This window comes from Podarcis gaigeae, assembly GCF_964106915.1.
Source record: "Podarcis gaigeae genome assembly, chromosome: 6".
Lineage (NCBI taxonomy): Eukaryota > Metazoa > Chordata > Lepidosauria > Squamata > Lacertidae > Podarcis > Podarcis gaigeae.
Genome location: NC_139682.1, coordinates 35,839,752 through 35,961,647, shown reverse-complemented (window position 1 = coordinate 35,961,647; position 121,896 = coordinate 35,839,752). Strand labels below are relative to the sequence as shown.

Genomic DNA, 121,896 nt, shown 5'->3' with positions numbered 1-121,896 from the left:
CAGGATCATGCAAGGAGGGCTGCCAGAGCTCTTAGCATTATTTATTTATTCCTGAGCTTGCTCAGACCTTTAATCAAAGTGCAAAAGCATTTCAAGAAGAAAAATGGGCTTCCCAAAACTGTTTGTATTCAGGCTTTGTTTTGAGGGGTTCACGGAACGTGAATCTGTCTGTAGATTTTTTCATGTAGGCTTTTTGGATGGGACCATTGCAAGGTCAAATCTATCCATACCTCATTTTCTCCTGACAAACAACCTGATGATACAGGCTAGGCTGATGGACATTTTGCTTTCTGGAATACAGGCATTAAGAATTGTGTTAGAAAATGCATAATAACTTTAGTGTGCGGATGTCACTGTGATTGAAGAGGAGGTTGATGGCATGCCATAACGGCAGCCCCAGTGGATCTAGAATGGCACATTTTCATTGCCAGCACTAGCACCTAGAAGTCTACCATTCTAGTCTATCAGTTTTCCTGAGAGAAAGAGACATTTGCTCTTAAGTTCCCCTGCAGTAGTGTGCCTTCTTCCATTTCACATTGGTATTAATGGCTTGTATTCAATTCACTACTAAGCAATGGTGTCATCAGCACAAAGGTTTACAGCCCCCCCCATATACTCCCTAATTCTATTCTGGGTTTCCCCCCAAACCTCTGGATCAGATTTGAAGAGGGTGCAGGACATGCACAAGGGAAGGAGATGCCTGTTGCACAAGCATCCATCCTTGCATTAATAGGACTGTTACTTAGTGCTGCATTGAATACAAGCCAATGTTTCTTTCACAGAAAACAGTGTTATGCACCACCCCCTTCTCTGAGCACTGAGAAGTTACAAGGGCAGTACGACGGGGTCTAGTTTCCTTTCAATAAGACAGTGCAGGAGATTGGTGCTATCTTTGTAATCTCCGCTTTAGTTACAGATCTGCATCCACTCTCGGAGGCACTGGTGCTGTGGTCTAAAGCACTGAACCTCTTGGGCTTGCCGATTGGAAGGTCAGCGGTTTGAATCCCCGCGATGGGGTGAGCTCTGTCCCAGCTCCTGCCAACCTAGCAGTTCAAAAGCATGCCAGTGCAAGTAGAGAAATAGGTATCACTGTGGCGGGAAGGTAAATGGCGTTTCTGTGTGCTCTGGTTTCCATCATGGTGTCCCGTTGCGCCAGAAGTGGTTTAGTCATGCTGGCCACATGACACAGAAAGCTGTCTGTGGACAAACGCCGGCTCCCTCGGCCTGAAAGCAAGATGAGCGTGGAACCCCATAGTTGCCTTTGACTGGACTTAACTGTCCAGGGGTTCTTTACCTTTTTCTTTTTTACCTTGCTTCTGAATACCAGTTACTGAGAATCACAAGTGGGGAGAGTTGCAGGCTTCTCACAGGCACCAGGCACTCCAGAAACAGGATCATATGATTTGATAAGGCTTTGGCCTGATCCAGCATTGTGGACAAGTGTCCAATTGAGCAGGGTGAACATAATCAAGGAACACACTGGGGTGGAAAGCCAAAGTGTTTATTCAACCATGGCAGAAGGCACAGAATAGGTTAATACCTGAAAAATCTGTTGACTCTAAGGAGATCACGACACATATTTATACAGTTATACATCATTACACATGAAGAACGTGTGATCACAGACATGCTTTGCTAAAGTCAAGCAGGTAATACCTAGTTGGGCCTCACAGGAAACACCTTGTGGCCAGTCTTCAAGGCTTGAGGAGATTAGTTCCTAAATAAAACGTTTTAGCAGATTTGGTGGTTACTCTCTGTCACAACCTCTTCCCTCCTAGACACTGCCTTTCCAACAACGCCAGGAACCCCCCAGCCACAAAGTCTGAACGTTTGTGTTTCCCAAAAGGCACCAGCACTACCAGGAAACTTCCAACCACAAAGTCTGTCAAAAGTGGACAGTTTGACTTTTCTTCTAAAAGCACCTTGTGGACAGCTAAATGGGCCATGCTAAGTAGGTCATGACAGTTGCAAGCCATCATCATGGACACACTTAGACCAAGGGGGTCTCTCTAGCTCCTTCACCAGCAGGGCTCTTCTTTTGTTCCTGCCAGCATTTTGAGGGCCCTTGAGCAAGAAAGATATCCTCCTGGGATCCCCTTCCTCAGTTTGACTATCTCCTCTTCTCCATTATCACTTCCTGTCCCTCTTGTTCCTCATCATTGCTACCCCTTCCTTACTTCTCTGGCAGAGAGCTGATGAGCAAGCAGGTAGTGCCATCTATTGCTCTTCGTTCTTACCACCACCATCTGTCTAGGCCAGAATGAGAGGTGTGTGAACGAGTGAGCTGTCAGCGGGCCCCCTTCTGGGTATGGGCCCTCAGCAAATGCCCAGCCATGCTGATCCTCTGATGAGCAGAGCATAAACAGAGGCAAAGAGAGATGCCTACCAAGCAGATCCCTAAATTCCATTGAACTGCCTGGTGGTGCCTGTTAGGGGCTGGGATTGTTGCAAAGAATGTTGAATTACAGTGGAGCCTCAGGTTACGTCACCCTTGGCTTGAGATGTATTGGAATGGGTGACTTCTGGGTTCGCGCTGTTCATGCACGTACAGAACCACTAAATCGCGTGCGTGCGGAGATGCAATGCTTTGTGTTGTGTCGTTTTAGGGTTACGGTGGGTCCTCCAGAATGGATCCCCGCTGTAACCCGAGGTTCTACTGTAGCAGATTTTAGTCTGATCTAGGAAAGTGGTTCATAAGTACAAGTGCAGACTCAGGATCCCTTAATCCAGATTAGTTATGCCTGGCTTGAGTAAGTGCCCTACTTTAGAAATGCAGTACACACTGGTGTGTATGTGTGTGTGTGTGTGTGTTTTAAGCAGACCATACAAAACTGAAAGTCAGTTCAAACCCCGGAATAAAGAAGATGAAAGAGTGTTATTTGCTCCACTTCCACACAGAAATTTCCCTGCTGCAGTGCCTTATAAAAGCTTCAAAAGGAGGAGGCTATAGCCCGATGTACAGAACGTTACCTTTGGAGTGGTAATGCACTTTCTGGCAGCTCAGAGTTTTGGAGGGCGGGGAACAGTCCTTCAGCAGTGGCCTTTCAACCAATCCATGAATAAATGAAGCCTCTAGATCACTGGAACACCAGAGGATGCTTCAAAATAGCCTCCTTGGTGCAGTGCATTAGTTGACTACATAGCTTCAGTGTGTGTAATGAGCAATATATTAATTTATAATTAGTGTAATACAGTAGAGCTCAGCAAATAGCTTGGTGCATCCTGGATAATTCATCAAGAAAAGGAGCAGCCCTTAATGGGTTCGAAGGTTTGCCTGTCCCCTGTAATCGGGAAGGGCAGAATTTATTGTGATTCCTTTTACGGGGCAATTTGATTGCAGCCACACATCTTCATTTCGTGCCTCTTTCCTGCTGCTGCCGCCACATCCTGCACAGAGAAGGCTGCTCCAAAACTAAAGGACTCCACTGTACCTTCCGTGGCCTTATTTGCTACTACGCATTTGCAGAGTGTGCTGGTTCACATAGCCTTTGACCTCAAGGACTCCCTCCAGTATAAACTCTTTGCTCCAAAATGTTGCCTCGTCACTTTCATAGCAGTTTCCCAGAAGTGTGCTTTCTCTCTCTCTCTCTCTCTCTCTCTCTCTCTCTCTCTCTCACACACACACACACACACACACACACTCTTCTATTTCACTTGCATCCGCTCCACCTATTCTGTTTTATAGGATTTTGGAGTCATATCCTGGTGGCTCCGATCTTTTTATGATCTGATCATAGGGACAGTAAAAGGCTGAAACTGAGACCACAGGGGAAACACTATGCAACTGTAGTAACAGTCATGATTCCCGCCACTGATAGATCCACTAATGGAAATTTTCTAAGCATTCTCTCTGCAAGAAGTGAAGTTACAAGGAACCAGGCAGAGGGCCTTCTCAGTAGTGGCGGGATGCCCTTCCACCAGATGTCAAGGAGATAAACAACGACACAACTTTCCAAAAACATCTGCAGGCAGCCCTGTATCAGGAAGTTTTTAATGTTTGATACTTCACTGTGTTTATTTTATATTATGTTGGACGCCACCCAGACTGGCTGGGGCAACACAGTTGAATGGGTGGGGTATAAGTAATAAATCATCGTCATCCAAGGGAGGAGCAGTAGTAGCAAAGCATTTGCTTTGCATGCAGAAGGCCTCTGGGTCAGTCCCTGCTATTTTCTGCTAAGGGACACTGGATTTAAGTTCTGAGAAAGACAGAGTAGCTGGCACTGGCAAAGATGGACCAATGGTCCAAGTTGGGGGATGATTTGCCTCCAAGACCTTTTTAGGGTTAAATCTTAAACAATCTTACAAGTGGCTGCAAACCTCCTTTGGCCCAGTCATGTCTTTACCTGTCCCACAGTTGACATCATGCATGACATCAGGAGTAGGGCAGGTGGGTGTGGCCAAAACAATATTGTGGGCAAAATGGGGAGGCCTGGAGGGTCTAATTATGCTCCCGCCCTTTTGTCCCCAAATGGCTATGTCAATCAAGCCCTGTTCTGTCCAGCAACAGGAAGCTCCCCACATAATTCTTGATTTCTGCCGCATGACAAATAGCACATAGGGGGGAATTTAGATCAGGAAAATGACACTGAAGGAACGTGTTAAATAACTCCCCCTTCCGCCAGCAATGTTGTACTGATGAAAAGTGTAAGGTCCTAGAGAACAAGGAAACTGCTGAGACTTATAAAAAGCTACAGGAGAGGGACACTGAGCGACATCATGGGAGGGGTGTTTCTAGGACTAAGGTGAAACCGTGAAGCCCCTTGTTATTTTTCCACTTGGTGGTTGTTTAAGTAATCTTCTATAATGCTTACTTGGAATGCATTTCCTTTTTTCTTTGTTGTAAGCTGCTTTGAGCATGATTTATTGATGGAAAAGTGGCATATGAATGAATGAATCAATGAATGAATGAGCTGGCAGAAGAGGGAAGTGGGATAGCACAAAGGGACACTTCCTTGCAACCAAATATGGTCAAGGGGATGAAGCGACACCCCTATGAAGAGAGGTTGCAGCATTTGGGACTTTTTAGTTTAAGAGGTGGCATGATACAGGTTTATAAAATGATGCCTGGCATGGAGAAAGTGGGTACGGAAACGTTTTTCACTGGTCCAGCATGTTCTCGCGGTGGCCAACTAGATGCCCATGGGAAGCCTGAAATCAAGACCTGAGCACAACAGCACTCTCAGACGTATGGAGATCAGTGAAGGTAGAAAATAGCCAGCAGGTTTAGTAGCCATTGTTCCATCTCCACCAAAGACTCTGGGTAAACTTGAACAAGCCAGTTAATTTTTCTGGGCCTCTTATACAAAACCCATTGATATGGGCTTCTTCTGTACAGCATTAAATGTAGAAAACCATATAAGCCAAACTTAAGCACTTGACCTTTCAGAACCTTAGGAGGCAGTTCTGAAATTGACAAGATCACTTAAGTACTGGTATAAAGAGCAGTGTGGTTTTTCAATAAAATCTACATACATAAAATCAGCGGTTTTGTCCTAAAAGGCCACTTTTGGAGTTTTGGATAGAACGAACTTCATTAGGATTTCATTTTCTTCCTTGCCTGGGGAGCTGTTAGTTGTGAAGAATAAAAACTACCTCGGCTCAGCATGCCTTTTTCTATACCGAAAGAACTTCATGAAATCTTGAAAGCTGCAGGCTTCTGTGGGAAGGGGATTTCATTTTCTGTGAAATGATTTGGAAACAAACATATTTGTACTTACAGCAATGAAATTTAAATGTGCAGGCTTCATCCGATGAACAATCTGGTCTAATTTAACAATAATTTCAGTGATTAAAAAAAAAGAAATTTATCTGATTTGGTTTCACTTTTGTCAACGAAAACGTTTTTATTTGGAGAGTAACACACTATTGGCTTGTTATCACAGGACTATTAAGGGGTTTCCCTCAATTATTTGATTAGTATTAAAAATGCATTCGATTTAGCTCCCTTGTTCAATAACTGTTAAATTGTTATTGTTGTCTTTTAAGCTTTATGATCTTGGCATCCTGAATAGTAAAATGTTAGAATCACCCAGGGCCCATTTTAAGTGTGCGCATCCTTGTGATATATTGCTCGGCCAAATAATGTTTAAATGTTATCTCATGCTACACATTTGCTCTACAATTGTGATTATACCAAGCATGGAGGGCATGTTACACTCTTTATCCAAATACATACTGGGAAATGGCAGGGACTAGACCACTTACCTACATATAGAATAAAACAGGTTTTGATAACCGGTCCGAAGTTGCAATCCATCCTGGCCCCAGAAGCCCATCAGCTAAAGTAGACCTTGCTGTAGATATGGTTGCATCATGTCATAATGGACTGCCAGCCACTCTGCAGCAGCGCCCTGCCTGCATTGACCACCACCCCACTCATTGCAACTGCAACGGGAATCCCCTTCCTGAGCTCCAAGCATCATACAGCTGCAATGGTCAGAATGGCACTGAACAGCTGGGGCTGGAAGGAGACAGAACCAGGCCCTTTATATTTTCTTCAGGCAGCAGAAGGCTGTCAGGAGGAGGAGCAAGAAAGGACACCGGGAGGGAGGCTCTTCACAGTGACCTCTGTAGAAAGCAGGGAGAGTGGTCAGCCATTATATTCTTATTTTGCATTTATATCGAAATTGTGAGCATAGAAAATATTTCACACGTATTCTTGGATTCTTTACAATAACCCTGAAAGGCAGGCCAGTGTGATGCTCCAACATTGCTAGTGGGAGGTGGGAAACAGTGAGTTCCTAATGCCATTTAATGTGTTCACTGCAGAAGCAAAATGTGAACCAGTGGCTTATTAGGCTTTGCACTATGCCAAGAAGTCCTAGCCTAGTGTCTTCTATTTTTCTGCCAGGCTGGCTCTCACTGACATACTGAGCCAATTAGTGATTCCTCTAACGTCTTCCACTAAATTCATTTTATACTTTGAAATTCAGCGCTTTGCCTTTGTTCTCCTTTAAATTTGGCACAATATGCACGCACCCCTGATCGTGTCCCGTGCTGAACCCCAACCCCAATTAAGCGCGGATGGGAGCGCAAACTTGATCGACCTCCAGCGACCCCCAAAATGCAGCTCCTCACCCAAAGGCAAGGAAGGAACTGCATCTCCTTCCTTGTAGCCTTGGAAGCGAAGGGACAACGCAGGCTCGCCACTTTTGCTCTCGAACAGCCTCGCGTCAGGCAGACAGTCACGCTTTCCTTACCTCTGCACCAGCATGCCAGAGAAAAGGCTCCACCTGTTGAATTTCTGCCTGCCACACCGCTGATGATGAAGGTGCAACGACTCTTACCTGCCGCGGGAAGAAGCGCAGCGCCGCCCCTGCGCCCAGACGGAAGGGAGGAATCTAGTAAGAGGACCCCGCTAGATCCCTGGAACCTAAGACGCTCCTTCCCCTCCAAAAAAAAGGGAAGAATGCCCCTGTCGGCCTGTAGGGGTCGCTGCGGTCCTTCCGTGCGCCCGCCTCTGCGCGCCCAGCAGCCCCCGGAGGAGGCTGAGGCTCAGGCTGGCAGCGCGCGGAGCAAAGGCAGCCGGATGCCGTGGCGAGCGGAGCCTCCTGCAAAGGCTGCGCGCGCGTGCCGAGCGGCAGCAGGGAGACGCCGGGCAGCCCCGCCGGAGAGACTGGCCGAGGCGATGCCAGGCGGCCCCGGGCTCCAGAGCCGAGGAGGCGTGGGCACGAGGCACCGTTGCTGACTCGCGGCCGCGACGGACGGATCCCGACGGCCCTCCCGGGGCGCAGCAAGCTGGGCAGAACGAGAGGGGCGCCAGAGCCGAGGGGGTCCGCCGCCAGGACGCGCCGCCCACCGGTAAGGGAAGCACGTCGGGGATGGCTCGGCGCGGCCGCTTCGGAGGGGGGCGAGCGCGCCAAGTTTCCCCGCGGGCTCGACGGGGCAGCGAGCCGCCTCTGGGCTCCTCTCGCTCAAGTTTGGGGGCTTGGCGGTGGTCCTGCAGCCGGCTGGACGGCGAGAGCTGCGCCGCTCCGTCGCGGCTGCTTGTACCTGGCCGGCTACCGGGGACCCGGTGGTTTCGGCCAGCAGGCTGGTCAGGGTGCCTGCGTTGCGTGCTCTCGGGGCTGGAGCGACGGGCGAGCTAGTTTGGAAACTGAACTTCAGCGTTCTCAGCGCCGAGCGAGTTGTCGAAATCGGATCTGAGATGGTGGTCTCTTCGCTCTTGCTTCAAGGGAAACTGGAGCGCCGGCAGTCAGAAGAATGAAACGGGGTCTGCTAAGCCAGGCTCCGCTTGCAAAGAACGGCGATCGGAGTTCGCGGCGGCTCCGATGCCGTCTGGGCAGGTCTGACGTGCACTCCATTTTGGCTGGGCTTTGGCAGTGCGCACGTTTGAAGACAACTGGTGTTCTTGAGAGGGGTGTGTATGTGTGTGTGTGTGTGTGTGTGTGTGTGTGGGAGAGAGAGAGAGAGAGAGAGAGAGAGAGAGAGAGAGAGAGAATGATTTAAAGCTTTCCGAACACGGTGGAGAGCAAAACTCCGAGTGCAAAACTAAATGGCACCGGCCACTAACAAGAAATCCAGGAAATCTAACAACAGCAATTGCTCCTAATACTCCTCGGTCAGCCCTACTGTTAATTCAGCAGTCTTCCATGCGTAGAATAGGAAAGCACAGTACGGGCGGGGTATCTGCAAGAGGCGGTGAATCTTTGGAGGTCTTCATACCTTCCCCAACAATGCTTGCAGGGGGATTTGTTGAGTTTTGGTCCTTAGCATGCGAAATCAGCACCTTGCTCTCCGCAGAGGTCGATCTCGGGCCCGCATAGAACATAGGAAAGAACATTCCTGCCCCACTTGTGTCCTGCCAGTCCCAGATTCCGTTGCTGACTTGCATTCCCCTTGCAGCCTCACCCTCGTGCCATGGAGCTCCCTAGCTGGCTCACAGAAGCAACGGACAAGCTCAGGAAGGGTAGGATGGAGGCTGTTGGCATCAACCACAAAATGAAGAGCACCTCCTGGGTCCCCTAAGGGTACAGGGAAGAAGTGTTTACCTACAAGGGGAGTTGCCCTGCCTCACCCCTGATTATTATTTTTTTGGGGGGGGGTTGGATCAAGGTAATTTCTTCTGCAGCGAGAGTGGCATTTTTTTGCATCACTTTAAAGATAACCCTGATGTCACAGTAGGTGTCAGAGAAGCAGGCTGCTGCTGAGGGCTGCAGCACAGCCACATGGAGGGCACCCCTAGCTGGGGACTCCCCATTTCCCCTGCTGCTACTTTGTTCAGGACCACCCAACCTGCAGGTTAAGACACCTGCTTCACTGGATGCTGTTTCAGGGCCAACCCTACTATTAGGCAGAGGGACGTGGCTGCCTCAGGCAGCTGATTGTGGGTGTTGTGAAAGGGCAGCAGATTCGTAATTAGGCGTGTTGTTGCATTTGTAGTTCCAGGGAGGGGAAGAAGCAGCGCGTGCTGGATTTTCTGCCTCAGATGTCGAAACACACTTGTGTGGAGTGTGTCACTTGTGATCTGCCCAGGTGGCAAAATGTCTTGGGCTGGCCTTGGAAGCATAAACCAAAATAATTTTCTTTCTCAAATTACACTCAAGGCATCTTGTTGCTTTCTAGAAATGCTTTCCCCCTTTATCCTATTATACAGTTTAAGTCACCTGTTTACATGTAGGCCTGTTTTGGGTCTGGGAGCATCTAATCCTACAGTACAGGTGAACTGCTGGACCACCCATGCTTGAGTGGGAGACCCCCATGAGCCTCATGGAAAGCCACTCTTAAGGAAGAACAGGACATAAGTAAGATGATGATGATAACATAGGCCAACTCATGAAAATGCTGTGGCTTGTGTGTGGTCTAGTGGAGTGCTGGTCTCCTCACACCACTTTACATTCCTTGGAATGTGAGTTCTGATGTGCACCATCCAAATTCAAATTCCTTTGAAAGCAATGCAGTGTTGATAGACATTCTGCACTCGGATGTATATTTGAAGATGCATACTGTTACTACTCTAACAGTAAAGGAAAGTTGGATTCAGAGAATGTCTGCTTAAAGCTGCGTATTTTCCAAGACTTATCTCCTTTCTTTCTCTCTCTCTCCCTCCTTCCACCAATCATTTAAGCTGTATGGGAGCAGTCCTCCTTGCAGCTTAAAACACTGTCCATTGTCTAGTGACTTCTTCTCTTGACTAGCAGAAACTGCTGGTCAAGAGGACCTCAAGAGGGCCATACTGGCCAAGACTATGTGCCCAGTTAGCCTCAGCCAGCACAATTTCCCTGCAGCATTTCAATTGCATTCCCTCTCTTTTCCCTGCCTAATTTCGTAGATGCATGAGAACACCTGGCTTAGCAAAACAATTGGTACAAGTGGCAGGTGCTCTAGGGCTTGTCAAAAGTTCGCTGCTGCTCAGAATTGACAGCAGCTTGTGGCTGCAGTGAGCTGGGCACAGAATGATACCCTGATCTGTGCTTAAGGGCCACAGGTCTCTCCTGTGTGATTTCAGGAATTGCGAGTCCAATTCTGTGTGCACTTGTATCTGTATAAATGCAGAACATGTTTTAGTTTTTCTTTTCTTTTTAATTCATGGGCAGTAGCAGATGAGCCTATTTTGAACTCCACATTTCCTTCCATAATAAATAAATAATGCTGACACCTTTCCTTGATAGGAGGGTGACATCATGGGGTAGACAAAACAAAAAAATTCCTTCCAGTAGCACCTTAAAGACCAACTAATTTAGTTCTTGGAGTTGGTCTTTAAGGTGCTACTGGAAGGAATTTTTTTGTTTTGACTATGGCAGACCAACACGGCTACCTATCTGTAACTGGAATCATGGGGTAGAGACATTGCTACTACTTTTTCCTGGAGAAAATATGATGTTTGGAAGATCGCTATAAATTCACCCATTTGGCCTTGCAGGTAGCAGCTGAGCCCTGATGCCATCTTAAAATCTCAAAATCTTGGCTGTCTCAAATCAGGTAGTCTTGCTGAAATGAGTGGCTTCTGACCATCAGAGTATCTACAAAATTCAGAAATCTTGAGTCGTCTCCTCCTTTTGGCCACTAATCTGTTACACAAAAAGAAGAGCAAATATCTCCTTTACAACTGTTTAAAATTATACATGGTCTCAGGCATGCTGAAACCAGGATGCTATGAGGTCACCAGCTGCCCACAACCAGATGATAAATATATTCAGCTGCCAAAGACTGAACCATCACAAAATTGACTGAGGGCAACTTCATGGCCAGATTCCAAAGAAAAGTGCTTGCCCCAAAATGGCTTAGCCGGTGGTTGAACCACAACACTCTCAAGCTCCTTTATCACATAGTGAAGGCAGCAATGGATCTGTAAGATGAGAGAAAATGGTGGTGGTGATTTGTTTGCATCCTCTGCTCAAGGTTTTTTTTTAAATGAAAGCACCTGCAGCTTAAGGAGGATACAATTGAGAACCAGGAGCTCACTAAATTTTGTAGTGTACAAAATTGAGAAACTGATTATTTTTCATAGCGACAATACCGTTTAAGGTGCCTGACCCTCCCACTTTTACCACAAAAGTGTGCTTCTGTAGGTGGTATCCAATTCCTTCATCTCACCAGTGCACAGATTTCTGCTTGCACGTGGGTTCCCCCCCATCTCCTCCCCTGTGTGCCAGCTGAACAGATGTAGGGGGTGGGTGGAGGGAGGAGGGGAGAAAGTCTTGTGACCCAAGTGAAAATCCTTGCCTTGACAGGGCAGTTATTTACTGGTGCAACTGGATACCATATAAGCCTATATTTCTTTGTGGTTGTTTTCTATATACAGTGGTACCTCAGATTAAGTACTTAATTCATTCCGGAGGTCCGTTCTTAACCTGAAACTGTTCTTAACCTGAAGCACCATTTTAGCTAATGGGGCCTCCTGCTGCTGCTGCGCCACCGGAGCACGATTTCTGTTCTCATCCTGAAGCAAAGTTCTTAACCCGTGGTAAAATTTCTGGGTTACCGGAGTCTGTAACCTGAAGCCTATGTAACCTGAAGCGTATGTAACCCGAGGTACCACTGTGTTCCTATATACTATTGGAATGTGGGCTAGAAAGATGGAGATGGAGCGACTGTGAACGTAGCAATGAGTAGGATAGTTTCCAATCCTGAGGAGTGGAAGGGCTTTGGGAACTGTGTTTGTTAAGCTGAAAACAGAACAACATGAGTGAGCACTCTATACTGCAACATTTTGCTACAGTCCCACTTGTCTGTAACTATTTTAAGGCATAACAACTTACAGACACAAATTTCCCTTACATTGTTTGATTTTTTTAAGGCCAGGGGAGCTAGAAACTGGGTTTCTAGTGCTGCTGTCAGTATTTCCAGTATTCCATGAGTGGGAAGTGGTCTCAGTCCTTAGGCTCAACTCTCTGGCTCTCCCCTGGCTAAGGATGCCATGAGGCTATTGTGGATAGATGCTGATGGCAAAGGAAACTGTGGAGAGGGACGATGAAGCAAAAGCATAGCATGTGCTGGGAGATGTGATGGTCTAATTTCTGTAAGCCTGTCTGCTCTTGTTTTTATTATGGAATATTCCTTGCAGAATGGCCCTGGAGTATGTGGTATTTTCTGAGGCTCTGCTTTCTAGGCTGGATCTTTCCAGCAGAGAGACTCCCAGGTTCTCCACAGCTACCTGTATTTTGTGGAACTTGCTGCCACAGAATGGCACTGAGGTTTAGGATTCAGCTGTGGGTCCAAGTGGTCATCAGCTGGATAACTAATATAAATCTAATGTTGGCATCATGTTTTGTGGAGTAGTGTTAAAGCCCGTTATATGCCACTCATCCATTTATGTAGAAGTCCTTCCAGTTGTTCATCTGGAGTCTGTTTCTGCAAGGTGCCAGAAATGACAGAAATCATACTTGGAGATGTAGCTTGGATTGTGAAGACCACAGAATTTGAGAGTTGTTAGATGATCCCTATTCCCTTCGCAGAGCTACATTTCACAGAATTCCCTGGGAAGAATTGTAGCTCTGTGAGGGGACTAGGGGTCTCTTAACAACTCTTAGCACCCTTAACAAACTATAGTCGCTAGGATAGTTTGGTGGAAGCCATGAATGTTTAAATAGCTTTAAATGTAATGCAGATGGGCCTCATTTTCTCAATATTCTGTGCCACTGAGTTCTTATGAGATTGTTTTGGGGGTCTCCCCTTTAGTATCTCCCACTAACACATCCAAAAACCTCAGGGTTACTTTGAGTCTGCTGGAACCTTTCTCTTGTGTGTGGGTGGTGCAGTTTTGGCTATATAAACACAAGCATGAGGCGACTTGAACTGAAATTAGAAGGAATTGTGATGAACAGCATAAGATGTGATACCTGGTTGCAGAGACCATTTGTGTGGCCCAGCGAAGCTGTTAACATAGGCTTGTTTGCAGCACACAGAACTGCACTTCCCTAAACCCTGAGCATAATTCAGTGTGATAGGTAAAGGTAAAGGGACCCCTGACCGTTAGGTCCAGTCATGGCCGACTCTGGGGTTGCGGCGCTCATCTTGCCTTATTGGCCGAGGGAGCTGGTGTGCAGCTACCGGGTCATGTGGTCAGCATGGCTAAGCCTCTTCTGGCGAACCAGAGCAGCACATGGAAATGCTGTTTACCTTCCTGCCGGAACGGTACCTATTTATCTACTTGCACTTTGATGTGCTTTCGAACTGCTAGGTTGGCAGGAGCTGGGACCGAGCAACGGGAGCTCATCCCGTCGTTGGGATTTGAACCGCCGACCTTCTGATTGCCAAGCCCTAGGCTCAGTCCCTCATTTACATCACGTACTGCCCATCAAGTAGAGTCCTATGCAGTCTGCTGGTAGGTGGAGGGTGTATGTTTTACAGCAGCTTTTTTTCATCAGTGGTGGAGGGATGACTTGTTTTTAATGTTCACTCTGGACCATATAACCTTTTAGAAATGAAATCAACACTTTAGTGCTGAGATCATAATTTTCCTTGACTCTTGGTGATTAGCCCCTGCTAACTCACTGTAGCAATTTATTTCTCGCAGTTCGACGCTGTGACTCTTTTGAAAAAAGGACCGCATTGAAAAATTAAATAAAATGCTTTAATGATGGTGGCACAATAGGGGCTGAGTGGACCTAGGCTGGAAAATGGAATTTTTTTATTATTATTATTTTAAAAAGTGTGCTCTATCACTTAGTAATTATTAGCCTTTGCTGGAATGGGGGCACTAGATGTGGCTTCTCTTTTATCTTGATAATATAATCTCATCAGTGTCTGACAGCCTCGATAGCAGCACCCCTGGGGTATTAAATGCTTGGGGGATGAACACATGAAAATCATAAAAGTAAGTTGGAAAGCTATGAGGGATAGTGAACCCTAGAAGGCATTGTGCCTCTCTGTCTTTAATATTCCTGTCAGAGCCCCTTTTGGCAACTGAGCTGACAGGAGCCCGTAGTATTTTAACTGGCATTGTCACAAAACGCATTGTCTGGCTTGCAAGTCAAGGCTCCATGCCTGGCTTGCCTCATTTGCTGATTACAATAGAGCATTTTGGCAGTGGTCATGCAGGCTTGGGGCTTTGAAGATTCAGGGGGTGGGGAGAAGAGGGGGTGGGCCTGTCACTGCTCCTTCCTGTTTTGCTTTGGGCAAGGCATCTATTCCTATCTGGTTTGTAGGGAGTGAAAGTTCCCCCAGCAGGGATCATGAGAAGCATTATGCACAGTTGTGTGTGGGAAGAAGGGAGGAGGTTTTTCCTTCCTTTTTTATATTTCTTTAAAAGAGAATCTGTAACACAGGGGCCAAAGGTATCATGTTGATACTGTCTGAAGACACAAATGGTTCGCTGATAGGCCAGTTTTACTGTGTAGCTCAAGAAACTGGTCTCAGGCCGCAGATCCTGGCTTACCTTTGGACACTGACAAATGGATTCTGCATAACTTGAGGCATCTGTTAGAGCCGGTGGTGCCATAATTCAAAAAAGATGACATCCCCACAGAAACAAGTAATGCAAATGGAGTGCAGCAGTATCATTAATAACAGGGCTGTATCTTCCAATGTACCTTGTAAAAGCTCCATCACGGGTCTTTGCATGCCTGTTTCCTATGTCCACAACTCCAAGTGGTGGGAGTTGTATTTGAATCTGTTGTGGAACAGATCAGTGCCAGGATGGACGGATCTTGGGAGTCCTAAATATGCTTTTCCAAGCCTCCCAACAGAAAGAACAGGATCTACTCTTTTTGCCACTGTTTCAGGGGGCTCACATCACATGGGAAATGTGTGCAGAAATGTGAGCCAATATTCCCTCTGTATGTCTGGGACCCAGAGGACTGTCTTTGGAAAAATATTCAATGTAATGTATAATAATAATAGTCATGTGTATTTATATCCCGCCTTTCTCCCAGAACTGGGACAAACTGGGACTCAAGGCAGCTCACAAAAATCAAAGCAAACACAAATAAAACTCAGAAAGCTAAAAGCCTATAAAAGATAATAGTAAAAAATTTAAAGTATATATGTGTCAAATTCAGATATCCAAAACTCCCTTGCCAAACTAATTAGTGAAAACTGGATTTTATGATGTGTTCTGCTGCTTTTCTTTTTCTACATTATCTGCTCTGTATTGATTTGGAAATTACAGCCTTTGTGCTGCTCTTGTGTTTGGTAACTTAGATTATATTTTGCTTGTATATTTTATTTTATGTTGAGGAAGAAAAACAATAAAATAAAATGCTCAAAGCCACCTGCAAGTAAAGCCAAGAGGACACAAGGCACAAAACATGCAATAATTGGTAGGATAAGGGAAGTTGGGAGGAGGTTATTTCCACTGAGCTTGGGTTTAGCCTAGGACCACTGTGCATGCCTTCAGGACTTCTCTTGCACTTCCCTTGCTCTTCTCTTGCCTCAAACAGGTGCTCTGGTTAGCAAATGTGAAAATGGAACAAAGACTGTTGCAGTCAAGTTGAAACCCCCTTCTGATCTATCAGCTGATTTCAGTTGAAGGTCTGCCTGGCCCTTCATTACAGGAAGGTGGTGATAAGGCTCCTCCTCCTCCTTATTTTAAGTACTGCCCATTGATTAACCCATTTTAAACACATCTTGCACAGTTGTGGCTGGAGCAAGAGGGCTTCCTTTCAGAAGGAATCTCTTGCTCCTGCCACATGGCTGTACTAGATGAATTTAAAATCCCTGAGTCTGGTCACCATGCTAGGTAATGAGGCTCAACATTCACTCAGAATGCGGAGTGTCTTTAGCATATATTATTTTCCATGTATTTGGAAGGAAGGGGGTTGAGATTAAGAGTGGAGGGTCAAAGAGTTGCGGCTGATGATGGTAAGATGCTTTCAGGGTGCAGGACAGCATGTGGCATAAGCTGCCTTGTTGCTCTGTTCTTGCAACCTGGCTATCCCTGTGAGAGAACTGAATTGGCTGCTCTATATGCAGATGCTGCTGCTCAAGTAATTCATTCATGTGATAAGCATTTCTCTGACTTGCTCAAGGACAGAGGCTCACATTTCAATTGCCTGGAGGATCTGCAAACATCTGGCTGTTATTGACTGACCTTCAGCAGATGGATGAGGCACCCAAGCAGGGAAAGGTTGGGAGTCCCTTATGAACTGTCTGCTGTTGTACCTCTTGGGGCTCAGAATAAGGAGGCAGGCTCCTTACTAGAGATGCTTTGAAAAGTGTGCCATATATATATAATTTTCTGGCTACATTCTGGTATGAAGGGAAGAGAAGAAATCAACACTCTGTGCATCTAGGCAGGTCCACTTCTCTTCTGTCTGATAGCAGAGGACTCTGATTGCAACAGCCACATTGCCATGCTATAAGAACATATACAGTAGTTTCTGTGCCCCTTCTGCTGCTCAGCAATAATAAATGGCATATTCATGTATTTTGTTTTGGAACTGGAAGAAGGGGAAAGCAAGTTGGAGTGGCACTATTTCCCCCATCCTGTTATACAGGGCAAGAGAAGAGCCTTTGCCCATTCCATTTAAATCTGTGCCAGGTGTTTCTGTTCCAGATGCTCTCAGTCTCTTTTCTCTTGGGCCAACTTGTTTGTAGGCAGGACACTGCAGTGTGCAAGAAGATGTGGCTCTGTTCTGCCTTCAGCACCACTGGCTGTGGACAGCTGCCTGACTTCAAGTCCTATTGTAGAATCAGGAGTGCCCCTAGCTCAGGCCCTCCAGCTGTTTTGCGACTACATTTCCTGTCATCCCTGACCACTGGTCCTGTTAGCTAGGGATGATGGGAGTTGTAGTCCCAAAACAGCTGGAAGGCCAAGTTTGGCCATGCCTATGCCTAGCTGGTCTGATGCATTGTTACTTCTTTTGCATTTACCATGTCAAATTGTGAGGGTCTTTCCCCTTCCCAGTACTCTTACAATTATACTGGCTCTAATGCTAATTCAGGCCTATTGTGGGTGGGATAGGTGGTTAATCCAGAGGTAGAGGAAGAGATTCAGCAAGGGCAAGCAGACTTTAAAGAACCATACCATTTTCTTTTCATGGAGATATAGGGAACAAGATTCACTTATGAGGTTGAGCACTCTTCTTCTTCTTAAAAAGAGCTAGTGACTGTTTCTATGCTTGAGTGCTAGTACCATCTTCTTGCTCTTCCTTTCAGAGAAGGGATGGATGGACACCAGGTTTTAAGGATCTACTTTTTCTTTTTAACCAGACCCCTGAGTTTTACCAACCAGAGCCTAGTGCAAAACAGGGGTGGGCTAAGAAATAGAGAACAGGCTGCCTCTGAGCACATGCTCAGCTCAGAAATTTTGCAATCAGTTCCAGAACCAAGCCCAGAAGTCCCTTTCATGGAAATCCACTCCATTTCTTTTTTTAATGTTCTTTTTCAGCCACCTAATTTTGGGGATAAACTTTTTAGTTGTTGCTGTTGTTAGACAATTGGCAGCTGATCTAATGCAACTCACTCAGAGATATACTAGTAGATCTCAATTTACCTTCTGTCCATCCCAGTTTTTAGAAGATGGGTCTCTTCCCCCTCCCCCCAATACCTGAGCTTGCTACTAAATTTTGATACCCATTCCTTGATAGTTTCACCATCCCTCTCAAGCAGGCATGTTGTTTTTTGGTTGTGGAGAGCCCCTTTCACTTGGAGTACAGTGTCTTTTTCCTGTGGCCTGCAGGTATCCAAGAGCTCTGATGGGAAGCTGATAAATCAGCTGTAACATCCCTGTTATAATGCTGAACTGTGGACGACCTTGACAGAGACAAGCATCTGATGGCAGGTTGGTAAGTGCAGCTGACAAGATGTTTAATCCTGCAGAAATAGTGCTATGGAGAAGAGGCTCTTGTGACACTTCGTTCCCCTGCCTTGGTGGATAAAATTGCTCGCAGAGGTCAGGAGGTGGTGCTTCGTGAAAAAGAAAACAACTGGGATGCCTGAAAGTAGTTTGGCCACTTCCTCTTTACTCTCTCTATCCTAATTGCATCTCAATAGTTCTGAACACGGAATGCACAATGACTTCTTCACCCTTTTCACAATGGTGTTTATGTGTGAAATAGATTGTTACACAGACAGGCTTAGATCCCTATATATATTTCACCCAGGCCTGTTTGTCACAGGAGAGATTGGAGATGCATATGGAGCAAATGTTTTGTGAGGGGCTCCCTAGTGAGTGGGTCAATTCCTTCCCAGCCACCCACAGGTCAAAGAAAGGGAATAATGAATTCTCTGCCTCCCCAGAACTGACTTTTCAATAAAGTCTTTTCCCTGCCGGGACATCTTTTGTTCATTACCTTTCTCTCAGAGAGAGCAGGAGAAGGGTGGGGAGAGAGAGAGATCCTTGTTCTGTGAGTTTCTCTTGTTCTAATTCTCCTTTTCTAAATCTTTTCTATTTCTATTTTTTCCATCAATGATTCAGTGATACTTGGGGGTGGGGGAGAGACTGAGCAAAGGAAATAGGACATAAGGAGAAAAAGGGAATCTTGACAGGAATCCCACTGAAGTTAGATACCAGTATATATCTACTTTTTTTGCTTTTTGTCATTTTCAGATTTTAGGGATTCAGACACTCCTGGAATATGCATGCATATTTATTTTATAGACTTTTTCAAAGTTGGTCCTTGTACAACCAAATCTCGTGTGTGTTTTTGGAGAGTGGGGTCAGAGTGGTAAGAGTATCTGGGGAGGCATTAGTTGAAGTTCCCATGCATCCACAAAATCCACTGTGTTTTTGAGCCAATCACTATTGGGATACCTGACAGGGTTCTTGTCAGGATAAAGTAGGTTATTATTATTATTATTATTATTATTTCATTTATACACTGCCTCATTGCCAAGGTGGTTTCTAAATGGTTTGCAAGCGTAAAACCAATTACAGAAACACACATAATTAAAATGCATAATAAGACACTTTCATCAAAACATTAAAATGAGCACCTGCAATCAAAATGTACAATGAAACGATCCCACTCAAACAGCACAACAATCAGAAACCATTTAAACAATCATTAAAACAGGAGTTTTAAGTCAGGAGATCAGGGGAATGCTAACGGGTGTGTCTTCAAGAACTGACAGAATGTCAATATCAGTGGGCGTTTTATATTTCAGTAGGGAGAGCATTCCACAACACTGGTGTCACCAGCGAAAAGCCCTGCCTTTTTGTCAGTGAAAACCAACAATCATTAGGTCATGACAAAATGACGTGTTGGGTTTCATTTGTTTATCTTAATACCCTTGCTGTGGGTTGAAGGGGAAGACACCCTGCCTCTTTGGAATAAAAGCGGGGGGGGGGGGGAACCCGACACAACAGTTTCTGATTCTTCCAATGCATGCTTGGGGTCAAGTGTGGGTCTTGACTTCAGTTGAGTTCTCTGAATTCAGAACTGGGGTAATGGGGCTTAACAGTGGTTGACTGGAAAGGTGTGAGGGACCATGGTGGCTGGAGTGTCAGACTTGGATCAAGAAGACTGGGGTTCAAATGTGAGCTCTGCCATAACACTGATTGGGCTAGCCAGGTTAGGCAGTGAGGATAAAGTAGCAGTAACCCCCATGTATGCCGTCCTCAGCTCCCCGTAACGTCAGGATTGTTCTTTGATGAATAAGCAGCTAGAAGGATTATTATTTAAGGGCAGCTAACCAATGCAAATGTGTTAATATCCTATTTCACATGCACTGGGGATTAAATCTGGCATTGAAAATCTATTTGGGAGTCGAGTCCTGGTGATTCAATCAAGCCTGGAGGAAAAGCTGCATGGGGATTTCAAGTGACTCGACTGCAGCTTTCTTTGGACTTTGATGATCAGGGCCCGAAGCCCCTGCGGAATTGCAAATGGTTGGTACAAAAATGCAGTTTAGTGGCTCTAGTTTGCTATTCCAGACTGTCCCCAGCCTTGGGCAGCTTTGTCCCCAGCCTGGCTCAAGTCTTGCTGCTCTTCAGTGTCACAGATGATGCTTTACAGCCAGGTAACTCCCAATTTATGTGGGGATTACGTTCTGAGGCACCGCGCATTTCCGTGAAATTGTGTGTATTTGAAAACACTATTGGAAAAGCCTGCAAATACCCTCTAAACTTCTGGAAACCCTTGAAAAACCCTTGAAAAAACCCCAGAAGCACATACTAGATGCCGAACTCTACTGCAATTGCTCCTTCCAGACCTCCTTGCCCAAACTCCCAACTCTCCACAGGCCTCAATAGTCAGTACAAAGGCTCCTGGGATTGCTAAGTACTGTTTTCACACATTTTCTGCCCTTTCTGGACTCTTTTAGGGGTGTTTTGCCAGTTACTTTTAGTTTTGGTAGGATGTGTGCATGAATTGGTCATTGCCTGTAGAGAAAGAAGCACAGGCTTTGCTTTGAAATGTAATGAGCCCTTCCTGAGCAATGGTCTTTCCCTGCTGCTTCCACCCAGGAATCTTCCTGGCTCAGCTGCCTCCCCTCTACAGCTCAAACCAAGTCTCTCTTTAAAAACAAAAAAGCGCAGAACCCCTTTCATGGTGCATGTTTGCCCCAAACCAGCCCCCCGCCTCATCTCTAGAACACCACATGCACATCTCTAGGTGGACCTAGCATGGGTAGCTCCCCGGTTTCAGAGATGCTCTTGAAAATGGGTTATCTGAGGGGAAGCTCTTGGGATAAGCATTCGAGCTACAATTTCTTTTTAGCTTGTCATTTGAACCTCCTGCAAAGATTGCAGTCTCTGTACATTGTAAAAAGAAGACCAGGGATCCCCAGAGGCTGGGATAATATGGAACATGCCACGCTGGAGTAAGGAATGCAGAAAAGAACATAAAGGGATTTAAAAAAAAAATCAGACCCCTTTGTCATCAGTTAAATACATCAAGGGGGTTGGTTTTCTCTTTTGCTTTTTTTTGGGTGTGTATGTGACTTGCTTCACTGTGTTATCATATGCAACTAAACTTCAGAAATATGGAGCCAATAGAATTTAATATGAGGTCTTCTTAACATGAATAAATTCTCTAAAGTACAGAATCTTTATTGCATTGGGGAAAGAGCTGTTTGAGATAAATATGGGTCTTTAATGCATATGTGGAGAAAACAAAACTTGGGGATGGGCTATAGCTCTGTTGTAGAGCATGTTCTTTGCATGCAGGAAATCCCAAATTCAGTGCCTGACATCTTCCAAGTAGGGCTAGAAAGGAAAACCTGCCTGAAACCCTGGAAAGCTGCTGCCAGTCAGCATAGACAATACAGTAGTACCCCGGGTTACATATGCTTCAGGTTACAGACTCCGCTAACCCAGAAATAGTGCTTCAGGTTAAGAACTTTGCTTCAGGATGAGAACAGAAATCGTGCTCCGGCAGCGCGGCAGCAGCAGGAGGCCCCATTAGCTAAAGTGGTACTTCAGGTTAAGAACAGTTTCAGGTTAAGTACAGACCTCCAGAACGAATTAAGTACTTAACCCGAGGTACTACTGTATACAGTACTGTTTACTCACTTTCCCACTGCTGGCGTTTGAAACTGAGAACACATTATCATTATTATTATTATTGAGTTTAATAGATAACAAAACATTCTTATATATGGTATTTCAAAAAAGGATTACAAATAAAAATCAGTTCGTATACAAAACATTTCACCACACATTCTTACATGAATACGTATGACTTCCCGCCACCCCCCCATGTATTCACATTTTCTATTATACAGTTATACAAATAGTTATTGTTTATTCTAGTTATAATATCTTGTAGTTTCTTACTACTTACAAAACCTTTTGCTTTGGTTTTATAGTTCATATATACAGAAATAATTCAAATGCTGTCATTGACGCCACACCACTATTGTATTTCATTAAATATTTCTTAAACATGTTCCATTTTTGAATAAAATTTTGATTTATATTGCCTCTCAGCCTGTTTGCCACTTGAGCCATTTCGGTGAACTCTACCAACTTATTTAGCCACTCTGTTTTTGTAGGAACTCTCTCCCCCTTCCAGTTCTGTTCAATTAGGATTCTTGCAGCAGCAGTTGTATACAAAAAAAAATTCTTTTAAGTTTCTTGCTATCTCTCTATTTACTGTTCCAAGTATAAGAAGGCCTCAGGTTTTTTGGGAAATGTTACTTTTATTTTATTTTTTCAGTTCATCATATATAACATTCCAAAACTCTTTTATTTTTGGACATCCCCACCACATGTGGAACATGTTTCCTTCAGATACTCCACACCGTCATCATTCGTTCAAACTGTTTTTGTACATCTTAGATAATTTTGACGGCGTCAGGTACCCATCTAAACTGTATCTTCATGAGAACACGTTAGCCGCAATCCAGATCTATCCTGTGGTTTCTTGAGAAATACTCCTGTTGGAAACTCCGTTTCCCCTTGAACCAGTTTCCATCCAATTGGAAAACTTTAGCCACATACTCACTTTGCAGTGGAAGCTGAGGTGTGTACAGTTGAGACAGCCATGGCACACATGGAGAGGACAGGCCACGTGCATGGAACAGCTCTATGGGTTGGAGTCTGATGGGGTTGCAGAGGTGGAGAAACAAATCAAGTAATATACATCAAGGGAAGACATCCCTGCCCCTTCTGGAACGTGTACAGCAGTGTGGAATTGAAACCTGAAAAGCAGCAGGGCGTGTGTGGAAGCAATAATGCTGCTTTTCAAGCCACTAATGTATACATACTCTCCCTCCCTCTCTCTTCTCCCTCTCGTTTCAACCATATTCTGCAAGGCAGCTCACAATTTACTTTATGATATATTGTTTTCCAACAAAAACATTTTTGTTAAAGTCAAAACAAACCAGCAATGGCTACTGTCTTAGTCTCCTGAAAGGACATCATCACATGCCTGGGCAAAAAAACCCCCAAACCTGTATGTTTCTCTAGCCTGAAAGCCATCAAATTCTTTGCCAGTCCAATAAATAGGGGGAGGCAGTAATTCTACACATGTTTGACTGCAGAATGAGGCTTTCACAGTTGCGGTTGTCTTCTTCCCGGGGCTGAACTGCACTGAGAAGCCTGTCCAGGTCCATCCTTGCGCTCTTTTTGTGAGCAAGTGAGTTTAAAGCTGGACTGGGGAGGAATTCAGAAAGGTTTTTCAGCATGATGCTGTTAAATAGCTTAAGTTGAGCTTGATTTTAAATGGAGATTTTATTGCTGCTGGTTCGCTAAACAGCCACTGGTTTGTTTGTTTTTTAAAGAATGCATTGTGTTAAACAGATGCATCTCCCTCCCCTTTTGCTTTGCTGTACATTGCTTCGGGTGTTTTCCAGAGAAGGAGCTAATGCCTTTTTATGAATAAAAATAAATGCCGAGAGAGTATGAATCTTAACCTTTCAGTGGAAATGGGGTACTTTGTAGCAGGGAACAGAAATTGGTTCTGGGAGTTTTGTTTGCTGCCATAATGCCTTTTGGCAGCAAGAGCTCTTGGTTGCTAAAGATGGGCAAGCCTAATCGGCCTAACAGTATAATATCTTTTATGAACACCATGGTATTGGGGTGGGTGGGAACTGGCCTTGCTACAGTAGAAAACTGTGAGGTTTATTGCATGTTTGACCTTTTCAGAACCATGTTAAAAGTGTGCTTAGCCACTTGAGTGTTTAGACAGCCGCCAGAGGCCCTGTTTCTTTCCCACAGTCTTCCCCCCAAAAGTGGGGCAGACCTTGTTAGTGGTTATGCCCCAGCAACTGCCTCCTTTTTAAGGCTTTCCAGTGGAGGGGAAAGTTGCTATTTTAGAATTATCATTATCATTATTATTTCCCGCCCATTTGGCTGGTCTTTTCCCCAGTCACTCTGGGTAGCTTACAGTGCTTCTGTCGGCAAATTTCCCATTATTTGCTGGTCATAGTTTTTACGTTGCTATGTGGGTGAGTTATGTTCTTTGCTGTCATGTTAAATTTATTTGTTTGTTTATATTTTTTAAGGAGAAAATCTTACGACCTTCACATTTTTATGTTTCTCTTATTTAACAAAATTTATACTTGATGGTAAGAACCTCTTAAGTGGTTTACAAAAATATAAAATAAAGCATTTTAAAAATAAAATAAAAATAAAAACAGTTAAAGAGGGTATCTAAAAATCTTCAAAAGATGATAAATGTCAAAAAAAGCTAAAAATAAATAAGCATGTAACTTCTACATGTCTGGATATGTTAGAGACTTCAGAATCTAGACCAGAATGGAAAAATCCAGGCAGCAATATTTTTAAAACACAAGTTTTATTGACTTTGGTTTAATTTGTCAGACAAATAAAGCAAAGGGGTGCATTCAGGAAAAATGAGAGAATGCCCCCGAACACCAGGGGCAGACAGTTTTTATCCCCTTAGGCAAAGCAAAGTTCAGCCCCCCCCCCCAGACATTCCCCTTTATGCATATTCATTGAAGCTCAACCAATTAAAGAATTGATGGTGGCCCTTCGGTTCCAAGCTGCATTATCCACTAGGTGGCGCTGCGAGCTTATAATCCTCTTGACCTATTTGCAATTCCTTGTAAAACCACATCTTGACCATCTGTGTTCTCACCTTATTTTGTGGTGGGCTACATCTTTCCTGTTGTTCGCTCTATTCTCGGTCTGTTTACCAGAATTTTGGTCAGCAGCTAGCTACAGGTGTGAAATGTTCTGACCACACATGCTGCATTTGCAAAGAATGCTTTTGCAAACAGAAGAGAGATAGCTTTTAGCCTTTTTAGCTTGCTCCTTTTAAAATGGCGTTTTTGGATTATAAAATGGCTCCAGCCTGGCTCTCCAAAGTGGACCTCTGGTCTCCACTCCTTCATTCCCCCCTTTCCATCACGAAAATGCCGACCGGTTACGGTCTCCATTTTCGTTTTGATGGATCTATAGGTCATAGAGAGCCAGGATATGGGAGAAGTGGTAGTCCACTCGTGGCATCTGTTGGGGCCAAGGTGCATACCAGACATTCTGACTTATTGGCAGGATGGGCTACCATCTCAGCCATTTGTAACCTCCTATTGTAGGGGTTATGGACGCCCCATTTGTTGGCATGGGAGGCCAGGGGACTCTTTCCCGCTTTGGCCAATACACAGGTAGGTTCTCCCATTCTCCAACCAGATACGATATTGTTCATGCCAGCAAGAATACATGACCATCCAAAGAAATAGGGCAATACATACCACTCCTACCCACCAACCCCAATATTTCCATAGTTCCTCCCACCAATACTCGGGGCCATTCCTAATATTCTTTTACCGCTGAAAGGCCCACTGATATTCGTATTCAATAAACGCTTGGGCCTCTGGGGTCATTTTCCACCTTATTTCAGAAGCTCCTGCCACTTGGATCAACTTCCCAACTATTCCCGGTGGGTGGGGACCCCTGTGGTTTCCTGGGAGAGTACTATATCCAAAAGGGGCTTCTTCTTCCACGTAAATGATGTTGCACCCACAAGAATATATCCACCCCTGCAATGGCCTGACACACGGGGTGACTATATCAAGGGGTTCTGGTCCCAATACCAAAAGTCCTAGTGGTGCCTCTAAATTTGCTGGAGAGCAAGTTTCTACGTTCGGGATGCTGCCCTCGGGCACCCCTCCCATCCAATTCTTCTGGAACTAGGTGCCCTGTCTGTCTACTGGGTGGCAACTCTTATGCAGCCACAAGAATACCCTGCCACATTCAAGGGTATTAGGTATGGAGTTACCAGGCCCAGTAGTTCAGGCAGTATTCTGGGATTTTGGGAGACTCGAGCCACCACGATAGTCACAGGTGGGACTGCAGAATTTACAGGCACCTGTTCAGCAATTTTAATGTGCACCTGATTCAGACACCCTCCCATGCAACACCCGGAGTAAGATTTGGGCCTGGTTTATCAAATGGGGTTGATATATCGCTTTACCATGCAACCAGCGGGCTATTCTCCCACAACCACAAGAGCAGTCTAGAACTCGATAGATTTCGACCGATCCTGCAGCTCTCCGGAGGAGCCACATCCAAGTGCGCTGGGCAATGCAGTGAATAAAGAGCCACAGTGGGAGAGTGGGATGCTGTACTGCGGCCGCCCTATTGAACCCTCGTTCCCAAGAGCCAACGAGTATGCCGTCTCTTACCACCGGCAAGACGAACCAGTCATAGCAGAGATCAGCAGACCAATAGGGTTGGTATGGCTCGGTAGGGTCAGGGCAATAAGACATAGAGCAAGTCAATAAAGAAAATAAGAGAGAAAAGAGAAAGTCTTTGTGACTGTCCTTGTGATGAGTAGTCGCAGGATCTCGTTGCCCGTGGCCCAACGCTTTTCCTGGTAGCGTCAGACACAAGGTGATGATCAGCTTCAGAGGGTCAGCAGGATTTCAGACGCGTGTGATGTACCCAGGGGATCACCTCGGCTACTTTCACTGCAGTAGGGGATGAGGGGATCGCCAGACGCTGTCACCCAGAGGAACTGGTGAACCGGCTCAGCGAGACTGCCGCGGGACTGCACGATGTACGCTCGAGGGAATACCTGGAAAGGAAGCAAACACACACACGACAAACAAAGGGATTGTACTTGTCCTTGAGTGATGTGATTTTTTCATCTGCTCCAAACTGGCGGGGATGTCTTGGACGAAAGGGGGTGGCCTGCCATACAAAAGTTCAAAGGGTGATAGTCTCAGTCTCTTGGTTGGCGCACAGGACACAGTTTTGGGATGTAGCAGCAGTTAGTTATAGCAGCAGTTAGTTGAGATAGGTTGGTGATGTAGAGTATTCTCCCAAGGTGTGCTTTAGCAGCTGGGCTTCCCAAATGGTCTGCTTCCTTGGTCACTCTGTCTGCCAATCGATTTCCTCTGGCCACTTCTCCTGGTCCAGTCTTGTGTCCATAACCTCAATGCAATCGTGCGTCTGCTCCTCACCTTCTCCTACCGGCAACAGGGTAGCTGGGTTGAGGGCGGTGGTGCCCACTGGTGGAGGTCTCAGAGCTGCCTCACAAGCTGCATTATCTACTTTCCGGTTGCCTCTAGTGACCATGTCCCGACCTCTGCTATGGCCTTTGCAGTGCATCACATCAATCTCTTTGGGGGCCCATACAGCTTCTAGTAACGTCTCAACTTCTGGACCGTATTTCAGAGCTTTCCCGTGGGCTCCATTCAAGCCCCGCTCTTTCCATAGGGCGCCATGCGCATGCAGGGTTAAGAAGGCATATTTAGAATCAGTATAGATGTTAGCCTTGCATCCAGCTGCCAATTGCATGGCAATGCCTTTCGCTGTTGGGCTTCACCTCAAAGGACAAATAACTCTTGGAGACTTTGGCCTCCTCAGAACTCTTGGAATGCTTGCCTGGCCTGCACCCCCACTTTTGGGTGCTCTATTGCCTGAGGAACAGCTTGCAACTGCCTTTTCAGCCTTTCTCCAACACACAGTCCATCACACAGATGCGTTGAACCGTAGAAACAACTTCCCAAAGCAGCCTCAGCCCCCTCTGGGCTTGGTACTCAGCCCCCTCTGGGCTTGGTACTCTTTCTGGGCATCCTCTAGGCCCCTCTGGGCTTTCTGGGCGTCCCACAGACCCTTCTGGGCTTCCAGATCCCTCTGGTCTGGCTTCTACTGCGGCCTGACATGCCGTCTTCAGTCCCTGCCACGCAACCCAGGGCTGCTCTAGAGCATCAACCACGTCTGCTTCACAAGCCTCCACTGCGCCTGTAAACTTCTTAATGGGCTGGGCAAAGCCTGTTTCAGCCTGTGTACTTTCCCATAGCTGCTTTTCTGCCAGTCAGTAATACATGCATTTTGACCAGGCTTCCCAATTGGCTCCATGTAGCCTTTTACAGGGGTAATTCTTATGGCCTTGCTGTTGCTGAGCAGGCATCTTTCTCCCCCTTGGCTGCGGGTCTCTGAATGGCTACGGCGGACCCCTCGGATCCCTGGGCTGTGAGGCATTGCCGTGCCTAACACTGCTGCCTTTTCTTTCCTCCACTGCTTTTTCTCCCTCTTCTCAGCCTCTCCTCTTTGTTCAAACACCTTCTGGGCGATGGCCATGATCTGAGATCTGGACATGCCCTGGAACCCAGGCTGTTCTTGGATTTTGGTTCTAATGTCCTTTGCACATTGTCCTATGATAGGTACTTAGAGCATTGCGATTGTCCACATTATTTGGGTCCCACTGTGGGTTGGTTAAGGGATATCGTTGAGGCCACTCTGCCTCCTGAACCTGCTGTTCTTTTAGGTGTTCTAGAACCTGTGTATTAATTCTCCTCCTTTCCTCTGAAGTAAAGAGAGTGTTCAGCAATTGTTGACAGTCTGTCCAGGTAGGCTCATGTGCTGCAAATATAGAGGACAGCAAGTCCACCACTGCCTGGGGCTTCTCAGCAAACGCAGGGGTGTGGGTCTGGTCTTCCAATTCATCAAATCAATGGTGGTGAAGGGGACATATTGAAGGGTGAATGTCCTAGGCTGCGGTGGCGGGGCAGGTGGGGCAGGGACATTTTGAGCACCGTCTTGCCCTGCCGGAGGTGCAGGGGGTGGAGGTGGTGGATTGTCAAAAACCACGCGAAGGGGGGTCAGGACTGCTGTCCCTGCCTCTACACTGGACGTGGGCTGATTGGATCTGCACTGTTTTAGGTACTTTCCAAAGGCTTTTTCTCGACCCCTGTGATAAGCGTCTGCAGCATCTCGATACATAGTGGTCGAACTTCTGTATTTGCTCATCTTTTCCCTCAATTCTTTAAGACTGGGGTATAATTCATCCAGGACCTGGTCACTGGGCTCTGCCTTGTGTACTTCTGGGCTGGCTGGCAGCCCCCCCTTTCCTGCTTTGGCTCCTGGGGCCGCATATCGGGGCAGCGGTGGAGCTTTGAGGATATGGGGCTGTCCCTGTCCTCCCAAGGGGGGCCACCACGGCACTTGGATCATATGGGGGTGGGGCCAGGACTTTTGCCTCGGATCCCTGGTAAATGGGCTTCTTGAGGCGTTTTCCTGCCTGTGCTCCTTAATTTTGCATTGATCAGTCTTATATTTCTTCAGCCAGGGGGTTGGGGGGGTTCTCTATTATCACATGAACCTCTAGAACTTCATCCATGTTCACAAACTCATCCAAGTTAAATGGAGAAAGCTCTTCTTCCTCTTTTGGTTCTGTGCAGTTTTTTTTTTTGTTTGTTTTTTTAACTTCTAATATTTCTTCCAACAGACACCTGCCACATGGCTGCTCACACCCTGTGTCAGCTTCAGGTGTCCGGCTTGTTTCTTCATGCCTTCCTTCATCTTTTTCTGTGGCAACTAACTTGTCAACTGTGGTGGCCACAAAGATGCAGGTCCTCTCTTGAGGCTCCTCTGCCTGAGCCTCAAACTAGGGGTCTATTGCAGTGTTCTCTGAGACACACCTAAACACTGAGCCATCCAGCTGGTGCCTGGTTAAGGACACCAATTAAATTGCCCTCCCTGTTTCAACTGTAACTGCTATAGGTCTGAAACCATTTCGTATTTCCTAGCCATAGACCACCTCTCACTGGTCATCAGAGAAGCTAGGGGGCTGCTGGTAGTTTCCCTGATGTGTTCCAAACTGCCGCTGGTCACAGAGGTACCCAGCTCTTCCCTAACTAAGTTCTGGGATTTAGGTTGGCCTCCCTGGTCAAGCTGTAGTTACTATAGGGATCAAAACTATTGGAGGTCTGCAAGGCTCATGTGCTTCCCAGTTCAGTAATGGGCTTTGGAGAAACTAGGAGGCTTGCCTTACTACCAAAGCCACAGCTCAGCAGAGAATTCTCCAGCTCTGCCTGGCTGAACTCTTGCCTTCATTGAGGTCCAGAGATCTGAAACCTTTGTATACACTCTAGTTCTGTATACTAACTTGGATAACCTAAGGGATCTCTGGAGCGATCCCCTCCATCGCTCCCAAAGCTGAATCTGAGTCTGAAACTCTTCCCTAAATAGATACTCAGCCTCAAAGATACCCCTTGTTGCCCTGTCCCAGTTAGGGCCCCTATGTTACTTCCCAGTTCACACAGAGTGCGCAAACATTCTGGCGTCATCACAACGCCATAGTCTCCGCTGAATCCTTTCTTGAAATTGTTCAGCATACACTGTAGGGGAGTTACCGGACCTTTTGAGCCACCCCTCCCATATTTAATATGGCCCTTGTGCAGCGTCCCCAAACACCAAACACACAGACACGCAGTTCCCAACTTTCCTCGCCCAGTCGAGCTCGCGCTGCTGGGAAACGAAGTACTTATTGGTTCTACCCCAGGGGAATACCCTGGGGTTGCACACACACACGCACCAAGTGCCTCTTTCACTGGACGCTGTACCACACACTAGCCTCCCGGTCCCCCCCCTTTTCCTTCTGCCTTCCTTTAAATCCTTAAGCGTGGGTGGGTATTAGGGGCCAATCCTTCCCTTACTGCCACCAAGCACGCTTGGACATGTGATCAAGATGTCCCTTCTCCTTAAAAAAGGAGGTTTCCTATGTCCTCAGGGCCCTTTGCCATGTACTCACCCCAGCCGGCTGGTTCCTCCTGCCCTGTCAACCTCGGTCCTTCAATCCGTTGTCTCCTCTCACAGGATCCAGCAGAAGGGTCAAACTGGCTTCGCCCTCCTCCGAAGAAAAACCTCGGTGGCGCCAGGAAAGCGGCCTATTGGCTCTTCCCCTGCGTCCTGCCTAGAAAAGGACAAGGGAGCTGCCTTCTGGTCTTTTTGAGGACTTAAGGTCCTTGATCCGAGTCACCTGTGGCACCAGAAATGTTAGAGACTTCAGAATCTAGACCAGAATGGAAAAATCCAGGCAGCAATATTTTTAAAACACAAGTTTTATTGACTTTGGTTTAATTTGTCAGACAAATAAAGCAAAGGGGTGCATTCAGGAAAAATGAGAGAATGCCCCCGAACACCAGGGGCAGACAGTTTTTATCCCCTTAGGCAAAGCAAAGTTCAGCCCCCCCCCAGACATTCCCCTTTATGCATATTCATTGAAGCTCAGCCAATTAAAGAATTGATGGTGGCCCTTCGGTTCCAAGCTGCATTATCCACTAGGTGGCGCTGCGAGCTTATAATCCTCTTGACCTATTTGCAATTCCTTGTAAAACCACATCTTGACCATCTGTGTTCTCACCTTATTTTGTGGTGGGCTACATCTTTCCTGTTGTTCGCTCTATTCTCGGTCTGTTTACCAGAATTTTGGTCAGCAGCTAGCTACAGGTGTGAAATGTTCTGACCACACATGCTGCATTTGCAAAGAATGCTTTTGCAAACAGAAGAGAGATAGCTTTTAGCCTTTTTAGCTTGCTCCTTTTAAAATGGCGTTTTTGGATTATAAAATGGCTCCAGCCTGGCTCTCCAAAGTGGACCTCTGGTCTCCACTCCTTCAGATAGGCGTGCCTAAACTAAAATGTTTTTAGCAGGTGGTGAAAAGAGTACAGCTGCAAGTAATTGTGCTTGGGATTTTCAATTTGTTTTTGCCACTTTGAGCATTTTCTATAGAAATATGGGAGAATTATGTTTTCGGTAAATGGAAAAGAGAGCCCACAGCCCACAATGAGGGTGATGCTGGAGATTTTTTTTAAAAAACCCCCAACTAAAATAACTTCATGGAATTAAGGGGTAATACTTCTTTTATCTTTCAGTTTTCTCTCCTTCTGTATGTGCTTAAAAAGGTCCCTCTAGCTTAGTGCAGAGCAGAGTGTTCAGCCTCTGAGAAGAAATAGGAAAAGTCCATAAAGAATTCCACATCTCAACCTTCGCCATCATCCTTCCCTCTGATGTTTTGCATAACATGGATTGGACATCTAGCTGTTTTTCTTTTTGTAAGGATTTGAAGACTTGTCACCCTCCATCCTTAAAAATGCTCTTCCTGCCTTTACTCCCCGACAGGTCATGGAATGCAGTGCATATGAAGGTTTTGATGAACTCAGGATAGGGTGAGCCATCAGGTAGATGACACTAAGGAAGTCCCAGTAGGTTGAGACACAAGGACCTAGGGAACGTATGCAGATTATTGTTTTTTTTTTTTTTAACCTGAGGGGGACAGCAGAATCAGGCAATCACCTAGTTTTCACATCACAGTAAATCATAGCTAGTTGATTATTGTGACTCTGCTGGTATCACTGACTTTGCTTTGGGGTGTGTGGAAGTAACACACCACAATCCCTGGTTTGGCGTTCTTGTTGTTTCCTTCATTACTTGCCCTTCACCAGCACGGACTTTAGTGCAAATTTCTCCAAATAAACATTTTTTTTGTATGCAGTTTAGCCTAATATACAGTTTCCCCAAGCAATGTCCCCTAATATAATGCATTTTTTAATGTTATTTTCACTAATGCATACTTTACTGTGCAGCGTTTTTGTATACCTTACTTGGCTGGAGACCTGCACTGCAAAATTCAGAAAAGTGTGACTTTCAAAGAGTGGCTTTGTTTCAGTTTGCCTGTTGTTTCAAAAAGTGTGACTTCTGTAGGTTTGCCTTTAAATGCAGACTGAACCTCATTTCTTGCCCAGCCTTTCTTGGGAAGCCTGGGCTTGTGTTATCTTATCTGAGGCATATGGCTTGTTGCCATCCGAGCCATTGGAGCATTCCCTTGTCCCTCTGTCTGCCCTAGAAATAACTCTCAGTGCCATTCTCCAAGCTTGACTGCTTTTTAAAAATAGCATTTGTTAACCCTCACTGGGGATCTTCTTTCCCCTGGTGAATCTCAGGGCGATCTTATTTGAGATGACGTTGGGGCAGGTAAAAAAAATTAATTTGGGTGATTCGGAGGGAATAAGCAGGGTGGCGTGGTTGACTTTCATTGGGATCCCCCAGATTCCAGTTGCCTTTTCTTTGACACTGAGTTGCCTTTTCTTTGACACTTTCCAGAGTCACCTAGCATGCATTCCTCATTCATTAATATTTGCTGGGCATGGTGTATATTCCCAGGCTTCCACAGTGCTGTAATAAAATCATCATCTGGGAAGCAAGCAAGGTCTGTTCAGAGTGGCTCACAGTGTACATTACATTTACCACTGCAAATTACCCACACCATCACTTAGCTCTGCTTGAATCATTTATTAAGTTAGGGTGCTCTGTAGCAATGCCTGGATGCTGGAAAGGATAATGAACCCTCCAGTGGTGAGAGTGCCTGGGGGTGCAGTGTGGGGAAACTATCCAGACCTTACAGGCTAAATAGAGATCCCTTTGGGACAGGATGCACTTTTTGCTTAAGGGTCTGTGTCACCCCGATCTCATTTCATCTCTCTGCAGGCATAAAGGGGTGTAAATGACACTGACACTTGCTCTAAGCCTCTTTACACTGACAATCCAATGCAAAGCAGCCTTTGTGTAACCGAGATCTCATCGGCACTCTGTGTATGTGTTTTTTCTTTCCAGAGGATCAATTAACCTGCATTAGTTAATGCAGTTTCACCCTCCCTCCTCTTTTTCTGGCTTTTCCTTGGAGCCTTCTCCGCACATCACATATTTATGATGCACCCACAAATGTGGTAATGCAAGCGCACACAGATTAATGATGGGTGACCTACCCACCACACAGTTCAGAATTGGCCTTGGCGAAATGAGTGATTTCCCTCGCCCCGAGAAAGTAAACAAAACCCCTTCATTATTTCTTGACCCTACTTCTGAATTCAAAACTGCATCATGCTCCCTATGACATCGGGAGCACAACAGGACCCAGACACCTCTCCAGCCCAATCCTCCAGGTCTGAATTCAGAAGAACCCAGGGTCAATTTGTTATTGAATTGAGGCTGTTCAGACTTCAAGAGTTGGTTATTCCGAACTTCCCAAGTTTGGAATCTACTCTCTTCACTTACAGAAAAACGCGCTGTAAGATTGTGACAAATGCACGTTCAGGTTGGTTGTTAGTATTCAGCTGTCTTGAGAGACAATGGAGTGTGCCTCTGAGGGGGAAGCCAAACCACTGTTTTAGCAGCACTCAAGTTGTAGCATCACCAAAGTCTCCCCGGGGCAAAAACCTGGGCAGTATGTATGGTGGTCCTGGGCTGCCTAGACAACACATCGCCATGTGTTAGGGTGGCAAGAAAGGCTGCATGGCACATCTCTGTTCTAACCTATTTGCTGTGTGGAGGATCCTTACATAATTTAGAACCCTGAGCACTCAAGAGTTCCAACTCCATGGGAAGCCCCCACATACGGAGAAGATACAGATATATCTAAATAGATAGGTGTAGATATTGGGCTCAACACAGCAGTGGAAGAATAATAGGAGTAGAAGGAATGTGGGGTTTGGGGGTCAAACACATGGCTCCACAGCCCCATTCACTTTTCTTGCCCTCTATGCGCAAGTAAAAAGTAAGCAAAGGACCCCTGCACAGTTAAGTCCAGTGAAAGGGTTAAATCCAGTGAAATGGGATGAGGCACTCATCTCACTTTCAGGCTGAGGGAGCTGCTTTCTGGGTCATGTGGCCAGCATCACTAAACCGCTTCTGGTGCAATGGGACACCATGACGAGTGCCAGAGTGCACATAAATGCTGTTTACCTTCCTGCTGCAGTGGTACCTATTTATCTACTCGCACTGGTGTGCTTTCAAACTGCTAGGTTGGCAAGAGCTGGGACAAAGCAATGGGAGCTCACCCTGTTGTGCGGATTCGAACCGCCACCCTTCCACTCGGCAAGCCCAAGAGGCTCAGTGGTTTAGACCACAGCACCACCCGTGTCCCTTAGGTTGGTTGTTAACTGTTTTGGACATCAGGCTTTTCCATGAATACAAACCCACACAATATAGTTGCCCCAAGTGGGATGCTGGCCAAGGCCCTCCAAGGAGTGTTAATTTGGTAGTAAGTAAGGTTTGCTGTCATGTAATGTACCATGGAAAATGTCTCTCAAGTGAGTTCAAAAAGGCTCTGTTGGTTGTAGAGTTTGGCATGAGACTGTATCCTTTGATCATCATAGCCATTTCTCCAGTATGTGTTTTTTCTTCTTAAAGCAAGGGATGATTTGGCTCTTTTCTCAGCCTTAATCCATTAAGGGCTGTCCAATCCACCACACACTGAAAGTCAGCACAGCAGGGGGAGGACTTGATGGTGTTGGCTGATGTGGGCTTGCTTTCGGAAGCAAGCAAATTGATGGAGATCCTCTCTTGCTCCTTCTGTGAGCCACACATACCATGGCAGTTTCCCCATATGGATAGGGTTCTATCTTTCTTCGGCTGCATCATATAATGGTGTGTTATGTATTACAATCTACTTAGGAGATGCATATTTTGCAGTGCAAGTACCAGGTGATTTTGAGAGACTTTCAAACTAAACGGAAGTTTCACTGCAAAGAGAGAGGGACTGACCAAGTGCATGTGTGTGTGTTCATTTATCTTTTCTTCATTTAGCTCTTTCACACAATGCTGGCATTTGAGCTTTAGATCTGTAGTGTTTGTAACATGAGCAGCACGGTTCTCATGATATGTTTGCAAGGGGCATTTCTGAGCAATGGGATGCAATCTTTCAGTTCATCCGAAGGTCACAGAGTGTCCGTATTCAGTTGCCAATTGCTCTTGGTCTCTTTGCACTGTGTTATCAGACAGTCGTGTGATTGGAGGCCTCCATATGGAGGTCTTCTCCATTTGGGGGGGTGCTGTTGACAATGAGGGTCCTGCATATTATGACTCCACAGAACCTAGTCTTATCGTCCCCTACTGACACTCCCGTATCTGTCTGTGAGGTTTAACTGAAGATTATGGGACACACTACTCCATGTTCAGAGCCCACAGGTTCTCAGAGGGTCCAGATTGTGCAGCTGCTCTTATTGTGTTGATAAGTGTAAGCTGCTGTATAATAACAGTTTTCATGCACTTTCTAAACAGCTGCTTCACCACTTTGATGCATGACCAGATTAGCCGATCTTGTTGTTTCAACAGACATATACCACACAGCAGGGTGTGAATAGTCCAGGCATGAGAAAATAAGCCTAGTTTTTTTAAAAAAAGATTTAAGAGCTATAATGGAGCATTTTGTATTTCTTAATTTTCTTCTGCATTTTTTTTTGGGGGGGGAAGAAAAGCATTTATATAAACTCACATACTGCTCATATAAACTAAGATATATATTTTTAATGCATCCTATAGGAACATTTTATTATGAAGCATTGCATTATGAAATATATTGTATGTATGTTTATGTGTGTTATAAACATCTACCATTTAGAAAAAGGGCAGCTTGCTGCATCTAGTTTCTGTAGCTCTAGTGTGGTGGGTTCCAGATGGACTACAACTCCCATCAGCTTGTATTGCTTGGGGCTGCTGTGAATTGTGGTCTGAAACATCTGGAGGCGATCACATTATAGCAAAATAAAGGGAGGGAAGGGGTCCTGGACCTTTAAAAACACTTGCACAGAAGAGTACCATTCACGAGTACTATATTTTATTATACATGCTATGTTATTAAAATTGTCAAAGATTTCAAACACTCGATTAAAACTGCAATAAAAAATAATGCAACATTATAAATACAAAGGCTAAAATGGAAGAAGCAGCCGTAAAACAGAACAAGCGTTAAATACAGGAGCGCATTAAAGTTACTCATTCAATGCCTGGACAAATAAATAAATGAAAGTCTGCATTCCAGGTAACAAAGTGAGCCTCTGGCAAGCTACCCTGCATAGAGAGTTTTCCAAAGCTGCAATGTCGCAACCATCAGGCTCTCCACTTTCTGTGGATGCCACTTTCGAAAGGACCTTGGAGACAGGGCTGCTGATTGCAAACAATAAGTAAAAGGTAAAGGTAAAGGTACCCCTGCCCGTACGGGCCAGTCTTGACAGACTCTGGGGTTGTGCGCCCATCTCACTTAAGAGGCCAGGGGCCAGCGCTGTCCGGAGACACTTCCGGGTCACGTGGCCAGCGTGACATCGCAGCTCTGGCGAGCCAGAGCCGCACGCCATTTACCTTCCCGCTGGTAAGCGATCCCTATTTATCTACTTGCACCTGGAGGTGCTTTCGAACTGCTAGGTTGGCAGGCGCTGGGACCGAGCAGCGGGAGCGCACCCCGCCGCAGGGATTCGAACCGCCGACCTTTCGATCGGCAAGTCCTAGGCGCTGAGGCTTTAACCCACAGCACCACCTGCGTCCCATTGCAAAGAATACATTTAATAAAATACCCTTCCTGTGAAGAGCTTTTTCCTGACCCACTGGTGCCAAGATGTACCCACTTGAAAGTGCAAGGACCTTAGCAATTGGCTTCCCTTGCTCTCTTGCCGCCGCCTTCCATCTTTCTTTTGTCTAAGGTTCTGCACTAGATCTTTGTGTGTGACTTTCAATCAGTCAGAGCCCTAATGGCCACAGCCTCGCAATCTCTCTTAATTTCAAGCATATTAGTACCGCATGCAATCAGCCAATCATGCTAGTTGCCCCCTCAGCAGTGCTAGGAATGTGGGAAGGGCATGTATAATGATAGGTACAGAGCAGAAAGTGCTCAGCTTGATTGCCCTTTGGCCAGTGTTAAATCATTTCAATGCATGCAAACTGTGCACTGCAAAGCACCAAAGCCATGTGACAAGCCCTGTGCAGGATGATTTTGCCAGAACTTAAGAGTTGAGGGCACGTTTTTTAGTCTGGAGCTCCCAGCTGCTGTGAGCAGCACTGCTGAAAGGACAGTCAGTTAGGGCTACAAGTTTTCATACAAATCAATATGGCTAACCTGATCCAAAACACCCACTCACCCCACTCACACACGAAAACAAAGATCACCACAGCCAATCACAAACAAACAACCACACCCTAGGCCAACTCCAACCTCTCTCACCACCAAAGGAACACAAGTGAACAGCACAAGCAACACTGACACCAAACCCTACATACATTAAGCATAACAGAAACATCGCCACCCGACCCCACCCCCACCCATCTTCCCTCCCTCCACCCCTTCTTTCTTTCTTTTTTTTCTCCCCCTAATGTCTCAACAAATGAAACGGATTTGTAAAAATGTTACATGAGAAAAATATGAGAGACATTACACTTACGTCTGTAAAACAAGAAAATCTTTAATAAAAATAATAATAAATAATAATAAAGCATTTATATAAATATCATGCCTGAGACTATAAATTTCCATCTGAACCTGGTACCATTAGGTCAGGAGGTTTTAGTCTTTTAGTCTTTGGGATTTCTAGTACGTACGCCTATACGCTGTGTGGCTCCTTCTTTTCCGCAGCTGGAAACTCTTATGCACACTTCTCATTTTTGGGTCAATGGCTTGTATACATTATGGGGCAGAGTGTGCATATATGTGTATCTACATGAAGAGTCTGACTGTGAACCTCTGCTTGGTTCAGATATTCAGTGTTAGTGCTCAGTTAAATAGAGCTCCTCCCCTTTTCCAGCTCCAATCAGAATTAGGCAGAATAAGACTCTTCATTAAGTCAGAACTCTGGCTTAGCTCAAGCAAGTTTAACACCCTCTTTAAATTGGTTAAAATTCATGCAAGCACCCCTGCGGCATTTCAGGATCAAGACATACAGAATAATCAAAATAATAAATCCTGACCAGTAGATGGAGTAATATTAAATTAGCAAATAGCTGAGGTCAAATGTGTCTTTGGGAGCAAGACACATTTCTATTCCTTTGCAAAAACGTTTTTCCCAGAGATTGCCAAGAAGAACAAGCAAATCAGCAGTGCAGATTTGCATCAGTGAGTTTGGAAAAAAACCATCCCAACAATCCCTTAAATTACTTCCAGTGGCTGTGATATCTAATACAAACAATGGAGATTTCATCACGTAGGCACTGCTGTTTTCATACATTTCATGAAGAGGAGCAGGTGAAGTTCAAATGCACTCTCCGGAGAATGAAAATATCTCACAGGGCAAGTCACTATTGTGATGCTTAATTTCATCCTAGGTGGGCTGGCTTAAAACTGTTGTGGAGAGGAATGCTGCCAGGTTAAAAGATGCTACCTGATAGCTCCCCTGGGTTGCCCTACCACCCACTCCTGCTCATCATGCTTTCTCTGGCATGGCATGCTCAGCACAGGATGCTCCAAGGAGCTGTTCGCCTGGCTACCACCCCCCATCGCCTGCTTTGCTCCTCTTGGGGTTGCAGACACAGGGAAGTGCCCCAGCTGGGACAGAGCATTGGTGGGTGGACTAGCTAGCTGGCAGCTGCCTCCTTGCTTGCTCCCGGTCTCCTTGCTTAGTGGGGTTTGGCTGTGTTCTGTGCTGCTGTTGCCTGTAAAGGGATGAGATTCCTGGCTGGCTAGGCCCACTATGAGTCCACTTCAGGGTACTGGGAGGCAACAGGCTAGCGGCCTGTTGCTTAATTGAAAATGGAACTGAGAGGAAGTGGGAATGACAAATAGTTCAGAAAGACCCTGAGTTGAGCTGGGCAGCCTATGAAGAGCCTCGGACTGAGGTAGGCTGTTTTCTGACATCCCAAATCAAGGTCAGAATTTATGTAAAAAGTTGGGTCTCAGTAGGTGCTCTATTAACTTTTTTGTGGTTGAGTGGGCAATGGATCTGTGTTGGTCATAGGATTACCATTGAAAAAGTACATGAAAACCACTTGTTTCAACACGCATGAATTCACAAGAATGCATTTAGAAGTCATCTTGTGTACACCTGGTTCCGTGCTGGATTTGGCTGTTCCCTCTCTCCAACATTCCTCCTCATGAGATTATTGTTGCGTGAGAAGGGAGTGTGAGGCTCTGCTTCCTGGTTCCTTTCCTTCTGTTGCAATTCTCATAGCCCTCTATGTGTTGGGAGCTTTTTCTATTCTAGGCTCCCCTTGTGAGTTCTGAATAAGCTTGTAGCTAGAATCATATAAAATTGGGTCACTAAAAGGATCCCAAATGGCTGTGAGTCAACATTTTCCTTATTAGTTTGGAAATTCATGCAGGACCTTTTTATACTACAATTTTGCAAGTGGATCTCACCATTGTCTGACTAGAAAAATGCGAAGAAGGCTGTTTGAATTGAACATTAGTCTCTGTAATGTCTGCGTCATTGATTCCCATGCCATAGCATGACTTGCATGTTATGAGACCTTACACAAAAATTATCTGAGAATAGGGAAAAATTGGAAGGGTTTGTGATTGTGCTTGTACAACTGAGTGCCCACCTGTCAAGGCTTGAATCGGTCAGCAACAAAATATATCACCCGAGGCCAGTTTTTATTCAAGAAAACAAACCACAGAGCCTAGTGGTCTCAGCAACTCTTCCTAGGAGGTCCTGCCCTGATGAAGCAGTTGCAAGCACCCTTTTCTAAGACTTCTCCTTTTCAGGGTTTAACCCACACAGTCTCAAACTGTGTCTGTGCACAACTAACCTCTTTTCATTTTTCTATGTGTTCTTGGAGACCAAGGGGGAAGGGGAGCTGGTCTCAGCAGGAGGGGGAGGCTCCCTGGATTCTTCAGCAAGCTTTCGACCCCCTCCTTTCCAGCCTCTGCTTCAGCCTCAGACTCTGAACTGTATTTTGTCACAGACTCTTCTTGCTCACTAAACCCTGTCACCTGCTGCTGACACCTCCTCCTCACAGCCTGCTCCTTCTCCCTCTGACTACTCATCATTGTCACACCACCACTCCCCTGGTTCTGGGCCTTACTTCCCATGGGGGTGTCAGTATATGGAAACATCACAGCTGCAAACAGCCAGATTGTTGGCATCACATGATGCGCCTATCTGTGGGAAAGAAGAATTTCCCAGGAAGTTCACAGGCTGGAAAAGTCTCTGTGAAGAGTGTAATTTGAAACCTTCTGTGTGCGCATGTACAGGAAGTTTGTCAGACATGCTGGAAGAACTGAACTGAAAGGACGTGTTTGTCTGTAGTGCTGTAATGTCAGAAATAAACATCATGTAAATAGATTTCTGACTACTTCTCTTTCCCCTGCGGAAGCAGGAGGAGGGCGGTGTGCATTTCTCCACACTTGGGAAAATGTCGCCTATCAAAATCTCCCTGGTCTGTCTGGATGTCAGGCAGAGGAGGTTACCGGTAAGCAAGCTCCGAGGACAGTGAGAGGGGCCAGCCTCTGTGGAGGGGGCTTGCAAACCCTGGCTGGTGCCTCCCACCACTTCTCTGCATCCAGCCAGTCCATGGCATCACCATAATAGCATAGCTATAAGACAGCAGGCGCTGGGGACTAGGGCTATAAGAAGGCAGCAAGTTCCAATCCAACCTGTATTCATCATAATCCACATGGTTTCTGCTCTGCTGCAGTTCAGTTTCTGCCAAATACTGTGTTAGCCATCTCACAATCTGCTAGTTAACATTAGTTATGCAATTTATGAAACTATTCGTGTAACTTGCATTCATTTCAATGTAAAGGAAATGTCAAAAACAATGTATTCAAAGTAATGAATTATGTATCATTTGCATATTTAAAACAACATCAATGCGAATGAATACAGATTATATTGGCTGGATGGAGTTCCGTTCCTGACCACAGGTGAACATACAACCTGCAGCCTTTCCACTTCCCTTTGCTGTTTTTGTCAGAATCCTCCAGCATCTCTACTGAGGGGATGGTGCAGTTGGTCATCAAGTAAACGGCATCCATTGAGACTCATAGCTCTTCTCATATTAAGCAACAAGCCCTCTTGCTAATGTGGCCCTAATTTTGTCCCCATGCTCCTCACAGATGAATTGAACAAGGGCAACACTGAGTCTGTGGGGGATGAAACCAGCAGGCACTGCCATACCCTGGGCTACATCTAAGTAAGAAAGCAGGCAAGGAAGGGCTCTCTGAGGGCAGGTGGTAGGGCAATGCCTCATCCACTGTAATGGATCGGGCCCCCACTACTGGCCTTGCTTAACAAATACAACTCAGTAACATGGTGCATACACAAACTATGCTCCCCCTTCTGTGCATTCGCTACAGCCGTTTCAGAGTTTGGAAGGAGATTAGTTCTCATCCAAGAAGCCTTTCAGGCAGCCTGATAGCAAATACTGTACTGTGATTCCTGAAGAACAAGCAAATTAGAATAGTGGGCCACAATAAAACAAGAGTTTAAGAATTGCTGTCATAGAACGACAGATTAAAATGCTTACAGATAAATCATTAGAGATCCAGTGTTATGTTTTGACAAGGAACAGTTGTGAGCTGGCCCTGTGCCCAGGAAGGGCTCTCCATCACCACAAACAACATACACTCGCTCTCCAGCTCCCTGTTAATAAATTCTGATTGGGCACTAAAGTTTTACAGCTTCTGTGGTTGTTCACTCTGGACCCCGTTAAATCGCAGCAGGTGATATACAAGGCTGTGAATTGTCATTTCCCCCCCATCCCTGGTAAATGGAGACTGCACAGGCAAGAAGACTATGCTCTGCAACTTCTTGCTTAACATTTCTACATCCTCATTCATGGGACTGAAACTGCATGGGTCGCGCTGGCTGATGATCTCCGGTGGGCTAGGGACAAAGGTGAAAGCTGTTTTCTATTGCTGCTGGATCTCTCAGTGGCCCTTGATACCATTGAGCATGAAATCCTTCTGGACCGCCTAGAGGAGCTGGGGGCACTGTTATACAGTGGTTCTGCTCCTTCCTCCTGGGCCGTGTCCAGAAAATGGTGTTGGAGGATGAGTGTTCAGACCCCTGAGTGTTCAGACTTGTGGAGTGCCTCAGGGTTTCGTCCTCTCCCCCATGCTTTTTAACATCTATATAAAGCTGCTGGGAGAGATCATCAGGGGGTTTGGGCTGGGTGTTCATCAGTATGCGGATGATACCCAGCTCTACCTCTCTTTTAAATCTGAACCAGTGAAAGCGGTGGATGTCCTGTGTGAGTGTCTGGATGTGGTTGGAGGATGGATGGCAGCTATAGGCTTGCCGTAGGATCTGGCGCTCTGGACAGCAAGCAAAAAAAGAAAGGAAACAAAATGCAAGAACTTTAGGTGCTAGAAATGCACTTTACAATAAGCGCAACCTGTTTTGGGAAAAATCACTTCCACAAGGGCCCATTTTTAACATTTCTCACATCCAAATATAGAGCAGTTTGACTGTGATCCCCATATAGATGTATTCCAGCTGGAGTTACATGAATGGACACGCCCCTTTCACCTATTGCCCTTTAGCTGCTGCTCTCAGCCAGTCTTTTTGTAGAGTCCAGAAGGAACTGGAAAAAGTTCCTAGCAGCAAGCTGCCTGGTGCATCCTCTTCTCCCCAATCTGCCTCACAGAACGTGACACAGTGCAAATGTCCCATTTATCCTATGAGTGGGCTACCCTGGCAAAAATAGCTGCCACCACTGTCCTCAAGGGAAGAAGGGAAGAATAATACCTGACAGTCTTGCAGCTAAGGAAGACAGAATGCTGGACTAGGCAGGTCTTTGGTTTCCTTCAGCAGCGATCTTCTGCCCTTTTATCACTTTCCTGCCTTCCCAGATTTCTGTTCAGGTGTTCTATTCAACCCTTCAAAGAGAGGACTGTCCTCTGTAAAATAAGCACCAATGATGTTAGCTGAAATATGAGGAGGGCAGGAGAGGGACTAATAATAATAATAATAATAATAATAATAATAATAATAAACCCACTGTTTCTGCAAAGAGGATTAGCCTCTGTTTACAAGCTACTGTATGTGTTATTCTAGAGTTTTGTCTTGGGCAGTATGATTCACTGGTGCTTTTAGGCAGACGCTGTCCACTGTAAATTTAAGTAGCTGTTTGTTTGTTTGTTTTCATTTTTTAGATGTCCTGATGTTTGCCCTTCTTTGCAAATACCGAGTCTATATGAGATTGGCCAATGCACAGACAATAGCTGTGAAGCCCCAGTAGGAGGTAAGTATCATTATTCAAATACTTATTTCTATTATTTCACAAGAAAGCCTGTTGTTGCTGAATGAATCTTGGAAAAATGGTGTGTTTTTTAAAGTGGCAGGAATCTATTTGGAACACACAGATCTTCCTTTATGCCACCAATTCCCTTTTCCTGGGCTGAATTTTGGACCAACTTATTTTGGCACCAAAAAGAAGCTCATTTTGCTCCGAAGTTATTTGGACTATATTTATACAACTACTTGTGAAAAGAGAAAATACAAACATAGTCGTTGTGTGCTATGGACTACTGCAATGTTCTCTATGTGGGGCTACCTTTGAAGGTGACCTGGAAACTACAACTAATCCAGAATGCGGCAAGCTAGACTGATGACTGGGGGCGGCCGCCGAGACCACATAACACCGGTCTTGAAAGACCTACATTGGCTCCCAGTACGTTTCCGAGCACAATTCAAAGTGTTGGTGTTGACCTTTAAAGCCCTAAACGGCCTCGGCCCAGTATACCTGAAGGAGCGTCTCCACCCCCATCGTTCTGCCCGGACGCTGAGGTCCAGCACTGAGGGCCTTCTGGCGGTTCCCTCATTGCGAGAAGCAAAGCTACAGGGAACCAGGCAGAGGGCCTTCTCGGTAGTGGCGCCCGCCCTGTGGAACGCCCTCCCATCAGATGTCAAAGAGAAAAACAACTACCTGACATTCAGAAGACATCTTAAGGCAGCCCTGTTCAGGGAAGCTTTTAATGTCTGACATTTTAGTGTATTTTTGGTCTCTGTGAAAGCCGCCCAGAGTGGCTGGGGAAACCCAGCCAGATGGGTGGGGTACAAATAATAAATTATTATTATTATTATTATGGCTGTGTGAGGGCATGGCCATGTTCAGGCCTGGATGCAGGCCCTGCCCCCAGCATCTCTGGACATACCTCTCCCTATGTATGTTGGCCTGACCTTCCCACTTTCAGAGGGAAAGGTCTTCCGGGACTTTAATTTACATTTGCTTGAAAGTAAATCCTGGTTTATCAGGATCCCCAATTGTGCCATATGCTCCACTCGTTTAGTTTTGAAATGCTGAAATATATTAAAATAAAGCTTGTTTGTTCCAGAAACAGCAACTTGATCTAGTCTGAGATGCTGGGATTTTTCTGATCCGTGACATGTGGATCTTAATGCAATTTCTTTTTCCTTGGCAGAATGAGTGAGAGGGACATCCGAAGCTTGAGCAAAGGGGTATTGGTGCTCTCTCTCTGCCTTATAACGCTATGGGGAAGGCTGACTCTAGCCTCATCACACCACAGAAGCCATTCAGGTAAGCCAAACAATCTCTCTTGAATCTGCCCTTGTTTCTTATTGCAGCGCTGTGACTAAAAGTGTGTGTGCAGGATTAGACTTCTTGCATCTCCAGACCTTCTGAGGACTTGCAAGATGCTACCAACTGGACTTCTGAAGAAGGTTCAGTTTTTTATGTTGAGAGGTTTAGAGCAGGAGTCACCCGTGTGTCCAGAAGTACCTCCTATGGCACCTGCAAGAAGTCCCCATAAATACTCCTCAGAAATCTACAGTGCAGCAGAGATTGTTTTCTCTTCCAGTTCAGTTGCTGTTTACACTGGTTTGGCTTCTCCTATACACAGCATCCATTTTGTGACTGGTGCCCTTGGTACTTTCTCAGAATTTCAAGTCTGTTCAAAATTCCAGGTGTGAGGGGTGTACTCAGATGTACTCTAGAGACAGAACACCACCATTATTTTAGAATTCTTTCTCAGAGCATGCTCTCTCAATGCTCTTAACAGCTGCATAAAGCCAGCAGGTATTTGACACTGGGCACAGAGGGAGGGGGAAGCCAGCCACTTACTGAACTCAGTAAAAATGAACCTCAGACCCTCATCCCTTCCTCCTCTCTGCAAAAGGCCATTTTAATGATTGGAGAAGGTGGAAGAAACGACATTACATAGGTTCTTGCCTCAACACTGTCTCCTGCTGGGTGGAGTTCACATGAGCACATGAAGTTTGGCACCTGCCAAGTCTCAAAGAAGAGCCTGGCTGCAGGGTGATTTCCTGCTGCCCAAGCCAAGAAAGGCATTGGCAAATTGCGAGTGTACCTTAGGAAAAAAGATGCACAAACTTCAGAACCCTTGAGTTTTTCCTCAACATAAACCTCCTTTCTGAGACAGACTCAAGCCCCTTTCACACCTATAATGTGCATTGTGGAGAATGGTGAGCAGCATTGCAGCAGCAGGCTTAGTCCCTGAATGACAGACATTCATTGTAATATTTGAAATGACTCCCACATATGTGATTGTACACATGGGCAGCTTTTCTCTGCTCGCTTGGTAGTCCTGTTTTTTCAGGGTTTCCAAATGCATGGACAGAGTTATCAGTGTCTGCAGTTGTTCTCATAGTAGTGTTTTCAGAAACTACAACGAATGTGCATGGGGTGGCTGGGTAGAACTTGCTGGGATGCTGCAGGCACTCTCCCATTTGTGCTTATTGTACCTGAAATAGCCTCTGAAAATGACACCAGGCAAATGCAACTCCCAAGTGGAAATCTCTGCGACAGTTCTCAATGTTCCATGTGCAGAGAAGGGTCTTCGCCCTGCAAGAAGTGCAGTTGCTTTGCTGCAATAGGTATCTGGTTGACCACTGTGAAAACAGGCTGGTGGATGAGATGAGTCTTTGGCATGGTCTAGCGGGGCTCTTCCTATGCTATTATTGCGTTTTAAATGGGATGCAAAACTCAACAAAATCTGATTCAGCTAATGATTTATCATGGATGTGCAGGTGATTCCTGCTTTGCTTCTCCCTTGCTGTCGGTGGGAACAATAAACATGACCTCTGGCTTAGCTTTATGTTCAAACCAGGGTTGCTCCAAACAAACCATGGTGTGTAGCCAAGGTGTGTTATTGAGAGTTAAGAGTTTGAGCAAAATAAACCACTATTCCTGGTTCAGATGTCAGGATACTCCAGGCATTGTGTATTATTGCTTGTGCTAGGCGAGGAGCAAAGCAGGAGTCATCTCTGCTCTTGTGGTGTACCATTAACTACAGTATGGTTCACTCAGATGTGTCAACTGGGCAATAACAAACTATGGAGAACTTCTGCTCACTAAGGTATAAAACTATTGTCTGTCCCCCATCCCCCAAGCTTAGGGCTTTCAGCTGAAGCTTAGCCTTATGATATTTACATTTTAACCTGTTCATTGTGTCCGGTGGGAATACTGTAGCGACATGCCTTTTTGCCAGAACAAGTAGTAAATAAACCTCAGAAATCGACGAATGTTCCCATGATTCTTGTATTTTACTTTTTGGATTTTAAAACTGATTCTTAAGTTTTAATTCTAAGGAACTGGAAGTGTTCTTTAGTTGGGTTAATTCTTTATTTGTGTTAGTCATAGGGCTGACTCAAGTTGCAAATCCCACAAATTTTCTTATCGTGGGTAGCCATTTGGTCATCACTGGTATTTTCCTTGGCTGTTGACTCAGTTTTGCAGCCTGTAATTTCTGTTGCATTTCTGGCCTGGTGCTGTATATGCAGGTGGCAGTTCTTGTCAAGAGTGCTTTCTGCCCGTTCCAACTTATTTCAGCCTGCAGCCTGACTTGGAGAGATTACCACCATATGTACGTCTTTGCTGCAGCGAAGCTTGGTTAAGATTAGAAGTCATATTATGGCTTTATTCCTTGAAACTTCATCTGATGGAGAATGTGAGGAGCTTTGGTATCTGGCACTTCCACAAACTGTACCTAGTTACAAGTTTATTTTTCTGTCTATTTGAAGGTACAGTTCTAATGCTTAAAGCTGTAAACAGCTTTGAATCAGACTCCCCCCCAAACCACTAAACAATCTATCTCTCCTTGCCTTAATTGCCTTACTATCGCTAGATTTGGCCCCAAATTCTACCCTTAAATCTAAAGAATTAATTTCCTTCCTGTTCAGAGCAGCTAAACTAGCTATTGCCCAACGATGGAAGAAAGCCTCTAATATACCAATAAAGGCTTGGATTAATAACACCTGGAGCATTGCTTTATTAGAATGCCTCACATACCATTGGCAACTAATCAAAGGCATCTCCAAGAAAGATACCTTTGGCATGATTTGGTCTCCTTTTTTCTCTTTTATTGAAAAAGAACAGGATATTTTAATGCCACCATCATCACAGAGGTGCTGTGGAGGGGATATATTAATTTAAAATGTCCAGTAAACCAGACTGAGAGTATTTGGTGAGCCAACATGACAGTGACATGGGACTGAGGAGTGGAGTGATCATTCTGTGATATTATGGTGATATTATGGCAGTGGATGAAGCTGTGTTGTAACTTTTGAATAAATGTGTTTTAATAAAGAGGGGGAGAGAGAGCTTTTCCTGGAGGCTTTAAAATGAGTGGCATTGGCAATTCGTGGGACGCAGGTGGCGCTGTGGTCTAAACCACTAAGCCTCTTCAGTTTGCCGATCAGAAGGTTCGAATCCCCAAGACGGGGTGAGCTCCCGTTGTTCGGTCTCAGCTCCTGCCAACCTAGCAGTTCAAAAGCACGTCAAAGTGCAAGTAGATAAATAGGTACCACTCCAGCAGGAAGGTAAATGGCATTTTTATTGGCAATTCAGGCATGTTTTATAGGCGCTGCTATGCAATTATGCCAAATAAGGCAAAGGGGTCACTTGATGTTCTTTCAGACTGGGACCTGCATACAAAGAACAACAAGAATAAAGTCTTGAAATGTATTCAGCCTTAAAAAGCAGCGGTACAATGTGTGTGCTTTTGCTGTTAGGAATATGCATCTAGGAATATGAATCTATACCTGACCTACTTGCTTCTGTCATTGTCAGCATGGGTCATTCCCAAGTATGCCGTTGGGTGGAGGATGAGCTTCTGCTACACACAGAGTCATCTAAACATGGCAATGTAGAATTTAGATTTTTCAGAGGTGGGCAGTCATGAACATAGTTAGCACACAACGGCATTAATGTGTTGTGCATGCCAAAAACCTGTCCCACTGTTTTCTGCTGTATCTGAACCGAGAGCTATGGAGCTGCAGGCAGTTGGAGTTCAGGATATGAGGACTTCAAAGGATTTCTGCCTGAGACTTGCTTCCCTAATTGCTCCATGCTACAGGGAGCAATTAAAAGTGAGTAGCTGCTCTGGTGCTCTTCCTATTCACAGGCTTGGGGGAGCCTCTTTAGTTTACCACAGGTGCCTAAATCCCATTTCTGCTGTCTAGCATGTGTCTCGAAGTGTGGTTGGAATTTAGAGAAAGAGAGATGCATAATAAACGCCTGTCTGCGGGGAATAAAGGCAAATGATGCTCCCATCTCAGAGGTATGCTTGCATTGTAGCCATCCAATTTGCAAAAAAACAACAACAAAACATTTCTGTCATTTTCATATGCAAGTTGTTTTCCACATCATTTAAAAGAGAAGTTCTTTCTTTCGATGGGGAGAGCTGTGGAACTTGGGCAAATTAATCTCCTGATTTGGATCTCAATTCCATCCAGGTCTGTGGCGTACTTGCATCTCACACTGCAGTAATGCCTCTACAGTTTGTGTTTCTGCCCTTGGTTTCTGCCCATCATGGTCTGGCATTAAGGCAATCAAGCTTGGTGAGCCTTCCCTGCATTTTGGCATAGGAACTGTGTTCTAAACTTGCTTCTGTGCATAATAAAGTGGGAGGGCCATGTGCACATAGCGAGCTCTGTGAAAGGCACACAGATTGTTTCCCAGATCATAGAATTGTTGAGTTGGAAGGAATCCTTAGGGTCATCTAGTCCAGCCTCCTGCAATGCAGGAATCTCAGCTAAAGTATCCATGACAGATGACCATCCAACCTCTGTTTAAAAACCTCCAAGCCTACCACATCTTCCAAGGGAGTCCATTCCACTGTCAAACAGCTCATACTGTCAGAAAGTGCTTTCTAATGTTGATTTGGAATCTCCTTTTTTTAGCTTGAATCCATTGGTTCGGGTCCTGCCTTCTGGAGCAGAAGAAAACAAGCCTGCTCCATCTTTCATTTCCTTTAAAAGTTGCAATACTTCTGGTTTTGCTCCACCCCGCTTACGGCTATATTAATGAGTCCATACGTAGGAATTACTGTATTTTTCGCTCTATAAGATGCACCAGACCACAAGATGCACCTAGTTTTTGGAGGAGAAAAACAAGGGGAAAAAATATTCTGAATCTCAGAAGCCAGAACAGCAAGAGGGATCATCCGCTGCACAGCGAAAGCAGCAATCCCTTTTGCTGTTCTAGCTTCTGGGATAGCTGCGCAGCCTGCATTCGCTCCATAAGACACACACACACATTTCCCCTTACTTTTTAGGAGGGAAAAAGTGAGTCTTATAGAGCAAAAAATACGGTACTTACAGAAGTACTCCCATGTGTGGTGATTATTTATTTATTTATGTGTGTATCTATGTATTTATTTATCAAGTTCTCTGTACTACTTCTGTGGAAAATGTGGTACATAATAAACCAATAATGCACTGCATTCAGTTTTACATATGAGCACAGAAAATTGCTTTAGGCCTTCTCACTATGTAGATTCTTTTCAAAATCCCGTCTGCATCCAGAAGCTGCTGATTTTACCATCTGTGGGACATATTTGGGCCACACATTGATGTTTTTCAATTTAATTTTAGCAATGTAAATTTGTGCATCAAGTATATGAGGGAAGATGCAGAAGAGTAAGACTGCAGCTGCATTTGCTAATGTATGACCTTACGTAGACCCCTGTTCCACTTCTGCCATTCCCCGCTATAGATAAAACAATTCTAATCCTATAATCCCTGCTATCACTGCTCACAACTAACCTATATCTCCCAGTGTGACTATTCCAAACAATCAATGAGCATTCAGCCCCTTTATCTCTTGCTAACCTGCAGCCAGGTACATATGAAGATAAACGTAACAATAATAATATCATATTTGGAGAGAATGCAGAACTTTCCTACAATAGTTGTAGTTTCCACAAGTGATCTCATGGGTGCGATCCATCAGGGGATTCCTAGGAAGGAGAACAGTTGCTGTAAATGAAGATAGCCCCAGTTTTGGGAAGATTTTGCATAGGGGGAGCTGGCATTCTGTGGATAGGAAAGGCTTGCAGTATATTTAGATATTCATCATATTTGCATGTCACAGCAAGCCATAAGACATAGTTTACTGTGTGATTTGCTTCCTGACGCTCTCTTCCCTTGCTAGAAGGAAACAAACCATGACTGCTGACTCAGAATCATATCAGGAAAAAAGGGATTGAGGTTTGGTTTGCTCTGTAGCTAAGGGTTGGTGTTTTTTTTTGCTTATTGATTGCAGTTTGTTTGTATTTTGAGCAAAGCCATGATCCCTGATTTGGGCAAGGTACTGAGCTTTGTTTCTGCCTTGTATCATCATGACACTAGGTGACTTAACTTCAAAGGAAGCGCCAAATGTTGGAGGGATTAGCTCTGAAGGAGAAGTGATCCTAGTATGTAATGGATCTGATCTTTTGCTACCCTGTACAGATCTGGCCTCTAAACTCTGTGAACCACCCTGACATCTTATGATGAATGGCAGTATATCAGTCTAATAAATAAAATAAAATCAGAATTAAAAATTAATTTGGTGGCCAATTCAGAAGGCAAACCCTTTTCATGAGTCCCATTGAGACTTCTTTGTAGGGCTTTTCTGAAGCAGGAGGAGGACTGGGATGAGAATGCAGAGCTTGGATCTAGGGGAAGGGCCCTGTGGTTTGGGAGGTGCTGATCTGGATGCTAGGGAGAGGCTCGGTGAGTTGCCTGGAGACAGTCACAACTCAGTGTCATCAGATGCCCCAAATGTCATGGTAGATCCTCCTGATGTGATTGCGCTTCCTGAAGCTAAATTGGATAGTGAGCTGGCTATGCTGACTCCTTCTCGAAGAATGTTGTGATGGCTGAGACCATGCAAGTAGACCATGCAACCTACTTGCAGGAGTGCCTGCTTGCTTGCCCAGTCCTGTGGCTCAGGACAACCACCACACAGATGACTGCTCTTCCAAAGGGAAGCTCATTTACACATCAAATGTTGGAACCAAATCTTAGCATGCATCTAGCTTGTTCCTTAGAGCTCTGCTATGAACTTCTGAACCATGTAACCCAGGCTTCCTCAAACTCAGCCCTCCAGATGTTTTGAGACTACAGTTCCCACCATCCCTGACCACTGGTCCTGCTAGCTAGGGATTATGGGAGTTGTAGGCCGAAAACATCTGGAAGGCCGAGTTTGAGGAAGCCTGGTAGCCTGATCAATGTTTGGGCATTGTAGTGATTTTTGGAATAAAGCAACAACTGAGCTGTGAGTCCAAGACAGGCAAAAACACCCAAGCAGGCTGCAATGCAGGGCCAGGGAGGGGTGTGGCTTGGAGAAAGGGGGTGGAGCCTGGGGAGAATTCTGAGCACCTGGTTAATAAGCTGGGAGGGCTACATTTGGCCCTGGGTCTGAGATTCTCCGCTCCTGCTGGTAAATAGCTTGATTGCTTTGTGAATGTATCCACTAGATTTCCTGCTGCGGAACAGAGCGCCTGCTAAAGATCTACCCACTCACACACTCCCCACTCCTCATCGACAGTGATGGATTTTTATTAAAGTAAGAATGGTATTATGATGAGGACTAATGATCGCAAGCCAAAGCTGCTTGACTGCATCCATTTAGGCAACTTAGGCTGGAAATTCATTGCCTTGCTGAGCCTAATGCCACCCCTATTTCATGTGGAAATACCTTAATCGCATTGTTTGATGTATGCATCTATTTAAATGCAGCTGCTTGTTGAAAGCAGCTCTGTGGTGCCTTCTCATTGTGCGCTGCTTGGGCCTGACTGATTGGATTCAGTTTCAGAAAACCGATTTTAGAAAAATGATTGCTCTTGAACAAGCACATGCTGAACAGGAAGGTGGCGATTAGACAAGGCGACAGATCTAAAAGCCCTAAACAGTCATCTCGTTTCCAGATTCCTAAGTAAAGAAATCTATTTTGTTGAAATGCCATAGAATTAGTGAGGGGGTCTACTTCTCTTAGCTCACATTGGATTGGACGGGAAAATAAGTAATGTTTGTTGTTGTTTTTTAAAGGAGGGGGACATAATAGCTGACTTTTGGAGCCATAGCTTTGGATATCAAATTTGGAATTGCTGTGGAAATGGGAAAAGTTACATGTCTGAAGTAGCCCTTTTTTCCTTGTGCACTAACAGCCTGATGGAAAAGAGAGGATAGTGAATGCTGGATATGATTGTTCAGCTGCTGCCACAGCTGGGTAAATGTTGTGGGAGGTGGGAGTGTATGGAGGCATTGGAAATGATAGATGAGTACACTGGAAATTCTTCTCCAGGTTGGATTTTAATCCGAGACAGGTAAGAATTTGGGGGGCCTCTCATAGAATCATAGAATTGCAAAATTGGAAGGGACCCCAAGGGTCATCTAATCTAACCCCCTGCAATGCAGGAATCTCAACTAGTTTATACATGACAGATGCCCATCCAACCTCTCCTTTTGAAGTGACAATTATAAACCCCTGAATCTTGTAATTCTCACCTCTCCTTTGAGCAATGAGGTCAGTATCTAAGCTGGTGAACTTCACTAGCAGTTTTACTTGGAGTCAACAAAACCATCGTCCTTTTCTGTGTAGATTTTGTACAGTGGCTCTGCATAGCCTCTAGTAGTATGTTTAAGCTGGGAACCATTGATTATGTTTATTGTAATAGGTTTTAGTATTTCTGGTCGGTTCGTAAGTAGCTTTGAGAAATTTCTATGAGTAAAGTGTCATTTCTGCCTCTGGCAGGGAACAGTGCAGCTGCTTCCTTTGAGGGTCTGGATCTGGGCAAGAGTCTGTCAGTTTCAGGACCTCTACCACAGAATTTTCTAGAGGGGTCTGGGTAGCTATCCTCTACGGATGATGGCAAAGAACAGAGAAATCACTCTGGTTGGAACCTGTAAGTCTAGAAAGAAACCCTTCTCCTGGAATATAAGCTGTTGGGTTTGAAACTGTTTCAGAGAATCTTTGTACTGTGTGGCCACCCAATTCAACCAGTCCACATTTATTTATATATTAAAATACGTTTATATTGCCTGTGGTCATACTGGATTACTGGAAAGCTGTGATTGGCAGAGAGTTTTCAGTATCTATATGTGAGATAAGATGGAATTTATGCTTACAGTCCTCACTAAGGATGGTTGATATGGTTTAGCTACAACTGCAGGACAACCATTTTGCCAGCCCGATGGCAGACATTCATGTGCATACTTCATATAAATGGTGGCATAAAAGCTGAGTGCATGTATCATCCCCATGCAGATTATTTTTGCAATATGCTCTGCAGTTTATGTGACAAGATGATAAAAATATGTTTCCCCCCCTCTGTGCTCAGTTAAGGTGTTAGTAGTAATGAGCAGTAAAAGCAGGTCTAGTTCTCTCTAGTAGCCATTTAATAATACATGTGTGAAAGGCAGAAGTGAGTTTAAAAACTTTAATTATTCATTGAATATTAGTAGTAGCGATGTGCTGTGCCGAGCACGGAATACAGATTTCTCACTTGGCCTCTAACTGGGATGGAAATGAGCGTGGGATCTTCTATGGTAGAATTCATTATCTGATTTGATGTTTGGCTGTCAGAGAGCTAAGGAGCAGACGTTTACCACATCTCAGGTCAGTAGCCTGAAAAGCTTAGAATCATTAGCAGTGTGGTGGTAGTGCCAAAAGAAAAATGGGGCCCCCTTCCAACCATATACTGAAAAGCACTGATTCTACTCGGGAATGTATAAATCATGGCAAAAATAGCATAGCCCCCATTCAGTTTGGGACCTGAATTTTGAGGTGGTCCCAATCTGACTCAGGATGATCCAGCAATGACCCAACCTGTATCAATGCCCTGAATCAAATAAAGGGGGCTTGCACAATGTTTATTTAGGGCTTTAAGCCACAATTAAGCATGTGGCTGAGAGTGGAGAGGGGAGGAGACACAGACATCTTGTGTTTCCTTCATTACCCCATTTCCTCATCACCCAACTTTTGGCCATCCTGGCTTGTTCCAGGTGGATCTGATCCAACCTGGTGCAATTCAGGGCTACTTCAACCTCCTCCAGCTGAATTTCAGGTTGACATGAATTGGACTGATTTGGTTTGGGATCTGAGTTTTGGCTGCAACAGTTCCACAGCCCTAAAAAGCAGCCTATTGTTTGATCTAGAGCAGGGGCCCAGGGTGGCCTGGGCCTGTTTTGCTGTGGTTGGCAGAATCCAGCCTATTTTGCTGCCTGCACTGCCACTGGCCCCACCACCACAACTGCACCTCACCTGCAGCTGCGTCTCTTCTGCTGCCACAATGCAGTGCAAGCCATGATAGTGCCGTGTTAGCAGCGACTGCAAAGGTGTTGTGGCGCCAGTGGCAGTGGCGCAACAGCAGGGAGGGGGAGGCAGTCAGATCACCCCATGGAAGTGCCAGCCTTGGCAGGGACAGACAAACTTCATGCTTGTTGAATCTAATTCATAACTTACTAGGATTCCAAGGGGTACCAGCCACCCTTTTTAAATAAATAAATACATACATACATACATACATACATACATACATACTAGAATTGCAAGTTTTAGATGTGTGTGTGTGTATATTAACAAGAAACCCAAGATTTACCAAGAAGAGCCAGATGGAAAACAGATATTTTGAAGAAGAGGGTTCCTTTGAGCATATTATGAGTCAAGGGAGTTGTTTTCAGTAGCAGAACTGAACTGAGATCAAAAAGTCCACTCCTGTTTATTTATTTCAGCAGCGTATTTTCAGTGGGCAAAGTAGTTTTATTGATGTCATTGCCATCATGGCAGACAATCTTCCCCCTTCTCTCGAGAAGGACCAGTGACAGAGTATCAGCTTTGCATGGAAGAAGGTCCCATGTTCAGTCTCTTGCATCTCCCCTTCCTGACACCTTGGAGAGCTGCTCCCAGTCCTGATGTAGGCAATACTGAACTAGATGGAAGAATGGTCTGACTTGGTATAAGGCTGAAGCAAGACTGAGCAAGCAGAGGGTTCTTGCTTTGGTTGCTTATGATGTTTATGAGGAATGAACATGTAATTCCTCCTGATGCTCAGCCTTGCTCCCATTCCTAGCCCTTCTCTTCTGGGACTAGGGATGGAAACAGGATACTGATCCTGTTTAAAGCAGCAGATAAAAGTGAACTAGTTGCTCCCACCTTGATCAGGCTTGCAATTGGGGGCAGGGGCAGGGGTTGCAGAGAGAAGGAAAGGCTGCTCTGCCTCCCCCCCTTTTTCCTTTGACCCAGAAAGGCATCAATAAAACTGCTAGCACAGTTGCAAAGCTAGGCAGTGTCCAGTATGGTTTCAGATAGATAAATTAGATAAGATGGGGAACTGCATGTTGAAATTCCTGCACTGCAGGGGGTTGGACTAAGATGATTCTCAGGATCCCTTCCAAATCTACAATTCTACGATTCTATGAGTAGTGTTCTGGAAGTGAAATTATCCCACACTGTATGTCAAAGGCAGAAGTGGTATTTCACACCCACTACAGACACCAGATATTTAGGGCCACCCCCAGCAAATGTTTCCATTGTTCACGCCTCAGATTCGCCAAGCATTGAATAAGTAAAACTTTTTTCAAATCAGAATGAAGCTGGCTTGTGGGAAACCACAATAAACACAAAAAACACAGGGGGGTGGTTGTTTTCCGAGAAACTCTGCCTGTAGGTGCCTGTGGATCCTGGCTAACATAATGTGTTCAGGGCAGAAGTGGGAACACACTGGATCCAAATCAACCGCTGAGATTAACCACTGATGTATACAGAGCCAAAGACTATGTATCACACATGGGAGACAGAATTCCCCAGTGTGAGTTAAGTCTGGCAACACAGTAATTGTCTGTGCATTTCTTAGAACAATTTGTGGATGATGCTGTTTCTGTCTGTCTGTATTTGTGTGACAAGTGATATGAGGAGCAATTGCAGATCTCTGGAGAAAGACTTTGTCCTTTCAAGTAATGGCACAAAGAACGTGTTTGGCTGCTCAGTTAAAGGTCAGTCAGAATCGGGCATGGTTTTAATTTTATTTTGTACATCCAGGCTTCAAAAGCTCTGTGCTTTTACAATGCATATATGCTCCTGCAAGATAATGTGTTTTCCCCCCAAAGTTCTGGAGGGAAAATAACAGCTAAACTGGAGTGAAAAGCATTGCATACAGTGCAGGAAATTGCCCCAGGCTCTCAAAGGGTTTCCTGCTGCTCAGCATTAAACACTCTCTGATTTGCCTTCTCAGATAGAACTGATAGGAGGTTTCTTCCAGCTCAGCAAGAAACGGAAAGGGGGGCAGTTGCAGGAGAAGAAAAAACTATTACTCTCATTATACATGCTCTCTAGAGCAGGATCCTCTCTTTGCACAGATGCATAATATGAAATGAAAGCCGCATGCAGATCACTGGAGTTTTGTGGCAATGTTAGCTGCCCCTAACAAGATAGACCCATTCCCATTGTCATCTGGCCATTACCATCTATGCCCCAATGTGTGACCATGAATATACTCCCCCTGAAATGTTTCAAGAATTTGTTTTTTGCAAATATGAACCACTTGATCTGCATCTCTTCTTTATCTTATTTATTTATTAACTTTCCATACTGCACTTCATCCAAAGATTGCAAGGCAGTTTACAATATAATAACACAAAAGCACATACAATTATAACAAATGAAAACAATATTCCCCACCACAGCTTGTTTAATTAGCCAAAGGCCTGGAAGAAGAAGAATGCTTTTTCTGGGTGCCTAAAGATATGTAACAAAGGCACAGAAAAGGCCCGTTCTGTGTTGCCATTCTTTGAACTTTTCTGGGCACACAAAGAAGGCCCTTAGATTATAGTTGCAGGGTCTGGGTCAGATACATCCTTGAGGAATTGCGGTCCTGAGCTGTTTAAGGCTTTATAGGTCAAAACAAGCACTTTTAATTGTGCCTGGAGATGAATTGGCAGCCAGTGCAGTTGGGCCAGGATTATAGAATTTTGAGGCTACAAAGTAATCTCTTGAGGCTGATTCAATTTAAGCACATGGGATCCCACAACTGGATATTCTATATAATTTAAAGTCATGGCATTCCAAATTAGAGGATCAATTTGCTTGTTAATTGTACCCATTGTTATGGTATGAGGTTCCATTACATTATGCTGTTCAATTCTGGCATCATAGCCTACAGATTTAAGCTGAATATATCTTTTTTTCAAATCACAGTATGTTTCTTTCAAAGGGAACAGCCAATATGGGGGTCCAGCAGTACCTATTTTACTTGTTTTAACAAACCCCCTAAAGTTCTTCCAATTAAAAGTAGTTATTGAGTACTCTTGTCTCATAGAAGAAGCCGTGGTTAAAGATAAACTGTCGGCAGATCTCCACTCTCTCTTAGTTAACACAACAATTTGGAACTGTACTGGAGAATTAGGTGCCCAGGTAACTGCAGAAACTACCATGATGTTGCAGAATGGTTCCTCAAAAATATAATATCCATGTTGTTGTTGTTGTTGTTTAGTCGTTTAGTCGTGTCCGACTCTTCGTGACCCCATGGACCAGAGAACGCCAGGCACCTCTGTCCTCCACTGCCTCCCGCAGTTTGCTCAAACTCATGCTGGTAACCTCGAAAACACTATCCAACCATCTCGTCCTCTGCCATCCCCTTCTCCTTGTGCCCTCCATCTTTCCCAACATCAGGGTCTTCTCCAGGGAGTCTTCTCTTCTCATGAGGTGGCCAAAGTACTGGAGCCTCAGCTTCACAATCTGTCCTTCCAGTGAGCACTCAGGGTTGATTTCCTTCAGTATGGAGAGGTTTGATCTTCTTGCAGTCCATGGGACTCTCAAGAGTCTCCTCCAGCACCATAATTCAAAAGCATCAATTCTTCGGCGATCAGCCTTCTTTATGGTCCAGCTCTCACTTCCATACATCACTACTGGGAAAACCATAGCTTTAACTATACGAACCTTTGTTGGCAAGGTGATGTCTCTACTTCTCAAGATGCTGTCTAGGCCTGTCATTGCCCTTCTCCCAAGAAGCAGGCGTCATTTAATTTCGTGGCTGCTGTCACAATCTGCAGTGATCATTGAACCCAAGAAAGTAAAATCTCTCACTACCTCCATTTCTTCCCCTTCTATTTGCCAGGAGGTGATGGGACCAGTGGCCATGATCTTCGTTTTTTTGATGTTGAGCTTCAGGCCATATTTTGCGCTCTCCTCTTTCACCCTCATTAAAAGGTTCTTTAATTCCTCCTCACTTTCTGCCATCAAGGTTGTGTCATCTGCATATCTGAGGTTGTTGATATTTCTTCCGGCAATCTTAATTCCGGCTAGGGATTCATCCAGCCCAGCCTTTCGCATGATGAATTCTGCATATAAGTTAAATAAGCAGGGAGACAAAATACAGCCTTGCCGTACTCCTTTCCCAATTTTGAACCAATCAGTTGTTCCATATCCAGTTCTAACTGTAGCTTCTTGTCCCACATAGAGATTTCTCAGGAGACAGATGAGGTGATCTGGCACTCCCATTTCTTTAAGAACTTGCCATAGTTTGCTGTGGTCGACACAGTCAAAAGCTTTTGCATAGTCAATGAAGCAGAAGTAGATGTCTTTCTGGAACTCTCTAGCTTTCTCCATAATCCAGCGCATGTTTGCAATTTGGTCTCTGGTTCCTCTGCCTCTTCTAAATCCAGCTTGCACTTCTGGGAGTTCTCGGTCCACATACTGCTTGAGCCTTCCTTGTAGAATTTTAAGCATAACCTTGCTAGCGTGTGAAATGAGTGCAATTGTGCGGTAGTTGGAGCATTCTTTGGCACTGCCCTTCTTTGGGATTGGGATGTAGACTGATCTTCTCCAATCCTCTGGCCACTGCTGAGTTTTCCAAACTTGCTGGCATATTGAGTGTAGCACCTTAACAGCATCATCTTTTAAAATTTTAAATAGTTCAGCTGGAATGCCATCACTTCCACTGGCCTTGTTATTTGCAGTGCTTTCTAAGGCCCATTTGACTTCACTTTCCAGGATGTCTGGCTCAAGGTCAGCAACCACACTACCTGGGGTATACGAGACATCCATTTCTTTCTGGTATAATTCCTCTGTGTATTCTTGCCACCTCTTCTTGATGTCTTCTGCTTCTGTTAGGTCCTTTCCACTTTTGTCCTTTATTGTGGAAATCTTTGTACGAAATGTTCCTTTCATATCTCCAATTTTCTTGAACAGATCTCTGGTTCTTCCCATTCTATTGCTTTCCTCTATTTCTTTGCATTGCTCGTTTAAGAAGGTCTTCTTGTCTCTCCTTGCTATTCTTTGGAAATCTGCATTCAATTTCCTGTATCTTTCACCATCTCCCTCGCATTTTGCTTGCCTTTTCTCCCCCGCTATTTGTAAGGCCTCATTGGACAGCCACTTTGCTTTCTTGCATTTCCTTTTCATTGGGATGGTTTTCGTTGCTGCCTCCTGTATAATGTTACGAGCCTCCATCCATAGTTCTTCAGGCATTCTGTCCACCAAATCTAAATCCTTAAACCTGTTCCTCACTTCCACTGTGTATTCATAAGGGATTTGACTTAGATTGTATCTTACCGGCCCAGTGGTTTTTCCTACTTTCTTCAGTTTAAGCTTGAATTTTGCTATAAGAAGCTGATGATCTGAGCCACAGTCAGCTCCAGGTCTTGTTTTTGCTGACTGTATAGAGCTTCTCCATCTTTGGCTGCAGAGAATATAATCAATCTGATTTCGATGCTGCCCATCTGGTGATGTCCATGTGTAGAGTCGTCTCTTGTGTTGCTGGAAAAGCGTGTTTGTGATGACCAGCTTGTTCTCTTGACAGAACTCTATTAGCCTTTGCCCTGCTTCGTTTTGATCTCCAAGGCCAAACTTGCCAGTTGTTCCTTTTATCTCTTGACTCCCTACTTTAGCATTCCAATCCCCTATAATGAGAAGAACATCCTTCTTTGGTGTCACTTCTATAAGGTCTTGTAAGTCTTCATAGAATTGGTCAATTTCAGTTTCTTCAGCACAAGTAGTTGGTGCATAAACTTGGATTACTGTGATGTTAAAAGGTCTGCCTTGGATTCGTATCGAGATCATTCTATCATTTTTGAGATTGCATCCCAGTACAGCTTTCACCACTCTTTTGTTGACTATGAGGGCCACTCCATTTCTTTTATGGGTTTCTTGCCCACAGTAGTAGATATGATGGTCATCTGAACTGAATTCACCCATTCCCGTCCATTTTAGTTCACTGATGCCCAGGATGTCAATATTTATTCTTGCCATCTCATTTTTGACCACCTCCAACTTACCCAGGTTCATGGTTCTTACATTCCAGGTTCCTATGCAATATTTTTCTTTACAGCATTGGACTTTCCTTTCGCTTCCAGGCATATCCGCAACTGAGCGTCCTTTCGGCTTTGGCCCAGCCGCTTCATCAGCTCTGGATCTACTTGTACTTGCCCTCCGCTCTTCCCCAGTAGCATGTTGGACGCCTTCCGACCTGAGGGGCTCATCTTCCAGCGTCATATCTTTTATATGCCTGTTGTCTTTGTCCATGGAGTTTTCTTGGCAGGGATACTGGAGTGGCTTGCCGGTTCCTCCTCCAGGTGGATCACGTTTGGTCAAAACTCTCCACTATGACCTGTTCATCTTGGGTGCCCTGCTCGGCATAGTTCATAGCTTCTCTGAGTTCTTCAAGCCCCTTCGCCACGGCAAGGCAGTGATCCATGAAGGGGCAGTGATCCATGAAGGGGGCAGTGATCCATGAAGGGGATATCCATGGTAACATTAAATTGAGGGTGACAGAGAAGCTTGGGATTCCAGGTATCATCCTTCTCCACAAAGCAATAGTTTACAGATAACTCTTCCTCTACAAAAGTCTACTTAATCAGCAGGGTGTCATCACACTGAGTGGTAGACACAATTGAAAATGGATGTGGGGGGACCAGGAACTTTTCCTTTCATGGATTCTCTCATTGGGTCTGTCAGTTCGCATTTCAGCTTCACATCACTCTTCCATCCTCAAAGCACTTCCAAAAATTAGTAATCTCCCACACCTCAAGCGTCACTTGTATTGGTCTAGGTATTATGCATTTGGGGGCATAATCTGTCCTTAAGGTGAAAAGTGTGTTGGTTCCTTGAGAGTGTTGATTAATTCTCTTGGACTACTAATATGCAGATCAGGATGCAGCTTATCCTTCAGATTTCACACTTCTCTGGATTTTGCAAAGCACTTCTTGACTCAGATCCCCCCACCAAAATGTACCTTATTTCAATACACATATGTCACGAGATATGCATTTGAAAACCCTTTGATTAGGTTATCCCCCCCCTTTTCCTCCCTGCATGTGCCCCAGGTGAATGTAGAAAGGAGTGGTTATTGCCATCTTGGTATGCACCCACCCAAAACATCACTGGGCAAGTGTGGCTACACGGCTTTCATTGCTGGGGGGCTCTACAGCTGTTTTCAAATGGACACACTGAAGGGTAGTGCAGAATCAGTCTGCAATGAGCTTTTATTTTTTGAAATGAAACCAGTTTCCCAAAAAGCTCTTTTCAGGGGTAAGAAATATGCAATAAATTTAGATTGTGTGCCGATTATGTAGGAAAAATGTACTTGGCCACCAGTGATTGCAGAATAAAGCATTGTGCGTATGCAGCCCAAGTCATCTTATGATGCTGAAGCAGAGCTGGCATTTCTAAGGAGCTGATGTCAGTAGGTCTGGTCTGAGCATGACTTTGTCAAATACCACCCATTAATTATACAACTAGCGGATAACACAAAGAGCAGATGAAAACCAGCACATGATTTTTTAAAAAGTTAAGCTTCTACTTTTATCACATTCCACTCACCTATCTGCCAAATAATTCTTTAAATTGTCATAGTGCTGTGTAACAGCTTATCTTCCATTGTGAATCGAAACACCTCTTTACGCTGGTTATGTGTACTTTTCATAATGTTCCTTGCAAAACTACAGCAGACTATCTGTGCAATAAAGTTTGCACAGGGAAATAAAGATTTCATGATTTTATGGATCCATGTTGTTATGTCTGCGGGAGCTGGAGTAAACGTGGTCTTGAGCTGCCCAAAATTAGCATGCTAGCTCTCCAGGAATAAATTTTGCTGACTGCTTAACTTCCCTTCCCTGGGAAAAGGCCTCTGCTCCACTGTCATGCCAGGTGCCTAATTTTCTTATGCCACTGCTGACCCACTTTTTTCTTTTATTTTTATCCTGGTGTGGCTTGGGGCTCTTTGGTTTTTTATGGCTCCTTGCCGGAGATCTGGAGCTCATTAGCAGGTGGGAAAATACAATTAGCCACAGAAGAATGATCTGGCAGCAGGATAAATAGCGTGCCCTGACAGCACCCACTCCAGCATAGGGAATCAGAGCAGTTTCATACCTATTCTTTATGGCCCAATCTCCTCTCTGTGTCACCTGTTTACACTGCCTATCGATTCTGTGCTCTGCACAGCCTGTTCTCCGATTGTTATTACAGCTACAGATGAAGCATGGTCTATGTATCTTTCAGAGAAGGTAGCCTGGAACAAGCCCAATTTGCTGCAGGAAGAGAAGCTTGCAGTGATGGCAGATTGCTTAAATTTCAAATGCCTCTCGCTTTCTAAGAAATTCTCTTCCCTGTTTCAGTCTTAGACCAAGACATTAACTAACACAAAATATCTGTTTATGACCACTTAGTTTAACAGAATGAGAAGGTTCCTGCAATCTTCAGAAATCCCTCACCATGAACTACAAGTATTACTGAGATGGAGATGTGCACCTATTGGCTAGTGCCTGTGTTGTCACTGATGATGGACCCTTTGCAGACTTACCAAAAAAAATACAACATGGAAAGAGGCTTATTGTTTTCCACATTGTTACCCATATAGACCTTCTTTAAAAAAATGCTGCCTTCTCTCTCCAGAGCAGCAGTAATTTCCTTTAGTTTCAAGAACCATAGTTAATTCTTTCCTTCTTTCTCTCTCTGAAGGATACATGCTTTCCCCCACCAGTATGAATTTCCCTCAAAGTCTGTTTCTTCACATGCATGCTAAATAAGTGAAAAGAATCAGATGGGAAAATATTCATTTCATCCTGAGATTCAAATATCATCTTACCTGTCTGCTATGACACACTTAAAAATAGTAGAAATTCCTACAAAATTAGGAATTGTAAATGAGAAATTCTCATCTCATTGTGTATTGAAATTTGATTTGTAACATTGTTTTTCTTTCTTTACAAGTTGTTCATTGAACTTCTTAGTAATTTAATAACAGCCATGTGTTTTTGGAGCTTTTAAAATAAATCTTAATAATCAAGAAGAATGAGTTCAAATCATAACAATGATTATTGTAAAGCAAACAGCTATTTTCCCTGTGAAACTCTCCCAGCAAAATGTTACTACCGAGAAAACATGTTATCAACATCCCTTCTGATGTTAGACACAGTTTCAGCTCCCAACCCTGCAAATTGTTTTCTCTTCCATGTTTCTAAAGTGCCTTGAGATAAATGGATTTAGACTAGAGTTGTCTTTTCCCCCAGACAGAGACTTTATGCATTTTTTTTTGTATATTTATATTTATTTTCAAGGATAATATTTAGGTACAGAATAATAAAAATGCATTCAGCAGTACAGATATTTGTCATTTTTAGTCAATAACAGTTATTGCAAAGGTTGATGAATTCAACACACCAACTGACAGTAGATAACTATTAACTCTAATTTCCAAAACGTTCAGAAACCAAAGTGTGGCTTCCGATTGGCTGCAGGAGCATCCTGCAGCTAATCGGAAGCCGCGCCAGATGTTTGGCTTCTGAAAATCATTTTAAAACTGGAGCACTCACTTCTGGGTTTTGATCGTTCAGGAGCTGATTTGTTTGGCTGCCAAGATGTTTGGGATCCAAGGTACGACTGTATTCATTTATACTAAAGCTAATGATCCTAAGGTCCATATGGTTAAAGCTATGGTTTTCCCAGTAGTGATGTATAGAATTGAGATCTAGACCATAAAGAAGGCTGATCGTCGAAGAATTGATGCCTTTGAATTATGGTGCTGGAGGAGACTCTTGAGAGTCCCATGGACTGCAAGAAGATCAAACCTATCCATTCTTAAGGAAATCAGCCCTGAGTGCTCACTGGAAGGACAGATCGTGAAGCTGAGGCTCCAATACTTTGGCCACCTCATGAGAAGAGAAGACTCCCTGGAAAAGAGCCTGATGTTGGGAAAGATGGAGGGCACAAGGAGAAGGGGACGACAGAGGACGAGATGGTTGGACAGTGTTCTCGAAGTTACCAGCATGTGTTTGACCAAACTGCGGGAGGCAGTGGAAGACAGGAGTGCCTGGCGTGTTCTGGTCCATGGGGTCACGAAGAGTCGGACACGACTAAACAACTAAACAACAACAAATGATCCCAAATTGCTACCATTCACTTGCTCTTAATCCCCAGGCCTGTCAACAAATTTGAGGGGCCCTTGGGCAAGGTATGCTGCCCCTGCAGTGCTACTTAGACAGAGGTTGCTCCCCCCCCCCATGTTAATATCTGTCCAACCAATCTTGGCAGATGGACCCAGGTGGTGCCTTGGGGACTGGAGCAGTGCTTCCCTCCATTTTAAGGGGTGGGGAGGGAACTGACCCTAAGAATCATATATCAAACAGCATGCATTAACATTTTAACAAAGCCTCCCAAAAAGCAAAAATAGGGACAGTAATTTACTCGGGTCAAGGAAAAGAAAATAAGGGCTCTTGCTGGAAGTTGAAGATAGCTTGAGAATTGAGGTGTGTCGCACTAACATTTGCTAAACCACGGTTTAGTCCAACGTGAACAAGCCACAGTAATTCTTGGATACATGCACCCCCTCTCCTACAAAGCCACAAGAAGCCTTCATTTTCACTTTAATTAGCCACAGTTAATTAAACCATAGGAATGGCTTTCTATCTCATTGTTCACAGTTACTCTCCTGATGTATAACGCCTACCTGTTCACATTGACAACTGTTTGTTTGAGTGGATTTCTGGGGGAAAAAATCTGAGTTATGATATCTCATAAGTTTTATCATACACCCTTTACCTTTGAGTGTTGCTCTAACCTTTCATTATCGAGTCATTTCATACTCCTCTGCCTCCCTTATTAAGTGGAGGTGGGGGAGAGATAAGATGTCTGCAAATGGAGACTTTCTTAGCCATCTTCATCAAAAGTTAAGTCTCCATATGCAGAAACTTTCAAGAGAAACTTCGGATTCAGTTACACTAAGCTGTTTGAGGTTAAAAGCCCTCTTCAGCTTAAGCTCTAAAAAGTGAGGAAATGCACAGTTCAGCTAATCTTAACCTTAAGTTGTTATGACTGACAGTTTATATTTTGTTCCTGTCAGCTACTATTTTCAGACCTTCAGATTTGCAGCAGGTACTGCTAAGAAAGTTACTACTTAGGTCTTCCATCTTAACTTATGGAAGACTTTGGCCTATCCCTCCGCATTTCATTCATTGGGGAAGAATCATAGAATTGTAAAGTATTATGGCTGACATGTTGTGTTATTTGTGGGATGCTTTATATGCTTTAAGCGGAGAGCTTTACCAAATCTGTATGAATTTAGTTCTATAATGATGCAATGTGGGAATGGGAAATGTCAAGGTTTCTAGCTCTAGCAATTTCAGCCACTGTTGGGTTCCTGCCAAATTTCCCAGCATTGACACTCACCCCTTTGGGCCTCCCTGTGTGGCTAGGAGAGTCACTGGTTCATCCTGGACTTAGTTAACAAGTTGTTTATCCAAAATCAGGAGTGTGGAACCCTTTTGACCCAATGGGCCAGGTCTTTATCTCCCCCCTCCACCCCACCCCTTGCACCAGCTTTGATACAAGGGTGGGGCTATGCACCTGTCATTATATAAGAACATAAGAAGAGCCTGCTGGATCAGACCAATGGCCCATCTTCTAGTCCAGCATTGTCTTTTTCACAGGGGTCAACCAGATGTCTGTAGGAAGCTTGCAAGCAGTTCTTGAGCAGAAGAGAACTCTCCCCTTCTGTGGTTTTCTGAAGCTCTGCACTGTATTTAGAAGCTCTGCACTGTATTAGAATATTTTCTTTGCTAATAATAATAATAATAATAATAATAATAATAATAATAATAATAATTTATACCCCTCCCATCTGGCTGGGTTTCCCCAGCCACTCATATAGTTTTGTTAGGTTATAGGTCAGTATACTTAGGCATTTAAAACAGCCATGGACATCTGCACAGATATATATCTGTCCAATTTGATTTGTGCGTGTGTTTTGTTTTTCATTATTGATTTTTTGTGTGTGGCTGAATTTGTTGAACTGCATGAACTATTAAAGATAAGAGAAAACCAACTTTACTTAGCTAAATTCAACTGCACTTTAAAAAACAATACAAAAACAAGCCATCCAGTTAAATTATTGGGTTGAACATGTGCAATTGTACAAAATTGAAACAATTTCTCTCTCTCTCTGTTCCTGCTCCCTGCAAAAGCAAAAAAATAAAAAAATAAAAAATCCTGTATGTGTTCTGTGTCATTACCGCTTGGATAAAGCACACAACAATAACTCATTTTAGTCAGATTCCTGTGTGGTAGCAACCAGCGCCAGAAGTCAGTGAAGGATTAGTTTCACATAGTACATCGTTAAACTATGGAACTCACTCCTACATGAGGCAGTGATAGCTACAAACATAGGTAAAGGTAAAGGGACCCCTGACCATTAGGTCCAGTCGTGGCCGACTCTGGGGTTTTGGCACTCATCTCGCTCTATTGGCCTAGGGAGCCGGCGTACAGCTTCCAGGTCATGTGGCCAGCATGACTAAGCCGCTTCTGGCGAACCAGAGCAGCGCACGGAAGCGCCGTTTACCTTCCCGCTGGAGTGGTATCTATTTATCTACTTGTACTTTTATGTGCTTTCGAACTGCTAGGTGGGCAGGACTTCAAAAGAGAATTAGACATATTCATGGAGGATAAGCCTATCAGTGGCTACTAGCTCTGTCCCCCTAGTTGACCACAGTAATGATTCTGAATATTAATTGCTGGAAACCAGAGGAGAGTGCTCAGGGCCTGCCTGAGGGCTTCCCACAGGCATCTGGGTGGCCACTGTGAGAACACTGGCCTGATCCCGCAGACTCTTCTTATGGGGATGGACTAACAAATTTCAAATTTAATCCAAACAGACTTCTACACATTTGGACATTCAGCACGGCTGGAAGAAGACTGCTCTCCCACTGCTAGAGCAGGTTCACAGCTTGGGATATATGTGCAGCAATGCAATGTCTCTTGTTAGTTTCCTACGACAAAGGAAAGGATAGATTTTCACTTATTTCTCCCATTCATTTCTGTAGGTTCATTTGTTCTTCATGGATTTTCATGAACGTTCATTCATTTTAGAAATTGCATTTGAAAAGATTTTGAAGGGGAAAGGAAATTCTGGTGCATTTCTGCTGGGTGGGATGCAATGTTTTTATCGTGTTCACCTTACTTTCAAGGTGGCCAAGTTGTGTTTGTGGTTTTTTCCCTTTCATTCCGTGATTCATCTCTCCAGTAGTCTTTACTTTGCAGCCTTCCTGGGTGCTGGCATGTCCTGAAAACGCCATGATGTTCTCAGCTGGGCTTTCTGGAAAGTTGGAGATACTGCATTTAACTGAGCACTATAGTTGTTTTGTGATTTATTTCTTTTTTAAAAAGCAAAGTCTTTTTTAGTTTGTGTTTTTACATAGACTTCAAAAACAATAAGTAAAGATTTAGAAGGAGAAAAATGCAAACCAAACCACGACCAAATAAGGAACACAATACAAAACACCTAAGGACTTCCCTTCTTCTCCTACTCTGGTGTCCTTTCTTTTCTCTCTCTTCCGTGTATTCTAAGTTACCAAGTTCTATCCTTCTTACTGATTATCTCCACTTCCTTTTATACTGCTAAATTTATTCAAGTCGTGCTAATCTGCTCACAAAGCAAAGTCTTCTTTAAAGCGAAGTCCCTACTTGCCAGACATAGATTTTACCATCCCAGTGGGAACCTAAAACTGTGTGTTAACTGTATACTGACCAAAGCCTTTCTATACACCAAACTTCACCTGCTGTTCAGAATTTGTCTGCCAAGGAGATGGGAAGATCAGTTCTAAGGAGTTTTCATTAGCTTGAATTTGTGGGATTTGGAAACAAAATAGATGCATTCTTTTTTAAAAAAATAATGATTTCAATGGTAGAGTTATATTTCTGACATCTTTTGGAAGTTTTTGTTGTCAGGGTGCCTCAACATGATAAAAATCTAATTCATTCTCTACTGCCAAATTAAAAGCCTGCTAGAGCCTCTTGAAGAGCCCCTGAACAAAGGAGTTTTGTCACTTCACTAAATGTAAAAGTTCTTCAGTGCTATCTTAAAGTAAAAGAGAAAGGGAAGGATTGCCATTCTTTGCCTGGCTAAGAGTCTTGGCTAAAAAGCTCTGCTAAAAAAATAAATAAATTCTAGTAAAAAAACAAAAACAAACCCTAGTGTTTTCAGCTGCATGAGTAAGCCTAGAGCATAAAGCAGGCCATGTAACTGTATTAACCTAGGCAAATTTGTATACATTCTTACAGCCTCTTTTAAAATTTAAGACTGTACCCTGGAGAGGATGGGAAAGAAAGAACTGAAGAGTTGTCTGGCATGTGGCTAGGAATGTGGTGTGGGGTCATTTGTGAGCATGATGTAGTTGGTTAGATGTCTCAATAATTGCATTCTGGAGTATGGAAAGAATCCTTGGTTCAGGGTTTAGGGAGGGAGACAGGCCTGGAAATGTGAAATTGGCAGAATTGGTATGTGTCCTCCAGTGTAATTTTTGGGAGTGAATGAGATGAGTTTCCAGCGCATTCTACTTTCCCAAGATGCTGTTTGAAATTCATGGCCCTTAGCAGCCTCCTGAATAGTGTGTGGAAGTCTTATCTTTTGCTACCCAGATTGAGTCTCTAAACTTCATTGTAACATTTCTGGTTACAATATACAGTGGTACCTCGGGTTACAAACACTTCAGGTTACAAACTCCGCTAACCTGGAAGTAGTACCTCGGGTTGAGAACTTTGCCACAGGATGAGAACGGAAATCGCATGGCAGTGGCAGTGGGAGGCCCCATTAGCGAATATGTGCCTCAGGTTAAGAACGGTTTTGGGTTAAGAACGGACCTCCAGAATGAATTAAGTTCACAACCTGAGGTACCACTGTAGTGCCAAGCGAATGCTCTGTCAGTGCAAAGATTTCCTCCAGCACCCCGAATCAGATCTGAGGAGGGTGTGGAGCATGCACGGGGGGGGGGGGGGGAGTCCAGCTGTACAAGAGGAAATCCTTGTGCACATGGGGCATGTTAGTTGCGTACCGCCCAAGATCTTCCTAAGCGTTGCCTCACACACATAGTAAACCAAGGCTTTGGTTTTCTTCTCTAGTTTTTGCTGGTCATTTGCCAGTAGACAACCCCTGAAAGAGTAGCAAATATGAAAATGGGTGTGAACGGAAAAAGAAAATTGCAGGAACAGAAGTGAGATGGTATAAACTTGCTACTCTCAGTCACTTTTCCTCCTGAGAATCAGCTAATGCTCCACTGTCCTCAGGCACTGCTCCCTTCAAAAAATACTTGGTGGCTGCTCCCAGCAACCCCTGAGGCAGTCGTCCACATCCCCCAGGCTACTTACTTAGGAGCCTCAAACATGATTGAGCTGCTTGTGGAACGTGAATGATAAGCACGCTCTGCTCATCTGGAGACTGTCAATTTGTAAGGGGAGAGAGGGTTGTTATTCTTGTGCGGCAGACCATCAAAGAAAAAGACACCCACTCTTCTCCATTTTCATCGTCATGCTGAGTGGTACTTAGGGGAGAACATAAGATAAATGGACTCCATTGTGTTGCTTGTGTAAACATAATAAGAGAAAGAATGTGCTCCAAAAGAACTTTAATAACCCACAAAGGCCAGGTGAGAGATGAAGTTTCTCATCATCATAAACACATAACCCAGGTTTATGAAGCTTCTCCACTAATATGCTGGTTTATTATTCTGGTTTGTTAATGGATGTTAGCCTGAGTCCCCTGGTTTGAATGTAACAGGAAACCAACTCAGACTTAATGCAAGCTTGGCATGAAGCTCCAAGTGAGATCATACAATGCAGGAGTGCTCAACTCTGATGTTCATGCATGGTTCATAAACCATTTCTTTCTTCATTTATATTAATTGCTTGTATCCTGCCTTCCACCAAAAGGCCACAGGGTAGGATGCAACACATTAAAACTGTTGTGACGTGGGGTTTGTGATTTCAGCTCTCTTGACATAATATGCTAGAGACAGTTCTTTAGTAACACTTCTTTATTAAAGCAAACAAAACTGAGACTTGAGGAGGGGAGAGCTACATTTATAGGGACAGGGAACAAGCTAGAAAGGATACATTTTAGAGGGAACAATATCAGGCAATCACAGTCCTGCCTTTTGGAGGAAACCAATAAGACAGAGGATCCAAATACAGCAGCTTAAATGAACCAATAGTAGCTGTACCCTCTGGAACCAAAAGACAGTTACTTTACCCTAATGCAATACAAATAATAATAATACAGATATAAAATCCTTTGACTCAATACACAACACCCCTCCCCCCCTAGTGAGCACAGCAGACGTAATCTCTCAGGTACTGTGGGGTCCTACAACTTCTACTTGATCTCCTGACAACAGGTGTTGCCGGTTCTGGATTGGGTGTCACCTGTGGTAGGGGGGCTGCTATAGGGGTTTTGTCAGGAACAGATGGAGTCCCAGACATCTCAGGGTCCCCTACCTGTACCTCGTCATCCTGAGGACCAGCAGACCCTGGTTCATTTGCTGAGGCCCCTGGTGACTGCACCTCTGGGCCATTTTCACCCTGGTCTTGTAGCTCTGCGTCGTTAGCCAGGGATGAATTATCAGACTCCTCTCTGCTGAGCGCCCGGCGCCTCAGCTGATCTATATGTCTCTTCCAAACTTGCCCATTTTCCAAGGTCACATAATAGGACACAGGTCCACTAGCCCGGGTGACCACACCAGCCACCCACCGCGAACCTCATGAATAGTTCCTCACCCAGACCAGATCTTCAGGGGCGAGATACCTTGTTGTGTCAGTCTCAGCCTGGGGGGTTGCTCTTGCATTACGGTTTGGCATTTTATCCGGGTGGACATAATCCAGCACCGTTACCAGTCTTCTACCCAAGAGCAGCTCAGCTGGCGACTTGCCCGTTGCAGTACACAGCACCTCATGCTGCAAAAATAACATTCGCGCGATGCGAGCTGACCAGTTACCCTCCATTAAGCGCGCAATGGATTCTTTGGCTGTTCTTACCATGCGCTCCGCCTGCCCATTGGAGGATGGGTGAAAGGGCGCGGGTGTGACCCCTCTTATGAAGTTATCAGCCAAGAATGCCCTGAATTCTTGGGATACAAAAGCTGCCCCATTATCTGATACAATGGTCTCAGGTAACCTGTGGGTTGCAAACAGCTGCCTCAACACCTTGATTACGGCAGCTGATGCCATGCTAGGGACCATCGCCACTTCTAACCATTTGGAATATGCATCGACGATAACCAAAAAGACCTTCCCCTGGAATGGCCCAGCAAAATCTAAGTGCAGCCGGCTCCAGGGAGATCTGGACTGCTCCCACCAGTGAACTGGTGCTCTGGCCACTTCTGGCCGCACCTCTTGGCATGCCTTGCATGTTCGTACCCATTGTTCTATGTTCTGGTCCATTCCAGGCCACCACACATAACATCGGGCTAGCGACTTCATCCTGACCATTCCCGGGTGTCCCATGTGAAGCATCTCAAGAACCCTGTTTCTCAGTGGTGCTGGGATGATCACCCTATCTCCCCACAGGAGACAACCCTTATGCATGGACAACTCGTGCTGCCTTGTCGCATAAGGCCTGAATTTGTCTTCATGCGGACCACCTGGCCACCCCCTCCCCACCCAAGTAAGCACACGTGAGAGAACAGCATCTTTCCTCGTTTTCTCAGCTATATCAGTAGCCGTTACAGGAGCCCCCGGAAGTGTTTCCAGCATCAGCATGTGCTCTGCTGGAGCAGGATCCTCATTGCTCCCGCCAGGAAGGGGCAATCGACTCAGCGCATCAGCGTGGCACAACCGCTTCCCCGGCACATGGGTCAAGGTGTACTGGAACCCGTTCAGGAATATAGACCAACGCAAAATTCTGGGGGAGAGAATTTGTGGCATTTGTTTGTTCAGGTTGAACAACCCCAACAGTGGTTTGTGGTCCGTTTCAATGGAGAAATGGCGACCGTACACATAATCATGGAACTTTTTGATTCCTGCCACAATTGCAAGTGCCTCTTTGTCAATTTGAGCATAGTTGCGCTCCGTGGCCGACAACGTACGGGAATAGAAAGAGATGGGCTTTTCCGACCCATCCGGTTCCCTATGACTCAGCACCGCCCCCAGACCGTATTGAGAGGCATCACATGCCAGGACCAGCGGCTTCGACTCATCATAATGAGCAAGGACACTCCTGCTACTCAGCATTCCTCGCAAGGAGTCAAAAGCCTTCTGCTGCTCCTGCCCCCATCGCCACACATTCTTTTTCTGCAACAGTCTATGTAATGGTTCAGCTACCGAAGCTTTCTGGGGTAAGAACAAATGATAAAAGTTAATAAGTCCCAGGAATGACTGCAACTCTGTCTTGTTCTGTGGTCGTGGTGCCTTGATGATGGCCTTAACCTTAGCATCTGTGGGGTGGATGCCTGATGCATCAATTTTAAACCCCAAGAAATCCACAGTTGGCACCCCAAAACTGCATTTTTCCTTTTTTAGTTGCAATCCCACCTCCTTGAACTTGAGCAACACTGCACGGACACGCGCAACCAGTTCCTGTGGGTCTTTTCCAGCAATCAAAATGTCATCAAAAAATGGCAAGACCCCCGGCAGACCTCTTAACAGGCGTTCCATGAGCCCTTGAAAAATCCCTGGGGCCACACAAACTCCAAATTGTAATCTGTTAACTCTGAACGCCCCTTTATGTGTGACAATAGTCTGTGCTTCCGCTGATTGTGGGGTTACTGGCAGCTGTTGGTAAGCTTGTGCCAGGTCAATTTTGGTGAACACCTTGCCCCCAGCCAGTTTAGCCAACAGATGTGATACGACTGGAATGGGGTATGAGTTTCCCCTGAGTGCCTTATTGATAGTACATTTGTAATCAGCACAGATTCTGACTTCCCCATTTGCTTTAAGGGGCGTGACGATTGGATTCTCCCACTTAGCGGAGTCCACGGGTGAGAGAACTCCCTGCTTGACCAATTTATCCAGCTCTGCTTCGATCTTGGGTTGCAGTGCAAATGGCACTCGCCTTGGTTTGAGTCGGATTGGGGCCACCCCAGGGTCCAATTCGAAGTCAACTGGGGGCCCTTTATAACAACCCAGTTTTCCATTAAAGAGACCAGCAAATTCTTTGCATAATGCCTCACTCATCTCAGGGCAGGTTTGGATTGAATTAAGCCCTGATATACTCAGTCCCAGGGCGGGGAACCAGTCAGTGCCCAGGAGACTGGGGCGACTGCCCTTCACAATCACCAGTTTGAGTACCGCCTGTTTGTCCCGGAACTGTACTCTCACGGCACACATTCCCATGACATGGATGCGGCCCGCTGAGTATGACTGCAAAGTTGCCGGGAAGGGCTCCAGAGGGGGCAACTTACCCCTGGGGAAGAATGTCCTCGCGGTCTGGTCCGACACGATAGTGAATCCAGATCCGGAGTCCACCTCCATGTCGCACAGCTGACCCTCAATCTTCACCTTGACGTGTGCCTTGCCTTGCGCTGGAAACTGCACGACCCTCCCGTTGATCTCCGTTACGTAGTGGCAGTTCTGTAGAACGTGGGTGGGTTGCTGTGGGCGGTCTGCGATGCTCTAGTCTAGGTGCTCCTGTCGCTCCCAACGCCGCCGATCTACAGACCCTGGCGATGTGACCTGTCTTCCCGCACGTCCGGCACATAGCATCCCGGAAACGACAACTCTTCTGCTCATGGTTTCCACCACAACCAGGGCACCTGCCTCGGTGATCTTTGTGCACTGTGCAGGCCTGATGCACTGACTCGACCCCACGGACTGGGCTCTGGCTCGAAGTAGCCTCTAGCTCGTCCATGGCATGCGCAACTTCTATCTGTGGCTTAGGGCCCCTGCAACTGGCATCAAGCTCCTCTCTTTCATAATTCTCCGTGGCGGTGGCCTCCTTCAAGGCTGAAGCAAGGGTAACCTCTTCTTTAGCCACGATGCGTCTTCTGGCTTTCTTGCTGCTCAGACCACCGATAAAACGATCCAGGAGAGTCTCTTCCAGATCTTGGAAGTCGCAGTGCTGAGCGAGCTTCCGCAGTTCAGCTAGAAATGCAGATACAGACTCCCCAGCACGCTGCTGCCTCTTATGAAACTCCATCCGCCGGGCCATCTTGGTCTCAGTAGGCGCCAAATGGCTTGTTATGCAGGCAAGAATATATTTGAGAGATGTCTCACTTAGCTTCGCTGGAGCAAGCAATGCCTTGGCCAGCGTGAAGATCTCAGGCCCACAGTAGCTCAGGAATGTGGCCCTTCTTTTGCTGGCATCGGTGATCCCTTGAGCCACCGCGAAGAACTCGAAGCGTTCGACGTAGTCTTCCCACGTGTGGGGCTCTGATGGCTGGAAGGGCTCCAATACCCTTGGACTCTCCATTGTCCTGTGGGCAGGGTCGTCTTCTCAGCTGGCCAGTGAGTCTTGTTTTAGCTTCAATCCGGACTCTGAGGCAGGGCTGCGTTAACCGCTCCTCAGCATTCCGGATCCCATCCTCATCGCCAGTTGTTGTGACGTGGGGTTTGTGATTTCAGCTCTCTTGACATAATATGCTAGAGACAGTTCTTTAGTAACACTTCTTTATTAAAGCAAACAAAACTGAGACTTGAGGAGGGGAGAGCTACATTTATAGGGACAGGGAACAAGCTAGAAAGGATACATTTTGGAGGGAACATTATCAGGCAATCACAGTCCTGCCTTTTGGAGGAAACCAATAAGACAGAGGATCCAAATACAGCAGCTTAAATGAACCAATAGTAGCTGTACCCTCTGGAACCAAAAGGCAGTTACTTTACCCTAATGCAATACAGACAATAATAATACAGATATAAAATCCTTTGACTCAATACACAACAAAAACCATACAATGTTGTTGTTTAGTCGTTTAGTCATGTCCGACTCTTTGTGACCCCATGGACCAGAGCACGCCAGGCACTCCTGTCTTCCACTGCCTCCCGCAGTTTGGTCAGACTCATGTTTGTAGCTTCGAGAACACTGTCCATACAATACCAAAGCACAAAAAAGACTTAACGAAAATCCTTTAGTTCATTCAATTACAGTGCCTACCATATCTGAAAACAATATTAGGGGTTTCATACTCCTACAAACCAAAGGTCTGGGAAAGCTAAAATGCTTCGGTTTGCCACTGGAACCCACTTAACATGGCTAAAATGTGAGAGGCGAAATAGAGATAAGCAGTTGTAGCTTGCATTGAATGTGCCTTCGAATACAGTTTAGCACTTAAAGTAGTTGGGTTTTTTAAAAACAAAATTTGTATACTGCATCTAACTCATCAGTAAATAAGAGCAGGATTAGGAACTGTTACAGAATTAATGGAAGATTACACCTAAAGAGCTGTGTCAATTTAATAAAGCTGTAACAGCAGCATTAGGTGTTATTCCCCCTCCCCCAAGACAAAAGTGTGAGTTGGATGGGAAAACAGAAAGGATGCTTGTTACCGGTAATTTGCAGAGGGTAAAAAAAAAACCCTGGAAGGATTGCAAGCAATAAAATTATAGGCTAAGAATTCAGAATAATCTTTGCCAAATGGGAAATGGGAAATTTGGTCACATTTGAAAAATATGAACTACATTGTATCCATCTAGGAGAAAACCTAGGTTTTCTGAAAAGCAGTCTGGTGCTATTCTCAGTGGATATGTTGTCGCTCTTTTCCCTGTGTGCCTTAGGTACCCAGCCACCTCGCTCATACAACCAGTTCTTCTTCTAAGTCTCTGACTGTCATTCTGCAGGGCAGCTGCTCTGCTGAGGCAGCTGTGTGGTTCCTGCATGGATTTCTGAAGCTCTTTCTGGCTCATTGAGCACCTGAGACTCTTCAGCATTTTGCACATCTCTGAGCACCTGCTATTATCTCGAGCTCTTTTTTGCTTCCTAGCCTGGTTGCCAGATCTAATGAACAAATTGAGCTAAGCTGGCCAGAATCCTTTACTGAGACCTGTAAGAGGCTGGCAGAACTTGACAGAATGATGCAAAGGAGACAAGCAGCATTTAGCAGGCTCATTTGTGAATTGAGGAGAGAGAGAGAGAGAGAGAGAGAGAGAGAGAGAGAGAGAGAGTCTTCTAAATGGGCTTTGTGTGGTGGCCAAGAACACTTTCCTGGCCTGTGTGGTTTGTCCTTATGGAACTATGGTATGCAAGCTCATGGGTTGCCACCCAAGTTTCAGTGTTTCAGTTGGTAGCCTATTAGACTCACCCATAAACTTATTTTGTGTGTTTGGATGGATGTTCTCTTTCTTCATATAGTTACAGAAGCTGATTAGGGATGGGAATAGCCACTCAGAGTAGATATGCAAATAGATAAATAATAATAATATCAATAATGCTTACAAGTTACACTAAGGGAAGCTTGCCTGGTGCTTTCATTATATATCTTTAAGCTCCAGGGGAAAACATGCTTCTTAACCCAGGTCTTGGCTAATTAAATTATCTGTGGCTAAATAAAATGTCTGCCATTAGGCTATGTATTTTTGTTTCTTTATACAGTGGTACCTCGGGTTGCATACGCTTCAGGTTACATACGCTTCAGGTTACAGACTCCGCTAACCCAGAAATAGTGCTTCAGGTTAAGAACTTTGCTTCAGGATAAGAACAGAAATCGGGCTCCGGCGGCACGGCGGCAGCAGGAGGCCCCATTAGCCTTCAGGTTAAGAACAGTTTCAGGTTAAGAACGGACCTCCGGAACGAATTAAGTACTTAACCCGAGGTACCACTGTACTGTAAACTGCCCTGTGATCCTTTGTTGAAGAATAATAAATAAATACTTGCAGAGGCTGTGCTCATGACACTTGCCAAACATATATATAGAGAGATTCTGTTGTGGGGAAACATTTTCCCAGCTGCTTTCTGAAGGGAAGTGGATAGTTTCAACTTTACCATATGCTCTTAGATTAGAGATTCAGAGAAACCCTGTTCAGGCTTACAAAACTGCATAAAGTGAACATGTGAGAGAGGGCTGCCATGATCAGGGCTCTGACATTGTTTTTGTCACTTTCTGCAACTTTTGGAACAAGGAGCCTCCTCGGCTCCCCTGTGCCTTCTAAAAACCTGGCTTTCCACTTGTCTCTACACCCCCATGTGTTCGTTCTGGAGGGCTGAAGTTACAAAGGAAAGATATTCTTAAGACTCGTATAGATTGTACTGTACTTTGAAAAAACCATAGTTGGCAGATGGGAGGCTCGGTTTCTTTCTCTTTAATCTTGAATTTACTGCTCCTTTTTTAAAGGGAGTATACGATCAAGGCAAGACAGGGGGAAATGAAAACAAATACATATATGTTGCGAAGAGATTCCACAGAGGCAATAGATGGGAACCAGAGTTAGATTCCGCCCCCCCCCAAAGGTGGAAGATTTATTGGGACTAAGCCAAATTGTTCTGCTAGTTTGTGTACTCAGATTGTGAGTTTTCTAAAAGAGATGGTGTAGCTTATACATAAATATCAACAACCTCAGATATGCAGATGACACAACCTTGATGGCAGAAAGTGAGGAGGAATTAAAGAACCTTTTAATGAGGGTGAAAGAGGAGAGCGCAAAATATGGTCTGAAGCTCAACATCAAAAAAACGAAGATCATGGCCACTGGTCCCATCACCTCCTGGCAAATAGAAGGGGAAGAAATGGAGGTAGTGAGAGATTTTACTTTCTTGGGCTCAATGATCACTGCAGATGGTGACAGCAGCCACAAAATTAAAAGACGCCTGCTTCTTGGGAGAAGGGCAATGACAGGCCTAGACAGCATCTTGAGAAGTAGAGACATCACCTTGCCAACAAAGGTTCGTATAGTTAAAGCTATGGTTTTCCCAGTAGTGATGTATGGAAGTGAGAGCTGGACCATAAAGAAGGCTGATCGCCGAAGAATTGATGCTTTTGAATTATGGTGCTGGAGGAGACTCTTGAGAGTCCCATGGACTGCAAGAAGATCAAACCTCTCCATACTGAAGGAAATCAACCCTGAGTGCTCACTGGAAGGACAGATTGTGAAGCTGAGGCTCCAGTACTTTGGCCACCTCATGAGAAGAGAAGACTCCCTGGAGAAGACCCTGATGCTGGGAAAGATGGAGGGCACAAGGAGAAGGGGACGGCAGAGGACGAGATGGTTGGATAGTGTTTTCGAGGTTACCAGCATGAGTTTGACCAAACTGCGGGAGGCAGTGGAGGACAGAGGTGCCTGGCGTTCTCTGGTCCATGGGGTCACGAAGAGTCGGACACGACTAAACGACTAAACAACAACAACAACAAGCTTATACTAGTTTACACACAGGTAAGAACCCTTCTCTTCCCTTGGAGGCCTGTCTCTTGCCCAGTGTGGCTTCCATTTGGTGCCAGGTTAAGGCCTGATCCGGGCATTGGGCCAGCTGAGAGTCATTGATTGCCACTCAGTTTTTGTGATCTGCTCACTGTCTTATAGTTCACTGCTGATTATTAGTGGTTTTATTGAGCTTTCATATGTTGAATTATTGCTTTTAAGAAGTGTACCCTTCCTAGATATTGATTGATATAGGGCATTATAAAATTAAATGAATACTGAAAAAACAGTGTGTAGGATCTTTTGGCCTTCAGCACACAAGATTAAATATTATTTATATGATTGCTTTGCCTCGCTCAAGTAAGATGATCCTCCAGCTCATGATCTGCATTTGTGTACATCTTCTCTTTCAATTTGGTTGTTGTTTAGTGCTAACCATAGATTGTCATTATGTGCATATTAGCAAACCATGGTCATTAGTTGTCCTTTACACCAAAATCAGAAATCCACTCCAAATCATGGCCGGAAATGGTTATAAATTCACATGTAGAATCTTGTGGATGATGTATAGCCAAGTCATGCTCTGAGTAGACCTATTGATTTCAGTGGATCTACTCTGAGCATGACTAATGTTGGATAGCACACTGTATATCTGGTATCAGCTAATTGCTAGGCAATCTTGTCAATGAAATATAGAGGAATGAGCCAATGAAGTCAGCACTTTCTCATAATTGATTCCTGATCAGCATGAAAGTAAGCACTTCGTTAAAGAAGCACTAAGCTTCCTAAGGTAAAGGTAAAGGTACCCCTGCCCGTACGGGCCAGTCTTGACAGACTCTAGGGTTGTGCGCCCATCTCACTCAAGAGGCCGGGGGCCAGTGCTGTCCGGAGACACTTCCAGGTCACGTGGCCAGCGTGACAAAGCTGCATCTGGCGAGCCAGCGCAGCACACAGAAACGCCGTTTACCTTCCCGCTGGTAAGCGGTCCCTATTTATCTACTTGCACCCGGGGATGCTTTCGAACTGCTAGGTTGGCAGGCGCTGGGACCGAGCAACGGGAGCGCACCCCGCCGCGGGGATTCGAACTGCCGACCTTTCGATCGGCAAGCCCTAGGCACTGAGGCTTTTACCCACAGCGCCACCTGCGTCCCTACTAAGCTTCCTAAGTCTTGCTTAAGTTTGAACAAGTGCATTGACCACCATCTTTGCCTTTGTCTTGAAGCCTATTTCCTTTGTTTTTAAATTAAATTATCAGTCAATCAGCACATGACCTCACAACCACCACCTTCCTTGTCACAGGATTTTTTCTTTCTTTTATACTTAGGGAAGAAAACCCTGAATATGGACACAACACCCATTCACCACTTTGCCTATCCATTCAGTTCATTTTCATTTGAGGGAAAAGGAGAGAGGTTAAGTTTTAATCTTGCATACACCCCACTTACTGAACCTGCAAAGACACCACTGTATTCTCTTCCCTCTTATCACATTGAATAAAAGTGATTTGGTTTGCATATGGGAGCAACTGCACACACACTTAGCATTATTAAACATAATACATCCTTCAAGTGCGGAAGAAGAAGCAACACACATGAATACAGAGGAAAATGCACAAAGGTCCATGAATTAAGATCTACATGGTGATCATAGAATTGTAGAGTTGGAAGGGACCCTGAGGATCATCTAGTCCAACCCCCTGCAATGCAGGAATATGCAGCTGTCCCGCATGGGGGATTGAACCTGCAATCTTGGTATGAGTTCTCAGCACCACGCTCTAACCAGCTGAGTTATCCAGGAAGTGATTGAGGGGCAGCTTGGAATAAACTAGTGTGGAGATATTTACAGTGGTACCTCGGGTTAAGTACTTAATTCATTCTGGAGGTCTGTTCTTAACCTGAAACTGTTCTTAACCTGAAGCACCACTTTAGCTAATGGGGCCTCCTGCTGCCGCCGTGCCACTGGAGCACAATTTCTGTTCTCATCCTGAAGCAAAGTTCTTAACCCGAGATACTATTTCTGGGTTAGCGGAGTCTGTAACCTGAAGCGTATGTAACCCGAGGTACCACTGTACTATATAATTATAGAATCATAGAATTGTAGAGTTGGAAAGGACCATGAGTGTCATCATGTCCAACCCTCTGTAATGCAGGAAATGTTTGCCCAACATGGGGCTCAAATCCACAACAGAATGAAACAGAGAGAGCTGCCTTATACCAGTGTTCCATCTAGCTCAGTATTGTCTACTCTGACTGCCAGCAGATCTCCAGGGTTTCAGGTTGGAGACAATTCCCAGCCTTACCTGGAGAAGCGGGTGTGTGTGTGTGTGTGTGTGTGTGTGTGTGTGTGTCAAAACTAGGACCCTTTGTGTATAAAGAAGATGCTTTACTGCTGATGTTTTAGGGCCCTTCCCAGAAACAGATAATATTAAGCATCAGTTATGTTCAGACTTTCATAGGGAAATGTTTCAAAATACTTGAGAAATACCCAAGTTCCCACCACCATCTTCAGCCTTTGCAATTGTCCTCTTCTTCCCATTCATGCTAACTGTCTTTTAATCCTCTTCCTCTTTGTCTCTTGTTCATGATTGCTGTCAGCCAATCTAGAACCCTTCTTGATGGAAGAGTGGGATGAAATTCTTTCAAATAAGCAAGCAAGCAAGCAGACAAACAAACAAACAAACAAATATTATTGGGAGATTTTTGTCTTAGGGTGTTTTTTATATAAAAAACCCCAACACTTTTGACTATCTGAATGAATGAATGAATGAATGAATTTTCATTTGCGTCAGCCATCGGTCATAGCAATAAAACAATAATGCAACATACAAAGAATAGAAATAAAAAGTCAATTATGTAAAATACGTTTTAGGGTTTTGAATCAATAGTCAAATAGTAGATCTTATTCTGCCCCAGCTAAAAACATTGCAGCCTTTGCTGTCACCTGCTCATCTTGATCTGTCAAGATCTGTGGCGGTGGTTGGGCGACCCGGAATGGACAATAAAAGAGGGGTGATAATCTCATTCTTCAAGTTTTTATAAAGAGTGCAAGCCAGAAGGGCATGTATCACCGATTTGGTACTGCCATCTCCACAGGGATATAAGCGTTTTTAATGTGGAATCTGTTGGAATCGTCCCTCAAGTACAGCCGAGGGCAATACATTCAATCTTGCCTCATTTCATAGAATCCTAGAGTTGGAGAATCATCTAGTCCAGCCCCTTGCAATGCAGGAATATGCAGCTGAACCTGCAACCTTGGCATTAGCAAAACCATGCACTAGCCAACTGAGCTATAAGACACATTAAACAGCTCTCTCCACCAGAACAAGGCTATTCTCTACCCTAAGTCACCCTGCCCCATCCCATCCTGCAATTATCCTATTGTCACTGAAAAAAGTCACCTGGTGGATTATCAAGCTGTGACTAAAATGTAAGATGCCGTTTCACAGAAAGGTCTGAAACAGCACCAGAATTAACAGAATGCATCAAGGTGGTTATAACATTGTGATCTTCAGTGAACACCCCTCCATTCACGAGGGGTGCTTTCAGTTAGGGTCACATTTCAAAACTGCATTTTGAATTGTTACTTAATGAATTAGGCTATTTGCACATGCGGTGCTTTAAATTGGATTTTTCATTTTCCTCCTATTGAAAATGGAAAACGTACATCGAGGAGTTGGTATATATGATTTTAAAATAGCTTCCTACTGCCTTGTTTATACTGTACACTACATTTAGAAGTGACATTTTCTGGGCAAAACAATGCTTTCAGTGATATTTGTGAAAATGCAAATTTTCTAGAATAGTTCCCTGGAACCATTTTTTAAAGAGGAAAGTCAAATTTCGCATTGTGGAACACCTTCTCCTTAACCTATCATCTGTTTCCACTCTTGCCATTTATATACCAGGTGAAAACTATTATTTTAATCTCTGCATTTTGTGGCATCTGTTGTTATTTATTCAATGTATCAGCCAAGTACTAACATAAGGAATTTCTAACTGACTTGCAACATTTTAAGAGAGTATAAGCATAACATAAACTATAAAAGAACAATACATTACAATAACCCCACATAACTACTGTAATAAAACAGAAGCAAAAACATCAGTAGAAAAAAAAATAATAATAATCATAACGTAAACCACAAAATCAGGCTTTTATTAACTTGTACCTGTTGTTGCACTGTAGCTCCTGCAGCTGGGTTGAAGTTATTATATTTTATGTGAGTCTTATGGCTGTGTTTTCCTAGGTTTTATTGTTGATTTTTTAATGATGTTTTTGTTTTAAATGAATGCTGTAAGCTACCTCTCAGACTACAGTGTTAACTATAAACATAGGTTAGAGATGTTTAAAATAAATAGCATATATATATATGGAACTTTGAATATAAAGGTGCAATCAGATCTGTGATTCCACATTCTGACGTGGGGGAGTCCTGAATACCTACATCCTTGGTGACTTAAATTCATGGTGACAGCAGAAGCTACTAAGGCACCACCTCCAACATCAAATGCTCCTTGCTGCTGTATTAGTAAATAATTAGCACGCTGGAAGAGGAATGGCATCAAATAGTCTAATCCCAGATGCTTATTCAAATTGAGCAGCTGTCAAACTGCAGATTATAGAGGCATGTAGGCTGACTGGAAGAGTTTCCACATCATCAAAACGCCTTTTCCTAGACAAGCTAATGTAATCTGCATTAAAGAGTGACTGCACAGTGCTGCAATCTCAAAAGCGGGGAATGTTTTATGAATCTTTTGTGCTCTCTCACATGACCGGGAATGGCATCCACCTCTTAGTGGTCATGTTCACCTAAACAGGGTGGCATTAAACAAGGTTTTACTCAGAGTAGGGTTGCAATCAAAGTAGCACTTTGCGAGAATGACTTCCACTGAGCAATGGGATTTCCCCCCACTATCCTTCACTGCAGGCCCCCTCAATCAAATATGAGTTTCCCCCCGATAACCTGGAGCAGATTTTGGGATGGTACACTCAGGGAAGGGGGGGGGGAATCCTGCTGTGTGAGTGGGAGTCATTCCTCACATACATTTAATAAGTTGGATACCACCCACTGAAATTAATGAGCATGACTGTCATGGACCGGCTGGACACAGAGGAATGTTAGAAGGCATCAGCTGGGGAAGCTCTAAGGAAAGAAGAATGGTGGTGGGATAATGCTGAGTTGCCAGAGGGAGGAGAGGGAGAAGCCAGGGATGGGCAGGAGTCAGAAGCTGAAGAGGTAGCAGGGTTTAATGAGCAGGGACAGAGGGAGGCAGAAGGAAGTCTAGAATCTGAAGCTGAAGCAAGAGAGGAGGAAGGCCAAGAGGCAGAGATGAGTCAGGCTGGTGAAGAAGCCAGGGTGTCTCCCCATCCTGCTATGGCAAGCTCCCATTTCCCCTGGTCTCCCAGGACCAAAAGAGGTATGAAACAAGAGGAGCAAAAGCAGACATGCTGGTGGAGTCTCAGGTTGACTGGGAAAGACCTGGGAGAGGTGGAGACTTAGGTAGCTGTGAGAAGGCAAGGACCTTCAATCTCTAGAACAGGCTCAGAGGAGCAAGACCTATGGAAGAAGAGTTTCTCATTAGATCTGGCATTCCTGAGCAGATCCAGTTTATTCTAATAAAGAGTTAACTTACTTCGTGTGATTTATTGCTGACTTGCTCCTAACTAAGACTAAGTTAGATTAATTTCAATGGGTCGAACTTAGTTGAATGTCACCCTTGTAGATCTCTTATGATCTTAGTTGAAGCAGGTATTTGGAAATGATGAACAGCATCAGACCCCCCCCCCCCAAATGCATCTGGGGTATTGTAGAGTAATCCTAACCATCGTATCTACCAGCTGGAGGTGGTAAGAGTGGGGTGGAGGAGCCCAATAGCAGAGAGCTGCTCTCCTTCAATGTGGGACACACTGAAGTAGCACCCACTATGCTTGCAGAAAGCTCTGTGGCCATCGATCTATCACAGCCAGTTTATCCACCAATGGTAGCCTCTGAAGGCCCAGAAACAGGGTGTTCCAGCAATGGAGAAGAGGCAGATTGGATCCACTAGAGCCAAAGTGCCTCTGTTTCCCTGAGAAGGTTTGTAGGGGTTCACAGGGATTTAGTGGTAGGGATTATCAGATAGTGAAGACTCAGCTGCCCTACCTTGCCTGTCAGTTGTGCAATAAAGGGTGTAAGCCTGCCCCCTTTCTTTACATGCTCCACCCTCCAAAGCAGATTTGGGGTGGGGAGGAGAGGGTATCCTGTTGTGCTCGTGGGCATTATCGCACCGGCTCCTGCTAGCACTGCAAATTAATTGAATACAGCCCTATGCTCCTAATTTCTAACGTGCTAAGTATTCCTAAAAGCTGCTCCTTTCATTAAATGCTTAAATAATTGACCACTTTAAAAGCAGCTTGCTAGGTTTCTTGAAATGGCATGAGTAGTTAAACCTTCTTGTAGGGCAAAACAGAACAAATGCACCACTCTTTTTTTTTTTTTTTGGTCTCTAATCTTTAATAAAAGATTGCACTGCACTTTAGAGCATTCACTTGATCTTGTTAATTTCAAAGCATTCTTAACGTTCATTTTTAAATGCTTGTCAAAAGTACAGCTTAATTGCTCATGAAATGCCTTTTAAGTGGGTATTATGAAAAGTTTTTAAAATGACAATTTTGCTTGAAGAATGAGCAAATTCTTAAAATAAATTGTTAGTTAATTACAAACCTGGATTTATCTGCCCCTCAAAATCATTGCTGATAAGATCTGGAGAGAACCAATAGCTTGGCAGCAATACTGAGTCATAATGGGTTGTATCCAGGGTTTGTTTGTTTTTTCTCTATTATTATTATTATTTTACACTCATGTAAGGTGGAACACCCCATTTTTGCTGCCCCCTCCCCACAGCTGTTACTTTGTTCTGGAAGGCTCCCCACATCCTATGTGGAATATGATATACACAGCAGTAGAAGGCTGGAGAGATTATGACAAACTAGATTCACCATCTTGCATGGGTTTAAGTTTTTTATGCTAGCATAAAACCGTAATTGGAGAGGAAGAACCCCATGAGTCAAAGCTCTGTCTGATTAGCTATTTGCATGGATTGCATTTTTATTATTATTTCTGAATAACAGTTAACTGTATGATGGAGAAGAGAAGCTGTAGTTTAAAAATAACAAGGACAGGAAAGGGAATTTTGAACCCAGTGAAAGCAAAATAGCTTCCAAGATAGACAGAGAAGCTCTATCCAGGGTAGGAACTCTTCACCATGTTTAAAGGGTGTCAGATAGACTTTGCTTTAAGAGTGTGCATGCAGATCTTAGTAGCTGTCATAGAGCCATGATAACTACCTAACTGGGAATATGCAGTCATCTGTGTGTTTGAGTAGCAGGAGGAAGAAAAGCATCCCAGCCAGTGAGTGAAGCATGCAGAATAGACAGCCATTCCCTGAGCACTTAATTTCTGGCTTTGCAATCCTTACCTGTGAAGTAGGTATTTGCTTAAGGCCTAGGATTCTTGGGTCCAAGCTCTCAATATCCAATGATGCTATAAAGGCTCACATTGAAATATCTTTATCCATCTCTTGTTATCCTTAGGATCTTCCTTCATCTCCTTTAGTTGCCTTCATCTTCCCTCAACTTACTAAATTGAGATTGCAAGCTCTTCTAGGCAAGGACTCGCCTGTTGCTTATGCTACTTTGTAAAGTGCCATGCACAGCGATGGAAGTGCTAAAAATAGCTTGTAAATTATATTCTAGTCAATTAATTAATGAAAGCAACAGACTGCATTGTCTCAAAAGCAGATTGGCTGACAGCCCTCTAGCTAAAACTCATGAACTTGGGGAAGGCGCATTAGACACAAGGGCTAGATAAATGTTGGACTAGGCAAATGGGCTTACTTCTTTTAACCTCAAACTATTGAGGATGCATCAGGTTGTACCGGTAATATGACCCATTGATGTACTTCCTGAAGAATGCTGTGGAAAAGGAGAATTCTTCCTGAAGAATGCTGTGGAAAATTAACTAGCAGGAAGGACATTTCCAAAAAGTACAAAGTGACTCAGAAAATAGAGGTAGTTTGAGAGAATGAACAGAACTTTTCAGCCAAACTTGTCCGTCATCTGAACAATGGCCCCAAATATTCCAAAGGAGCCTCTGAAGAGCTTTTCCCCAAAGTCTGCAGGGGAATGAGGTGGGGAAATTGGATGCATTTATCTTCTTCACTGATCAGCCAGTGGGCAGCAGAGAGTGCAGGAAGAAAAGAGGTTGGAAGGTGCACGTAATCACCGCTGATGAGAGGCTGAACAATTGTCTGGCTTTAGCTTTAATACAGAATAGGGCTACCAAGTCTATAAAAGGTATTTCCTTTGTACCTATTGCACAATGGTGCAGAATCTCCTTCATTAACAACTTTGGACAAGATTGCTTTGATGGCATTTGCAATCTCCTTCTTTTAAACCCTTAGGACTGTGTTCTTGATGAGGGGGTGTAACACTTCAGAAGTTTGAGAGTTTACTGAAAGTCCCTCCTGCAGTATTGCACCTTGCACCCCAACATGCTGCTTATTAGATTATATAAGGCTGATAAGCAGCAGAGTGCCTTACAAGGAAGCATCCAACTGGTACAGTAAACAAACTGATTTGGGGAAGGCCCAGAACTCATTTATTTTGAGGACAAACAGGGGCCTTTTCTGCAAACAGAACTTGCAAACAGAAGGCCTCAGGTTTAATCTCTGACAACTCTAGGTAGCGCTGGAAATGGCCCCTGTCTCAGATTCTGGAGGCCACTGCCCACCAGTGTTGACAATACTGAGCTAGATAGACCAGTTGTCTGACTCAGTGTAATGCAGCTTCCTATGTATTTTTAAATTGTTAGATTGATAGGCTTGGTTGTGGTCTACAACACCAGTGCTTACCTAACCTCCCATCACCGGCATTGATGCAGCTTACTAGAAGGGAAAGGAGCTAGGCAGCAGAGAGGTTGGCACAGTGCACCGCATTGACCTCATTACCTTCTTTCATCCCTCAACACTGGCCATGGTGACTGGGGCTCGGAGTCCAGCAACATCTGGAGGGCCGCAGGTTCTCCATCCCTAACATAAAGTGTCTCTGGTTTGTTTAAGGAGTCCTACAAGTATTTCAGGAAGCTGTTGGGCTCCATGTCAGCCCCGTTAGCTTGCAAGGGTTAAAGAATATCCCATTACAAGTATCAGCCAGCGTTTGAAACCTGCAAGCCCAGGGAAGCCCTTGGCTGAGAGCCAATGAAGGCTCTGCATTACTACCATTTCCATTTAGCTTTATTTATTATTATTTCATGGACATTTTCTACTAATGAACCATCACTTTCATTTCTGCCCGTCATAATTACACAATTACCTATCCTGGAAGTATTTAGTAATAACATTCCTGACCATAAATTTGACTCACTCTTTTAAATACCGTCATAATTCAGTTTTAATGAAAGCTTGAGTATGCAAAAGAAAATGGGCTTTAGTGGAAGTATAGACAGCAAAGCACCATGTTACAGAGTAACCAACCCCATACTCCTTTCTCCGTGGTTAATGAGTTGTAGTGTGTAATTTGAATAAGCAATGACCCCTTGGATTTGTTTAATTATGAACGTTGGGAAAGGCTCTAACTGAATCCAGGGAATTATATGAAATTGTATGGAAGTCACTAAAAGGCATGGTTTTCCAAAATGGTATGTCTTGTCATTTGAGGGTTTTGTGGTGTGGTGTTGCAAAGAGTGGTGAAACTATGGAGGGAATTGCAACTGATTATTGCACCATGAAGCTGACTGAAAAGACTTGTCATCAATTTAGACTAGGCATGAGAAACAGTTTTGATTTTGTTTGCACTTTTAGGGGGAAATGTGGATTAAATTGTGTGTGTGTGTGTGTGTGTTTGTGTGCATTATTCTGTGCAAAATATGTATAATAGTTAAAACTGCATACAAAAAAGTGTTCATTAGAAGAAAGGAGTGCTAAAATGCGGGTGAATTTTCAAGAGGATGATTTTTTTTAAAAAAAGAATCCAAATTGCTGTGGAAATTTGGAGAACTTAATTTAAGATTGGGAAACTGGGAAATTGACATATTTCTCCATCTCTAATTCTTAAATAATAGTTGAAGGATTGGAGTTGAGCCATGGGCTGCTTTGTTCACCCTCTCCCTTAACTAATCCCCCCTTTCTTTCTCATATGAACAATAGTCTTTGGAAATTTAAGGAACTGATTTGAATCACTCATTCTTTGTTTGCTTAGTTCATTTACATAATGTTTGAACATTGGAAGAAAATGTCAAAGGGGATGTAATATTGAGCTCACTGATCCTGTTGTTTAATGTGGATAGTAATCTTCCTGTACTTCTGTTAATTCTCTGTTGTCCATATGATGTTGTCTTCCAAAACACAGCCAGCCCACACTTCCCCTTCCCTCAATCTAGATTTTCTCATACTCTCTCACTTTCACAGTATCCCAAGTATAAGAAAGTCCAAACTGAGGGAGGGAGAAATGTTGGGAAGGCAGTAATTTGGAGGAAAACATCATATGGACAATAGAGAATCAGTGGAGGTACAGAAAGCTTACTGTTCATGTTAAACAGCAGTATGGATGAGCCGAATGTATCTGTTTTTTAAAGATCCCACCACTGCGGGATCAAATGAGTGGTTTTATGTGCAAAGGCTCATGCCCTAAGCTCTGCCTTGCACTTTGTCTCTTGGGCAAGTTACTTGTCATTTGTGACTAGCCAGGCCCCAACAGCAGCCATTTTGTGGCGGTGCCTGCATCGATTTTTTGAATTTCCAGATATGGCCACAAATTGCAAAAAGATAGCTGCTCCTTTTATGCAAATGACTACTCAAAGGCAGTTACATCTAAGCAATCTCTCTTTCTGAGGCAAGTGAAATACAGTTAAATCCACCGTATTTGCACCTTTACAAAATGTTGGATACCATATTGTGAGAGAAATTACTACTTAAATGGGAACAGATAGCCCTTGAATGATATCTGTATTGTGAGACAGAAAAGTAACTGCTCAAATGAAAGACTCTCTGATGGTAATAAAAGGCAAATCTTTGAGCTGAAGAAAGGGTTCCCAGTTGAGTTTCCAAAGTCAGTCTCAAGGCTGTTTTGTTTGGTATGTTTGTTGACAACTTTAGTGAGAAAAGGAAGAATGTGTCAATGAAATGGCAATTAGATGGAAAGAACAGTCAATTCAGCTGAGAATTGGGAAAGTATACATAATGTATTGGATGATTCATGAACTGCACAGCAAAAATTTAGTAGGGCAAAGTGCAAAATCATGAGCTTCAGAGCACTCTTGGTACCTGCCAGAAATGACGTATTGACCTGAGCCGAGGGTCTTGGGTCAACATGCATGACATCTATGAACCACTGATGTGATGCATTATAAGGAAAATAAATACACTGCTAGATGTAATACAGGATCCTGTTTGAGTCATCCATCTCAAAAAGGATTTTTAAACAATGGAACATTTCCTGAAGCTGCTAGGTCAAACTATTTGATTTAGCTTCCATTAATCTTTTTTTAAAAAAACCTTGCGCACTGCCTAAATTTTACCTCCAGCTCTGTTAACACAGAAATGGCCTGACGTCTCTTTCGTCTTGTTTCCTACCTACCAAAGAGCCTGTGTCTTTTGCCTAAGGTTGGAGACATGCCTGGGTAACAGCTGGATTTTCTATTCCTGAAGATAAGGTTTCAGCCATTGCATTCCCTTCTTACCATGAGCAGAAGTGGCTGGAAGGGCAGAGCAGCACCATGCAACAGCTTCCTAGCAGAGGGATCAATGCCACTTACCAGGGTGGAGGGGCGGAAGGACAGGGTGGCACTGAGTTCAGGGTGGCATGGACACACTAGTGCATCTGCATTGCTCAGCCTGGCTGTTGTCCTGCCCTACCCTTCCTGCTAAGTGGCACCACAACCCTAAGAGCCACAACCCTCAGCACCACCTTGCTCTGCCAATAGCTGCTACCCAGCAGTCCTAGGTGCAACATACATGGGACCTATGGGAGACTCATTTGAATGTCTACTACATCCTTCCACATCCCACTGGTGGCTGCACTAGCAGAGCCAATCTGGCACTCCCATCTTCCATTGCTCCTGGTAAGAGGCAGTGATGTTGCTACTGGGAGGCTGTTTCTGCAGTGCCACCCTGCCCTGCCAGCTGCTTCTGCCCAGCAACTTAGGTACAACCTGATCAGCGTCTCACAAAGCTTTCCTTGAATGTTTGCTGCCTCCTCCCATAGCCCACTCTGTATCCATGGCTTCAGTACCTGCCAGGTTTTTCCTTTCCATTGCTTGCCTATTTTACCATCTAACCTAGGAGTGTTCAGTGTGGTGACTTTCCAGGTGTTGTTGGATTACAACTCCCAACAGGCCTAGCCAGTATGACACAATAGCCAGGGAAGATGCAAACTGAGGTCCGACAGCATATGAAAGGCACTGTGTTGGCTTTCCCTGACTGAGCCTGTTGAAAGGTTTTGGAGAACCTGAAAGTGTGAACACAGTTTTCTGATACGTAGGTTGGTCTAATAAACTGTTGTCTTAAAATGGATTTTGGAATGAAAGGAACAGGAATGTATGACAAGAATGGGATAGCTTTGTTGGTGAGTGAATGGTGTGCACTAATTCCTCTCATCCAGCCGAGCTTCCCTAACTAGTTGGACTCCAACATCTAGAAGTCATTAGAACATAAGAAGAGCCTGCTGGATGAGGCCAACAGCCCACCTAGACAAGCATTCTGTTCTCACAGTGGTCATCCGGATGCCCAAAACAGGATCTGAGTGCAACAGCACTCTTTCACAGTTGCAATTCTCTGGCATTCAGAAACATGCTGCTTGACAGTAGAGGCATAACATAGCCACTATGTCTAGTCACTGCAGGCAGCAACCATTTTAGGCACATCTGATATGTGTGCAGCTACACACGCACATCATGCCAAACATAGAAGTGGCCCAAAAATGTCAACAAAAGGCCACAAAGTGGGGCAGCGCAGGGGTGGAAGAAGGTGTTTGCATGCTTTTTTCAGTGGTGTTTCAAATATATGTGGTTCCCCACTTCTAATCTACAAGATGTGACCCATCTGGAATGGCTGTGTACATTTTTGTGGTTTGTAACACATTAGATCCATGCAGCTAGATACAATCTAGAAATTATGTCAAGGGCATTATACAAATAAGCTCTTTCCAATCAAAACCTTTTGCAGAGAGGTCTTTTAATGGGCATGGGTGCCACCTTTAGAATTATTTTTTTTATATACATCCTAACAAGTTATCTCCCTTGAGTACATTTTACCTTGCCTGGATTTATTATTATTAGTGCAAGTGCCAGCTGTTCTTTCAGAGTCAACAGAGCTCCAGCTGTCCAGTGGCAATCTGTGAACGATGCGATTAGATTTCTAACTTGTTGCTGAGAAATGACAACCTTTTCCTTGGATCTTGTATACAGTAGCATCTTTGAACAGACAGGACGGGTCCAGCTTGGCATTTTGTACTCTGTGGCCTGATCATTCCTCTAAAATGTATCACCATATGATCAGCATTGTATGGCCCATTTGCTGCTGCTGTAACACAAACACACAATCCCCTTTGACTACCACATCCCTGTGTAATTTGCTGTGCCTTTCTTCCTTGCAGTGCACATAGAGCCTGGCACATGCGAAGTCATCGCAGCTCACAGGTGCTGCAATAAGAACAAGATTGAAGAGCGCTCACAAACAGTGAAATGTTCCTGCTTTCCAGGTCAGGTGGCGGGGACGACGCACGCTGCTCCTTCATGTGTAGACGGTAAGTGAGCAGGTCTCTCTGTAAAGTGTGCATTTGCGTTTGGAAATTGCTGTTGAATGGATTAAGAGTTCCACCCCTAGCTCTGGAGCCTTAATTCTAGTTAGGTGTGCCTGCTGGGAGATTTACATTGGATACTTCTGGCTTCGTAGTTTAAGCAAAATTAGCTGTATATTTAGCTGCAATCAGAAATAATCTCCTGCTCTTACCGGGTTCTTTATGAAAGCACAACACACTTTTCAAATGGGTAGAATTTATTATTATCATTTGACAGCTGATGGATGTGCATTTGAGAAACCAGCCCCGACAGCTTGATTCACTTTGAATAAAGTCACATTCAAATAAACGTAAATATCTTCAGGATCAAGAAGTAAGTAATTCAGCTATCGTCACCAAGCAAGCCATGTCAATCCAGGTTTGCACAGCTTCAAATCACTTTGTACAGTAGTCAGCAATACTGCCTAAGTGGCGCTCCTATTTCTTACCCTGGTTTTGAATTTGTGCCAGCACCAAAACATCTGTGTGGGGTGCAGACACCACTTAGGGGCAGAGTGAGATAGTTAAGGCCAACACAGCAATCATGACCCACTTCAGTGGGAACTTACTTCTGAGTACACATTGTTAGGATTGCAACCTAACAGATCAAAATGGTTGAGGTCATGAGCTGAGCTGCATGTTCTTCAAGGGAACATTTTTGGTGCAGAAAGGGGCACAACAAAAACAACTTATTGATTCCACATTCCCTTCAAGGAGCTTAATGTGGCATGCATGGTTCTCCCCCTTTCCCTTTTGTCCTCACCACACCCCTGTGTGGTAGGCTAGGCTGAGAGACGGTGACTGGCTTAAGATCACCTAGTGAGCTTCATGGGTGAGTTAGCATTTGAACCCTGGTTTCCCAGGTCCCAGCCTGGGACATTGACCACTACACCATCTCCAAAGGCTTTTTTCTTTCATGCTGGTTCTCTACTCTTCACATCTGGAGTTGGCTTCTCCCTATTAAAGCTGCATGTTTTTGAACTAGTAACAAAAGCTACAACACCATTGCAAGAACAGAGAATGAAGGCAGACTGGCAGAACATGGGGAACTATGTATGCTGTCCCAGGGGAACAGAGTCATAGGGCCCATCATTACTGTTTGCTAGGATTTGGAATTCATTCACTCTCAAAAATGTCCCGTTGAAGTAACTCGTTAGTTGTTTCATTTTCACAGTCTGGGTACAGAACTCAGTTTGCCTCATCCAGATCTAAGGCTCTATCCACTGGCTGCACATGGGGACCTTCTTGGAGCGATGTGTTTTCAGGCATATCTTTGCAACCATTCTTTAAACTTCTCAGGATAATTCATTGTTAGGTAATTGATTTGGGATTCAATACTTGTGAAATTCTAGACTAGTGGACTACCTCTGTTTTTGACTGTGATGGATATTGGCATTGGCCAGACATGCTCGAAAACTGAGACTCCTGCTCTTCCTGGAAAACCGAGACCACCAACACTTTTGCTGCTAAAGGGAAGGAAGTCACATGCGGGACAGAAGTCAACAAGACTGACCTTTCCCATCATTTTTGTCAATAGTACAGTAGGCTATAGACAGCCCTCCCATGGGTCCCATAGATCCTTACTATTATATCCAAAATGCTTTTTTAAAAAATAAAGGAAATTGGTATATAATTTCAAGTGCTCTTCTTCTTCCCTTCTCCCTGGCAAAACAAAGCCTACATTGCTGGAGAATACAGATCATGGAACTCCAGCATATATGATAGGTAGGGGATGTGGCACAGAAGGAACCACTGGGTGGTATTTCAGAATTCTGTAGCTCCAAAGGTTTTTAACACAACCGTGGCTCGGTTAATTGGTTATATGTGGCACTGTTGTCAATTTATTTAGTTTGCATTTCGCCCCTCAACACGAAGGTTCCATACTTATTCTGAAAGATAAATCACTACGACTACTTAGAGATAAATGGCCTGTGGGTTGATTTGCTCAGTTTCAAACTCTGAACCAATATTTAATGCTCTTGTATGAATGTTCCTTAGTTTAATTCTGAAAGGGGCTCACTTTACAGGGCTCTGTTTCCTTTATATTATTTTTTAGTCAGCAACCAAGTAACCAAGGCTGGTTCTAAGGTCTATTGTTGATTTATTTTTATTTTTATTTTACTTAGAAAAGCCTGTTTCTGCAATGTAAGTGCTACCAGCATGAATAAGAACATGCCATCTAATCACCTGTGCAAAGCACTAACCCACCCACCCCCATCTATATTTTATTGAGCTGTGTCATTCTGGATCTATCTGAAGTGGCTGGAAGCCTCTGCTGGTGCATTATTGATCGGCTTGGCAGCTTGGCTGGTGCAAATGGATTTGTACATGATGCCAAGAAACTACTTAAAAAACACAGGATACAATTCCCATGAAAGCCTGCATCCCCAAGCAGCCTCACAAAGGTGCTTCTTATTTTGTGAACAAAGCAGTTTCCCTGAAATTATCCACTGGAATTTCACAGAAATTACCATGCCCGCATCAGTTGCAGCCCAGACATAAAGTTCTTATGGATGCTCTACATACCTCAGCAATTAAAAGTGCTAAGAAAGCAGAAAAAGATTTCTAGTACAATATATAATATGGTTCATATCTCCCAGTCACCTCATCCTTCAAACCATTGGTTGAGCTATTACTTCTGGGAATGATCAGAATCATTTTAACTGCTTAGGTGAAAGGTGTCACCAATACAGGTTCTAGGAAGTAACTGGAAGCCTAGCTTGGGTTAACAATGAACTTCTCCTATGCCCAGCCCCCCCGCCCAAAACCCTGCTCACTCAAGACTTTCCCTGGCTAAAGGTGAATTTTTCGTTATAACAATCAAACAATCACCCTATCTTGAAAAAACAGTCTCTAGTGTAACATGACCATGGAAAAGTCAGTTATTAGTACAGTGGTACCTTGGGTTACATACGCTTCAGGTTACAGACTCCGCTAACCCAGAAATATTACCTTGGGTTAAGAACTTTGCTTCAGGATGAGAACAGAAATCGTGCTCCGGCGGCGCAGTGGCAGCAGGAGGCCTCATTAGCTAAGGTGGTGCTTCAGGTTAAGAACAGTTTCAGGTTAAGAACGGACCTCCAGAATGAATTAAGTACTTAACCTGAGGTACCACTGTATCTTGTATTGTGGGCCACAGTTAGACTCCACCCCTTGGACTTTGCTCTGCTTTTCAGTTTCAGTTTCAGTTTTCTTCTCTACACAGCCTGCAAAAAAAGAAGCATATTTGTTTGCCTGCAGTAAGATATAAGTTTGTTTATTTTATGGTTATGATGAGCAGGGGAGAATTGGTTCTCATCCCTGAAAAAGTGAACTTGCCGTCCAAAAGCTTTCACAGATGTTTATCAAGCGTTTTTATAAGTTTACAAAAGGAAGCATATTGCGCAGTAAATACAGTATACTACAGAGTTAAGGACTCAGACTCATGGACTTCAACAAGAAATTTAGGCATATTATTCTGAAGCGCCGCTCTCCCTAACGTTGCACTGCTCTTGCTTGATACTAAACCTGGTTTTATTCTTTTCGCATTGCAGTTTTAAAACTTTTTTTAAACAGTAACAAAAACATGCTCCATACTTGTTTATAGTTTCTTAGTTATAGCACAAACTTTTGCTTGCATTGCATTTTCTGGTGTTCGTTTGGCAGTCATCCTGGTGTTCTTACTAAATTTTCTGTTAACTTTACACAGCCTATTATGTGAATTAACACACTCTGCATAGATGAGTGTGAGAGGAGGTCATTGCCTCTCCCTTCCCGTGGCCTGGCCCTCCCAACCTCCACCAGTGAATATGGGCATAGGGTTGACTGGTGCTATATGTGCCTCCATGGTCCAATAAATGCCCCGCCTAGAAATGTGGGTGCCCCACCTAGCTACAGGACCACCTCTTCCTAGAGAAATCTGGAAGTTGTAGCTCTGTGAGATGAATGGGCATCTCAACAGCACCTCAGCACTCTTCACAAACTTGGTTCCCGTGATTTTTTAGGGAAAGCAATGAGTGTTTAAAGTGGCATGATACTGCTTTAAATGTGTTGTACATATGGGGCCTAAATGACATCATTACTCCCTTCCATACTGTCTCAGAATTGCAGAAGGACTATTCACTTGACCTAAAATGTTCCCATTACATAGGAAGCTGTCTTATATTGAGTCAGACCAGTGGTCCATCTAGCACAGTATAGTTGACACTTACTAGATATGGCTGTGCAACATTTCAAAGATGTGTCTTTCTAGCCCTGCCTTGAGACGCCAGATACTGAACTTGGGACCTTCTCTGTGTAAAACAGACCCTTTGTCTCACAGAGCTATGGCTGCTTTCCTCAGTTAGTTAGATCACCTTCCAGATAACCTGGGATAGTGGTTCTACCACATCATTTGCAATGCAAGTAGCACCGTTGTAAACTTTTTTTTTTAAAAAAAAAAAAAACCAAGACAAAAGCAGTTATTCGGATTACAGAGAGTTCTGTCAGGAGAGTCTTCTTTTCACTTTGCTTCAGGGCCCTTTTCAGTTGATTTATATCAACAGCCGGTTCTTGCAGGGCGGTGCGGGTAGATGGAAGAGGAGTTCCCTTCACTCACCACAGAAGAGAGGTTCTGAATTACCAATGGATTTGGCACAACAAACTCTGGCTATTGCTGGATTTGGGGGGAAAAGTAATTGGCTCAGAGAATAAAAACTTCATCCCCTCAGTGAAACGGGCCTTCTCTTTTCCCAGTAGTGGAAACCTGCTGTTTGATTGGCAACCCCCAGCCTCTGAGATCTCTTCTTCTATGCATCCTGAAGAATTAATGTGCAGAACTAGGAAGTTTTTTCATCTCCCGAAGTACAGCCCTACTCCTACATGATTTTTAGATTGGCCTCAAAAGCCCTGCTCCCAATTTCTCCACCATCTGAAACAAGGCAGGGGGTTGGGTCTTTTCAGCTGAGGCACCACACATTTACAATCCCTTACCAGGAAAGTTCCCTTGGTGCCATTTTAATATTCATTCCAGGTTTTCTTTCAGTGCCAGCTGAAAACCTGTTTGTTGTCCCAGGATTTTGCAGTTTTTATCTGTTTTTAGTCTATTGTTATTTAACTTCATGAAAAAAAATGAATTATTGTTTTATTTCTTCTTGGTAATTTTGTTTTATCTGTTTTATAAACTGCCTTGAAGCTTTTTTTAACAACCAAGTCATATATAAAGTTTATGAAACAAAAAAATATCAGCACTATATATAATTTAACTGCTTGCTGTGAATTCATTTTGATTGTTATTTGCTGTGTACTTACAGTTTTGTAAGCTGCTCAGTGAGCTTTGGCTGAATGGTAGCTGACAAATAGTTTAAATAAAATTAATTAATTAATCAGTCTTGTGTACTTGAGCTGTGAACTAGAATTGTATCAACATTCGCAGAAGTATTTACCCAAATTGCACCTGCTACTCACTCTGGACAAGTTCCAGGACCCAGTACAGTCTTTCAAATGTAATGTTAACCCAAGGATGGAGAACTTAAGGCCCTGCAAATGTTAGACTCCAACTCCCATCATCCCTGACCATTCATCATGCTGGCTGCAGCTGATGGGAGGTAGGGATCCAAGAACACCTGCAGGGCCATGTGTTTCCCATGCATCATTTCCATGGATATTCCTGTCCTGTTGTGAGAATGTATGGTGGTCCCTGGGCATTCTAGCTGCTTTGATTTCCTCTTACTTTTTTTTTTAATGGATGAAAAGCTCTTGGATCACCTTGTGTAGTTGTAAGTTTACTAAGTACACTAATCCTGAAAGTTGTTCTCCTTTGTCCCAAAGGCCTCCTGAAACCACCAAAACATTTTGGCTGGATGTAAATATTTGAAACAAATCTAGTCTTAACTATAGTTGGTTTAAACAATTCAGGAGCAAACCATGGCTTATGATCCAGGTTTGTTAAACAAACCAGAATTTAAACAGTGTTCTCCCAGCTGGGATGTAATGCTAGTTTAAAACTGGAAGCTAAAGTGACTGTGCTGGGTGGGAGAAGAAAGTGGAGAATGTGAACCTGAGGCTCACAGCTGCCTGTGCATGTCTGGGCCAGTCTCTTCCTTCTTCCAAGTCTTTCCATTTCTTTTTTCTTAGCCTTTCTCTAGTCCTGAGTTGAGAAGAAAATGACAGACCAAGCAAAATCAGGCTCTGCAGTTTTGGTCTCCTACAATGCCACCTTTGACTTTAGCCCAATGTCTAAGGTCAGAAAGAACTTGAGAGAAGCAGACCTCGCTCTGATTTTAAATTAGGGTCCTGGCACCATTAGGTACAACATCTCTGTTTCAGTTAGCCTCTCAAGGTTGCTTTCTCTTGCCTATTTGTCATTAACATGTATTTTGTCTTTGAAACTGTCAGGAGCCAGGGAAGCCCTAATTCACCAAGACAACTCTTCCCACCAATTCTGTCATGGTGTGCACTTCCTGCCAAGCTCATTCAATCCCCACATCTCCTTTTTGAATGAAACACTGCTGCTCTTTCATTACATTTCTTCCTCTCTGGCCCTGAAGGATTTACCTGATGATCCTTCCGACTTTGGTCATGTTTGTGGCAGAATTTGGGTTGATAATGAGATGAGCTTTTCTTATGACCTGTGCCTTCAGATTATTCCAGTGTTGCACTGCAGGTTGGCATGGCGGATGGCCCCTATAGTGGGTAGAGAAGCAAGTATTAAAATATGCTTTGGGGCTGCTTGGTTCAATTGTAGTACTAGCCAGCACTCCATCCTTGGGATGTGTGAAGATGCAGTGATGCTCCTGCACCGTTTGTTTTTTTAAAAATGTGTTTAAGAGGTTATTTTGTTTTCCTGCTAACCATGCTGCCTTAAATGTGCATCTTGCATTTGATCTTATTTAGTATTGTCTTATTTTCATATTTTGCAGTGTTGTGTTTGTTGCTTTATGTTTGATTGTAGACTGCTTGGAATTTTTTGGATATTAAGTGGTATAGAAATTCATAATCATAACAACAGCAACGACAACATGAATGAATGAATTAAAGGGAATTGACTTGAGTGTTCATATTGGTCCACTCTGGAGCTGACCTGATAACATTTAAGATTATGGTCAACGTTTCTTTCAGTTTCTGTTTATATTGGGGCCTTTTGCTGCCACAAAGAGATGATCCACTTCACTGACTGCATACGCTTTCTCCTGAGGAGTAAATAACTGTAGTGTCCAGTCTGGTGTCGTTGCTTTGCTTTGCTTTGCTTTTAAAGTCCTATGCCTTTCGTTTTCTCCTAGCCTCAATAGTGCTTCAGAAGTGGTGGTGCCAAATGCAACCATGTGTAGAAGGAGAAGAGTGTAAAGTGCTACCAGATTTGTCCGGATGGAGCTGCAGTACTGGAAACAAAGTAAAGACCACCAAGGTATTCCTAATCCAAGATGGGGGAGAGAAGGCCAAGTCAAATAATGCTCCCCCTCTCCCCCCCCCAGAGGGCATTGTTGTGATCCTTTTTATGAGATCCACTTAGTGCATAATTTTGTGAATGACAATTGTGATGCTTTGAATCTATTTCAAATAGTTGACTCTGTTTTGTAATATCTGGCAGGCCAAGTAAACAGTATGTTCAGGGCATATAATGGCTCAAGAGCCCCACAATGCATCTTGTCCATTCCTGACCACCTGTCATAAAGATCTCAGTTCAAAGTGATTTCAGATAAGTGACAATGGATATCTGACTTCTTTGTCTATTTGTTAGGCAGTTGCTATATACCTAAAAAAGGATCGCCATGGCCAGTGCAATGGCAGGAGGTTTGGGAAGGGAAGAAGAGAAGAAGCAGCTGTATGTCAGGAAGGCAGTGGAGATCCACAGCTTACACTGCAGCACGTTTTAAGAGATCTCAATACAGTTTCATGTGACAAAAAAATCAAATGAGAGTACATGGAGACAGGAACCACAATACTCTTCATACACCTACCCGAGATCCTTGTCCATCAAGCCTGAAGCTACTCTGAGAAACTTTAGAGTGCCATTATTGCTTCAGTTACTGGGTTGTTTAGTTCCTTATATTTCCTTTTTTATTTTAAATGTAATCAAAACATGTAATCGGAACTGCTTTTTCTAATGCTCGGACACACATTCTGAACAAAGCCATTTTTGTTCAAAATGGGATTTTTTCTGTTTATTACTCAAAAGTGGGGTGTGCAACACAATGTAGTGTGATTGCTCCAGCAGTGTGAAGTTCCAGCCAGTCAGACCATTTTCCAGGATACTCCATTCTATTTCCCCCACTCCTGATTTTCTCTTCTACCCCCACCCCCAACAGATGCTCAGCATTCTGCGGTTACTGAGCAGGATCGGTCCTTCTTCTGCTGTTGGGGGGGGGAGGTTGACACACAGCTGGAGGAGGACACATAGCCCACTGACACACAGCTGGAGGAGGAGCTCCCTTCCCCTTGCTGTCTGGCACTGAATTTCCTGATGGCCCATCTTTTGTAAGGTTTAAGGCTTGGCCATCATCAGCTTTGTTCCGCCAATGACCCACACTCAGCTAGCTATGCCAGGCTGGACTGGCTAGTTAGTGTATGCTGAACCCAGCAGTGCTTGGCACAGTTTAATCAAACCTTGATTAATTCCAACTTTTATTAAATCAATGAATTATGGGGAGGATCTGGCGCCTAGGAATTTAGGGGATCCTTGCCCCCCAAAAAACTTACAACAGTACTTCTTGTGCTTCTTCAGACCTTGGGGAAACCTGAATACACACTGATACCCCACTCTTCTTTCTATGTGGCCCCATTTTTGTGCGGTCCTGTTGGCAGGTTTTATTTGTTATTAGGAGTGATTCGAAAGTGCAGCTTTCATCAGAATTTACACAGCAGTAGAAAAGAAAATTTAGGAGGGAATTGGGGGAAGTATGCTCTTTAAAAATGAACCTTCTCACTTCATCTGAGTTAAATATCATTTCCCCAGAAACTCAAAACCTTTTATTTTTATCCGCTGGAGATGACTTCATTCAAACAAGTTTCTTTCCAGATTAATCCTATATATCTTGAATAGCATTCCATAGCAGAGTGACAAAATAAGAAGTGGATGAGTAGAGTGAGTCATCAGTTGCAGAGTCAAAGCAAACATGAGCCGGTAGATGGAAATGGATTTGGGGTCTTCCCTTCTAATGGGTGTTTAGCAACAGCATCCTATGCAAGAGCGGTTAAGTGTATAGATGAAACTCCTCCCAGCATCCCAAGAAATACAATAGTGGAGGATGGTTTGCCTGTAAGACGCCTGCCAGCCTTGGCTTGTTGCAGCCACTTCCCTCTGCTTTGCATTACGTCCCAGCCAAGGACTTTCCAGCCTGTCACAGCTCCTCCAGTTGGAGCAATCATCTGTGACAGAGAGCTACATGATTATTATTTTCATGGCTTGCTGAATACCCTGAAGAACAAGGTATAATTAAAATTTTATCAAACTCATTAGTAATTACATGTATGTCATGGTTAATCAGTTGCATAATTTTGTAATCATTGTTCATACAGTGGAGCATAATTATTCTTCAGGCTTTGCTTGCTTCGTGCTTCCATCTCCTTTCCACGCAAACACCCCATAAAATTATCCTGCAAAATAGCAGCCTGTTGTTCCTTCCTTATCTTTTACTCGGCAAATAGCATGTTCACACTGAAGAGCTTTTAAAAGAAGAAAAAGAGAGGGAGAAAGTATCAGAGCAGCCTCCGTTGGCTCAGGTATCAAAATGCTGCTGAGTAATCAATCACAGCAACTCCGCACCACCAACCTTTCTTTATCTGTTTCCCCTTTGCTTGCGCCCCACTTTTCCTGGCAGTGTTACAATTTGACATCATTCACGCACCCTTTGTGCTCTCAGAATGTGGAGCACTTGGCAGTAATCCATTTGGCCCACAGCCAGGCTCTCATTCTGGCTTCCCCTCTTCAACAGGAAACAACACACTTTCCTTCTTGTAGCATCCCCCCCCCCCCCCGTAGCTCTAATGCCTTGATCCATCTTTCACATTCCAGAGACATACTGCAGAAACCTAACCCAATCCTAGTCTTTATTGTGTGGGGCAACCCATGCTCTTGCTACCATGGTGTGTGTGTTTGTGTGTGTGTGTGTGTGTGTAGGAAGGGCTTTGGTGCTTATGTGCCAGAAATAGCAGGACAGAAGGAACAAAATGTAGTTTGATGAGACTGCAGGGAGGCGGGAAAACAGCAAGTTCTGAGTAGGCTGAAGAAGACGACAGGTGATGTATTCTCTTAGGGCTGAATGTGATTTGCAGTGATAAGGAAGAAACCAGTCGTCACGAAGGCACTGCTCAGTTGAACCTGTTGACACTCCTGCCACCTTCAGCAGTTCCTGGAGAACTGCTTCCCATATTACTTCTTTAAAGACACAAGCAATATTTGTCTGCACTAAGCATTTGGATACCATAGAGCAGGAATGGGGAACCTGTGGTGCTCCAGATGTTGTTGGACTCCACTTCCCAACATCCCTGACCATTGGCAATGTTTCCTGGGGCTGCTGGGAGCTGGAGTCCATCAAAGGGCCCCAGGCTCTGTATCCCTGTGATAGAACATGGGTACTACCAGATTGGGGATTATTTGGGACTGGTGTTCTTTTGTTGTTGTTGTTTTTTGTGTTGTGTTTTTGTTTTGTTTTTGCAACATCCACACAAGGTCTAATTTAATCTGGATTTACCCTTTCTGGGGGATAGCTGATGAACATTTTTTTAAAAAATACCCTCTGATGCCAATGTCTGGTTTGTAGTATCTCAGTGACCTGCTTGCAAAGTAAGCAACTGTCTGGAAGCACCCTGTGACTTTTGTCTGGGAAATGAATGAGGGTTTGCCCTTCCTTATCTCTATGTTCCTTCAAAGAGCAACGTATGAGTTGCTTTTCTCAATCTGGTCATCTCAGCCTCTGCATTAAAGCAAACCGCCTCTGTTTGTTCTGTCCACTTTGAAGCCTGGGATCTAACCACTATGGTATTACTGGATGGGCAGTTAAATAATAAGCATATCTTCCCCCCCTTAGCTGTGGGTCTCTGCTGCGTACAAATTGAGCTTCTCTCTCTCTCTGATGCTCTCAGTTTGATCTCCTTGCCATTTTTGCAATGGATTTGCTAAATTGTTCCTGCTGAAATGTGTCTCTTGTTTGGCATGCACACAAGGGCAGGGATAGAATTTAAATAGCAAAATTTCAAATGCATCCACAGCTCTGATGGCTGCCTTGACAGAAATCGCTAGTCCTACTGTGAAATCCATAAGAAAGGACATTGTAATGGGTAAATAGGGCTCGGTACATCTGAAGACTATGAAATCATCCACAGCCATTGGAATAACCCAGCATCTCAAAGCCGAGACACAATTTTCAGGCTGCTGTTTAAGAATTTGTTTAGACTATTTACCGTGCACATAGGACACATGGAAGCAAAGAAAAGCAGGCTCTGGGCTTAATATAAATTATTGCCTGCATGCCAGGCACACCTTTCTCTTTTACCCCTTCCCCTCCTCAGAGCTTCTCTTAATGATTTCTCTTGTAAAATGCAGACACTTGCTTTAAATTCTTTTGAAAGGCTTACACACTCTACGTTTTCTCTGCAGGCAGAGTCATGTAAATGTAGCTATGTTAGATGAATGCTAAAGAATGCTTAATAATAATAATAATAATAATAATAATAATAATAATACCTAGCACCTCTGCTGCTAAAAAGGTCATTTAAGGTAATCTTGGAACTGGAAGCCTTGAGGTACTTGAAAGAATTAACATGTTACGTTACGCATTTTTGAACAGATTCCATTTTGGCCTGCCCCAAATAAATCTTCCCCCCACTCCACCCAAATATCCTTAGCTGTTGCTCTTCAATCTTAGGTGCACAGTAGGCATTTTAGATTTGAAAGATTTGGCTGTCTTTCACTGCCCCTCTTTGTCTATATGCATGCAAGAAAAAATGCATGGCTTGAGGGTATAGAGCAGAGGCCAAGCAGACAAGCACAGGAGTAGACTATTTTGCACCCATTTGCAAAACCCACTATAAGATCATGTTCATTTGGTGGATGGAGGATCCTGCCTTAAGAGACGCAATTGCATCAGGTGTGTGCCTTTCCAATGCTGAGAGTGATTCTGCAGGCTGCTGTTACGGGGCTGAACTTGTCACTTTCAAATGTCAATGATATTTTTCCAGGGCTGGCTTTTTATTGATCCTTACATTGATCTCTGGGATTTGGTGACTGATTCCCCTTCATAAAGATAATAAGCCACTGAGAGTCTGAGGCGCTTTAAAGGTTAACAAAGTTATTGTGGCCCAAGTTTTCATAGATTGGAACCTACTTCTCAGCAGACAGTGGCAGAGCTGGCAGGACCAGAATAAAAAGTGGGTGGACCAAGAGGTGATTCTTACATCCAGTGGGTTACACTCCAGCAACGCAGAAACTAGAGGTCCCAGCGCACGCACACACAAACCACACCTCTCCATCCAGGCAGGCAAGAGGCATGATCACAGTCAAAGGATATATTCCAGCCAGTCAAAAGGACATGACGATGTCATGGCAGAGGGCCATCCCACAGAGGGGTCTGGCCTTAGCAAGGGATATGGCCTTGGAGAGACCCGAGGGCCAGTTAGAGATGTCTGGAGGGTCATGTTTCTTTCCCCATCCCTGATTTCATAGAATTGTAGAGTTAGAAGGGACCCCAACCCCCTGCAATGCAAGATTTAATGCATCTAACAAAACAGGAATTTGCCTATAAAAGCTCATTTGATTATAAATAAGGTTAGCTTTTCTTTTTTAAAAATCCTTTTATTCAGTTGTTTTCCTGCCCTTCCTCCAAGAAGCTGCAGGCACTCTACATGGTTCTCGCCTCCTTTTTTCATCACAACAACACTGTGAGGTAAATGAGGCTGAGAGATGGTAACTGGGCCAAAGTCACCCAGTGATCTTCGTGTCTAAGAGAGAGTTTGAACTTGGACCTTCTTGGTTCTAGTCCAGTTCTCCAACCACATAATCATGCTGATACCACAGTACTCTGTTGGGTCTTAACTTCACATACATACTTATAGGGCCTGAATTGGCTGTGATTGATCACAAAAGAAATATTAGGTTCTTGGTGAACATCTCTATGAAAACGTTGAACAAAATTATCCAGGGAATGAAGTACCGTATTTTTCGCACCATATTTTTCGCACCATAGGGCGCACCTAGTTTTGGGAGGCGGAAAACTAGAAAAAATTATTCTGAACCCCAGAAGCCAGAACAGCAAGAGGGATCTGGCTTCTGGGATACCGTGTGGCTGTTCTGGCTTCTGGGATAACCGCGCCAAGCCTCTTCAGGGCAGCGGGATGAAAGCTCCCCCTGCCCAAAGAGGCTGCACACAGCTAAGGCAGAATCCAGGGCAGGCACATCGCCGCGAAGCCAAGGAGCCTACATTCGCTCCATAGGACGCACGCATCCTATAGAGCGAAAAATACGGTAACTCCCTAAGAGAATAAGTTACAATGTTTGGGGTTTTTAATTTTGAGAAAAGACAAGTAAGGTGGGGAAATGGAGAAAATATAGAAAGAGGCTGTCAACGTCTCTTACTAAAACCCAGGATGATCTGATGTACTGCAACCTTCCCACGTGGGCTGAAATTCATGTCAGAATGCAACCATATGCTTGCTTAAATAACTTTGATATGATTTTCCTACGTAAACATTTTGGCTTGTCTCCTCCCTCCCCGCCCTCTGTTTGCTTCCAGAATGGTTGACTTCTGAAAATTACATGTTTCAGTCAGCTCACTACTATGGAATGTTTTCTTCTCCCCACAAAATGAAAGAAAAATGTTTGGGGGATCGGTTATCTTATGAGGAACAGGTCTGCAAAATCTTGTTAGACGTCTTCTGAATGCTGAATAGGAATGGTTGACTTATCCTCTCTATTTCTGCAAACTCTCAGTGCATCTTTTTCAATGCAGAGCAACTTCACCTGCAAGGAAAGCCCATTCATGCAAGAACTCTATGCATGCACTGGAATGCACAGGAGGTTCTGGATCAGAGATAATTCCTTAGATTACCAGATATCTGTCTAATGCATTTTCCTTTATTCCCAGGTGACAAGGTAGATTTGAGAAGATCTGCTCTCATCTGATATGCATCTGTGTTGACATGGCTGGCACTGCAGAAATGGCACAACGTGGCTTTTCTCCGGGTGCAAGATATTCCTTCTACGTTCTGAAGACCTGGAAACAGAAGGACCTCATTGGCACAGGATAGGATGCAACTGTGGTATAGGATGCCTATTTTTCATGGGCACTTTATTGTTCTTCCTCGTGTACACCTGCCAAGGGAGTGGTGCTGCAGTTTGCTCCCTCCTGGAAGAACAGCACCAAGGATTACAGGAAAGGGGTGACGTACCTGTCTGGGCAGAGAACTTGGGAAATTTCCCTTGTTTTTGAAGATAAAATACTGCATCAACCATTGATTCAGTGCAGCCTCTAAGGTATTTAACCATCAGCTGCTACTAAGTCTACAATTATGGGTCTTGAATGCAGTTACAAGAACTGTTCCACATTCTCCTTCCATACCATGGATATACCTGCAACAGAGAAGAACGTATTTCTTCCCCTAGTGCTCAATTAAATATTGGAGTTGCATAGAATCTGTTGATAACTACAAAGTGGGGGAAAGCAATTTTCCTTCCTTTGAATTCTCCTGTGTCTGTAGGCTGGCTCTGACGATCACTAAAGAGAATCAAGGTGTCGAGTGGGTGTCAAGTTCACAATTCAAAATAAAATTTGTGTTTTTACAAAATCTTCCCAATTCATGTTTTTGTCGCTTTCATAGAAGACAGGCTTCGAGTTCTGGAAACAAGGAACCAAATTGTGAAACTAGAGGAACTACAAGAAAGACCATGCAGTTGCTCCAACATTTACCCAGTTACCAGCCTCAGATTCTGTACCTGGACGGATGGAAGAATCTACAGTACAGACAGAAGTTCATTACACTTTGTTGGAAGCACAAGAGATGAGAACAAGTATTCATAATGCTTTCTCTTTCTTTTTCATGAGTCACCAAAAATGTTCTCTCCTGGTCTTTCCCTCTCCTGTTCAGTAATTAATCAGGCTTATACTCTCATCTCTTCTGTTCCTTCAAAGTCACACAAATTACTGTTATTGTCAGAATTCTATTGCAAATATTAGAAATTGCGAGGGGGGAAGGTGTGTTCTTCTCTTTGCCTTGTGTCTGCTACAGTCTTAAATTTTACTCAGAGAACTGAGAGAGCTTAGTTACATTTAGTATTAAATAAAGACTTGTACTTGGCAACTGTAATGAGTGCAGATCCCTCTCAGGGACCAATTGATTGCTCTTATACCTCCTCACAAGAAAATATTATGAGAACTAAGTTAAACTTCCCAGCTTATGATGCCATTGCTGCTTCTGCTGATATAAATGGAGGAGATGATCCACTTTAATTCAGTGGGATTTGACAAGGTTTTAGGAAAGGGTAGGAGAAGACAATAGACAGAGAGAAACGACATAGCTTTGGTGAAGTTCTCTCATTGTTTCTGGATGCACAGGACATCTAAACCCCAAAGTGGAAATGCTTATTCAAAGCTTACTTAGCATTTTTCATAGCAAATTAGAACAACAGGCATATAACAGAAAGGTTAGGGTTTATTAAAGACAAGTCATTGCTGATCTTTACTATTGGAATGTTGAGATCCGCTCCCAGCTAATTGGCATCCATGAACATGTTCCATGTCTGTGTCTCATTATGTCTACCTTGATCATGAAGGTTCATTGGTTTGACTTGGGGGAGGGTGTTGGCTGAGGCTGAGAATGATTGCTTACCCTTGCTAAGTATAACCCAAAGTGAACACCTGACTCCAACTCAACCAAGATGGATGTCAGGAGCTCCCGGAGAGAATGGGCAAACAGCTGCACCTTCAAAACTCTGCCTTGACCTGTCCAACTTGGCACTGGCCTGGCCTCCATGCTGTGACTGTATGACCTGCTGACTTTGTTATCTAAACGTTTTTTTGTAACAGACAATGTTATACCTGCTTCGGATGCGATGTAAATACCAGGCTGTGAAATATTAAAGTTCGTTTTAATCTCTGCAGGATGGATTTATTCATTTAAATATGAGCTTGTTTTTGAGGCCAAGTGGGGGAGGAGAAGCTGTGGGCTTTCTGAAATCATCTTCAAGTAATCGAAAAAGCAATTGAGCAGTTTACAACAGGGGGGTTGTTCTGATGGAGGAAAGAGAGGAACCTCATTATGTGTACCTGCTTAAACCATGTCAATCTCTTACCTTACCTTTTTGGCAAAGTGGTGTAACTCTTTCTTGAGTACAAAAAGCCTGTCAAAATGTTGCTGGCTCCCCAAGGGTTTGTAACGACTCAGATAAGGTTCAGTCCAATTCACTGCCAGTGACTTGTCAGTGGGCAGAAGTAACTCTGTAAAGCAGGGGTGAGAAACCTGTGGCCCAACAGATGTTGTTGGACTTCCATGAGTCTTGGCCCATAACCAATGGCCATGGTCAGGCATGATGGGAGTTGTAGTCTAACAAGATCTGGAGGTTCTCTATCCCTGTTATTCAGCAAAACAGCCTTGTTTCCTAGCACAGATGCAGGCACACAATTGATCCACTCAGGGAATTGGAGGCTGGTGCGCTCCTGCCATATAACCATCTGGCCTCTTCCCTTCCCCTGCGTCAAGGAACACAAGCTCCAAGCAGAGGGGCAAGTTGCATATGAGATATTTGCATAGGCCTCCTTACCCTGTAATGACCTGGAATAGTGTCTGTACCCATGTCATAGAGGGGAGGCTTATGGTTCCAACTCATATATATGCTTGAACAGACAGTGGTAATTTAGTGAATGTGTTTGACACAGGAATCTCTATTTGCATCATTTTGTATTTATTGAAACTCACCTGCTGTTCAGTTAACTCATTTATTATTTTGAAGCTCCTCCATATGTTTGGAGCTTTGCTCTCCTGAATAACTTGGTGTAGTCCAGTTCTGATTCCAGGTCACGTATGCATCTTAAATAGCATTGCCCTTTATACTGATCCATGGCAGACTCTTCCCGGCACTGTTTACTTCCTAGCATTGTCAAAACTGTCATGAGTTTTAACACACTGTGCATGTTTCCCCCAAATCAGTTACTGATCCATAAGAAGGCCCCATGCTCATATGCTCAGACTGCAAAGTATTCTTGGGACTTTATCAAACATCTCTCGAGAGTTCTAAAATATACACTTTCCATGAGATTGTATTTATCCATTTGCAGATATTCTCACAAGATTCTAAAAGCCTGATGAGGCATGACTTCTCTTTGTAGAAATCTGATTCTTCTTCAGCAAGGCTTGTCCTCCTTGGTGCATGGCTTAAAAATGTTGACAACAATTTTTCTGGGATCTGTATTTGACTGACTCTCTTGGAGTCCTGGATCCCCCACCCCATTTAAAAAATTGGCATTACCCTGCCTACTACCTAATCCCCCAAAGAGCTTTCTTCACCTTGTGTGTTTTACATCAGGATGTTACTGTGTCTCTGCTCTTTGCATTCTGCTCTTTGCATTACAGTGGAAGCCATGACTGTAGCTTCAGCATTAAAGAGTCGGTTTTCCTGGACAAAGCAGCAGGGCAAAACAAGAACAAAAATCCCTTCGACCCAGAGCTTTAAAGCACGGACCTGTGCCTAGAAAGTGCAGGGCAAAAGGTGAATGTGACTGAGCCCTGAGTGACAGCAGCTCTCCATGATTTCAGACAAGATGACTCACCCAACTGTACCTTGACGTGATGGAGATTAGACCTGGGACTCTCTGCATGCAAACCAGATACTCTCCCACTGAGTTGTAGCCCTTCCTCCTCCTCATGTCTAGTTTAGCCCCAAGATAACAAAAGTTTATCTCCAACAGCTCAGAAAGGAGTAAACTGTGGTTATACTTAATCTGATCATTATAGTTGAAGCGAGACAAATCAATTCACCTCTTTGCTCTTCTGGATTTCACTCCTAGCTTCCCTCTGGATTCTAGACTCTGGCCTGTGTTCATTTTGTAGGGAAACCAAAGCAAATTTCATATGCTGGAAATTCCAGCATCCTACTGAAGCACTTGGCAAAAGATGTTGCTGCCGTTGGGAGATTTGGCAAAAGCGTTAGCCTTGTGTTAATTTCATTAATCTTTAAGGCAGCTTTTAAACTGAGTTAACAGAGCAGCGAATAATCAGGGCTTTGCCAAGCCTTGAGATGTACAAATGCACATAGAAAGTGTGTGGATTTACAATGCATCCATTCATATAGGTGCGTTTTGTTTGAAATATTTCTAGAGAAAGCAAGAGTTTAAAGCAATTGGGCTGGAGAAGCAATAGACAGAAAGTCTTTTATTTGCCACCAGCAGCTGTATTTCCACATGTGTAAGGAGGGTAGAGGAGTTACTGGTGGCGGAATGATTAAATTGTTGCCCTGGGAATTCTGATTAGTTAGAAGGAAATGTAGTTAAGACCAGCAGACTAGAGTATTGATGACAGTACCCCGAAGGAAGCAGGGGGAAAATGGAAGGTGGAGACTAGAGAGACAGGCATCAGAGTCTCACATGAGGCTTGTTCCTATGCTATGCTACACTGAACACAGATAGAAGCTGTTTGTGTGAAAGAGCATACAGCTGTTGATTTGTACAGCTCAGCTATTGAAGGCACAGGTACACAGACTCTACATTTGTTGAACCATGTCATTTAAATAACTACAAATGTAGAATTAGCTATTGCAGACATCTACACTGATTGTACTGTACACTTGTTTAATATAACCTGTGAATGCTCATATAGTAATCTGAAGCCTCAGTTTATGCAGATTTATTTGAAGTAAATTCTACTGTGTTCAATGCAGTTTACCAGCAAGGAAGTGTGCATAATATTGGAATATGGAGCACTGTAACTAGGCCTTTTGAAGGTCTCCAAACTGAATGAAGCAGCAACAGGTGAGATTTAATGTAAATGTAGAGTGAAAAGTGATTTTAGCTTCCTTCATATATAGGCTGATGAGAACTGAACTAGGAAATAGATTCTGGAATTGAGATGCAAAATCCACGGAAAATGTCAGCTGGCACCAAACTAGATGGGATGTTAAATATGCCTTAGCATTTAGCATACATTTTCCCTGATATGCACCCAGCAGAGAGGGATTGGTGCCAATGCATGGAGTGGGATCCCCTGAAAGCAAATATCAACTTCAAATGGGCAGGGGGCGGTTTTAGGACCACAGCAGCAGAGAAAATAGTTAAAACTCCTCCCTGCCTTCTGCAATCCCAAATATTATACCCCTCTGCTGATGCAATTTGCCTTTGGGGAGAAACGAGCACCTCAAATTTAACATCATGTCTAGTTTGGCCCTCAGTGTGCTTTAGCAATACTGTGTAATTATACCTGGTCAAAAAAGCTCAACAACTTTTGGGGTGTCCTAAATAATGTAATAGGAGCGTGGGTGGTGCTGTGGTCTAAACCACTGAGCCTAGGGCCTGCTGATTGGAAGGTTGAAGGTTCGAATCCCCACAATGGGGTGAGCTCCCATTGCTCGCAGCATCACTGTGAGGAAGCCAGATAAACAGTGCAGCCCCTCCTAGCTAGCCCCTCCTGGCAGCAGATGTCCCAGGTTTTGGTCAGGAATCTTCCCAAACCCCGAGTGCCAGGGATTGAACTGGGGTTTCCTGCATACTGAATTATCAACTAAAAAGGTAAAGGTAAAGGACTCCTGACAGTTAAGTCCAGTTGCGGACGACTCTGGGGTTGTGGCGCTCATCTCGCTTTATAGGCCGAGGGAGCCAGAGTTTGTTCGCAGACAGTTTTTCCAGGTCATGTGGCCAGCATGACTAAGCTGCTTCTGGCAAAACTAGAGCAGCACATGGAAACACCATTTACCTTCCCGCCGGAGCGGTACCTATTGATCTACTTGTACTTTGATGTGCTTTCAAACTGCTAGGCGGGCAGGAGCAGGGACCGAGCAACGGGAGCTCACCCCGTCGGCGGGATTTGAACCGCCGACCTTCTGATCAGCAAGCCCAAGAGGCTCAGTGGTTTAGACCACAGCGCCACCCGCATTCCTAAATTATCAACTACTGAGCTCTAAAAAAGATGTAGTTTTGAAGAAAGTCACATGAGTTCCAAGGATGTGTTTTATTAGCAGAAGTAGGAAGAATTACAGACCAGAGAAGAGCTACACTTCAGGCAAAGAACAGAGTTGCAAGGTTTCCTGAACTTTTAATTTACACTTTTGAACTATGCATTTCTCTGGTGTCTAAATTAATCTTCCCAGATGAGCAATGAAATGGAATAAGAACAGTCTTGCCAGCCTGGTTTAGAGAGAAAATTAAAAATGATGTGGGAAGAATGAATGCTTGGTTACAGACAGTGAATCTTTTCCATAAATGATGCTTATTTTATATGTAGATGAGTGATTAATGTGATTTTTTGGTTTGGTACTTACTTTTTGAATGTGGAGCAGAATACTTATATAAAAAATGAGCTGAGCAATCTAGATTCCTGAGAGAGGGGGGCCTGATGAAGTGCATGTTCGTTTTCACAGGGCTGTTATTGTTGCCATTAAAGCCTTCCTGCCTAGGAGATCAAGGTCATTGAGATGGATTTGTTCCATCATGCATTTTGGAGCAGATTTTTCATTACATATTTCACAGCTGAGTGTAGTGTTTGCACCTTCAACTATATATTCTCATGTAGAATACCCTTCTTATTTGTCCTACTCTGTGGCCAAATGTAGCACTTAAAATCTGGGCTTCTCTTTGTCTCTGTAGTTGATTGGTGCATTCACTGGGTTTGATAATCCCACAAACACCTGGTTAAGTGCATGCTTCTGTATGTGACAAGTTTTTGAGCAAATCCCCAGCACTGCAGCCTTGACATCAAAGAGTGCCTACTTCTGACTTTTCATTTTGCTTTGCAAGTAGTGGTCAAAATGTAATTCAGGTTTCGTTGCTGAGAGCCACATGCTGGCTTTAGAAGAGGGAAGTATTTTTCAACTACGACAAAATCCATTGGACAAAAAGGTGGATTTTGAAGGAAGAAGAAGGCACATGGGCGTAGCTGGGGGACCCAGAGGGGCAACCCCCCCTGTAGATCAAGCAAAACAATAGAAATACTTAACTAGCTGACCAATTACATTGGTCCTGCCCCCAAACAAAGTCTTGCCCCCCCCAACAAAAATCCTAGCTACACCCATGAGCAGGCAGATTTTTATTTATTCAAATACATAGCTTGCCTTGCTTCTAGGTTTGGAAGTGTGGAACACTGTATTGAACAGTAATTGTAGAATATTATTATTATTTAATTCATTTCCATACTGCTTTGTATTTTAAAGGGGAAAAAATTCAAAGCAGTTTACAATACATTTAAACATCAAATAAAACAATCAAGAGAGGGACGCGGGTGGTGCTGTGGGTTAAACCACAGAGCCTAGGACTTGCCAATCGGAAGGTCGGCAGTTCGAATCCCCGCAACAGGGTGAGCTCCCGTTGTTCAGTCCCAGCTCCTTCCAACCTAGCAGTTTGAAAGCATGTCAAAGTGCAAGTAGATAAATAGGTACTGCTCCGGCGGGAAGGTAAATGGCATTTCCGTGCGCTGCTTTGGTTCACCAGAAGCAGTTTAGACATGCTGGCCACATGACCTGGAAGCTGTACGCTGGCTCCCTCGGCCAATAAAGTGAGATGAGCGTCGCAACCCCAGAGCCGGTCACGACTGGACCTAATGGTCAGGGGTCCCTTTACCTTTACCTTTAAAACAATCAAGAATAAAACATTACTGAAAAAAGACAAATATACATTCAAAGCAAGAAATAAAAATATTATCTTAAAACATTTCAAAAGAAAACATTACTAAAGGAAGTTAAATATAAAGAGCATATTTAAAGCAGTCTAATTAGCACGAGAGTAAGATAGCATCATAAGCATAGACCATTGCTGCTGCTGTCGCTGCCAGTCCTGCCACTGGTGGTTCATGGCAGGCTGCGGCTGTAGGAGCTCAGGCTTGATGACCTGGGTCTGCAGTAAGAGACAGCCAAGATGTTGTTAAATCAATCAAAATGACGGCCTGTCATGTTCAAGTCCAATTTAAAGAACTTCAACTTGATGTAGAGATTGTTTAAAAATAGTTCAAGTAATAAATTACAAAACTACAGCTCCAAGGTTCATTTAGGTAAAGGGAACAATAGGGAATTAAATATTCTGATTGCAAATTTTGGAGCCTTTTGTAACTCAAGCAATAGGTTCTTCTTTCTAACTCATGCCCTGTGCTTGTCACTATCCTGTTTTCTCAGGGTGGCCAGATAGAAAACTTGATGGGGCTTCTAACACCTTTAATAGATTTGTAGAAGGAAGAATTTCAGCAGTTGTAGCTTACATGACAAATTGCACTTGCTGAAATGCCTTCTCCTACACAACTATTAAGGGTGGAAGATTTTCGCATCTGGTCACTCTCAACACTACCCTTTGCGGTTATAGCAGTCTTTGGAAATAGTGGGAAATGTTTTAAAACAATGGCAGAAAAACTGGAAACATGAAATATTGCTTTAAGCAATGATATTTGATTTTTGATTTATTTATTTTTGACAATAGTTCCCTAGTGTAACATATCCCACTGTTACAATTATGGAACATTAATGTCACCTTTGTTTCAATAAGAGGTTAAGTAGTTAAAAAACGAACCCAGTGTTTTTAAATCTATGGATACTGATTCTGTAGCTGCGATTGTGCAGCTTCATCTTTTTTTGTATAGAACAGGCATGGAGCTGCTTCAGAATAATTCCTAAATTACACCCTTTCCCTGCAGCTTCCAGCTGCACTGAAATTGCACAGAGGGACAAAGACAAGGTGGAACATCAGGAAGAACTTGCAAACCATGCAGTCTAGACAAGGCAGAGGTGCTGCAAGTGCACTTGGCCCACGAATCACTAGAAGATGTTGCCTTCCCCCTGAAAGAGCAATGTGGGGTTGTATTTAGTTCCAGTCTTGCAGATGGACAACCAAATTAGGGTGTGTGTGGCTACTCGGACCTGCAGCCAGTGAGTTGATGCGTCACCAGCTTCCTAGTGAAGCACATTTCAGCCACAGTTATCCCTGCCCTGTTAATATTCAGACTTGACTAGTATAATGAATTATTTGTGTGGCTGCCAATGAAGACTTTTCAGTAACCAACTGGAAAAAAATAAAACAGCTGGGCTGTTAACTGCAACACTGAACTGCATATATTTCGCCATTGATTACATTTATGCACTGGCTATCAGTTTGCTTCTAGGTACAGTCCCACACAATAGTTAAGGATACTTTGCCATATAAAGCATTATATGGCCTGAGACCTGACTATCTGATGTTCCACCTGCTTGCTTATGATTTGTTGAGGGAAACACTGGCTTCATTGCCTCCAGGTGGGATGGGTGGTTAGCAGAGATAGCATGATGTGCCCTACTTCTTCCCTAACACCCGATATACCCCACCCATACAAAAATAAAACAAAACTTCGCAACACTATTCACAGTGGCTACCTGTAGAAGATAGCCCCTGTGAATAGTGGTATGAGGGGTTTTTTTGGTAGAGGGTGGTTGACTGTATGCCTGAATCCCTTCTAATTCCTAGGTCCAACAATAGCAATAGTTTCTTGGTAATAGCCTAAGTATGGGCCCTTAAGGTAACAAAGTAGCCTCAACTGTCAGAAATACAAAATCCAGAGTTGAGGATTGTGTGCATGAGCTAGAAGCCAGAAATAGATTGCAGGCTGGGCAGCTGGGAGACAGAGCCATGCCTGATTTTCTGCAGGAATCCAAGGCTGTGGTTATGGAAGCAGCAAGACCTTATTAGGGTGTTAATGTTGTGAGCCCCTCCAATGTAGGCTCAGGTTGGATGTATGTGTAAATAAACCATATATCATAAGGACAGCACAGTCTCCGCTGTCCCTCATTCTGAGGAAACCAAACCCTGGGTACACAACTGGATCCCCTGGAATCTCACACTGCTTTGAAATGCAGCAATATTGCCATGCAGCAATATCATAATTGGTCATTTGGGAACAGAGAGAGAGAGCGAGCGCAAGTGAATGTGCAGATCAGCATTTGAAACTTGTTGGGTTGACACCCTGCTACGTTCATAATAGTTTTTTGTTGTTAAGGTATTTTCTCCATTAACGAAGTTTAAAAATACAACAATTAGCATGTGGGGAGTCTGGAAAAAAAACACCTGTGGTAAAACAGGGGTCCATGAATTCATAAAGGTTTGTAACTTCTGTATAGAGCTTCTGAGCTAGAGTCCTCAGAGTCCAACAAGGGCAATGAAACCACCTTGGGAGGGGAAGTAGAATCATTTTGGTGGTTCTAGTTTATATGCACAATGGGGGCTGACCATTAGAAAAATCATCCCTCCAAATCTACAGCCTTTTCCCCCAAAGTAAGAGAGTCTGGCCCCAGGGTCAGAACCACCACTACCCCATGAAATAGGCATAAGGTTATCCATTGAGCTTCATAGGTAAGGAGAGATTTGAACATGTGCTTTTTCCTATATGTAAACTGAACATTCTATTCATTATAAATAGGGCTGGTCATACGGGTTTGGGAGCCTCTAACTTTGGACAAGCGACTGCATCAATAAAACCTGTATATGAACAAATAATTTGACTGCAGAATTGCATCTGATTGCAGAATTTCCCCAGGGAAGGAAAAAGCCAAAAATCAAATTAACTGGTGCAAGAGATGGGGAATTGTGAAATCCAATCTTCATCTCAGCAATTCAAGAAGCAAGAGCATATGCCTATTCTTCTGTCTATTCCTAGGGCTAGGATAATAATAATAATAATAATAATAATAATAATAATAATAATAATAATAATTTATTTATATCCTGCCCTCCCCAGCCGAAGCCGGGCTCAGGGCGGCTAACAACAATAAAACAGTACAAAAGTACAGCACAAACAACACTCTAAAATCATTCATTGTAAAATTAATTTAATTAATTAATTAAATTAATTAAATGGATGGAGAACCTGTGGCCCTCTAGATCCAGCATAGGCAAACTTGGCCCTCCAGATGTTTTGAGACTACAATTCCCATTATCCCTGACCACTGGTCCTGTTAGGTAGGGATGATGGGAGTTGTAGTCCCATGCCTATTCTAGATGTTGTTGAACTCCACTTTTCATCAGATGGTCAGGGATGATGGGAATTAGATAACACCTTGAGGGCCACAGGTTCCCTGCTGCTGCTTTAGGGAGAACCTTAAATTTCATTACAGCTCTAAAATGTGAAGAGCGGGCAGTCAACGGGAAATACGTTTTTTCATACGGGTACCTTCTTTTCCTAGCAAAAACTCTCTGTTCATTGTTGTGGCTTGTTAGATGGAAAGCAAGTCGGTACAACCTTTTCCTAGCGTGATAAGATCTCTGCTGCTGAACTGGCATTATTGTTAAAAGAACCCCCTGCCTTGCAAAACAGGTGGCAGTGCTAGCTCTAAAGTTACTTATTTGATGTTAATGGTCACAGGAAACTGCCTTATTGTAAGTCAGAGCACTGGCTCATCTAGTGTTGTCTACATTGACTAGCAATGGCTCTCTGGGGTTTCAGACAGGAGACTTTCAGAGCCCTACCTGGAGCTGCCAGGGATTCAACCTGAGACCTTTTGCATGCAAAGTATATATTCTGCCACTGAGCTATAGTCCCGGAGCCCCTAAGTGCCTTGCTGGATTATGGCCATGGGCAGAGAAATGGGATGTTGTTGTTTTTTTGTATGAGGCTGGCAGTTTGAAAAGATGTAGCCTTGCCCAGGGAGTGACCTCTGTCTGGCTTTTGCATTGATCAGTTGTTTGTAAGTGTAAATAATTTATTTAACTGCTTTTCAGACTATTTGATGCGGTAGAGAAAAGGAATTAGCAGCTATAGTAAACAAGGCATATATATATATATATATATATATATATATGCAGGTTTTGGTGTCCTCGGGTGTCTTCCCGTGTAAAAGTTGGGGTGTCTAGGCGACGTTTCGACGAGGTCTCACTCGTCATCTTCAGGCTGGTGCTTTCGGCTTCTTGTTACTGGAACAGAGCGGGATCTCAATGTTTGAGTTCCTATAAATACTGTAGAGGGGGTGTGGTGTCTAGCCTCCAATGTTCTGGGCAGAGAGGAAGTTCCCAGGCTAGTGTGCCTTTTCTTCTTTTGTTCCTTAATTACTTGAGAGATACCTTGAGTGATTTCTTGAGTGATATCCTGAGTACCACTTAGGTGGGTCATTAGGTGTGGATTAGTTGCTAAAGTCTTTGTGTCTTGACCTCTTGAACTTTGTGAAGAGTTTTCCTGAGAAGATGGCTGTATTGCACTTAGTTGTGCTTTGGCTTGGCTTCGTGTATAGGGGCGAGCTGTGGTTTTGTGGCTTGTGTCAGCCAGATCTGTGTAGGGATTGCAGGGGGGTGCAGCATCCGGAGGTGCCACCATGGATTGGCTACTGGATGGTGTCAGTAATTCATCTGTGGAGAGGGTCTGGGTTTGGGTCTGGTGTGGTTGATTGGTGTTGGGATCTATGAAATACCCTGCAAAGTCTGCCCAGCCACGTACATTGGACAAACAAACAGACGAATAAATGCACGTATCGCAGAACACAAGAATGCCGTCAAAAAAGAAGAAAAAACTTCCTCTCTTTTCCAACACATGAAAGAAACAGGACACGAAATTAATTTTGCAGATTCCAAATTGCTCTTTAACACGGAACATCACCACAAGAGAATAATCATGGAAGCCATCGAGATAGAGAAACACCCTCACAACATGAACAAGCGTGACGACACATCCCGCTTGCCAGACATCTGGAAATTAGCCCTCTCCACAAAAACTAACACCAGATCCAGAGGCACACAGAACGCCAACACCAATCAACCACACCAGACCCAAACCCAGACCCTCTCCACAGATGAATTACTGACACCATCCAGTAGCCAATCCATGGTGGCACCTCCGGATGCTGCACCCCCCTGCAATCCCTACACAGATCTGGCTGACACAAGCCACAAAACCACAGCTCGCCCCTATACACGAAGCCAAGCCAAAGCACAACTAAGTGCAATACAGCCATCTTCTCAGGAAAACTCTTCACAAAGTTCAAGAGGTCAAGACACAAAGACTTTAGCAACTAATCCACACCTAATGACCCACCTAAGTGGTACTCAGGATATCACTCAAGAAATCACTCAAGGTATCTCTCAAGTAATTAAGGAACAAAAGAAGAAAAGGCACACTAGCCTGGGAACTTCCTCTCTGCCCAGAACATTGGAGGCTAGACACCACACCCCCTCTACAGTATTTATAGGAACTCAAACATTGAGATCCCGCTCTGTTCCAGTAACAAGAAGCCGAAAGCACCAGCCTGAAGATGACGAGTGAGACCTCGTCGAAACGTCGCCTAGACACCCCAACTTTTACACGGGAAGACACCCGAGGACACCAAAACCTGCATTCCTGTACCCGTGAAAATCTACGAAAGCATATATATATATATATATATATATGGATTGTGTACTTCTGAAAGTCTCTTCTCTCTAGGCTTTGGAACTTACAGTTTAACTCTTCCACCTGTTGTTCCCTTAAAGCCAGCAGCTTAACCAAAGAATTAAGCTACCCTGATTGGATGTTAATATTAGGACTAGCTCCTCTTTGTCTTTTTGCATCTTTGTAGCATTTACCGGTAGTTTGAGGTTTATTTTTAACTCTGTGCATTAACGAAGGCTTGTGCCAGTGAATTTGTTTTTGGCTAATTCTTTGTGCATAATCCCTTCATAAAATAAACGAGCCTTGAACTAAAAAGTAAAAAACAACATCAACGAGAGAACAAACATTAGCTCAAGTACTAACTTTTTAATGATGTTTTGAAAAAGTCTCCGTGAATGGGGATGGGCTCTGAGTGAACATCACCACAGGGACTGCAGACATGTGGGTGCTTTGATAGACACGGACATATTACTAGCTACTGCTCGCAAGAACAAATTCAAGGACAAAGAAAGCCCCATTGTTGATTCCGAGAGTTGAAAATCTAGAGTAGTCCTGAAACCAAATGGTGGGAAAGTGTGTGGAAATACGGCCATTAGAATGAGCTAAAGCTGGTTGTATGAGCAGGTATCAGGTCACCTTCCATCCCCACTGTCCTTTGGCTGACTCCAGACTGACAGTGTTTTATGGGAGGGATTCAAGTGCATACTGGAAAGTTGGGTGCACACTATTAAAGTGGATTAAAGCCAAAGTGGCTTGCAGAATGAGGCAGAGCTGCTATGTTCCCATCAGGGGAGTTGCTGTTGCTTAACAGGAGGGAGAAGGGGAGAGGGGAGGCAGTAGAGAAAAACGTGCAGGGCAAACACACCAGCAAGGATGCTGGTTTGGGTCTGCCAGTGCATTTGAACCATATGAACCTCCCTTCTGCATTGCTCCTCATCCTCCTCTCCATAAGCAGCAGTGATGCACCAGTTGGGAAGCAGTTTCAAGTACCGGTAAGCCTTTTCTGATTAAAGTCCTCTGTTGCAACAGACCCACATCTTAAAACAAAAACAAAAAACAAACCTGTTTTGGTTTTTTTGAGGTTTGGAAAGTGACAGGGAAATGCACTGAAAAGTGTGGGACAAGCAAGT

The 121,896-nt window shown here is 44.0% G+C and overlaps 1 protein-coding gene across 2 annotated transcripts; it reads left to right on the top strand.

The window, feature by feature from the left end:
* Positions 1 to 7,538: 7,538 nt before the first annotated feature.
* TAFA3 (TAFA chemokine like family member 3) lies at positions 7,539 to 109,361 on the top strand. 2 transcript variants are annotated; one of them, XM_083745458.1, is made up of 6 exons: positions 7,539 to 7,803; positions 43,875 to 43,963; positions 45,144 to 45,259; positions 93,131 to 93,280; positions 100,552 to 100,676; positions 107,350 to 109,361. In XM_083745458.1, the coding sequence occupies exons 3-6, from the start codon at positions 45,145 to 45,147 to the stop codon at positions 107,359 to 107,361; spliced, it is 402 nt and encodes a 133-aa protein (XP_083601584.1). In that variant the 5' UTR covers positions 7,539 to 7,803; positions 43,875 to 43,963; position 45,144; the 3' UTR covers positions 107,362 to 109,361. The 2 variants fall into 2 exon arrangements, with proteins under 2 accessions (XP_083601584.1, XP_083601585.1); XM_083745459.1 differs by lacking the exon at positions 7,539 to 7,803 and adding an exon at positions 8,268 to 8,288.
* Positions 109,362 to 121,896: the final 12,535 nt, after the last annotated feature.

What these genes read in the sequence shown, in the direction of transcription:
- TAFA3 (XM_083745458.1), top strand. Translation starts at nt 45,145, where the DNA reads ATGAGTGAGAGGGACATCCGAAGCTTGAGCAAAGGGGTATTGGTGCTC. An exon ending in ACACCACAGAAGCCATTCAG is followed by an intron (nt 45,260 to 93,130) that starts GTAAGCCAAACA and finishes TCTTCCTTGCAG; the next exon opens with TGCACATAGAGCCTGGCACA. An exon ending in TGCTCCTTCATGTGTAGACG is followed by an intron (nt 93,281 to 100,551) that starts GTAAGTGAGCAG and finishes GTTTTCTCCTAG; the next exon opens with CCTCAATAGTGCTTCAGAAG.